A 110,023-nucleotide genomic window follows, 5' to 3' on the forward strand; every position below is an offset into this window, starting at 1 on the left:
GGGCTTGGATCGCAATAGTTTGAATTTAGAACGCAATTGATTGGGCTTCGGGTGGAAACTATGTTTACTTTAAGATTTGTTTGTTTATCTTGGTAGGGAAATCAAAAATGGACCCCAAGGCCAAAGGCATGGGCAAAGACAAAGGCAAATGCAAATGTGAACATAATTAAATCAAAGTGGATAATATTTATTATTTTTTTTGTTAAGTTGTAAAAGAAAATAAATCGTAATTTTTACAATTACGATTGGTAGTATCAAATTAACATAGTTTAGCGAATATTATTTCATATTTGATTTTGTTGTAATCCTTTAGCACCAAGACAAATAACACAGTAAGATTGGTTTTATATTACAGTTATTATTTTATGAGTTATTAATAACACACGCCACATTCACAGGAATCGTGAAAAAGAAAGGAGAAAAATCCGAATGTGACCAAATTATAGGTCTGATCAAAATACTAAATTCAGTGTTGTGTTATGTTATTTTTGACAATAGAATAGGGCTATTCAATAGATTTAAACTTTTAAGCAATTTATTTGAAACATAAACCTATTAATATAAATATGGGAATTATTAAAAGTTGACACACGTATACACATAATAAACATGTATTTACGTGCATTCACAAAATATGTGTGTGTTATTTTTTATATGTAATTGTTAAACGGCATCAATATCTACTAATGCTGAACAACATCAACTTTTGAATTAGTTAAGGGAAACGAAGAGGACAGAGAGTAAAAGCAAAATGCGCTGAAAATTCATATTTTCATATTCAAGCATGAGTACTATATGAAATACATTTTACCTTTATGCATTTTTGTTTATATTCATGTGTACAGCAACATACATACATTTGTATGTGTTGTAAATGCAAGGTCAAGCAACCAAAAAACGGAGATCGCGCATTTGTTTTTCGCATCTTGGCTACTTGGCATCCTTTGATCCTCAATACACATGATTTCATACACTTCATAAAACCGTCATTTTCAAAATTCTGGCCTTATGTTTTTTGCTTTCACGTCCATTTCCCATATAAAGGGTTTCATCCTTAAGATGTGGATGGTTTGATTTCAGGAGCAGTTTGAGCTTTTCTGCCACCTTGCCCTCTGTTGCCATTATTGTAAATATTATTATTATTGCGCTGGGACGAGCTCATTTAGGTAAGTGATTTTAATAAAGTATTTATTGATTTTTTATTTACAGTTTATAAATTTGTTTAATAGAAAAAGCTATCAATGCAAAATAAAGGATACAGTGAAGAAGAAAAGTTAAAATGAATTTAATATATTAATAATGTATTCTTTTGTTGTATTTTTTATACTTTCAAGCTTTTTTCAAAATAAAAAAAAATAAATTAATAATGTGTCATATTTATTTGAAATAGGTCAATATTAAAACAAAAAAATGTTCAAAATAATTATGGGCTTTCTGTTTGAATATGAACTAAATTTGAAATAAATATTTATTCTTACAGAATTGAAGTTTGAAAGGTTCAAATCAACTATGAAAATAGTTACTATGATTTACTACGAAGCATATTTAAATTTAGAATTTTTAACTATTCTGGCACATTTGAATCAAATACAAAAATGTTTGAATTTACTATACGCATAATTAGATAAAAAATAACTATGTGACATATTAATATTTACTATTTCCATGTGTGGTTCTAAATCGTCATGAAAAATAATTGATTCAATGATGAAATAGAGACATTTACCATGTTTTTTTTTTTACCAGTGTCGATAAATAGCACATAAACCCAAATCAAAAACCATTTTCTTAAGTCAAAGACGATTTTCTGTTTTAGAAAAATATAAATGTATTGTAGTTAACAGCCTTCCACAGCGAAGTGTTTAATTCTCCTTCACCTCCGTCTTGATGTTCATTAGCAACAAGTTAGATGGGCTAAAAATTTTCGAACTCCGACGAAAGGGGAAAATTTCCCCCTAACAAAAACCTTTCCCCGCCCGAAGGAGAAAGTGTCTCAGAGGACTTTCCCGCCCCAAACAAGCGGTAAATGCCATGCGCCCGCTCCCTAAAATGCTCACCGCTCTCTCGATTAGTTCGCCGCACGCCCGTCTGGCGCTGCAGTCGCCGGGTGTTCAGAGTCGGCTAAATCCGAGCGGAGTTGGCCGAGAAGGACGAACGGCATCCATGTGGCCTGGGCCTCTTCTCGGCTGGCTGAAGTGGCGAATTTCCATGTCAGTTCACGTTCGATATTTGTGTTGTTTGGTAGCGGCTATCGGGCGACCGTGCAAGCGCTTTAAGAACGAACCGAGCGCGTCGCTTTTTTTCCCAAAAATCGTTCTGAAAAAAAAAAACACCCAGTGTGTGGGTGTGTGATTTGGATAGGATGTGTGGCTGTGTGCGCGTTGAAGTTGTTGCATTGACAAGGCGCGACCAAAAACAACGCCCAGAAAAGTAAGCGAACGGATATATCTGTCCTAACCGAGAATATAAAGAAGATAAAGGCCGTGGGAACGCCGGAAGTCGCAAGGAGCCCACAGATTTAAGTGAGTGTGCCAGTGTGTGTGCCGTATGCAGAGTGTCCGTGTGTGTGAGGCGCCAACTTGCCCCGGCAGAAAAATAGAAATAAATAGTCAGCCAAATGGCAGCCAGAAGGCACGAAAAGTGAAAAGCATATCCCGGCTAAAGAAATATTAAAGAAAATTTAATTTTACGCCCGAGCCAAAAGCCTTGGTGCGAAAGGCCAGTGAAGTGTGACGAGATAGAAAAACCATTGGCGAAGAAAGTAAATTTTGCAAATCAAAGCCGTGCACTTGGATTCGGTCTGGACTATTAAACGGTAATTGAGTCATAAATCAAGCCACAATTAAAGCAAACTCACTGCCTTCTCTTCTGTGGTCACTTCGCCACGCGAGATTTAACTTGAAATGGGCTCTCAGACGCGATGAAAGTTGGCGCTCCCGTAAAAAAACGCCAAATCAAACTTCAACCGACCCAATCCATCATGCGATGCCGTTCGAAAAAGCCTAGAAATGGCTAAGACCATGGGTCCTCCCTGATTGATTAGTTGTCGACTTGCGGGCACGCACAAGTCAAGTGTTTTGGCCAAGAATATTCTGCCGATTGGCGCATTTCTTTATTCGATAGCTCTTGTTCTCTGTCAGTCAGACAATCGTCCTTCCACTCCCGAGGTTCGGAATTTGACATGAGTAGCGCAATTAGTCCATAATCGGATTGTGATCGCGACCTGACAATGAACTCTGTCAATCATTGGGGCTTAATTGTATTCTGTTCGGCGAGCATTTTTTGCCCTTGCTGAGTTTTTTTTCGAAATATTCAGGTGCACTAAATGTTAATATTTATTCATAATCAATTTACCTTTACACTAAGGAAGCTTTTAAAATAGTGAACAAATTAATATATATATATATAATTCAATTAAAAATTAAAAATCATTTTTACGCGCTTATTAAAAATTTATGTTATGTAGTAAATAAAGTGACATCAGTGATTGTTTATCATAACTTTTTATAAAATAGAGTTTTCTTTGACAAGCACATGGAAAAAAGTATTGCGGCATAATTTAGTTACAAATATCATAATATTATTAGCATTTTAAATCAAAATAAACAAAACCAAGGAAACATAAATACTTTTCGTCTGCAATCACTTTCTCATTCGATGAAGCATTACTCAAAGGTTCCGCCATTTGTTCGACTCTTATTCATTAAGTTGCCGAGCAAAGAACAATATCATGGTGGTTTTCCCAAAGGGAAATTAACTTTTTCGGCGCGTGTTCAACCCCCGCACTTTACTTTTAATTAAATATTAATTTTGATGGGAAAATAATACGCACACATTAGCGAAGTGACCACCACCAGGGGCGATGACCAATGTAATTATTTGCCAGGAGCGGAAGTGCTCACTTCGTGCATAGCTTTGGATAGCTGCTGGTGTTGCTTAGTCGCTGTGATTAATAATGCTTAATTGCAAGTATTTGGGCCGCCGAGGAAAGAACTCCCCAAACTGCGGAGAGGGCTTTCCCCTTTTTGATTGATTACACATTTTGTCGCACTAATACCGAGTTGCCTTGGACAAGTTCGGGTATTCTTGAGCCTGAACTCTGATTACCAGGGGCTTAGCAGGCCGACCACGCGGCACTTGAAAGCTAATCAACAATTAATGAGCAATTAATATGCAAAATTTGGCACAGGGGCTGGAGAGGACAGGCGAAGGGCTGTTTGTGTGCAATCGGCCATCATTTAAAAGCATAAATTAATAAACGCTCACACGACGCGCGCTTCCCAGATGATGCAGTCGCTTATTAAGCACACACGGGGTAAATGAAATTGGCATGAATCAATTGATAAAGTCAAAACTAAAAACAACATCTACCCAAATATTCTGGGTTCTGTTAATTATTATGCATGCAGGCTTTCGACCGTAAAATTAATTTGGTTTTTGGACCAGCGGTATCAGAAAAGCAAACAAAATATTAACCAATCGCAAGCACAATCACATATTTTGCGCCAATGAAAGAATTTACTTTTTTTTAGAGTCCTGAAATATGGATAAGGTTTATAAAATGCCAAATTCGAAACAATGATTTATTTATTTCCTGCACATGAATTGATATGTGTAAAGCAAACAAGCATGTGTCATTAAAATTATAGTGAATGCTGAAAAATGAACCAAATGCGTAAAAATATATTGCTTTTATAAAGAGCAATTAATTTTTAATTCCGAACAAAACTCATAAAACAACACAATGTCGCAGGCAAACAAATTTCATTCTGAATACATCATGCAGAAGAAGTTAAACTATTTTCATTGGCTGCCAGGAGAATAATAAAGTGGCCATTTTGTGAGCAGTTGGCTACAAACATTTTCAGTTTCTAGCAAATGCTGGGTAAACTGTGCCGATAAGAAGGAAAATTATTCCTAAGCCCCAATGTTGCCTGGCAATTGCAGTAATAATATGTCACGAATCCGTGCAGCTAAGCATAAAGTAATGGCAGCCATAAATCATGGACTTTGGCCTTGTCAAATGGCAAGAGTTTGATACATTTGCGGCTGGCGAACGTCAAAACTACACGCAATCGTAATACCAACAGGGGCTGCAATTGAAGTTATTTGAATATTAATCGAGTCAAAGTAAACTAAAGCCAAACAAACAAGCAACAACTCAAGCCCGAATTTGTTGAATGTTCAGTGACTTGGTGTGTAATTGTTTTTTTTTACCGCTTAGCGTCATTTGTAAAATTTCAGGCGGTTTTAAAAATGATTATATTCATAAAAAACAACACAAAATAAAAAAAAATTAAAGCAAATAAATATTCCCTTTTTAGGGACCTTTAACACTGGGTTCCCGAAACCGAAAAAATATAGTATTCTGGAATGCTATTTGTAGGAAGCGAATACCTTTTCTGGGATGATATTATAAAAATAATGCATATTGATGAGATGCTCATAATTTTCAAGATTATTTTAGCTTAACATCTCTCCCTGTTGATTCCCCTCTTGAGTTTGTCTTCGCTTCACAATACACTTTATACTTTATAATTAGGCTAATTTAAAATTCCGTTTCGCCACAAGCTAATTTCCAGCGCATTGCGTGCCAAGAGGAATGTATTTTCGCGGGATTGTTTTCCTCGAATATATAAAACTCCAGGCCTGGCTTTTCCTATTCAGCACGAGCATAATTAAATCAAATGGAGGCACACGTTGTCTAGCGAGAACAGAAAAAAAACACAAAACACGGAAAAAACGGCGAATGCAAAGTTTTGATGAAATCGACTTTCGTTCTTTCCAGGCATTCATTATATTGTTTTGTTTTGGTTTTGGTTTTACTTTTGTTTTCTTGATGAGGGCAATTAGCAAAGTTTTTCCTGCAATAGCAAACAAAGTAAAGCATACTTTTTCGAGGGGCTGCTGTCGCATGCATAGTTATTGTGAGGAGCGGGCGATCCGCCGTGTAATTGAATATTAATCATACGCCACCCACGCCCATAACTCACCGAATGGGGCGGGGCATTTGCATGGCCGCCTGGACAGGTGAACGAGGAACCCTGCCGAGAATCGAATGCATGCACTGAAAATAATATAAAAATGCCTTGCATGTTTGTACGCTGCCAGCAAGCCAGCAACATTTGTTCGAGCAACAACAATGACAACAAGGAGTCCACGTGTCTGGGACTGAAAAGTCCACCTACGAGGACTTCTGCCGGGCACCTGGTATCGCATGCAAGGCCATAAATAAATTTGCTCATATTTCAACACATGAACAATAATTAAATTCGTTTATATGGCACATGGGGCGGGCTAACCGTTCGTTTTGCTCTTTTTACCACTTTTTGTAGCCCGCCTTGGCCATCATCTTTGCAGTTTTTTATGCTGACTGTTGACATCCATAATGGAATGAATGCTGATGCTGCAGCCCAATTAATAGTTTTTACCGCCTGTGCTGCATTGCATTTATACAGCAGTTACTACACCCAGCGATTAACCTGCAAAAAACACTTATGAGGGCAAATAAACCCAAAGTTCACGGGGGACACACACCAGCTGTAACGAAACCGAATTCGCTATTTTCAGATTGAAAAAATCGAAAAATTAATTAAGGATTTATTTTAGCCTCTTTTTGGGTGTTCCTTTTAATGGCTTTCCTGTTCGCTTAATGACTTTGAATATTCATTGCTTTTGCTATGACCCAACAAATATATTACCAAAGAGTTACGACTGCTCATGATTTGATCGGCTTTATACAAATTTATTGCGGAGCTTATTTTTTTAGCTTGTGGTGCTGAAAAACAGTTTGCCTTATTTTTTTATTCGATAATTTACGGTATTACACATTGTCTTACTTTATATTCATTACAAATTCCTCATCCTCTCCATTTATGATCCCGTAGCATTCCTTTGACCTTTTTATTTTTGCATTTCGTGGACCGAGGCGAATATAAATTGTATTGCGGCGGCAATTAAGTGAGCCATTCTTTTTCCCCGCATCGCGGAAAAATAAAATTCCAACCAAAAACATGTGATAAATGTATCTGCTACGGATTTTTCAATTATAATTATAAAAACACATCTATAGAACACATATAAAATAAGAGCTCAGCAGGATGCTTGATAAATATTGATTTAAATGTGAGAAGCGAATTAAATTTGCATACATTAAGAATATGCCACATGCGCCGCCGGCGTTGATAAGTTTTAAATTTCTGACAAGTTGTCGAGGGTCGAATCATCGCCCAAGGCGCTCGTTAAGCTCCGGCAAAGTCAAGCGCTTCATTCAAATCCGCCGAAGGGCCATAAAATATCAATGCCAGCGCTCTGCCAGCTCCAATTTAACTCATTGCGTGTCGGGAACTGCCTTGAAGGCTTTCCATGATCTACACTGCGAAAAATAGTTTTTCCTATAAGAAATAGTATCTTATTCTTGTGAAATGAGCTTAGTTATAGCTACTTTGTTAGCGGGAAACATATTTTTTAAAATAAAAAAAAAAAAAAAAAAACAATGCAAACAAACGTAAAGCAATTTTAAGAAAAGCATAGCATTACCACATTATTCGATGCTATAGGTCAGATCGACCCAACAATCTTCTTTCATTTAAAATGCCCAATGGATGTGTAGCTTGAACCTTTAGGTTCCTAAAAATATATGTCACATTTGTGCAATATATGCGGCTCAAACAAAGGTGTGCTCTGTGCTTGTTCTGGACTCAGATCGACCCAACAAATTTCTACGTAAATTTTCTATGGAGAAATCTATTTTTAATGCGCTTGTTGCCTTGTTTATTGCTTTCCTTCGTCAAATATTTGGATTAGAAATGTGAGCTATTCCACTAATACCTATTATTGAAATAACACATCAAACAATAGTTCAGCAAACCAAAAATTTATAAATTAGGTATTTGCCTTTATATTTGCGTTGGTTTATCAAATTCGGCTAAGGGTCAGAACGACCCGAAAACACGGGAATGTGTTGAAACTTAATCATGTTCTTGCATGTAAGACATTCCTTGAAAATTTACAGTTGCAGAATAACACCTTATTGAGGCGCGTTTCGTCAGTAAATACTTTCTCCATGATTTTCTGGCAATTTTCGAGCTCGCTTTCTGTGAAACAAACTGCGCAGCGATAAATTTTTCGAAAAACATTTTGCCTGGGGCAACCCCTTTCCCCATTTTATTCTACTTTTCGTCTCATAAATGTTTTAACGGAGTGCCATTTTGAGACGAAGTGTCACTTGTCTAAAGACAACAGCATCATGCTCGTGTGCCTTCTTTTTTGAGAATGAAAGTCTTCTCATCACCCGACAAAATACGTTATTTCCCCACTGGCTTCCACTTAGAGAATTTTAATTTCAAAATGTCTGTCAGGATGGCGAGGGGAACTTTGGTATTTTCGTTGAGGTTTTAAGTGACACAACGACGAGTTAATATCATAAAAATATTAAAATTGTGTCAGAAACATGCAAAAGTCTCTGCCTAAATGGCGGAATGGGGAGGAAGTCCCCAAATTATGTCATACACATATGCTAAAATGTTTACAGACATGTTCCAACTCACTTAGCAACTTTTTGATGTACATCTGTGGGTGGGACGTACTCCGGTAATTAGGTAAAATTGCACAACAATTTGGTTTACATACTTTTCGTTGGAGAAATCAATTCCCCTCAACCGCAAGAGATAAATTACCCCACCAAATCCCAGATAAATATCTATTAGCTTAGCCAGAGAAGGCAGTAAAATCTGCTTGTGCCACGCAGCGTGAGACATAAACCTCACAAGCTGGCCGCACCCATGACTTTCATTAGAGCCGGAATTGTTTTTCCTACTTGCCTTGGCTTATTTATGGCGGCGGAGGAGGGAGTTTTCCTTTTGTTTCACTTGGTGGGCGATAATAAAAACGATGACGAGTATGATATGCATGTGTGGCAGCCTTCTTGGCCAGTGAAACAGACCAAAGATAAATGGCCCAGAACTCGACTACACAGAGAATAAACGTCGCAAATTCAGCATAGACTTCAAGATAAAAAATAAATGACATCAAATTTTGTGATTTCCCGCTAAATAAGATCGTTTTTAAAAAAGTTGTAGAACAAACTATTTTTGTAATGACTTGCCCAACATATAAAAAATTTTCCAGAATTCTAAAACAAGTCCTTACCACTTTTTGGAAACGGACAAACCGGCTCGGAAAAATGTTCATTTTGAGATATACCAAAAAAAAAGTATTTTTTGAATAGCTTTTTAACGGAGCATTTTATCCAAGAAAATTATGTGTCATTCGAGCCGTATTTTCAACAAAATTTTAACTGTGCTATAAAAAAATTTATAGTATGTCACTTTCACCGCACATCTGAACCAATTAATTTTCCTAAAGTCTTTCAATACCTTTTCTTTTAGCGGTTTACGATCGGACCATCGCAGCAGATTTTCTATTATGCGGCTATATATAAAAGTCACACACTCTTGGTGCGCATAATGCCTTTCATAGTGATAAACCTTCCTGTTTTTATTTCGTATAGAAAAAATATCGCTGTTTTTTATGTTTTAAATTTTTCTTTTGTTTTAAGATTGCAGCTTAAAAATTCCCTGCTCAAAACGATAATTTGTTGGTTATTAAATCAATTTTTTCTAGGGCCCTAAAAGTGAGCTACCTTATTTTGTTGTGTGTGGAAACTGAACTGGAATCGCAGGCAGTCCAATATCAAATCCGCCTGTGAACCGAGTACAATGCCGGCGCACCTGATTTATGTTTATTATGTTGCCCTGCCAATATTATAGGCCATCCTGCCCGTTCCGCTCCCTTCACGGACTGGTTTATTACAAGACAATGGCGTTGACAACGGAAAGAAGCAAAACGGAGTGAAGAAGAAATATGGTGGCAGAGGCAAGAGCGCCGCGACTGGCAATTAATATTCCATTCGCTCGCTCTGTCAATAGTTAACTACTTATTTTCGAGGCTCACAGTCCTGCATTTAATTATTCATATATATTTCGCTTTCCACATTCAAGTGGCATTTACAACGCGATGATGGAACCTTGAAATGGGATCCATTATGAGTCTGGTTCGCAGGACTTGATTAATTGAAAATAAACCCGGTCCTATAACTCAGTTTCGGCAACAATGCCAGTGCCAGCGTCATCATCATCATCAACTGAATGGGAAAAATTGAAAAACAAAAACACCGGGCAAAGCATGGAAAATCAGAAAAATACGGAACCAACTGCGGAAACTGTTAATGCCCATTTCTGTGTAATGCCAAACAATGCGAATGCACATGAAGGGAAATGAAACTTTTGTGGTGCATTATCCGGCGACAATGACATTGGCAGAACAAAGCGAGAGACTCGCTGTGTGTGCAGCAATAATTTTTAATCCGGCATTGTTGCACACGAATTTCCATAATTATGGGCGAAACTTTTCAGTGCAGTCTTTTTGGGCAACGGTTAACCTTGAAATCAGTGCACAACGAATTTAAGGCTTCCTTTGTGAGAGAGTCGGCGCTCAACGCGGCGTATGCGTGATTTTTATGCAAATAACAAACAATACACAAACCAAACAAAACCCGATGGCAGAACGTTGCTCCATTTTTTGGCTTCAAAAGGAAAGCGGTGGCGAGCGTTGGAGTGTGAAAATGCAAGCTTTAAATAAATTAAACGTAATGCGAGTTGTGTGTATGAACTGGATTCTGGATTCTGGGTTGGTTTGTTAGTTGGTTGGCTGACTCTGAAGGCTAATTTTTTTCCGAGCTCCATGAATAGCATATTTTTCTAAAAGAATTGGTTAAATTCTATGGAAAATAATGATACAAATGAGTCAATTCAGAAATTGTTTGGTTAAGTACAAAAACTTTGAATTCTATTGTTGTAAAGTGGTACGATATTTACTTATCTTTTAAAGAAACTCTGAATGTTTTTTTTTTTTATATTCTAGAGCTGAAAAAATTATGGGTTCCTTCATGCTTGGGCAACCAAATTTAGAAAATGTTTTTGAAACGCTTTTACTGGAAATGTTTGTTGTTAAATGTGTTACTGTCACGAATTTCGTTCCTTGTTAAGAAACTTGAATTCGAAACTCGTAACAATTTTATTAAAGGGGTACAAGGTTCTTTGTATCATATAATTTAATTAATTTGAAGCGTTAACAAAGCTAATTACTCTCTTCAGATTCTTCTCCCTTTGGCCTGTTCCTGTTCCCATAACCACAAGCAATTTTAAAAAGACTGTCCTTTTCCATTTCTGCTGGCAAACCTTGACTCGCTGACTGATTGTGCCATTGTGACCAGCTCAGCTCACACACCCAACAGGCTGACTGACAGACATCTGATGTTCATTGTCAAAAATGCATCACAGCATCAACAGCCAGCTGAGAACTGTGCTAATTTGTTTTTGCACTTGTTGTCGTATTTGTTTTACGTCTTTTTTTATGCCATGGCCAGCTGGCCAAGCAAAAAGCGGCGGGAATACGCTGCACGAAGCCGAGCAGAAGCAGCAGACAGACAGCATGTCAATCAAGTCCACGCTTTGGCTGAAAGAAAAACCCCGAAAAGGAAAAAATACGGAGGCGGCAGAGGAAACGCCAGCAGTGCAACAAAGTGTCTTCATTTGCCAGCCACAGTTGTGGAGGCTGGCGAAAAGCTGGGTGGTAAGGGGTTCTTTTGGGACCCTCCGGCTGGCCTTTGGTTGTAACTGCTGCACCGAGTTATGAAAACAAAATTAATGTCAGGCGGTGTGGGTCACGTTTGCAACCCCCGCTTAACACTTTCCGTCGACTCTCAAAGGGCTTCCGGCACAGAGAAAAACGTAGAACAAGTCGTTGATGACTTCGCTTATTCACCTAATGTTTGCTATTGTAATACAAACCATTTTTATATCTTTCTTGCTTAAATATTGTATTGCTATTAATCAAGTTACAAATGACTTGACAAATGTATACTGTATTGCTATATATCAAATAACAAATGAACTGTGTACTCACAAAAACGTAAACAGGCCAAATAGAGACCTGCCTAAAAAAATTAAGTTTTAGAATGAGTTTGCCCAGTTTTTAAGGTTGCTGTTTCATTTCATTTCACCAGCAACCATTAGTTCAAAAGGGAATCCTTGTAGATGAGCCGAATAGCATTTAAGGAAATAGTTTTTGTAATATTTTCTCGGACTAAGATGGTCATAACCCTACACTCGTCTTCTTTTCCTCTTCACGATCGCACCTAAGAAACACAAAATTTCTTATATTAAATCACTAAAAAAATACACTTTTTCAATTTAAACTTTTTGCATACACATGCATCTTCTTTCGGTGCATGAGGAATGGAAACATTTAAAAAGAACATTTTTTAAGCCTTATACCGACTTTAAGAAATACTTTAAACATTTATTTAACAATTTAGATTTTAAAAGATGTACAAAAGAAGTTTTTTGTTGAAACGTTTAAACAATTTACAACACTTAGTGATTTTTTCTCCGTGTAAGTAACAGCTTTGCGCCACCAAAGTGAGTTTAGTTTTCGTCCTTTCATTCACATTTTTTGCACTGCCTTTGCCGCTTTTGCTGGCGACCTTGTTAATGACAAACAATATACATAGTTGGTGCGATGCTTTTTCATCTGACAAATGGTCGCTCGGAGGCTTGAGGAACCGTCGCTGAGCAAATTGACAGCATCAGCCGTCCGTCAGCACCAGGGCTGAATTTTCCGAGCCCCCATATTACATTTTCCCCATGTAACTTTCCAAGTTGTCTCTGCCGGGTCATTTTATGTGCGCAATAAAAAAATGAAGCCGCTTTTCGTGCTTCTAAGGCAGGCAGCATAAATAGGCGGGCTGTATACAGAAAATTACTGTATTGTACAGAGAAAAGAATACTCTAAGCTTAACATAAAGTAACTTAATACTTAAAAAACAAATTGTTGTGTAAGCTATGTGAAATTTGTCGGCCGTTGTACACCTAAGTAAATAAGTAAACATTTTATTTATAATTTTTCCAACGTGTTTCAACAGCCACATTGTCTTCTTCTGGAAGCACAGGCTAACTATTTTTTGAGAAAGATACATATGCACATAATTGGTTTGCATACATTTAAACATTGAATTTTGCATATTTACATAAATTTTCTGGCAGTTTCGTCAATTCTATCCAAATATTGCACAGCCCTTTTTGTATGTCTAGTGTTTTCATCGCCAAGTTTTTCTATACCCTTGCAAAGAGTAATTTTACTTCAATGAATATAAAGTACATATGTATATTCTTGATCGGCATCACTATTTATATTTATTATTTCTTCCTTATGATTGAGTGCATGTTCTATAATTGAAAAACATTATTTACAATTCAAGAACTGAAGGATATGAGTATTAAAGGGAGTGAACAAAATCTCTTAAAAAAATTACTTCAGAATAAAAGCATTCTGAGTAGGAGATATTTGCCAATAAAGTCTTTTTTAGTGTACAAAGTTGGACGCTTGATGCTAACCCCATTGCCTAGTTTTTTGCCCAATGTCAACAGCAACAACAGCTTGCCTTTTGACTCATTTTTTATGGCCCGAATTATGCAAAATTTGTTCCGTCTTTTTATTGGCGTAACAAAAATGTTTTTAATACGCAATGGTCTGGAACCAGAGTGATAAGCTTAAATTACAGGAAGCCCTACACAGCCAACTGCAGTGATATACAAGAGTATATACATTTTTTTTTCTATTTAGCAGTTTATTTTGCTGGCCAGGCTGTTAGCTTTCTTTCTATTTGGGGCCCACCCGAAAATTTGCCATAAAATATGGGTCAGTCCGTTGTTGATTGAGTTCTGAATGGCTGCTGTGGCTCAGATTCTGGTCAGTTGAACAGTCTGGCATGTGAATTAAGTTGTGTGCAGGGCAGAAAATGGAAAGATAATACAAACAAAAACAAAAAGAAAATGGGAAAAGAGTAAAAGTGAAAATGGAATAAACATGAGATAGGGTTCTGTTTACTTGGCACGTGTTTGGCCCAATTTGTTGTTGTAACTGTGAGGACTAGAGCAGAACTGTTAAAGTAGTAAGACGGCAAGAAAATTTGGAAAGTGTAAGGACAGAATAGAAATTGTATAGGCTGCAAATAAAAAATAACTCCTTTTGGAAATAATCAAATATAAAATAATCAAGTTAGAATCTAACATGTATAGACTTGCTTAAAGTGTTTAAAAAATTTAAATTCTTCTAGTGATGCTGATCAAGAATATATTTACTTTATAGGGCCGGAGATGTCTCCTTCACTGCGTTGCAAACTTCTGACTGAAATTTTAATACTCTCAGCCAAGGTATAAAAATCAAAAACATTAATCGCTTAAAGGCAATATATAAAAATTGTCTTTTAATAATATTAAGTTCAAGAGTATGCAAATTTAAAAATTATAACAACTAATTTTTATTTTTAAATGTCTAAATCGATATAGTAGTGGGAAATATAATTTGAAACGTAAATTCACATTGTTAAAAGAGATCAAAATTACTCAATTTAACTAATTCAGACTCAATCTGGCAAATGCCAGCAAACTGATATTCGACCCTCACGCAGACAATAAATGCAATTAAATCCTGCACACAAAGAGGCGCACAGCAAGAAAACTGGAAGCCACAGTCGGAGGCTGCGTAATTTCATTGCATTCAATTACATGCTGGCAACAATAAAATCCTTGAACTGCTGGCCCCACATCCCCCACTTTCCTAAACCACTTGTGCTGACCCACTTGAGCGGCCCAGCACTTGAAAATGGGTCTCCAAGGAGCGCCACTGTTCTTCCTCCTGCCGCCATTGTCCTTGATGGTGTGCGCCATTTTATAATAATTGCAAGAACGGAAAGGAAGAGGGGCGGTATAAGAGAACCGCCTAAAAACAAATTGTATGCGACCCTCAACAACAATATATGTATTTTGAGTCAGCGCACGCCCTCCCACAGAAAACTGCGCCTTTTTGTACTTTCGCTGTGAGGCTTACAAAATGCGATAAAAGTGGGTGTGCGTATCTCTCATGTGTGAAAGCAGAGATCTTTAAAGAAAAACTGAAATTGTATTCTTGATTTGAAAATTGTTAATATTTAAATCATTGGAGCATAGTTTAACTTATTTTAGTTTGAATTATATAATGTTCTACTTAAATGAAGTGGGTAATGGCAATGAGTTTATGAGCTTTATAGTATTTAAATTATAGCAGTGACCTAAAAATTAAGATACAAGCAACTCCCAGAAATTAAACCTTGATATTACATGTCCGTCTGTTCGTCCGACTGTCCGTCCGTCCGTTTCTGCGCAAACAAGTCCCTTCGTTAAAATGCTATCTGCATAAAATTGTCACAAAAGCTTTTTTTATTGCAGGTAGTATACAAATCAGAACGATTCAGGTCGCAAGACGATATTATATTATACTCTTATAGGGTCAAAGAATATTTTATTTTACAATAGCTGCCAGGATATATCAACTTTGTCTTGCCCAAGTTTAATTTTTATTATTTTGATCCCTTTATCTTAAAGATGGAACATTAAGAAAGCCAAATGGTAAATCTTTTTATACCGCTTTTTCTATCTAAAGCAGACAGTTAAATGGTCTGTGATTTAGTTTTGCATTTATTAATAAGTTACATTCATTAAAAAAACTTTCTATGTATTTAAATTATAGTTTAATAGCTTGAAAGTAGACTGTTTTTATGTTTTGGTGTTGAAGAACTCTTGCCAGAAAACTAAAGTAAAAATTTCTTCCGTTTGCAGCAGGACAGAAAAATGAAATACAAGCATTTAAAGCCCGGACTATTTTGGTGATTCTAAATAATATTTAACATTTAGTTGCACACAAAACTCATTTCGTTGGGCAGGTCAGAGTTTGATTTGTACAATTGACAGCGAAGCGAAATTGAATTCACAAATTGAATTCCAGCTAAATAGCAAGCAATCAATAATAATCAAGTTTTAGTTGAATGACACTGATTATAAATGAGAGCTGTGCATTGCGTGATATACAATTGCTCGACGAAAGTGTTTATTTCTAGATCGAATTACCCAAAGCATGTGGGTCAAAATAAAGCGTGTACCCATCCCCTATTATAAAACGACCATTCAATGAGAAACGCACCACTATCAATATGGTTTTGATTCGTGCCACTTGTTCGGTTTGCTCTTTCTGTGGGAACCACCAGATAACAATCCAACGCAAGGCTGGCACTCAAGCCACATCCACAGCAGTAGTCCACAGAAACAATTCACCCGGAAATACCCCTGTACCCCTGGGGCGAAGCTTTGTTGGTTAGCACATGTAAAATGCCAGAAACTTTGAAAAGGAGCCAAAGCGATAGACATCAATTTGAAAAATGGGCCAAAACAACAGAAACAACGAAAAACAAACACGGGTGAACAATGGGCGACCCATGGCGGACATGAAACAAGCATGCAACTTCGATGAAATACCCAGTGTTAATTCAATGGACAAATAGTTGAAGAAAAATGTTTAATTAAAAGAGGGCATTAAAAATTGTAACTTAATTGAATAAACCATTAAATTATTTTCGTATATTTGAAAAGCTAAAAAATATTAAATAATAATAATAACAATATATATGTGGAAATGTGGATCGGAATACAAAATGAATTTTGGGCCAAACCTTTTTTTTTAAATTTATATAGACGTTTGAAAACACAGGATATACCCCTTCGATCCCACACAAATGGGATATCTCAAAACACACCAACCCAGACGGCGACGTATACTTAACGTTAGTTTGTGCTGGAAATTTGAGCAGCATAAATTTTGACAGCCAGCTCAAACGACAGACACATGCGATTGTTCTGACCACCAGGAAGCGAGCAATAAAAAACGTTATACGGATGGCAGAGAGAGCAAACTAACGGACACTCACTGGCACCCACACTGGGACACACTCACACACACTAAGGCTATGGGTTAGCCATAACGAATTCTTAGCCATACGTCACTCATACGCCAGGTAGCACGGCTGGATACGTAGCAAGAGGTAGTTCGTACACAGAAATGTACGAGATAGTGTAAACTTTAGGAATAAAGATTTCAATACTAATAAATTTCCCTTTTGGAAAAACCAAAAAAGAAAAAAAAAGTATCATTAAATAATACAATTTATTTAAAATCATTGAACTAAAATATTAGCATATAAAATCAATAAGTGCCTTCCCGTTAAAAGCAGCCCAAGTCTAACTTCAAAAAAAAAAAAAAGTATTTGCTGGCATTTTTTACTTTATTATCAAAACAAATTAAAGTGCTTATAATTTATAAATATTTATAAATAAAAATGATTTAAGTCGATGTTATTAATGCTGGAATTTGTTTTAACACAAAATCACTTAATAGAGCAAATGTATAAGCAAAATTTGATGTGTTAAAAAAAAAAATTGTCAGTAAAACCAAAAACAGTAATCGGATAATTTTAAAACTATTTTTTGTGTAACTGTAAGGTGTGTCAATCAGAATGGATGTCCTTCGCCAAACTGGCGTTACCAAAGTGATGGCTAGCTGGGGAAAATTCAATAAAAACCAATTGATTGCTTCGAAGGATTTGCGTGCATGCTGAAAGCTAAAGGTAAACACCTTCCGCACTCCGCTTCTTTTCGGCTTACCCACCTTTATGTTAAGTGGCACCTGACAGATTGTCAGCTGAGGCGAGGACGACAAACAAACGCTGCCAGGCGACTTCCTGGATGGCTAAAATGAGGTAGACCTCAAGCACGTCGGCCGATCAATATTTGGCCAGCGGCGAGGATTTATGCCAGCTCATTTGACTGCCTGTCCGCCCGCTCGGGTAATCTTGCCTCGACAACTTGATTTGGATGCGAAGAAGTCAATGCCCAAGGCATTCCTTATCACACACATGCCGTGAAGTCTTGGAATAATTCTAAAAGTAGAAAACATCGTTCGTTGCTCATTTAATGTGCGCTCACGCATAATTCCATCGGACTTTCCGGGTGTGTTTTCAGGGCGATTTATGTGAAGGACAGCAGAAGTTTGCTTTCGTACTTTGGCAAGGGGCATAAAACACATTAAAGTCCCTTTTATGACCGCCATAAAAGTCAAGTCAATTCGCCCGCTTGACCCTCGAAAATAACAGAGAAACATTGTACCAAAAAAGGTGAACGTTAAAAAATAATGAAATCTCTATGATCCACGCAACGTAAACAGAAATGTTAGATAAGAAACCCCTCTGATTAACATCCGATTTTCTTCGTTTTTCGTTTGTCTATGGTATTAGTGAGCAGTCAGTAATGCACTGAAAATTGCATACTATTTTGTAATATATTCTTAAATTAAATTAAATTTAAAATTATTTGTAGGTCCCAAAATAAAGACAAACTTTAGTTTATTTAATTGTTCACTCTAAATTTACTTAAGTCATATCCAGACAGCTGTGTCAAAGCATGCATAATAGTTGTATTTCAGTGTACGTCAGGGCACAGATTTCTTCTACACGAATTTTCTTCTCTCCTCAAAAAAAAATCCTCAATCACAGCATGGTTCATTCCGAGTCCCAGCTACACTCACACTTTTTAAGCTTACACAGATATCAGAAAACAATACAAATCCAGGACGTACAAATATAAACATTATTTAAATGTTTCCCCAAAATATGCTACGGCAAAAACGGCAAAAAATCAGAGCGAATTGAAGGCAAGAGAATACAAATGTAAAGGCGGCCCCAGTAAAAAGTGGGACAGCAATGGGGCAAAAGGCGAAAACAAAAGTCAAATAAATGGCAATTTAATACACTCAACATGCCATTTCATAGCGGTGGTTGTTGTGTTTTTGTATGGGAATTGTTATTGGAGCAACATAAATTTTGCCGTACGAGTTTGAATACAAGAGCACGGCAGAAGTATTCCACCCCACATGAGATATTTGGCGGATTTGCCAAAAGGGTTTTACACCGAAATCAACCAAAATTAAATAAAACTCACACTGGAATTGTTTTCCGTCTGCTGTATGTGCGAATACGTTGTCCAATTTATTTTGTAAGCCGCCGAAAATGAAATAAAAAATCTGTTGACCAACCGCGATTGCCAACGCAATAACAGCCATTGGATTCAGATACAGCCGATACAGCTACAAAGGACACGCAGGACACCCACTGCCAGCACATTCTGGTGGGCATACTTTTGGGCGCTCTGCAATTGCCCTATTTAATTTTGGCCAGTCGTAAATCTGAGCAATCAGCGCCGGAAGACAAACAGGCTCTGCACAATCAATTAGCATCAATTAAGGTGCTCAATGAGGCGGAGGATGTGTGTCCCGAATGCGGGCAGGAAAATACCCACACCCACACCCACACCCACACCCGCACCCAAACGGATTGCAATTGCAAGTTCTTGTTGCATTGTCCGTCATGCAAATGATAACTAATTAAATGCGGATGGGAAAATTGCCATTTGTGTAGGTCTTCGACTGAGAACTACGATGCCGTCTGCTCCGACGCCTGCAAAGTTGTTCGAGCGTTGTGTCAACTTCTTGCACAGATAATGAGTTAATGAGTTTGTCAAAGTTGCTGCAGCACAAGTTGGCCAAGAAGGGAGTGCAGCTGGCAGCCGCCGAACAGGCGGTGAAAGCAAAACGCTAAGAGGATCTCCTATGTTTGCCATGTGAACTTGGCTAAGGACAAGATGAGGGCCTTGTTTGGGGACCTTTCGTAATCACCCACCCATTTCCCATTATTAAGCAGTTGGCTTCAGTTTGCTTCAACTTTATTCATAGTGATGGCTAGGAGAAATCCCATCGAATCCCATAACGTTGTTTTTATGGGCTTAAACGCAAAGCAACCAATCACCAAGAAATTTATTTGCTCTTTACTTAGCAAATGCTGATGTCCTAAAGGGCACTCTTAAATATTTATATGCTTACATTCATTTACTTTGTTTTTACAAAACTCACAATTTTCCTGGCGAAATCAAAATATTAATACGTTGTTAAAATTCGTTAGCGACCGAAAAAATAAACATATTTTTCTATGCGCAACTTGGTACTGGGTGATTAATCCATAAAACAAAACCGCAAACACTTATTTGAATTAGTATACCAAAATATGAGGTCATAAAAATACAAGTGAAGAAAATAAATATAGCCAGTCGAGCAAGAACGCATGGAATTTCTTGGGCCTTGGGCCTACCAAAGTGGGCCAGGGGCTTTATATACATATATGCTATATAGAATTATATTTTCAAGGCACAAAAGTTGTGCCAATAATTTTATAAATTTATGGCTCAACTTCTTGATATCGTATTGAAATTTTACGCACTACTTGCTGCAGCCGGAAACTTTGACAATAAGCAGCAAAGCCAAAGCCGTCGAACACAAAGCCAGAGCTGACATAAAACAAAGCAAACGACCAGGCAAACAGTGGGTCACACATTTTATGAGCCAACCATGAACCGAGGGCACTTAAACCGCAACAAAGTTGTATGTGTTTTGACTGAAATCCCACTTCCCAGCCAACTAATCCGCCCCAACACCCACAGCATTAAATCGGGCGATTTAGTTTTTACGTGAATGCTTTTCACAAATTTATTTGTACAACTCGTTGCCTTTTTACGGATATTTAATGGCAAAGACTAATAAACGCTCAGGCTGTGTTTTAATTAAGACATTTCCATCGTCGCAGCCAAAATTGAAAATTGAAATGTGTCTGAATGGGCCTTATGAGTAAATACCCATCAGTAAGTCACAATAATTAATACGATTTCCCAATGATTTAATTACGTGATTGGTCAATAGTTCCCGTCCTGTGTGTGCCTATAAATTTTAGTGTGTATCTTCACCGAAAGACGGAGAGATATTTTTCAATAAAACAACTGTCAATGGTTGTTGTGCGTTCAATATAACTTTAATTAAAATGTTTTGCCTGGACGCAACAATATTTCAATAAGAACTTATTGAACTTAACAGAGACAGAGTTTATTCTGAAAATACCTTAAGCCTTTGGATTTCACGTATCAAGGATGGATATAGATTTCATTGGGTTTGGGCTTAACAATTAAATTATTGGAAATATTCCTTTAGTCTTATGTAATTGCCAAACAATTATTTCTTATTAAATAAATTATGGTTGTCTTATAAGTTTTACTTGCTCTCTTAAAAAAACTTTGTAAGTCCAAATATATTGTATTTAATTTGAATAGTTTCCCTTTAATTTTCACCTATTCCAGTTTTTTATTATTTTAAATACAAAAACATTAAAAACAATTTTAATTTCTCATTTGGATTTGGTTTAAATATTTGAAAGCTCAATTTAAATTTAAACCATATATATCTCAAATAAAATGCATTTGAAACGAATGGGAACTATTTTGTGTCTAATATTTTTCACATTAATTTAAATTTTTTATACTAAATCATGTAATTAAATATTTGTTCTATTTAATATGATTTCATATTTATTTATTTCATTTTAATATTTAATTTACAACTTTAAATGCAATAGTCAGTGTGGGTTTCAACAGGTGAATTAAATCTAAAACATAAATTAGCAAATCGTATATCAGTAAAACCAATGCAAAAAATTGTTGCAAAGAAAAAAAGAGCGAGGAAAAAGAAGGTAATCATTTTATGTTGATCAAACAATTTTGGGTTCACTTGCTGAAGAGAGCTTGATTCTAAGTGTTTTCAACAAATAAAGCTATGATATAAGATTCCGTGTTTTAAGGAGTATTTATTTAATTTTCCGGACTTGGCCTGTTTTTCGCTGCGATTTAACACGGGATGACTTAAGGGCAGCCAAACATTTCAATTTCATGCGCTCATGTTATGTGCGCTTAATGAAGCCGCAAGCATTTCAACTTGCCAACCGCGTAAAGTCACACGCCCAGCACTTTTCACCGCCCCCACCGACGGATGGCAGTTTATTAGCCAATTTAAGACAAAAGCTGCGACAGGCCACTCCAAACCATCCTCATCCTCGGTCCTTCAGCCTTTTCCTGTGGTGCGTTTTATGTGCTGCGATGAATTCTGGCGGCGTTTTTGCCGGGCTGCCATTCGTTTAATGACGGGATCACACACACACAGACAAAGGGGGTGCCTGGGGTGGCCACGCCCACTGGAAAAGTGCAACTGTTTAAGTTCCTAGGCTTCCCCACCTTCAGTCGAAACTGTGACAAGTGTTTGACTTTGTCTTTAGTTTTTTCCGCCCGCTTTCCACAGACTTTCCCCCGGCTCAGTAAGTGGCACTTTCTCGCTCTGGTATAACGTTAATTATACGACTCGTTGACCGTGCTATTAGAGCTCAGTTTTTGGCTTCAAAATGTATAAAACTTTGTCATGCTTACCGCACTTCCCCAGGGACTTTCCTTGACTTTTGCTCGGCTTTCACAACGATTGCGGTTGCTGACTGTTTTTCAAGTGCACTTTCCTAGAGTTCCTGAAATAGGACTTCTAAAAACTAACTTAACTGCTTGTTTCTTAATGTATATCCTTATTAATTGAACTTAACTTTAAAGTTCGAAAGTTATTTTCTTATGACATTTCTTATTGTTTCTAATGGATAATAATAATAATCGAGAGTTTTTAAACTGGTATATTACTGTCATTAAATATTAATCATATTAAAACAAAACTTAAAAGTTTTTAAGTTGTTATAACTGGGTATTTATTAGTTATTTTGCTTCAAAGAAATTAGATTTCTTTGTTTCAAATTAAAGACTTAGTGAACTCTAAATCTGCTGGCCATAAATATTAGCACTAGTAACAAAAGCTTTTTGTTTCCATTTTCAGGTATGTGAAGATTGCCAAATTGAATGTGCAGCAAAAAGGTAAAAGGTAAAATATTAATTGAATTACTTCGTACTTGGCCACAAAGCCACATTTGCCACAGTCAGGCCAAATATTTGACAGAGGCATCTGCTGAAGTCTACTCTAGATTCAGCACACAGCCGCAAGGATCCTGCAGGTCCTGATGCCGATGCCAAAATGCAAATCAGTCAAACGCATTTCATGCATGCCTGGCACTTTGGCCCACCATTAGAAGCAGTGAAAGCAAGCTAAGTAGAAATTACACGGCAGAGTCGAGCAGATAATGCTGAATCCCAAACCGCAACCAGACAAAGGCGCTTCCTGAATGCGGTCGACTTGGGAGCTTTTTCTCAGCATGCGTTGTTTATATTTATTTGTTTTAGCGTCTATACCCTTTCGTTGGGGCGGTTGCAGGCGCATCAAAGCGAAAGAAATATTTTATTTCAGCTCAAAGGAGGTCGCCAAATCATTCTTCATTCAAACCAATGTAGCCCATTTTTGGTATCATATTAAATAAAACGAGAGAGAAAGCAAGCTTCGACAAGCAGAAGTTAATATATCCTTGTAGCTATTGCAAAAATTAAATACTTTTTAAAACATATACATTTCGATTTATATACATATATGTTTCAAAACATTGAAGCTATGGTGATTTTCAGCTCAATTATTCGTTAATTCCTAAGCAAAAATCATTTTCCAATTTAAATAAAATTAAAAGCGTAGTTCTAAATTATTTTCCATTTATACATCCAAAAGAAATGAAATTGAAAAGCAAAAAATAGGAAAGCTAAATTTTTTTCCGATTTTGTCCATTGGAGCAACTATACAGTCGACCGATTTTAATCCAATTTAACCCGTAGTTCTGAAATAATAAACAACTACTAAACCAAAACGTTTAGTTTGCCTGCAAGCGGACGGACGGACGGACATCAACTCTCCCAGTGATGCTGATCAAGAATATGTATACTTTATACGGTTGGAAATGTCTACTTGACTGCCTTGCAAGCTTATAACTAAAATTACAATATAATACTCTCTGCAAAAGTATAAATATAAATTGCACATCTAACTATTTCTTAGCATCAATCAAATACACTTAAGTACTGGGATCCTTCTGAGGTTTGTGGGGTTCAACACCCAAATTATGCATATATGTAGTTTTCCATTTTTGTTTCTCGTAATCCAATGCATCGACTGCTTTCGCACTTTGTCCGTATTCCGCAGACACTGCCATTCTATCATTTATTATTGAACAATGGAATAAACGAAGGAACTTGTTTAGCCGCCAAGGCACAAGCTCATGAGAAGCGACTAAATTTATAATGCATTGCTGCTGCTCCTGCTGCCGTTGTGGTTAATGAGACTGCCAACCAGTGGTTGACCTGCCAATACCCTTTCCATGTTTCCTTTTCGCACGTGGCAACCACCTGGGATATAGTATAGATTGTTTGGGCTACTTTTCATTAGATTGCATAATCAGTTTCAGACACCAGGCATCGTGGCAGTATATTGCCCCTATAATATTTCATTTTGCCAGCAAGTAACTTTAAATATTTATGGACCAGAGCTACACAGAAACGCACTTAGGAACGGAAGGAAACTTGCAATTTTGGCCAAATAATTGAATATTTAATTTGCACCCAGCCAGGTGGATATACATACTTAACATTCAGCTAATATTTATTGGTATCCAACAGATGTATGCCTTCTGTAATCACAAGATAACGGAGCTTCAGCGTCTTGTTTTCATTACGCTTGTTGTTTTAATGAAGTGAATGCGGTGTGTTTATTTTGAGAGCCAAGCTAAACCTTTGTCGAATGACATTAATATAGATTGCCCATCTAAAAGTCTTTTCGCACATGAAAATATTCACAGAGCTTGTCCCAATTTGCTATCAATGTGTCAAGTTGAATTTGAGAGCTTCTTAAAAACTTGAACTCATAGAACTGTGCCCCACAAAACATGATACAAAAGTTAAACACAACATGCCCAGGACCAAAACCTTTCACACACTCATATGGAAAAACCAAAAATAAATAAATTGTGGGGAAGAAAGCATTCAAATCGCTGTGAAAATCAGGCCAAGCTCGTGCTGCGTACTCATGTCGTTATATGCTGGGGAGCGAAAAGTTGCATACGGATACGGATTGAGGTTTCTGGTTCGCCGCAGTCACAGTGCGGAAACATCTATATTTTGGTTTATTTTCCAGGTCTTTGGGGAAGTATAAATAATAAGCAGCTGCCATCAGAAAAACTAAAATTCGGTGTGGCTCCGTTAAATATTTATCTGTTTTGTGGCTGGTTCAGCACGGGTCAAAAATAATAGCATTGCTCCCGACTCTGACATGGCGACAACTGTTAGTTGATTAAATGCTAAATGCAATGGACATGGGTATACAGGCAAAAATAAATAGGGCTAATTGTTTCACAATAATCAGAAAATACCCATCCTAATTTGAATTAAAAGTAAAGTAAAGAAAAATGTATTTCCGAACCTTAAAATATAAATACTTTTGATCTGCATCACTAGTCTAGTTTACATAGCCCTATCTTTCTGAGCTTCTTGCCCAAAAGTCTTTCTTTAATTGCATGTACATATTATATGAGTCGGAATAGACGAAAAGGAATTGGACGACAATATTATACATTTATTAACTTATCTCTTTTGTAACATACCGTCATGTAGAGTTGGTAAAACAATCGATAGCACTATCGGTACGATGAATGGTCCTACAATTTAGCAAAAATCGATGGCTTGGGCTCACAATCGATACTATCGGTCTAGAACAATAATTTTTATTTATGGTATATTTGAAGAATATGTGGAGCATATTGCGGTATGTTTCTGAGAACTTAATTACCTTTTCAACTTTTAGGTTACACAGTATTTTCAAAAAGTTCGAGACAGATAGAGGTTGGCAAGTAATTAATAAATAGCTTTGTTGGGTAAAGATTGTTTCGATATCTTATTTACTCTCATAACCTTTTTAATAGGACACTTTTAACTTTTTTATCAGAACTCGTTTTAATTTTTATTATTTGTTAATGAGGGGCTAAAGTGTGATAATAAAGTGATTGTGGATAACCTCCGTATAGTTAAGCTTTTCCAGAAATTGTGAGCGAGCACAGAATTAAAATTATAGGTACAGATTTTGGTTTTTCATTACTTATATCTAACTTTTGACAACTAAAAAAACATTTAAATGTAGAAATGTAAATCTAAGGATATACTTAACCTATTGGAGAATGTAATATTATTAATCTATTATGAAGATTAAATGCCCTCTGTAGATTTCCTATATGAATATTAAAATTACCTATTGTGTTGATCAAACGAAGAGCTTTTCTTTTATGGGATATCTAAAAATATAAAACGGACTTTTATAGTCATTTTATTAGTGTACCTATTCAAAAGAGCATGAGAGTAGGTGTGCCGGCCGATTTTAAACGTATACGCATATAATTCGCATTTTAAATGGCTTAGGAATATTTAATTTTTGCAGAGATGCATGGTGTAAATGTGTATGTTTATGAAGTACAAACATTAAAATGTTTAAAAAAAACTAAAAAAAACTTTGATCAGATAAAATATATAACTTTTAAACATTTCATAATACTTAGCAAATACCGATAAGCAGGGCATACCATTGAGCTAATCGATTTGGTTAAACGCAAAAAGCTTTTGGTTACTCATGGAAACGTTTTCTATTTTTTGCAGTATACTTATATATATCTTTAAAAAAAATGGAATTTAGGCAGTAAATTTTAGTGATTTATAGAGAAATTTGAACGTTCCAAGTTCGACTTGTGGAGACAAATTTGTTTGAAATATGGTAACCAAACTCTTCTGCCGCTAATAGTAAGTTGACAGTTATTTTTAAGTAAGCTTAGCCCAGAGAAATTAAGATTTTAATTTTTCAATACTCTGAGACATAACTATATGTCTCTTCAGGGTCGTAGGTATAGTACGACATGCCGAGTCTGAGTTCTTGGCATTGTGCGTGCTTCACATGCAAATGTCATTAGGGTTTCTGGCCAGAGGCGTGTCTGCGCTTTAATTATGCTGCAAACTTGCCACACTCGATTCTGTTGGTGTGGACTAAAAACCATTGGGTAGTAGCATTTATAAGCGTATGCTCTGCCCACAATTAGCAAAGTTGCTGCAGGTGTTTTATGCACAACTTGTACACCCTGGGCGCATACAGCTTCGTACCCTTCGTACTTCTCCTTCGATTCTACCCCAATACTCCTCCTGGCTGTGGCTTTATCTGTATTTTCATCGGAGCCCCTTCCCCATAGGCTAGTACATAATGAAACTTGATTTAGCTGACAGCAAAAAGTCACGTACAATGGTGCGTATTAGTAATCTTGTGTTAACTTTGTTAGCAAGCACTTGAGCATGTAGCAACAAAAAAAAGTTCTCTCTATACATATATCCGTTTATGCATATAGAGTGGAATAAAAGAATGCCAGAAAATAGCAAAAACACATAAGTGGGTGTGCCGGATTTTGCATCCTTATTGGTTTAGTTTCATAAACTTGACCAACTTTAATGTCAAAAGGTTGGTTTTCAGGGCAAAATGCAGTTCGGTTGCTCCAACTTTAAAATACAATTTTTAAAATATGTTTTGGCGATGTTTATAATTAACATTAACCATGACCTCGACCTCTATACATCAGTTAATGAATTCATATACAGGTTAATAGAAACCAATTCAAGGCCAGTTAAACATTTACGCTCTTCTGTCCATGTTATTAGTTGCAATATGCTTTTAAAAATCGCCTGATGGGCAGTGGGTTTATTAAATATTGAAAAACAACTTGACTTGCCCAAAAATTACCCAAAGTTACTAATAAAGAATATAATTATTTGTTAACAAATATATAAATTAAAAATGTATTTATTTCAAGAAATAAATTATGTGGCCAAAGTATAATATCAAATTATATTACCATATTCTTAAATCAACTTCAAATTTTTAGTTTAAAATTTGAGACGAAAAAGTATTAGCTGCTTTGTTGCTGCTGTGTTGACCGTTGCTGTGTATTTATATACATGCTCACCTCTGAGTGGGAAAGGCACTATATTGTCGACGGTTTTTGTCTGGAGCAATTGCTACACGCATTCAACGCCCATTTAACAGCCTGCCCACTTGGTTTTGGACTAATAGAATTAGACCATAAACCACTTTATTGTCTGCAGTTATACGAGTATATGCGTCACACACAACAAAGCATTTTTATGACAGGCCGCCGGTTTGCTTGCCTAAATTTAGCCTCATTAGCCTTTTTGCATACGAATGTGAATATTTTCGCGAGGCTCGTGACTGGGGTGGTCAAGCCATAAAAAAACTCATTTTAGGCACGAAAATTGTGAGCTTTGTTGACGCACTGCAGGTGCTGCACATTACGCAAGGGATTTCAGCGCTGTTTTGTTGGAAGTCGCTCTTTATGATTGTTAGGCTGTTTATGCTTCGCTGAACAAAAAACGGAGGAGGGTATCTCCGGGTATAATTGAAATATGGAGTAACTGTGGTGCAACACAATTAAAGATCAAAACACTAACACTAAGAACCACTGCCCTTGTGGTTCAACAATCCGTTATTTAGTTACATGATTTAAAGACTATACATCAAACTAGAACTAACCTGCTGCTCGAAAATAATGGACCGATTTAAATTTTTTTTATGAGTCGATAGATATTGGCTGAATAAACAGTTTTACAACTGGCCTCTATCAAGTGGCAGAAATAGCAAGAACATTTCTCATTTATAGCTTTAACAGATTTTACTTCGTTATGCAGTTCCCCATCCAGAAATAGTTTGCAGCAAATTAGACGAAAAAAAAGTGAGTAGAAAACAGGAAAAATGGCCAATATCAAAAGCAGACAAAACGGTAATGCCAGCGGTAATGCCAACATAAAACAACATGGTAGAACTGAAAAAGCAAAGAAAATCGAGGCTAACAAAAAATTTCATGTTTCCAGCTAACCAAGAACTTGCCCCCAGGGAATTAAATGGCAGAAGCAGCCATGGCCTGAAAGCCTTAAGAAAAACATAAGCTGGCTACTAATTATCGGAAAAACTGCAAGCAAAATAACCTGGCAAACTTGGTTTGCCGGACTATGCTTTAAGAAACTGGGAGTGTCCAATTGGCTAGATGAATCAAATGTTGAACAAGAAAGGAAGCAAACTTCGGCAAGCCAAAGTTTATATACCCATCCAGCTATTGCATATATTAAACATTCTTGAAAACATTATAATTATCATTTACTTGCGTATATGTTTAAAAATATTGAAGCTATGATGATTTGAAGCTCAATTATTAGATTTTTATTTCTATATTTTTATTATTTCTATGGGAGCTATATGATATAGTTGTCCGTTTTTAATGGAATTTAAAACGTAATTCCGAAATATTTAACCATTACTATACGTCGAAGAACTAAAAAAAAAAAATTAAAAAACAGCTTTATATGGTTAATATGTCCGTGTCTTATAAAAATGTATGCCATTTTGTATCACCCAACCAATCACCCAATCACCTAACCCAAAAAATATGTAAATTTAGTTAATGTGAAAATATTTGATTAAATCAGGGGAAGTGTGAAGTGGGCTTGGATTATGATGGAAGTAAATTGCTTTAAAATAATTTTTACGGTTAAAAGGGTATACCATTTTCGAACGTTAACCCCAAGTGGTCAGAAATTTAAGCAAAGCTAGGCCTCATATAGAATTAGTTTTTGAGCTTGCTTATATAATATAAGAAAAACAAACAAATTACAAAGTCAAAGTATAATAATTCAAACAACAAGTATATACAACCGGAATCCTTTCTACATCAATTTTAAAAATGACTCTCTTCAATTTTTTTCCTGAAACGTGTGTGCTTTTGGTTAGTTTTTTTTCCACATTCCAGATTGCACTAACAAACATGCACAACTCGAATCTGGAGCGTGAAAAACCAGCGACACTTGGGCTCCCTTTGGCTTGTTAGCCATCAGCATCTGTCGCCATGGAATGTTGGTAGTGCCCCAGAAAACAGCCCCCAGGCTCAGTCAACGGAGTGGGTGGCGAGTGGGTGGCGAGTGGGTGGCGAGTGGGTGGTGAGTGGGTGGTGAGTGGGTGGTGAGTGGGACAGGTGGTTGGGGAGCTGCGCTAACAAGATTCGACATTTGAACGAGAGTAATCCATCAGCTAACGTTGAGTACAAAAATGGATTAAGAAGAAATGTGTGTGTGTAGTATATATACACAGAAAAAATGAACATGTAAGAACAAAAATTTATGTCAAAAGTGCTCCAACCTTTAAAAAATAGGAAATAATACAGATTTCAAGAAAGGAATCAAACTTCGGCATATTCGAAGCTTATATACTCTTGCAGCTATTGCGAAAACGAAATATTCTTAAAAACTTTTACATTTTGATTTATTTGCATATATGTTTAAAAACATTGAAGTTATTAGGATATTCAGCCAAATTATTCGAATGTTCCTAAAGCAGCAATATCATATCGTTTTTCGATTTTAATAAATTTAAAAGCGTAATTCTGAACTATCAAATTATTATTTATTATTTTAAAAAGCATTTAAAAAAAAAATTAAAAAAAAAGATAACTTTATTTTTTTATTTTAATATTTTAATTATTCCTGTGAGAGCTATATGGTATAGTTGTTTTGATGATATAAAAATCTAACTAAGGCCGCACTCTTCGAAGGGTGGGGCTGCAACTATTGGGTTACCAACCAATAATTTGAGAGGAACATATGTGGACTTAAAATACAATTACATTAAACATTATACTTTAAAAAATAAATATGCAAAAGCATATTTTTTTTCTTTGTGTAGAGAAGGTTTCAGTTTCATATCGTACCACGGGTTTTTTCTCCTTTCTCAAATCGCTTTTAATGTGCGGCATTTGCTCTCGTTTTTTTCCGCTCCTGCAGACGCTAGGATGTGCTTCATTTTTCACAATGGAGTGAAAGTTTAATTATTTGATTTGACAGGCCCTGCCAGGAACTGGCATCAAAGACGTTGGCTGCGAGCATCAGATTTACTCGCACACCAACAATCACTAGCCAACCGAACCGACTGCCACAACACATTTTATATCGAACATGACTTTGACTGCACAATTGAAGTGTAATTTATTAACTTCCCCTTAGCAAAATGAGTTTTTTGTGTTTGACGAGCACTGAAAACACTAAATCAATTCTTTTTCAATACTTTAAAAAGTTTTGTAACGGGAACATTTTAAGGTAACCTTTTCCATTAAGGAATAAGTGTAAGGAACTTATTAAAAGCGTTTAAGAATGAACTAGTTATTGTTACTTTAAAAGTATTCCCAAGGATACAATTATCGTAAAAGAAACATATTATTGAATGCAATTTTATGTCGATGTATTGTTTTAAAATCACCTTTTTAAGCACATTGCATATCTGGGTTTCCTTTGTAGTAATTAGAAAGCTAATGGAATCTCTGTTTATTGGAAATTCGTTTGCTTTTTAAGGAAAAAAAGTTTGATTCACTTCGGCAAATTGAGGTAAAATACTCCAATATCGATTTCTCTTTCATTGCTACCCTTATGAGTTTGTGTGCTGTATATTTGATGACTTTGGTTTACGTTTGCGATAAAGACAAACCCATAAACAACACACTCAGCTGGTTGATAGTCCGTAACATCCCATCCACCTGTTCCATGGCCTCGGCAACAAATTTTAATGAGCAAGCTGAGCCCATCTGCGGGTTCATTTTTGGGTTCACCCGCAGCCAAATAAAATGTTTCCCTTCTGCGGTTGGTAGCCCGAAACAAAAACTGTTAGATTTTATTTGTTTTGTGGGCGATAAGTGGTTGACAATGTAGATTTTGCTTTGCACTGTGTAAGCCCTGAAATACATTTTGAGGTTGCTGGCTGATTGTGGAAGGTAGAAATACTTCAATTTAAATATATCTTTGTTGCAATATAAACAAGCGTATACCATAATGAGTGGAACTCTGAAATTATCAGTTTATTAGCTAGCAGAGGAAAACGGGACGTTCCTTGAAACTAAATAGGCACAAAGACAAAGTCAAAGAGCACTATGTTCTAGAGTTTCACACAATCAACGTCTGCCCCAGTCAAAATGTATTCGGTTCTCATCGATTCTCAGCGAGTCAAAGGCCCCCTGCCAAATCACACAGGCAATAGAAATTCCAAGTGTGAGAACCAATTTGCGACTATTAAACGGGAACCCCAGAAACACAAGGAGCCGTATAAGCCAAAAGGATCGGATCGAAAGGAAAGAATGAAAGCGATGCGGAGCAGTTTGCTTTGCAATGCATTTTGTGGGGTGGTGGATTCGGATACAGACCAGATTTGAATGGCAGCAAAGCCAAAACGAGCAGTCAAGTGGGTGTACTTCAGTGTTTGTGTTCATACACTGTGAAAACAAAGGTTGGGCGATGCAATGTTCGATTAAAAAACTGTTAGCATGCTAAGTAATTATCAAATTTTTAGATGATTATAATTAATCATCACAGGATTTCATAGAAACCTAAATTTTTTAAGTATATCTCGTTGTGGAGCACAAGAATTTTAATAATGGTATTAATACTATTCTAGACAATCAAGACACTAGTCTAAGGCAAGTTAAAATTAAAAACTCCCTCGACAAAAGCATGTTATAATCTATATTTTTTTCTTTGTGCATCTGTGTATGGAAGCCAAACTGAGGAAAAGCGAAAGGCAGAGCTGTCTGAGCTACGAGTACAAATTGCAGTACTTGTATCAAGATACATTCGAAGAACGAGCGAGCTACTGAAGCAGAAAGTTTGAATGGCTAAGGGGGAACGCAGAGGATGGCAGTCTCGAAATATTTGCATAGGTGACTCCCCCTCTTTCCCGTTTCTTGGCCCATTTTTCCCTGTTTGCTCGCATATTGATATGCTTTTGGCCTTTTGTCGACCCTAAATGCCGGGCTGCGCGCTTAAAGGCAATCAAAATCTCTGCCGCAAACGCGTTGCCTAAATAGTTAAACGCAAAATCCCTGCACAGAAATTGAGCTTTAGCTTGTGGGTAAGTGACTAGTTTTACTTTGACATTTGTGTGACTTTGCTAGATACCATAACCGAAAGGCAGCAGATTGTGTGCATTTTAGCGGAGTTTTAGAAGTGAAAACCACCGGCAGGGTTCAGTGATGTGTAAGTTTGGTTAAGACATTGTGAGAAATTATTAAGCCACGTTTCGTGAAACTTTAAGTTGAAACTTTAATGTTTGGGATAGGGAGATTTCTTTCGAAACGAACTGGAAAAACGGTTAAATGAAATTGATAAGTTTTAAACAAAATATTACTGTCACAAGAATCATTTTAGAGTTCATCTAGAGCCGTCAATACATTAACATTGATTTTTAAGATCATGTTCTTAAAGGGGAAATCCTGTTTTCCATTCACAATTTATTTGAAGTAAGAGAATTAATTAATTATAATTAATAAGGGGTTAGCTTTAGCTCTGAAGGGTATTGTTACGTTCGTTTTTAGTTTTCGCTGATGCGTAATCATCAACACGCTTGCATTAACAAGCACACACCCTGACATTTAGCCAGGAGGCCACAGATTGCGTATACGCCACGTCTTACGCTCGCTTGCCACCTGCGTGTTTGTTAGCCGAAAATTGTTTGCTGCCTGTGGAAACTAATTAAAATATGCACAACTTGCCAAAATACTTAAAAGCAGCACATGTGGGGCCCGAGACGCAGAATGAGGCTCTATGTGGCATGCGGCAAATGTTGGTAAACGCCGCTTTTGCAGTTTTTTGTAATTTTCCACTCAACAGATTTCTCTGCGTCCCTTGTTACCTTCACTTGTATACGCCATTTACAAAAACGTTGAGGAAACCGGGCAAAACGCTGGGAGCGAGCTTCTCAAACAACAAATAGTTTATTTATGCGCTTACTCTTCGTTTTATATGCACGGTCTTTTTGTGTTGCGTTGAGAATTAATTTAAATTTTTTCTTGACTTATGCTCAGTTGCAACCAGGAGTGCAGAATTATATGGATGAAGCGCTGGGGCTGGGAATCCATAATGCATATATATATATATATATATATGCATACAGTAACAGTGAATGGATGTGCTTCGCCCATGAAGACCGAAATCCCAGATGAGAAGCTCGTTTCGTAAGAGATATTCTACGAAAGGGAATTTTTAAAGGGGCTTGGGTTTCATTTTAAAATCGCTAAAAAATACCTATTAATTTGCCCCTAGCAGCAAATTGCCCTCTTGCTGTTTGCAATGGAAATACCTGCTCACCTTTCTTGTTTGTCCTTAGGCAAAAGTCGTCTGCTGTTTTTGCCAAACTTTTAACTAATTTCCTTGTTTTCGTGCCAGGACACGAGGCAAGCCAGGCCAAATGGAAGCGCAGAAACTTTTAGAACAGATTCACGATAAACTTTCTTTTCTGTGCCGTATAGCAGGACAATTAAAAAGATTTGTTTTCAGGCTTGAAATTTGCTTTCAGAACAGAAATTGCATGCATTGTTTCGGTACAGATCCTTCAGGTTTAAAGCCGCCTGATACACGATAATTTAATTGAATGTGCCAGCCGAGTAGGGCGAGTAATTAAAGTCAACGTTTCGGAATGGGCGGGGCCTTCAAATTAAGCCGAAACAATTTCGGATGCCTTTGTTTATGCCATCATTTGGGCCAAGCCCTGGAGCAGCCAAGAACGGAGCCAGCGGCAGCAGGCCACTTGACGCCTAATGACCAATTTAATGGGAAGGCGGAAAGCTCCATGGCGCTTTGTGTCCAGAGAACATTTGCAAATGAAACGGCCTAAACAATGGCAGGGGAGTCCAGGCGGTTGTTGGAGCAATTCGAGCGCCTGCCGATTACCTGTTCGGGGTTGTTAATTAAGTTTAGGCGGCCTAAATGTTATGGCAAAGTTTTCTATTACCGGGTTGAGTCGAGCAGAGAGACACGGGCACACGTCCCTTAATGAGGCACGTAGGCGTATGAGTAACGCAGTCAAACAGGTGAATTTACGGGGCAGACGACGTGACACACTGAGTCCAGCACTCAGACAATGGGGCGTATGCGTAGTGCCAGGGCAATCACCTTCCCTTAATTATGGCCTAACTGTGGGGCGAAAGTACACCCCTCGGCCAACAGCCGTTCTCTGGCATGCTGTACAGCTGAAATATGTATGAAACTCAATCGGGGAATTGAAAAAAGTCCCACCGAAATATTCCATCTAACAAATTTTCCAGCCAAAAGTTACCCAACCAAGAAGCTTCAGCTACAACTCGGCTTAGCATGTAATACCATCCGCAGCCGTAACCCAGAGGCCACCCCCATCTATGAATTCGAGTCTTTTTCTTGCTGGTGCTCACAACTTTCATTGCTCGAAAGTTTTCGCACATGAGCTTCAAATTGCGCGTATCCACCCCCTCTCCCCCCCTCAGGGGGAAGTGTAGGGGGCTGAGAAAGTGGGGCCCAAACTGAAATCGAAAATTGTTTGCCAAGCGAAGCGCTTAGCTAAATGTCTTCCGTGCCAGTTCTCCATTGGGAGGATGTCGATTGTTGAGGAAGTCGGGCCAGGAGGAGGGGTAACAGGATAAGGAGGACCTAGGGCTCGGGCGGGGGAGGGGGGGAGGTAGGGGGACCAGTTTCGAGAAGAGCAGGTGCAGTCTTCGCCCACCTATTAAAACGAACGACAAGTGCAAACATAGAGTCCCACACGGTGCGAAAAACATGAAATCAGATCCATAATTACACTTTTAAAGTCATATTAATGAGTCCTATCAGAACTTGAAGTCAAATTGTGGCACAGTGACATTATTATGCTATCAATATAATTAAAATTATATTTTTGAAAGTGACAATGTATAATTCCAAGATAATTTGAGATGTATACCAATTTCTTTTTTAAAAAGCGACATTTTCTTTTGTTAAACAAACTAAACCAATTTTACAAAGTATTTCCAGGACATAAATAGTGAGGTTAAGCTTGTTCTACTGTCTAGAAATTAATTTATTTCAATATTTTAATTTTCTTGATTAAATTAAAAATGTCTGAATTATATATTTATGAGAAATGTTAGTTTTGCTTATTGATTGCTAGTCAATGTAAGATTCTGTCATCTTTTAAGACACAAATTTCAAATTCAGATTCATTTTTTCTCTGTGCACCAAGGAGCAGTTCGAAAATCCCAGTGCCCGTGCCACATTGCTGTATTTACATGCAGACAATATGAAGCAGTCGTATATGTTTATAACATCCGCAAATTGTTGAAGATAACAATTATTGTGCATTGAAAGCAAAGCTGGGGGAAGCACTGGAGCAGTAGCAGCCGGAAATGACAGTTTACGGAAACACACAAAGCCAACAAGGACGCCAGGACCAAGGACCAGGACGGACACAAAAGCCAAGCCCAAATAGCCTGGAGATGTGCCATTAGGTCGGCAACTCACACGCCCCACAGCCCCACAGTTCCACAGCCCCACAGTTCCAACCACCATGTGGTTAAGCAGATTTTTTGCTCTTGTGCTGTAAATTTTGCAACTTGTCTGGGGATAACTATTTCACCTTTACAGCTGCTGCTGCTTTAGCTGTCTCCCCAGGTGTTGCTCATTAGTGTAACAGGCTTTCCTATGCGGTTAAGTTGAGATTGCTTGGATTGAAATATTACTGGCTAAGACTCCGGCTTACAGCATGAGGTCGAAACTCAATTAGGACCAGCTGGACAGGTTGTTTCTTTGCTGGGGCTTCTTCTACTCTGTAATGAATATCAAAGTAAAAAACAAATGAACAGTTTGCGTAGAGCAAAAATTATCGTGGCTCTTCAAAGTTTTTTGCCCTATAATTTGTGAAATTTCATAAAAAAATGATTACTTTTCAGGAGGGGGAGTATTTTATTATCATTATCAGTATCGTTTTATTTTACGAGAGATGTCTGTGCACTTTATTTTATGAAACAATATTATTATATTATTTTAAGTAGTATTCAACATTATTGTGTGTTTAGCTCATTTAATTGGTGATATGAAAATAGAGTTTACAATTGTTTGGAGTTTTTGTTTGTCTCCTTACAGATGTTTTAGGACTTAAAATTAAGTGGGCTTGTGTTAATAGGTTTGGCAGACTGTTCAACACACAAAAAGCTGAGACGAAGAAATTACGTTTAGAGGCAAGTGTGTATTTGTAACGGACAGTTAATAAAAGATTAATTCATTTGAACATCAGGACGTTGTCTGAAAGTCTTTTGTTTGCCTTTTCTTTAAAATCAGACTGTTCCATTCAAATATGCTTTAGAGCATTTTAAATTACAGTTAAGTATCTCAATTTGTTTTATCAATCGAAAAATAACTTGCGGGGGAAAACCAACATTTGTCACACAAATTGTAAAACGAAGGATTTTAAAACCTTTTGTATATGTAAGAAATGTATAATGCATAAATAAAATTGAAAGTACTTAAGTTTTAAAACTAGGTTTTGCTTTATACATACAAGCGTTTTCAACCATGTTAAGTATATATATTCTTGATCAGGATAAATAGCCGAGTCGTTCTAGCCATGTCGGTCTGTCCGTCTGTATGAACGTCGAGATCTCGGAAACTACAAAAGCGTGATTTCTGCGCAGCGCAAGTTTATTTCAAAACGGAGCCACGCCCACTCTAACACAAATCGTGAATGTATGTACTGGCACTCTGAGACTTGCTAGAAAAAAAGGTGTTGGTATCTTTTGATCATATCTATCGGTAGACGCAAATCGAGCAATTATTTTGGAATTTGTGAAGGTTATGAAGTCCTCTGCCGCCATTTAAATTTAAAATAAAATTCTTTTAAAAAATATTATTTGAAATAAAGATTTCAGCATCATTTAAAAAATTTGAAACCTTTTAAAATTAAAAACAAAACCAAATAAGGGCTAAAAAGGTTTGGAACATTTTAATAAATAAAATGCTCCATAGTAATTAAGAATGCCAATTTTCTCTATGCGGCCATTACCTTTGTTTACTTTTTAGTCTGATTTTTTGAGATGGTCTAATTGATGGACATTGTCTGGGCTGAAATGAAGTCCTTAGCCTTGACCGCTCTTTCCAACAAAGCTCTGTTAAAAGGTCAATTACGACTTGGCTGTCTCGATTCGGCCATTATGCCATTGTTATGTAACTCTATCCAGTGTTGACCTTGCATTATTTAGACTGTACGATTTGCCCTTGCATATTCATAAGGCGAAACGAAACCAGCAAATGTATTAGCTAAGTGGGCAAGAACAAAGCCCGAAGCGAAACGAAACGAACTCTGGCGAGGAATGCTCCTATGACCGAACACACACAAAGGCCCAAAGGACTAAGGACCAGTTGTCATATCGCGCCAGCAACGCCCTCATTGAGTAAACATTGAGTCAACACTTCCGCTAAGATACCATCAACATGGCGCCAACATTATGGAAGGGCCGAAAGCGATGGCCAAATAGATATTCCATTGCAGATAACATGGGCCAAAAGACAAAAGCGAGGACAGCGGCAAAAAAAAAAAAAACACTGGCAGGCGGCTGGGGAAACCAGAGCGCTTAGCTCTTGGCCAGCGATTTTTACCCAATAAATTATTTTATCTGCCATTTCAGCCAAACAAAAACAAATGCGCAGAATTAAGGCCGAGCCACGTGGCATAAAATGGAATTAGGAACGCATTGACAGACACAAAAAGACACTCAGAAATGGAGGCGGCTGTTTATGAAAACGTCATTAAAATACCCCAAAGAGCATCTAGTCCTGTGCCACAACTAGTAAAAGTAATCCCGAACAAAGCCAAGGACGCTGCCTAACGCGGCGTGGGTGGAAATTAATTAAGACTAACGCGCTCAGTCGGGATGAATATTTAGGGCTCGTGTCCTTTGGCGTGTGCGGTGGAAATTGATTTTCATTTGGAATTGTCGCCTTAAGTGTGATGGACTGGCAGAATGATAAGAATTCAAAATAAATTATCTGAAAATGTGAGTCGAGGATTCATTTAGTTTGTTGTGATTGCTTTGCCTTATAAGCGATAAAAGGCTCAGCGCTATATTTTGAACCTTTTTGAAGAGTTACACGCATGTAAAGTCTGAAGTTGCAATGCAAGCGCTTCAAAGCTGTTCAAAAATGGCGAAAAGGTTTGGATGGCAATTTAAACATACATTTTTGTGTTCTTTGTCGGTTTAGTTCAAACCGCTCTTTGATTATGCACTGAGCTCTATATAATTGGAACTATTTTACAGGTTACCTCAATGTCTATACCCTTCAGAATAATGTATTCCGTGTTCTCTCCAGTCGGTGACTTTGCCAACTCCGCCTGTGCCCTCTAGCCTCATTACTTAGACTGGCTTGGCTTACGGGGCGTATGCGCAATGTCTTTGGCTGCCGATGTATGTATGTAGCCTACGTCATTGTCGTCAATTATTTTTGCATGTATGTCGCTACGTAATGGCGTAATGTTGCTCTAATATCATTATTTCGTCATTTGCTGCTGGTGACCCCCCAAGGCAAAATTATTTCATGCGACGCCGAATAACGAATTCAATTTGCGAATTTCTGGCAAGGCCAGACGGAGAAAAAACTCAGGAATGAATGAGAGAAGGGAAGGGGATTCGTTGGTATCGTATTATTTGCCAATATTAAACGATAATTTATTTCTAACTGCGTCGAAAATTTGCTTTTCAAATTTGTAAGCCGCGAGCGCTAAATTTATGCCTCGTGTGGCAAGGGCATTGTAAAATCGGAGGGAAATTAATTTTCCATGCATTTTCCGGGCCCAATTGTGCGATAAATTTATTGCCTTCGCTAATGTTTGGCCCAAGGATAAATACATGTGTATCTCATTCGAAGGATTCCGCACATCGGCTGCCTTTCAATAATTTAAACCCTGTGTGTGAGAGTTTCTCGCTCTGATTGGACTTATCACTTTAAGTTCAATTTAGTGTGCGAGCTCGAATTTCCAATGGCCATTTCCTAAGCTCGTTGTAAATGCTTGAATAATTCATTTAAATTTAAGAACCCTCGCAAATGTGATTTGATGGGGTTCAAGGTAAAACTGTATATGAAACATTAACGAGCTCACCATTTGCATATATGGAAATCCTCATAAGATATCTGCAATATTCCATTTGCAGTTAAAGCAATCTCTCATTTTGCATATTTAATTTTATGTAAGCATTTATGCTAAAATAAAATACCCTTTTGAGCTGCTTTGGGGCTCAGGCCAGAAACTATTTTCTCCGCTGCATTTTTTTAATGCAGATGGATTATAGTTTCCGCCAAGTATTTTTTTGTTCCCACTACTTGCCAGAGAACGCTTCTTTATTTTCTTCTCGTTGACTTGCCAGTTGCGCTCTTCCTGATGAAAGCCAGTTTAATTTCTGCCTTCGTTGTTGTGCAAAGCCATTGTTTAAGCTATTTTTGCCGGCAGAAGGCGGAGACCAGTCGCAGAGGCGAGAAGTTGTGTTCTCGTATACATAAATGAAGGACGTGGTGAGCAAAAAATGATAAGCCTTTGTTTGTCGGATGGCCAACATAATGAAACCCAAAACGCAGCAAAAAGGAGGTAGCCCATTAGGGCAATGGAGAGACGGAGATAAAAACTCGGAGAGTTCCTCTCGAATGGTATTATCTAGAGACGAACTCTGACATGCAAAATGCATTTGGCCAAACTAAAACATAGTTAAAAAGTCGCATTATTTCCCATCACTTGAAAAGTTCTCCACCCCACTTAGTTCGTTTCTTTTTTGTTCCTCTTTGGTTTAACTCTTTTGCAGATTGCATTTTTCGCTCATATTTTCTTGAAGAGAATTTCCCACATTTTTGCATAAATTTGCATAAAGTATTACGGCTTGAGTTTGTCCGAGTATCTGTCTACATTTAGGTTTCTCCATCAGACAAAGCTTTATGCAAAAACAATAGTTTTCCCTGGAGTCATGAGTTAAAACTGTTATGTTACTCATGGCGCTGAATGTGGCTCGAGGAATTTAGTAAAACAATTATAAGGAACTTTGTAAAAAATATCTTTGCTTTATTTTTTCTTTGGCGAAACAAAATCATTTTCATCTTCGTGGTTGTTGTTTCTTCCTCTACATGTGTATTTTCATACCCACTTAAGCAAGGCAAAGCAAGACAGTCATTTCAATAAAGTCAAATAACAAAGCCAAGGCAAGTAAGTCAGAAACATTTTCATTTCTATTTCCAGTCAGACGACTGCTAAACAATTTTCCTCCCTATCTCTACCGTTTTCTCCTCTGCCCTTGCATTCTTTTCCTTTTCCTTTGCCTCTGGATTTGGATTTCTTTTTATATTTGTGAAGATTCTTTCGTTTCGTTTGCCTTCCACAATTCAGAAAAGCACCAAAACTGATTAAATTTCCGGAAATGCGTGTCTGAGAGCGTAAAAATCGATATACTTACTATAAAGCAGCAAATTTTTCCCAGATGAGGGCACATTGAAAAAGTAGAAGTCTTTTAACGGTTTAAGCTTTCGTTTAGTATATTATACAAAATAATAAGCCATATTATACACTTTTTAATGTTTGTAAATGCAATTTTTATCTGCTTTTAGTTTTAGTCATTAAAGCCAAACCTTCATATTTTATTTAGATTTTTTTAATTAATGTCGATATTAATAATATATGTTCACTAATACTAGTGTTTAAAACTTAATGCGTTTTTTTAACAACTCACCTTTTGAAAGTCGGCGTTCATCATAACTTTAACAACTACTGGACAGATTTTGAATACTAAATATATAAGATAGATATTAACAATTTTGCTTAAAAAAAGTTCATTAATATGCCCATTTTAAGACAAATTAGCACTGCTCCCTACTTACAGACACATTTAAGTTTGGTATCCAAGTCGCTTTCTTTTATAAGTCCCGGGACTTATTTTATAAAAAGCCTATAAGATTATGTCAGAAAGATCGGAGCGAACAAATATCCATTACACCTCAGGATTGACCTAACTTCGAACTTTATTGCTCCTTGTTTGACCTGCCTTTGCTGCCCCTTTTCTAATTGCTTGGCCCACAATTCTTAATTTAGTTGTGCTACTTAAGCAGTTTAATGCCGCGGCGGCAACGACTGCCACTGCTCCTCGTTCAAAATGCCTTTCATCCACCCTCGCCACCACCTCCACCACCACCTCAAAAGACAAATTAATGACCCTCGGACCGGGTAAAATAACTGAGGCTGCGGATGCGGATGCGAATGCGGATGCTCCGTCTAGCTGGCGCTGAATTTATGGCACAAAGAGCGAAGAAAAAGTTGCGGCGAGACGGAAATTGCGGCCAGTTGCAAAGTCAAGAGACTGCTTTTTGCTTTTGCTGAAGATTTAATTCCCCCCGCGACCGTGATAAAACGTTTTCCATAGCAATTCCCTGGGTCGCTTATCGCGTTTTGATTTTTAATTAAAGGAAAAGTATTTCACAAACTGGAATTTCGTTTCGTTTATTTGCAATTAAATTAGGCAAACAACATGAAAACACTCCCGAATCCAATTATATCTTTGAAAGCCGAGTTACAAATTACGAATGTGAATAAAGTAATTTCGAATACTTGCGCACATATACAAGTTGTATACAAATTTGAACTTTTGACAACTTTTTGTTTTGAGTCCAAAAGTTCGAGCAGAATCTTTGGGAAGCAACAGCAAAGTTGGAGATGTTTTTCCTGTCATGTAATAAGGCGGCATTATTATGTAGACGCTATCTCTGAGTGCGCTTAAGTAGAATCTTGAGCTGGCTTGTTTCAATCCTCCTCAAAGATGTCAGGCAGTACGGTTCCGACACTAATAAGAGGCGGAAAAGTCCAGTTGGCCTACAAACAAGGGCATATTTGTGTGTTTGTTGCACCATCTTAAGAATATTACGCAGTGTGACATGCTCCCAACCCATTCACAAAAACAGGGTAAAACAAAACGCCTGATCCACAAGGCTTTCCAGGAAAGTCACTACTTCTGCGGACATTGGACGATCTTATTTGTTGAGCAAACTAAGCAACTGACACTCTACAATCCTTCTGGTCTGGTCTGTTTACTTATGTGACTCGACGTGCCGGTCCCTGCCTGGGGGAAATTAAGTGCCGAAAATGAAGTCGAAATTCGCATAATAAATGAAAAGCACCAACAAGCCAAGGAACGCCAACGGGATGCTCTGACGGAATGTGGGAATAACTCAATTTCCAGAAATACAATTAATTCAACTAGTGAGCCGAGGATTATGGGCGGCTAGGCAGCCGAGTCTAATTACTTTGCTAATGATCTGCATAATAATTTACTTACACTTGAGGGCATCATATAATTAAAATTTTCCACCAGCTTCGAGTCACTGATTCAATTAATACCCTGCAGAAACGGCGGTCGGGAAAGGGGATAATCTAAGTTTCTATTTGGTGTGTTGATATCATTAATTAATTATCAAAGAATATAGCAAAGTGAATCGAATTGATGTTTTAGCTACGGAGAAAGGCAGCCTTGATATTCGCTTAAAATCACTCGCTGTTGTCTTAGAAATAAACAAAAATTAAATATTTGCCATATTTAAAATTCTTAATGACCTGGTGTGGTGGCTATGGTGTGTTTGGCTGACTCAAGGTCTTGAAATATTTTGGAAGAGCAAATAGAAAGAACAAGAGGCACTTTAAATAACCCAGACAAAACACAGCATAATAAATATTTGTCTCAATTTATATTACAAATTCTGTACCGGGGCACATCCAATCAATTTAATAATAAAATAATTTAGTTTCAATGGTTTTTCTTTACCAAAAAAATAAACTTACAAAATTTGTTACCGATGTTTGTTTAAGAAGTTTTACACACAAAGGCTTATATTTTGTTTTAAATTAAAATTAGATTTAAAAGAGTGTTCAAACAATATTTATTGAAGCAAAACAAAATAGAAAATTGGTAATACCGCAGAAGCAAGGAAATCGCTTAAGGATTCTCCTCCTTAGACAAACTGTTTACCCCTCTAAATACGCAAAATGGCGCGTGTCGAGTTAATTGCTAAGCATACTTTAGGTTCCACATAGGCGAATAGAAGGTCTAATAAAAGTGTGCCATCTCTCTGATCCGATTGCAGCATCGTCGGCCATGGAGGACATCAACCAGAGGCCCAACCAGAGTCTGCTATCGTCTCCTGCCCGGAATCCTGCTCATCGCTGAGTACGTGAACGTCTCCGTGGAGAATGTCCGCTTGCATGACAATTGTAGCGTGCCGGCATTCAAAAAACGCAGCAGCAGCAGACGACGCGGCTGAGAGAGCAGTACGTGAAGTGATTCTCAACCAGGAGCAGCAATAGGTCGCAGGAGAAAGCAGGAGAAAGCAGGAGAAAGCGAGGAGCGAGGAGCAAGGACATCCAACGCTCGTGCACGACAGAAGGGCTTAGCACCTGCACTCGAGCCGCAGACAGCAGCAGAGCCGACGCACGGAATAAGTAAGTGCGAGCTGAATAAAAATGCCTTCCTTTCCCGAGAGAAGGAATATCTAGGGGGCGGAGCAGGAGATGTCACCATGGGCTTATGGTTCTGCCGAGTGCCTTACTCAAGACAAAGGCTGCAGGGGAAAAAGATTGCAGTGGGGTAAACCTCTTACAGCAGCCAATATCGGAGGCAAGTTCGATTCTACCACTTCCGAAGTAAACTCTGAGAAACAATGTCCCAGCAAAGTTGAATTTTAAATTAAAGTTAGGCAAAAGTTAACCCAGATGCGCTTAGCAAAAACATTTCGTTTTATGAATAAAACAAAATATTTAAATAAATGTATTTTAAATTTCTTTCTGAACTAGCAACACAATAAAATAGATTCAAAGGCTTTTTTTTCAACGGAATATGCTTTGATAAAAACATTTTTCAATTGATGCAAGTCTTTGTTTATTTATATGTTATGTTTTTTTTATTTTTTTTTTGTTTCTTTTATGTTAAAACAAGTTAATAAAAAGAGCATTTATTTATAACAAAAATCTATCTGTGTTTAATCTGTGTTTAATCTGTGTTTTATGTTTGTTTGAATTGGGCAATTACATTGGCTGTAAGAAATGAAAGTAAAATGGCAAAAAGTTTTATATCTATTGACAAACAATAGTTTTTTTTTAAATAAGTAATGCCATCAAAAAGCTGTTTTCAATCCTTTTTTTAAGTTTTTGTTAACTGACAATTTGATAGCAGCAAGGACATAATCTAAAAGAAGACTAAACGGCATTAAGTCTACAAATCAATTAAAGGTACCTGAAAACAAATCCGTTAATAACCCGTACATCCAAACCCCTTTACCGGGCCGCCCATCATTTGACTCCTTCGAATTGTTGATCCAATGACCCAATGTCACCAATTGGGCCCTGAAAAGGATTCTGCACCTCTGGACTCTGCACCTTAACCCTACACCGCCCACTTCTCAGTCCTTGCACGTAGGCATTCTCCCCGTGTTGTCAGGATTCTCTGCTCTGCCTGCCAGCTAGACTGACATGTCTGGCATATGCAAAATGCCAACTGTCCTGGCTGCCCGCCCATCCCCATCCATTCATTGGTGCCCACTAAGCCCCTCCACCCTTTTTGTTGTTGTCGTCTACAACAAGGGCAAGGACACTACACCAAGTGCAAACAAGGTGATGCTTCAGCTGGCTAACATACCAAAAACAAGCTGAAGAAAAAGGAAAAGGCAACGAGTGGACGGAGTAGTTTTTACCCACATCCCACCCCTTTTGTTCACCTTTTTTTTGGGGGAATGCCTCTAGTCAGACAACAAAAAGGGCAGTAAGGACCGAATGAAATGCTTCAAGACACAAACTCCGCCGAATTGCCTTGATGAGGGCAGAAGAGCCCAAATGAAGAATGCAGAAAGAGACCTTATAGAATTTAGACTTAAGCTTAATTAGTTAAAGTTATGGAGCCATGTGAAAATCTTAAAATATCTCAAACTTAAAATGTTGAGTTATCCACAAAAACTATTCCTCGACAAATATTTTTTAATAAGTTACTTCTTATGTATTTATTTGTTTTTTAATTGTGATTTGATTGCCATTTATTAGACCTTATTAAGCAATACGCAATTGTACACTTTTTTGTTGCTCTACATTCTCTCAATATTTCTCGTGGAGTAAAAAGGTACACAGTTTTCGTTAAAAAGTATGTCCCAGATAAAAGAAAGCGTTTCTTGATCAGGATCAATAACCGGAAACTAATCGGAAACTGTAAAAGCTAGAAATTTAAGATCAAGAATACAAATTCTATGTATGTGCCTTTTGGTCATACCTACCGGTAGACTCAAATATTTTTCAAACCGAGCTATTGTTTTAGAAGTAATTAGCAAAATTAATTTGCGTAAAAAAGAAATCTGTTTTAAATGGACAAGCTGAGTAGTCGGGCCACTCGACTATAGTAATTCTTCCTTTTTTAAATTATGGGTGATAAAAATCAAATGTATTATTGAGCTAGTCATTTATACCATTGTAAAATACTAAATAAAAATCATTGCAATTTAATGATCCAAAACAGTTAATTAAACAAATTTATTGATTCTCTTTCCAGTTTACTTAAACTGCCACTTTTTGCACCAAAAACCCAACAAAAAACGGATTGCTGCTGTAAAGTAAAATTAATAAAAAGGGACATAAAAAGTGTAAGTCCTTGCCGAAACAAGCAAAGCGAAAATCAGGCCACCCCACGAACGGCTATCTTGTGGTCAATTATACAAGAGTGGAGAGAAAGAACACAAAACAGCAGTCGGACATCAAGTTATCGGAAAAACAACGACAACATTGCGACGTGGCCATTTTGACCAGTAATTATAATGGTTATGTTGCTGCACTCGAAGCGACAACTCCCGCCTTCAGCTGCCACGAGAACGCGGCGGAAAGTGTCGTCCACCAGGGGGGCGTGGACGTGGAGGTGGACCTGGACGGGGGCGTGGTCCTCTCTGCTGGTGCTGGTGGTCCTGGACGTACACGTATCCAGTTGCACGGCGGCCGGGATTAGCTACAGCAGCAACGGCGGAAACCTGAGCACCTCGCAGAGGAGCTCCGGTTCGGGACCCGCGACGACGAACAACGGCGGACTCGTGCTGATCGGCTCCAGCAGCGCCACCTCCAGTTCCGTGCCCTCGTTGTCGCTCACTTCGTCCTCGTCCGCCGCCAACAACAACAGCGGCGCCAGTGGCAGCCGCAGTGGCCGCCCCACCAGCAACAACAGCAACTCGAATTCGAATTCGAATTCGTTTTCCAATTCGAACTCCAACACGAACCACGATCAATTACCCGCCCAGCTGTCGTCGCGGATTATCCACACACGCAATGGCGACCTGACGGGCGTGATTGTGCAACTGGATGGGCGGCACTTGGATCCGGTCGAGGCGTACCGGGGAATCCCCTACGCCTCGCCGCCGGTCGGCAACTTGCGGTTCATGCCACCCGTCTCGGCGGCCATGTGGTCCGGCGTCAAAAAGGCGGACAGGTGAGTCAGCTCACTATATTTTAAGGGGCACTACATGCCAATGAAGCGGGTGCAGGTCAAATTGTTTCCTTCCGCTTCAGGAAATAATTTCGAAATAGTCGACCAGTCCCCCTTAGAAATGTGATCTTATGTGCTATTAAGCCCAAAGAAAAATTCAAATATTTTCACTTTGAGTTAAATATTTTCGGTACTGAATTAGTCCCGAGGGGTGCTGTGTGTAAATCAAAGTGTGTTACACCTATATTTTTATTTTTAAGTATTAAGCATTTTTATATTTAAGTATTTAATTAAAATCTACAATTTTTCTATTGGATAAACCAAATAAATTAGTAAGTAATGACATTATTATGTTTTAAGTTAATTTTAAGTAAGTTTATATTTAATCTTACATCAAAAATGTTAATTTATAATTTAACTGTGGTGATTTTCTTTACGTGTACGTTTGAAAACAAAGAACAAAGATAGCATTCCAACTGAGAATTTATGGTTTTGGTAATCTCATATTAACCAATTAATCAAAATTAAATTGCATTTCACTACTAAAGAAGTAAAGAACTCAGTTGCTTAAAACATGCTAATGCTAACATACATATTTTGGCTTATCGTTAAAAGAATACATATCTCAGTTTTTTCCAAAAGTTAGAATTAACTCTTTATCGAATGAAACATTCCCATAATCATCGTAAAAGTTCATATTAGAGAAGACAGAAAGATGCTTAAGCCAAACTCCCAACTTTGAATGACAAAAAGTCCAAAAAATTATTGTATTCAGTCCCATCAGGAGTAACACGAACCCCCGTCTAAGTAACTTCATAAATTTCCTTAAGAGAGAATGCTTTGTCCATCTAAAAGCATTAAATCATTTCGAAAAGGGTTGACTTTGATTTGCCTTTCGAGTGCATAAAATGATCAAAATGCCATAAGTCAAGGGCCGAGTCTCTCGAGAGTGCCCAGCAATTGTCACCTCAATTAACTGACTCATTATTGAGTCAAGTGCGCAGGCGGCGGTCCGAAAATGTGGATAGCTGAGTGTGGCCGAAAGTAATGAAAGTAATGGAAAACGCTACAACCCTTGCCCGGCCGCCGACAACAATGGGTATAATGATAATGGCTTCTGAAAGTAGCGAATGAAAAAAAAATGGGGAACACAAGTCAAAGGTCAACTTAGTCGGCCGCCTTCCGCTCGAAATATCTCGCAAATTAAATATTTACGCTGTCCCCGGCAGCGAACCGCGCGGCGGTGGGACAACAGCAGCTACACAGCGGCATCTAATTTACAAATGCTCCCAAGTGGCAAATCATTATTCAAAAAGATGCCCAGAGATATTCCTGGTTCCCTTGTTTACCATTGTTATAAAAAGGGAAACGAAATGGGGCCGCGACGCAGCAAAAGTTTTTCCCCTTTTTCCATGCCAATGGAAAAGGGCCGCGAAATCAGTACAGCGCACAGCGGAGCCCGGCAAATAAAATATAATTTTTCAAGTTTAACAAAGAACACCACCTGCGGCCTGGCGGCAGACGGATGATTCTCGCATTCTCGCATTTCCCCGCCAATTTTTGGGTAATTCAAGCCTCCAGACGGACGACTTTGGCCTCTGCCGCATCATCTTCCCCATTTCCGGTGAGCGGTGGGCGGTGAGCGGCTTTATTTGTCAGGCCGTCTTGTTGACAGCGGGGGTCAGTCGAAAAAGGAGCCAATAAAACGGCTTGAGTAATGCTCCCGAGATTTTTCAGCACGTCAGCGTAATAAAGTTGTCCATGGACAGTTGCCACAATGGGTCATTAGCCTGATTTTGCACGGGAAATGGATAGCACCTAGATTTTCGAGGGTAAAGTGCTAAGATTGTTTCGTGGCTTGGCCTTAAATTTGCGTGTGGTTTCGTTAGCTTTAGTCTTCTTGGGTCCCTATCACCAAAGTTTCTGTTTCTCAGCAGCTTAGATAAGTAAAATATTACACATTTTTATGAGGAAGGTAAAAATAAATGTTTTTTGGAAGACTAATGGCATTTTAAATGAAAGATAGATATTTTTTTGGGAAGCTAATAAAGTTTGTGCACTGCTAACGTAGTAAAATAATGTCGTCACTTTAACAAGATTAATTGCAGCTGTTGCCAACACAGGTTCAAGGTACTTGCTTTTAGAAAAAGGGTAAACATTTCGAGATTTGATTGTCAACGATAGAGTAGTTCGCTTTTGTTAATTTCATAATTGTAAAGAAATTTCAGTGGTTTTAGCATTAGTAGAGGCATATGTATATTTAACCTGTGCTCAGAGCCTTTCATCTGTCACATTTCGTCCTTTGAACTAAAGTTTACCCTGAATTTCCGCTACACAAAAACCGAACTTTGCGCGCCGCATACTTTCCCCACAAGCGACCGCTCAACTTACATCGACCCCATTGCAAAAATAATTTCTCACAGCCACAAAAATGGAGGCAACGCATGAAAAAAAAAGGAAATTATGTCCACACATATGCCTAGCCCGCCAAAGGCAGCAGCTGTTCATGGCTTTGACAAGCCACGCGTGTCACTGGCAAACCACCCACACCCACATCCACACCGCCAAACGCCCACTAGTCCGACCTCATCCACGCACTTTCCGTCAACGTCTTTAATAAAAATGAAATAAATTCCGCCAGCCACTTTGCACTGCGGTGCTGTTGTTCCAACGGCTGCACACTGGTCCTGGCCGCTGCCTGTGGCGTAAGGATTATGAAAAACAAGCGGATTAGTGGGCAACCTCTCCTGACCAGGTTCTGCCTGGGTCCCCGGATCCGGCTCATAAACGAAGTGTAAAAATCGCAATAAACTGACGAGTTTTATGCATGACGCCAAAGTTTTTAATAAAGACGAAAGTAAAAGCTCGGCGCAAAACGCTAAGTGGGGAAACTCAAGTTAACGATTTTCCTAATAAAAAGCGCATTAATGAATGGCGGTGGTGGTGGCAAGGACCTTCAGGATGTGCGTGCAGCAGTTTGAGAGGCATCTCTTTTGCTCCGACAAACAGAAGCTGACTCGTCATTAAAAACGTTAATTCCAATTTGAGGCCCAGGAGCAAGTGGTAACCGCAAGGCGGGGGAGGGTTAAGGACCTGGAGCTCGACATCAGCCGCATAAATTGCCGACTGACTCGGCGATGCCGCTACAAACTGTTGCCCGTTTTAAATGAAATTGCGAAAATTCATTTTAAATTGGATTTTATTTAATTTGACTGCGGCAAGAAAGCTTTACGCCCGAAGGAGATTTTCCGACGAAGGTGTGAGGTGTGTGCTGTGAGGGGTTAAGGGGCTGGGCGGTGTGTGTCTGTGTGTCTGTGTCGCCTGCCAATCTAATTTGTGTGAGCGGTCGGAGGGATGGAAAATCAGGATGGAAGGTTGAGGACGACAACCTTCTGGCCCGTTGGCCACAGGTAAAATTAATCTATTTTACTTGACGTGGCCGCAATGTCGCGGATAATTTTATGCTATACGGTGCCCTCCGTTCATCAGCCTACACAGAAAAAAAATTTAACACACCAAATACAGCACCTTAAATCTGAATACACTCGTTACAAAGACTAGTACGTTTTCAATACATCAGTACTTTCTTTTGAAAATAAATTCATTTCATTTCCTACATAACGATGCACAATTAATAATAATAATTTTATATAACATTAGTAAATAAAATAATATTAGTATATTAAATGTTAAAGAAAAACGTTTATTTTACATTTTATATAAGTACCTTAAACACCTTAATATTCCCAAAACGACTGCATCTCTGAATTGCTCAAAATATAGCAGACATTTTCAGCAGTTGAGGGAACGACCAAAAATGTTTCATCCTGAAATTTTCAGCTATTGTTTTCTTTCATAGCTTAATTTGCCTTAGCTTTTGGTTGAATTCGAGGAAAATTCCTTGAAAAATGGAAAATACCAACTAATGGGTCTATTAACAAGCAAGGAACAGTCTAAACTTCTTCAATTGCATTTATATGGTGATGATTTTTATGTTGGGACCAGTGTTGCCTTCTCAATTTTAATAGAAAAGAGCGACTTCTCTGGCTTTTTAGTAATTCAACAACATTTTCAGCAGCCTGTGGGTTGCTGAACTGCTGAAATTTCAGCCAGTTAATTTGTAAGAACTGCTGACGAAAAGCTAACCGTATTTCAGTAACTCAGAGATTCAGAACCCTTAAAGAATACCCTAAATAAGTTTTCTCTCGGTGTAAATGCGTGTATTTTTCTGCTTGGCTAAGATTATGCTTTTGTTTGATGTACTTAAGCCGAAAGCGCCAGCGGATCTCTGGCCGGGCTGGTGTCCTGGCTACCATTTATTTACCACAAAGCGATGGGAACTCCTGTTTCGCAAAAGCACCCCTCGAAACCCCCAAAACCCTGACCCTTCAGCTTTGTCTGCTCTTGAGCAGCTTTCCCCTGCATGCAGATTAGCCTGGCCTTCCATTCAAGTGTACACAAAACTCGAGCATTTCGGGCCAGCTTTGCTTTATGTTTTGTTTGTGAATTTCAAATTGCATGTATACAGGAATATAGGATGGGAGGTGGAGCTGTGGCCATAACCTTGTTTACTTTTGACCGCGTGCTCTGGTTGCCGAACAGTTTCTCCCCGGTCAGGGTCACCATCTTCAAATTGTTTGCACGAATCTCGCAGATATCTGTTTGCGGCAAATAATCTGCGTTGAAGGCAGGCGATGTTTGAGATATGCAATCTATATTTGTAAGTTATTAGTCAGGAATCCAATATGGTTAGAATGTTAAGGCAGTCAAATTTGGAAACGCAAGGCAATTAGGATTCATTTCCACTAATTTTCGCAGAATCCTTCCACAAAAGTATGTTGAAAAACATTTAGTTCAAAAAATTAAATCGAACCTGTGTATTGACTATTAGGGTTGGTAAAACAATCGATAGTACTATCGATACTATCGATGGTCGTACAATTTAGCAAACATCGATGGTTTGTTTGTAGCCACCATCGATAGCCAAAACTATCAACAGGGTAAGCTGTCGAAGCTTTACTAACCTTATTGTCTACATTTTATACAAAACTTTTTCAAAATTGGTCTTCTTAATTTTGCAAAGCCGATAGTCATATAGAGTGCAAATAATTTCAGTCTGAAATTTCTTCCATCTGAATGTAGCAATGGCAATGTAGTTCATACACAAACAAATTTCCAAAGCGGTGTTTTTTGTTTTTAAATAACTCTGTTTAATTTGGAAAAACAACTTGAAAATGTTTTCCCACTTTTATCACGAACCATCAGAGTGAAAATGCAATAGTAAACCTCTCGATTGCTCCAACTTAAATAGGCCACCAGGGAAACAAGATTACTGCCCCCCACAGCTGTCTGTAAAATCTACAAGTAATTATCAAGTTTTTAATGCCTGGCCATTTGCAAATGCTGCATCGATGGCGAGAACAACTCACCCTGACCTTAATTGTGGCACCCGCTTTATTAGCTCAACCACCGCCTTGCCACCCAAACCCACACCCACACGCACACCCACACCCTCTGCCCACCTATCCCTGCCACCTGTGTTGCGTGGCACCCGTTCTTATCTGCAAAAGTTCAGCGGTTGCAAAGTGGCATAAACAAGATCGCTTGCCACTTGAGAAGTGTGCGCCATTCGTTTGCCATGGGGGCAACGTTAAAAAGGCAAAATGTGGCTTTTATAACCTCGAACCGGAGGGGTGAGGTGGATTTCGTACCTGCCCGGACCACTGGCAGCGGCAACCACTACACCAACTACTGGAGCTGCCGTTAAAACTTTTCACTTTCATTATTTTTAATATTTTCTGCTCATCCAAGCTGCTCCAGTTCCTGTGGCTGCAGGGTTCCGAGGTTCCGGGGTTGACACCATGTCCGCTACATTAAAAAAAAAAGGCGAAGGGAAAATGAAGCCCGAAAATGAAACTTTTATTACCTGCCTTATTGTTTTGCCATAAAATTAATGATTATTATGGCAATCGCATGGCCACCACAAGCGTCCATTAAACTGGCGACCCACTGAGGGTCAGTTCCAAGTAGATTCCCAATTTTCGGCGAGGCGTTTGGAACGCCATAAAAAGCAAAAATTAAATATACTCGCCATGGTAAACAAAAAGCAGCAGTGACCGCGTTGGTGGTAATAACAAAGATAAAAGGGCGGCAGCGAAATAAAGTTAAGGAAATTAAATAAAATAAATTCTCGTTTCGCAATGTCATTAATGTTAATGCATTTTGGGATGACTGAAAGAGGAAGTCTCATAATGGCCACCCGATGGGGGAATGAAGCAGTTTTTACCCTTAAATGCTGCTATTGATTTTCGCTTTATGACAATTTGATGGCCAACAGGAGTTGTGGCTGTTAATGAGTTAAGCCTGATACTTTAAGGGATCCCAGTGCTCAACTGTAAATTGGGAGTTGAGTTTCGAAGGTCGAAAGAGCTAGACGAATGGAATTGAAGGCTTTCAGCAGACAAATCGCATTGGCCTTAATTCATTAGTGGTCACAAATTCCTTTCATTCGTTTACCAATCCGTTCAAAGGGCAATTGCCAAAAATCTAACATTTCCATCGAAAATTTTAACAGAATTTTACCTAGAGACCGGATATTTACTAGGAATTTTGGAAAACACGTGGAGTTAACTTGAATGAATATGTGACCCACCCACACATAGATCAGATTAAAAACAAATAATAACAATGCCAGGCCAAAGCAGCTGGCAAAACCAAAACCACTGTACACTGAAAAAAATCTATTTAACCTCATGACTTTTTTAACATTTAAAACTAAAACTTATAGAAAACGGAAATTAAAGCATATATATAAAAATGGGAAAAAAGCTATCGAAAAAAAGTCGATCACTAAAATAGCTAATTTTAGAAAATCGTCCGAGCGCACAGATTTTAAGGCATGTACAGTATATATAGTCATTCGATTTTGAGTATATTCCAAGCTTAACACTTATATAGAACATGTAAAAGAATGTTAAAATCATATTATTAAGCGGTTACTTTGAATTACAATTTTTAGTATACACCCAAAAAAACGATACTTCATGGTACTTAAAATAAGCTAAAAAATGATAATGTTATTATTAACATATTTATAAAAAAAATTGTAAATTTAATTTTTTTTAATTTAAAGGTAAATTTTTCCATACTCAAAAAGTGTATCATGTTTTGAGTTAAGAAAACTCGCCTTGGGGCTAAATCAGTACCGAAAAGAACCATATATCTATTCGAAGCAGAAGTATAAATAATTTAAAGGAAATAATTGTATTTAGTTAAAATTTGTCATTATTTAATTTATAAACCTGAGCATTAGGTGTGAGTCTTTATACAATGAAGCCCTTTAATTTGCTTATAAGCTCCTAATTGGTTTCTGTGTATACCAGGTCCCATCAGATTTATGAATGAGCGCAAAGAGAGAACGCTTCTGGCATTTGCATGGCCTGTGTGTAGGAATAGAGGGAGAAAATCAGCAAATTGCACAAATGCACCCACAAAGGGGGATATGCCAATGGGGAAAATTGAACGACAAGAGCCGAATCGAAAACCAATTTGCCAGCATCGAAAATAAGCCTTGGCAGAGAAGAGAAAAATGCAAAAAAAAAAAAAAATGGAAGGGCGGGGGCCAAAAAAACCAAAAACAAATTAAAACGCAAACTTTGCGTTCAAATCAAAAAGTTGTTATGGCCAAAAGACAATCACAAAGTGGACGTTGACTCGGTCTCTCTTCGGATCATTACGAACTCATCCCAAAAAATCCCTCGAAGATTACACACTTCCAGCAAATTAATCTATTTATAACGACATTCGAGGCCGGGCATAAAAATAAGCCTATTTACCGAAAAACTTTTCTTCGCGTGGGGAAACCTTTTTGGTTGAACAACAGTCAAAATGCCACGGGGGAAAGTTTCTCCTTTGACAAGCTCGGCACTGAAATCTTTTTTCGATTTTACAGATTCAGCCCAGTCTGCCCGCAAAGATTGCCGGACATCCACAACGAGACGGCGGCGCTGGAACGAATGCCCAAGGGCAGGCTGGAGTATCTGAAGCGATTGCTGCCCTATCTGCAGAATCAATCAGAGGACTGCCTCTATCTAAATATTTATGTGCCCATACAAGGTGAGTGCGGGGAAGTGGGGGCCGCGCCCGACACCAAATAAGTGTGCTATAATTTTGTTTTTTTTTTTTTTGCACCCAGCTAAAACCAAGAAAAATGACATGACCATGCCGGGGGACTGAGTCTTGTTTATTTAGCACTTTGCAAGGCATTTGAATAAATTGGCAGTCGGCTGGCCTGGGGTAACTCGCTTCAATTTTTCTTCTGTCCGTTAATCCCAAAGGCCAACGCCAGAAAAGGGTCAGCCTTGGCAAAGTTTTAAAATCTGTTTTTTTTCTTTTTTTTGGGGTTTATCCGCACGCGTTTTTCCCCTGTGCTGCTCGCAAATGGACAAATGTTTTGGCATTTTTCAAATTCCCATAAAAAAAAATACTCTAAGCTGCAAAGAAGGTCCAAGGTCCCGAATGCAAAGAGGCTACATTTATGCCTTAAAGTGTGTCTGGTCCCTACTGAAGAAAATCCAAGGCGATTTGCCACATTTGTCTGCAGCTGATTTGCTTTTTGAGCTCTCGGAGAGTGAGAGTGATTGGGGATTCATTTTAATACATCTGATAGTTTATGTGTATTGAGATAATAAGGCAAACACGAACTACAAACATAGCCATTTCTGAGTTATTTTGCAACTACTTTGAAAATTGGTAATTCATTTTGGTTTTCAGTAAATGAAATGAATGAAATTTTATGTTTTTGCTATGAATTTAATACACGAATAAATAAAATCAAAATATCCCCTGAAGAAATCATGAAATAATATTAGCAGAGATACCACCCGTGTGACATTAAGTTCCAACTTAATTTGCATGTCTTTCAAGTACATGTAGTGCCGATGCGCACCAAGAGCGTGTGAATTGGAAAATACTGTAAATGGCCGCAGAATTGAAAATCTACTGTGATGGTCCGATCGTTACGAGTAATCGTTAAAAGAACAGGGAATCCATACCAAGGCTTTAGAAAAATTTTTTAGTTCAGGAGAAAAACGGTGAAAGTGACATACTACAAATTTTGTCGAAAGGTTATTCATTTTTCGTCACAAAATTAGATATCAGATGTTTTGTATGCTGAAGGTGCGATCGTTACGACTTTTTTACCTCGTTAATAGTTTTTTTTGTTTGATTATTAAATAAGCTGATTATTTATACATTAACCATCGGCAAAGCAAACAGGAAAGCTAACTAAAAATAAATGACCCTTTAAAGGGGCGAGCAGAATTTAATTTCAATTGCATAGTTTATTTTGAAATGTTGCCACGCCCCCTCTGAAGACCACAAATCGCGAAAGTCTGTCAAATGAGACATAATAGAGGCTTGTTATTAATCTGTACATGTATGTTTATTGGGTCGATATCTTTCGACTTATAATTTTAAAAACCGAACCATTATTTTAGAATTTTTACTACTTTGTAACTTTCAGAATCAGGGAGGGTTTTGTCGATTTAAGGGTATTATAATTTCATCCAAAAGATTGCAACACAGTAAAGGAAGCATTTTCGACCCTATAAAGTAGATAAATTTAATATATCTATGTCCTTCTGTCTGTTCGTCCGTTTCTACTTAAATTTGTAGTTTTAAAGCTAACCTAATGCCACTTTTGCAACCTTTTTTTCCTTTAGTATATAAATATATACAAAACTGTTTTCAGTATATTTGAATACTGTTTGATATTTCATTTTATTAAGATCGGACAACTATATCATATAGCTGCAATACGAACGAACGGAATTCATTGTGTTTATACATGTACCTATAGAAATGAAATTAAGTCGTTTTGAAGATGATTTCATTTTTGTAATATCTTTGTGTGCTTCTTTTCGTGTTTATTTGATTTATTTTTAACGGGAAAAAATATTCTAGCTCAATATTCAATACAAATTCAGTTAACTTTACTCATCGATTTATTTGGAGCCCGTCAGTTTGCCAGTCAATTTAAGTTGGCCACTAGGAAATGCAACAGCAGCAAACTCAAACGTAGACGCCGTCACCGTTCTCCAGGGTAGTAAATTACATTTTAATTAAGGCCCAAAGGATGGCTGCCCGTGGGGAGTCCGGACGTGTAACTCGGCTTAATGGGAACCATCAGCGCCAGTCAGTTAACGCGGCCCACTGAGCCAACTATGCCAACTGAGCCAACTATGCCAACTGAGCCAGCTCTGGCAACTCAAACAGCGCGGCACCTGTCAGCCGAGGAGTAGAAGAAGTGCACTACGAATCGAAGTAAATTTGATTATCTATCAGCGCGTGAAGAGCTAAATTTAATATACTGTTCGGCGGCAATGGAGTTTCAGCCGCAGAGCGACTGTCTTTCAGTCTGTCAGCCAGTTCCTCGGCAAGACAGTCGTCCATCATTCGAAAAGACAGTTGCCTTGATTCCGCCGTTGGCTTTCAATTAACTTACAGCTTGCCTGGGCGTACACCTAAAGTATTTTCATAGCTGCCCTAACTAAACGTAATTTAGATATATATACCATAGCTTTTTGACATTTGTAATTGCAATGTTATTCAAAAGCTTGTTTTTGCAGCGTAATCAAGCACAACAGAGCTCTTTGGCTTTCTCGTTAATGGATATCTAATCAATTTCCCTTTGATACAAACTAAAACCAACTTGTTTTAGTCCTTGAGCTTTTCAAACAAAATCTTTGAGCTTTAAAACATATTAAATTTGGTGAGCTGCGCTTCAAATTGTTAAAATAAAATTGTGCACACTTATTGAGTTTAAAAGAAACGCCTTCAACAACTCATTGTGCTTTGTATTGAAATACCATTTAACCAGCAAACACAGGTTTTTACATTAGGAGTGTCCAATTAGGTGAATTTATGTTGTTATAACAACGGGACATTTTTTGGACTAGCTGATAAGAAAAATGTCGCCTTGTCAGAGGATGAAAAATGAATAAAAGTAAATACTTATAGAATAAACAAAGAATCGCTCAAGAAAATTTACATTTTTCCTGCAATTTGTCTTCGACAGCAGGTGGCAGAAAGGTCTCTGCCGATGAAGGCGTGCCAACTTTGCTGAGTTGCAAGAGTTTTCGTTTTTCTCATTTATTTTCTTTGGGAAATTATGATAAATTGTTTGGGACCGAAACTTGAGACGCGGTCCCAAATTGAATTGGAAATTGTATTCGTTCTTCAAGTGCAATGTTCATCTTCAAGAGCAGCTAATTGAACGAGCAATTTGTCGAGGGCAAGAGCCAGTAGAAGGGAAAATTAAATGTCTGGTTTTGATAATTGGATAAGCAGACCTTGAAAGACAGAAAAACTTTCTGCACATAGCAAACGCTACGAAGATAAGAATTTATTTACAGGGGATAACAACCTTTGCCAATCCGAGTCCTTGAGCTTTTCATAATAAATCGTTTAAAAGGGAAAAGAAAAAAATGAGACGAAGAATATGTAAATTTGACAGTTTAACTTAATGAGCTAAGGCCCTCGTTTTTTCCATGGGTTGCCCAACTGTCAGAAGGGCACCTTGATGCATAAATCATTATTTATTTGTGTCGGCTTATGTCGAAGTGTGTTTCCAGATAGGCATAGAGAAGAGATTCAAGTCTGGTCTGGGTTGATAATCGCTTGTAATCAGTGATGAAAAATGTGCGTGAATATTTAACTGAAAATAAAAGAACCTCTAGTTTCCCAAACCGGAATAACCCAATATATTAATCTGCTATTAAAAGCGTCTGAAGTAGTATAGAGAAAATAGGAAATGTTTTTGAAAGAACATTTATTATAGATGACTAGATTTCGTTGTCAAATATTTTTCAAACTATCCAAATTTAAAATTGTACTGCCTTAAATCGTGTATTTACTTTAACAAAAATATAAGAAAAAAATTTAAAATGCCAATTTTACTGTAAAATTTGTAATCAATTTACAAAATATTTATTTTCCAATTTTTAAAAGTTTCTTCTAGAAACGTCACTCCGTTTAAACCATAACAACAAATGTACAAAACAATCAAATATTAGTCCACTCCTTGCTTACAAGAAAGAAGTAAATTTCAACAAGTCGAAGCCTATTTACTCTTGCATTTATTACAAAACGACTATGTTTCGATTTCAATGTGTATATGTCTAAAAACAAATCGACATATTGCGTTGAATTTTTTGATCGATCCTACGGCAGCTACACGATCGAAAAAAGCTAATAAATTAATTTATTCGTTAAAAAAAAATGATCATGAAACCATAAACACAATTTTGAATAAATTACACAACGAACATTTATTTACCTGTCCGGATTTCTTTGTCCGCTACTTGGGAAAATTTTAGGCATATAGGCCTTATTAATAACGTTTTTTTATTGTTCCCTTTAATTGTCCATCACTGTTTGATTTTTTTAGCTTATATGTACAAATCCTTCATTTCATGCTTGAATTTCCAAGATGATTTTTTTTGTTGCAAGCATAAGACCCACTTAATGTCCGAATGTGTATGAATATGCTGCGTAAAAAGTGAAAAATATACTTTTATTGTCCAAGCCCGACACAGACACAAACTGGCACACACATAAGCACATAAATCTCGTGCGCCTTTTTTGTAGTCCACTTTTTGAGCTCCGTTTACGGGATCGAGGAGCCGGAATTCGGGACTCTAGAGTCGGACGGATATGCAGCTAGTTTAATCTACTTGGACATGACAACAAAATTTATATCATCTCGGCTTTCTGCTCCTTTTGGGCCGCCGCTTAGCGAAGTCCCTTCGCGCCTCTGTGGTTTTTATTTGCCCTTCGCCTTCGCAACTGCTTATTGCCTGCGTCCTGCTCTTGGCCTTGCGCTTCATTTTGGCCTCTTTCGCATCGCATCTCATCTCATCTCAACTCAACTCAACTCATCTCGTCTCATTTTATTTTATTTGCTGCCTTTTTATGGCATCATTGTTGCTGCTGTGCCCGTTGGCGTTTTCTTTTAAGTCCTGGGCTTGTTTTCGCTGAAGAAAAGCGTAGAAGGAAAATGTATAAAATAAAAAAATAAACATACAAATGCCACATTAAGCATGATTTGCCGCTTTTCCAGGCAAAAGTCCATTGGGCTTTCGAACCCTCATCTGGATTTGCTTGTTCGTGTGTAGACTTCGAGTTTATCAGCTGTTTGAATGCTGGCTGTATGCTGGCCACAATTTGTGCTTAACTGACTTTTGTTTGCCCAGTGAGAAATGGACCTCTATTCGCCCCTCCCTGTACTGGTGAAAAATTAATGTCATAATTTCTAATCTTCAGCATTTCCATGTGATTAACCTCCTCAAGCCTCACTTAATGGCGCATTATGAGAGGGTTTTGTTGCCCATTGACCAACTGATATATGTATGCCAATGACTATCTTGACCTTTTTATTTTTGAAAACATTGAAGCGTAGACCCACGGTCACGATACAGATGATATATACAAGCATTGTGGTTGAAATCGTAATGAAATTTTTCCTTTGTGTCTATCTATTCCTTTCGGATGAATCCAATAATCCAATCGAGTTTTGGCAAAAGCTTGTTTGAATGCGTGAGCCAGAAAATAAACGAATAACACTGTTGGCTGGCGAAGTGGGATCTTGAAATTGATATTTGCCAACAAAAGGAGTTCTATGTTTGAAATCAACTTTTGCGAAAGTGGGTAGTGAGCCAATTGAGAAACTGTGGTGCTCACATTTTTTATTATCAAATCACATTGCAAAATTTTAGCTCAATGCTATCATTTTTATTTCGTTTTAATATTGGGAATAACATGGTTTATGAGCTTAATAAAAAATTGTATTTTTATGCCCGTTACTGGTAAAGTATTTTAAAATATTAGATTGGAGTTAATTTTGAATACGGAGTAGACTATGGTTTCAATTAACAAATACTTTAAACGCACTAAAAAATTAAGAACTAAGTGTATAATATTATAACTGAGAACCAAAACCTAAAACTTAACCAAATTTTTTCAAATATTTAGTTCTTTCCTCAGTGCAGCAATTTTATTTTAATTATAACCACTTCTGCCTTTATGGCCTTACCCAACCGAATCCAAACCCATCGCAAATACATTATTAATGAGACGAGGGGCGTGGCAGGGGCGATAGAATTGATGTGTGCCGGAGTGCGTGCCGCATTAAACACGCAATCGGGGGCACAAGTCAGAGGCAGTCAGTCCCGAAAGCGGAACCGGAAATCGAAACGAGAACCTGCCGGCGCGTGTTTCTGGTCACACACGGAAATGAAGCTCTTCTTAACTTTTTTCGTATGAAGACCGCCTGCCAATACAAGAGTTATGTATATGAATGGCCAAAAATAGAGGTGGAAAACCATTTCTGCACACAGGAGTAGCCGAATTAACACATAATAAAACATCCAAAGGAAACGTTTTTCGACCAGAACAGAGTAAAAAGAAGAAAAACAAGTGAACATTTTACTTACTCTGCTCCCCTTAAACTTTCCACAGCAGATACTGCAGCTGGATGAGATTGTCAGGGGCAGAACGAGACAAAGACCAGAATGAGGTTACTTAGCTCATTTTCTTATGCCAGACACAATTGCTAAACGCAACGAGGAAGTTGGAAACGGAAAAATGTTGAAATTACATTTATTATTTCCCCCAGCCCCTGAAAACCATTTAGTGTCAAGTTTGCAAAGTTTTTCATCAGCATTTGCATGTTTTAAAACATTGACTTGATTTGTCAATGCAAAGCAATCGGACTCATTTTAATCTTCTAGTTACAGAATTGAAATTTTAAAGTTACTGGCAGCATTTATAACTAAGACTTAGAGACAGCGTTAAAAACAATGAAAAACTTTTTAAATACTAATTAAAAAGGCAATTTAAATGCAAACCTAATGGAAGTCAACCAGAATTACAATTGAACTCATTAATTCCCCTTAAGGAAATTCCGGATTAGTTTTGAGGCTATAAAAAGCAAACTTTTTAATCTTTTTTAATTAGCCCTATAAACACGTTTCCCTGACAGCAACCCTGATTTTTTAACTTTACTGATAGGAGAAATCTAAATTTTTTAAAGTTTGATATGGTCAATTATTGTCTTAGTTTTTGTTTTGCGAAAATGTGCTCTTCTGTCAGCTTGATAGGCAGCTTGTCAAATGTTACTTTCGAACCAATTCGTCGAACCTATAATACCCCAATATTGCACATGGTTGGCCTGCAATCAGAGTTTAAATGTTACTTTCGAAACAATTCGTCCGACCTATAATATCCCAATATTGCATATGGTTGGCCTGCAATCAGAGTTAAAACGAGATCCACAAATTGATTCCCATCAGGGGACTCTCATCTCAGTACATTAGGACATGCATCAAATCAGTTATTTTGCGTAAATCCTTCGTCGAGACAGATAGTGACTCCTCCGATGGGATTGTGTCTGCGTTTGTGTTGCTGATTGTATTTGCTGCCTGCGATTGCAATTTCCTTCCTAGGCTTTGCCAACACACAAGTATACTAGCATCTACAATAACTGTGGAACAACTACCTACAAGTGAGGATGGAAAGCCATAAATACTGAGCAGAAAAAAAACGGCTGGCAGAAAAAGAGCGTCGGAACTTTTGTCAACTTTGTGTTATAAACGAAGCGCTTGACTACATATTGACTTTAACTGAAAACGTTTACGTTGATTGTATATGTGTGCATATTTCTGAGTGCTTGCGTGTGTTCCTACACTAAAAAAGAGACTGACTAAACTTTTCCCTTCCCTTTACTCTTAAGTTTCAAGAATTGGCAGAGTGTTTAAAAAACTCTGGATTGACATGTCAGCCATATTTAATAAAGTAACGGAAAAACGTTGTCATTTGAATGCCTATTTTTTTGGTGCCTTAGTAAAAGTCTCGATATTTTAAAACGCTGATGGTCGCTGATATATCCTCTATTAAAATGTTCCGTATTGTTAAAGTTTTGTAAAAAAGTGAGGATAAGTTGTCTTTACAATGGGTATAGGTATGTTTCGAAAGAAGTTTTATAGTTCTTACAACACTACTCAAAAAATAAGGAAAAGGAAAATAAATTGCGAACGACTTATATTTGAATTAATTAGTTACAAACAGTTGAAATTTGACATTGACAAAAATTATTCAATCTTAAGTTCTCTTCGTTCATCCTAGTTATCCTTGCCCCAATATCCTTTACCTTCTATGACAATTTTATTTGACCGAATATTTATCTTACAGTACAATAAAAAAATAGTTCAAACCATATTTTTGAAGACTAGGTAGAAATTTGTTTGTAACATCTAATATTATTGTAAATGTATGGCATTGTATGACAACATGTTTTGCATAAATTTTCTTAACGTATTTTTTCTCTGTGAACATGTGTTTGTGTATTTGGTTGTGTGAACGAGGAGCGCTTTCAATAAATCTATAATATGGCAAACTGCTGATGGCCGCCATTTGTGTATACGTATGTTCAAAAATGGGCGCGTGTAAGTGACATTTCTCCACTCTCCTTCTGTCTTTCACTGTTATGAAATAATGTTGCATGATATTTTTTATATTTCGGGAATATTTTTATACTCTGTTCCATTGCGATTTTTATAATCGCAGAGAAGAACGGTAAGTTGTATTCGTGTGTGTTGTATGCAAAAGAGAGAAAAAAAGAAAAGAAAAAATATTGAATATTTTAAAATTTAAAATTGTTTAAAAGCCGACGTTGTCTGCTTTAAAATTGTTTGAGAAAACCGCCAAAAATATTTTCAGAAAATAAAAAAATTCAGGACCCTAAAACACAAAACTGATTAAACAAACTACAAAACAAACTTTCTAGTCTCAATGTTAACTGAATAACTTTGCGGTAGAGAGTTGAAACGGATTGTTACCTTCCTACGTGCATTTCGGAAAAGAATACGACTAAATCGAAACGTGGGTATATTTCGACCACACTACCCAGCCCAATTTTGTTAAATTTCATTTTATTTTACTTTCATCTTAATTTCATCAAATCCAATCGAAGCGATTTAAAATGTCTTAGTATTAATATTTAAACAGCGTAGAAAAGAATACGACTAAATCGAAACGTGGGTATATTTCGACCACACTACCCAGGCCAATTTTGCTAAATTTGTTTTTATTTTACTTTCATCTTAATTTCTTCAAATCCAATCGAAGCGATTTAAAATGTCTGAGTATTAATATTTAAACAGCGTAGAAATACCTTTCGATCAATATGGATTCCGATAGGACTTCCTAGTATTAAAAAAATAGTAACCAGTTATCTATATCCATTAATGTATAGAGCAAGCTCGTATATTGTACATATACCTTTATTATTAAAATATTATTTAACTCATCAAAAACTAGGTCGATAAAGATAAAAATCAGTCTATCTTTCCACTGCATTCCACTTTGTAGAGCACTTAAAGTTCGATGTCACAGCTAATGCTTTTCCGTTGTTTGTATTTATTTTCTCTTTTTTTATAAAAATTAAAATATTCAATATTGACACGAAAAATTGCGCTTTTAAAGCGCCAGCCATATTCTGAGTCCTGTTTAAAAAAAACCCAGCCGCCACCCAAAACCACCTTCTGAAATATGTATTTTTGTTTTATCAACCCTGCTTCACCCACACACACACACACACGCCCAAACACAATCAAGTATACACACTACCAGTGCCATTGAACACTCAGAGCCGAAGCATAAAATATGCATGAAAAATTTGTCACATCTCGGCGAAATGGTCGAAGAGAGTTCACCTTTTCAATGGCCACTTGACCCTCGAAAGTGAGCTATACATATAGCAAGAACCCAAGGCATTGAATTTAAATTGCGCATTAAATGTGACCAACAGAATTTGACCATTTCAGAATGTGTGGTCATTTCCCAAGAAATTGATAAGTCAAAGTTCATAATTGGCCTCATACGTCTTTCACCTTTTTGGGGGCAATTTGGCATACTTAAAAAAAAAAAGAAATTTTTATCCGGAGTGAGCAAATAATGTGTGAGGGCAAATGGAAATAGAAAATGCGCCAAACTAGAGCAAATAGAATTTGCAAATGGCCCAAAGTCCGTCGAAAGAAAGGCGGAAAATACCTTTTATTGCATGCACTTGAAGCATTTCCCCAAGACATTTCCTCTCTCCACCCCTGATTTTCTTTCCTGATTTTCTATTTTATTCCCTGTATTTGTGCACTTAGCGTGTCATAGTCTAATTACAGGGCGTTATACTGACTGCCATTTTGCATGCTAGCAGTGCATTAGACACATACCCATGAATTTGTAGCGGCATGTTGGCAAACACACAAAAATCGGCACCCCAGTCGACCGGATAAATGAACAGTTGACTTTTGCACTCTGGGCTCTTGCCTAATACGTGTAACAAAAAAGTTTCGTAAGATCTCTTGCCCGCTTTGCATTACGAACTGCACGCAAACTAATCCCAGTTTTAGTGCAAACGAAATTGCAATTTAATAGTTTTGCGGGTAATCATACTTGTAGAAGGGAGTGGCGTTTGTGGAGGAGAGAAAAATATGTGGCGGTCTGCTCCTAACAAATTTGAAGACTTTTAAGACGGATGTGCAACTTTTAAATTAAAATGTTTACTAATTAGTTTCTTTCAAAGTCATTATTTATTGGTATCTCAAAGGCAACTGTCTTGGCCTGTTAAGCTTGTCATTTAAAATGGTGGATGGCTCTCAATTAGTACTCTTCACAAGCAAGTAGCTTGACTTCGTTAATGAATTATCTGCTTAAAAGCAGTATTTTAAATCGACCTAATCGATTGCATAATCAAAATCAACTGTCAAATCAAATTTAGAGACTTCGCTTCGTGATTCCTGAAAGACACGGATTAAATTGCCTACGAAAATGCTCTCCACTGCCACTCGAACACTCGTAAACACGAAGAGTCGGGCAGATATCACACCACACACTGCCATTTATTACCTCCAGTACACTTGACTGCCTAACTGCCAAACGAGCGTATATAATATTTCATTATAAATTACACACGACTTACGTCAATTTGTTTTCGGTGGCCAAGCAAAAGTGGAGTTCGGCAGGATGGCAAGGCCTCATAAGTAAGCCATCGTACACACACTCACTTACGCACAACATATGACGGCTCAGTTTATTAGACGGCAAAAACGGAAGTGGCCATAATTTACTAACGAAGCTGTAACAGAAAATGGCCAAGCAAACAACACACACACATGGCTTATACAAAAAGAATGGCAGCCGTAAAAGAAAATTTATCAATCAAAGAGGCCGGGAAAGAAGCAGCGGAAGACACGCTTTCGAATAGTTGTAGCAATAGACATAAATTTGCTACAACAAGGAGACCGAACTACTTGATGGCCATTAATATTTTGACAATTTTTCGCCGTATCTAGCGGATATTGATGATGCCGACGATGGATGAGTTTTTCTGCTTATTTGTTTATAACACATACGTCATGTTAGTTATTGATGAGTTTGCCATGTGCAGGCCATCAATTATGTGCGGACTTTTCGCCCGGTTGGCACAAGGCGAACATCTAGAGGAGTCGTTAAAATGCAGCATAAAATGCGAAAAGAAAGCCCCAGTGTAAATAGGGTGCATATTATGCATACGCCCTGGTGTCCCGCACACAATGTGTGACACATTTACGGTGCTGCAACAAATGCAGAAAAGTAAGCGCCTTCGAGGACTGTGCGCAAAATGTAACTGGAACGCAATTATGTGGCAGATTCTCCACCTCCCGTCGATCACCATAAATCGCTATGGGTCCGGAGGCGAAATGAGGAAAAGAAAACTATTGAGGTGGCGAAGCACTTGCTTCGATTTCAAAACGACTTCCAACCAATTTCTATTCACCATTTTTCCCCAGTCCGCAATTTTCTTAAGCAGTTTTACGCCTGAACGCTGACATAATGTTGTTAACCGATAATACGTTGAAATTGAAAAGAGAATAGAAGGAAATCAGAGGAAAAAGGTAAGGGAGAAGGAAAAAGAAAAGGGAAAGGGAAAGGGGAAAGGGGAAAGGAACAAGAAAAGCGGACCAGCACAGCAGGAGCTGCAGTCGAAGTCAGCGGCAAAGCCACACAAAATCTCTCACGACAAATTGCATATTTCAATTTGCAACAACATTCAGGACCAGGAGCGAAAGCGAGTCTCCCTTCTGGTCCAGACTTCTTCTCGCACCCATCCAGCCCCCTTATCTTCCCGCAGCAGCATCACACTTGGGAAAAATCCCAATTTAGATTATTTCATAAAATTTAGCGTTTAATATAATGCTGCTTTTAGACATTATTAACAGGCAGAAATAGTTTCAAAGCTTTGCAAAAATAGTGGCGTCCTGTGCTGTAAATATAAGCATATTTTAAGGCCTCCTACTTGATTATATATTTCTAACAGAATTGTTTTCAAAACAGAATAAAGACAAGTAAATATAATATTAAATTAATTTTAGTTTTTATCAAGAAAGGCACTTAAAATAAACAAACAATTTACCAACACATCTGCAATATTTAAGACGAAGTAAGCAAAATCAAGGGATAGTTGAACTACTGAGAAATTTACAATATACGAAATAATTGAATTCAGTTCCTAAGCGTTTTTCTCCGTGAAGGGCTCCCTCTTTGAGGGCTTTCGGTTTCGCCCACAATTCTTTTTCAGAAGTCCGGTGTCTGCCGCATATTGGTTTCGTTAAAATGCACTCTCACCTGTGCGCTCGTATGCAAAACTCAGGCGGCTGGCTGGCTTTAGCCGGAGTTAAGCTGATGCATGGGTTAAGCGGTAGAATGCATTAAGATTAAGTGCCCCGATCCCAGCCACCTTGCGATCTTCTGCGCTGGCCTGCAGTGCAATTTATTACGTATACGCAGAGTGTGGCGTTGGCTTACATTAAGTCGGTACATGCGTTTAACTAGCTTGCAAATGGCATCTGGAGCTTGTTAGGGTAACAGTAACGTCTGACATTGTTAAACATCGTTGAAGAAACCCGAAAGGCCAATGATTCTCACCAGCAGCACATTCGATGACATTTCAGAAGAAATTTCAGTTGACGCTAGGATTTCCCTTTTGGCCAGGGCAAATATGGGACAAATGTTCGCGGGGATCTCACACAATGCGTTTTGAGTGAACGTGTCCGGAGGCATCACAATATTTTACATTTTTATGAAGTGCCAGTCGCTGCCACAGGGCCAAGGCAATAAAAATCGTATTTTGTGGGTTGTAAAGGTTCAACAACGGCGAGAAAGGAATATCAAGCATATCAAGCTGGCAGCAACATTTTCCATTTGCATTTGACTCGATTCGGTTCGTCTTCTCAGCGCCTTTCGTTTATTTTTTCTTTTAATGATTTATCGGCATTTAAGTGTGGCGTGGGCCAAGTGACGCATCGTAAAGTTTTCCACTCTCCGTGGAACAACAATTTTTTCTTCACACTTGCCTGGCGACGGCTTTTCCCAGCATTTTCCGGGAGCATTTTCCCGTCGCATTTTCCTCGCACTCTCCTCATTCATTTCGGGCTTATCAGCGAGGAAGCAAAGGGCATTTTCTGGGTGTGGTGTGTGTGCCGTGTGTGCTTGGGTGTTGTGTACATGAATGTAAATTGAGTTTTGGCGGGCAAAGTACTTTGTAATTTATGGCGTGCAATGTGCGTAAGGAGTCACGTGATAACTTCATACTTCCCGCTCCCACAGACGCATTCATATTTCTTTTATGAGCTTTTATTTTTTTTATTTATGAGTGTTTAGCCGCATTTTGCATGACGAAATCATAATTTCATCTCTCCTTCGTTTTTGACATTTCGCTTTGTTTCCTGGCGGTTCCATCTTATATATTCGCCAAGTACGTGCAATTTATTAAATGCCGAGAATTTATCCGTTGGGTTTATTTACATTATAGGGCCACAGATTACTCGAGATTAGATGGCTCATTTAGGAGGGAATTGCCAGTTTTACTCCAGCTGCCGTTTGGAATTTAAACTTTAATATTTTTAACTCTCCTGCAAAGTATTCGAAAACTTTCTGCTCATACAATTTGCGGAAAAGTTGCTGCCCAGAAAACTACAAGTTTGAATGGCTTTTTGCATTTACGAGTACATTTGCCTACTCACTCATGCAATTTGAGACAAATACTAAGTGGAAAATCAAGTTTTTCAGTCTGACCACAGGAACTTTAATTGGTAGTTGAACCAATTGACTTTTGGCCAAACATTTTCCGGCTTCTCACTGCACAATCCCAAAATTCCCATTTATATCTTGTCTGCTAACTAAATTATTCAATTCACTTATCGGGGTTTTGCCGGGAAAAGTTACCAGCTCATGTGTTCCTTTTTGCCGAAATCCCAAACATGTTTGTGTAAATCCTCCTACATCACTTAAGCCCCCATAACGCAGCCAACAGTTTAACAAGCTTTTTAAAACTACAGGAAGGGCAGAAAAGAACTGAAAAAATATCGAAAATATTTCCAACCAGTTTCATTCATTTGTCGAGGCTAAAAAGTTTTCCAGAATCGAAAACATAAAAAAGGGGGGAAAAGAAAAACTTAAGCGAAAGTAATAAACAACGGAACCGAAAATGCACTCACCACCTAAAGTCAGGAGGACAGGGCGAAACAGTTTGGGACAGGTTTGGTTCAGGAGTTCAGGAGAGGACCAGCAGCTTGGCCATAAAGTGCAAAATGTCGAAAAAATAATGATAGAAAAGGAAAACTTACGTGACCGTAACTGTGTCACCTGGATAACTCAGGGCCCAGCGAAACGTTTCCCCGGACGTGGGGCTCAATGAACCTTACATTGAAGACACACGCTCCAGCGACTCTGCAATTTATTAAATCGATAAAAACAGAAAGCTAAAAGTCAACAAAAATACTAAGGGAAATAAATTGATGGTAATCAGATATTTGTAGAATCAACGCCATACAGCTTAAACTCAAGATGTACGAGCCACAGAAAAAGGTAGAAAATACTTCATAAATTTAAGAAATACTTACGACACAATTCAAACTTTGTTCGAATTTACTGTGAAATATTAATCACAACACATTCAACATTGGAGCATTTTAATAATTTATTTTTCCATGAACATAAATATATGGATAAAATACTTGACGTAGTGGGCTCTAAAATTTGAGAATATTAAGCCTATAAATTGTTCAATACTGTTGCATTTTGTATTATCTAAATTATAGTAAATAGACCAAAATAATCCACCAGGTAAAACTACGAAAAAAAACTGAAAAATTATAGTATAAGAAGCATTTTGGTTAACCAATAGCAATGATCTAATAACAATTTTGCCTGAAATTTTCTGAAAAGAAATAGTTTAGATTTCCAGCTAAATATATTCTTTGGGTCAGAATTGGCTGTACTTGAAAATGTACTTGGCGTATAACAAAAGACGACACTAAACTTGAAGCTCAACGAAATGAAATTTTCTAGCTACCACTACCATAAAGTGAAATGAACTAGATTTTTTGCAGAATCTTCCTTCGAACACAAGTAGCATTGTTTGGGGAGCAGGAAATGAAGGGGTTTTTTGTTCAGGGTAAGGGGAAAAGCCGGAGAACTACGACGACAATGCGGCTGCCAGCAGACCAAACTAAATGAGTTGAGGATATTGATTTCACCTAGTTTTTGGTTGCCTGAAGGCTGTTTTCAGACTTGGTTTCCTCTTCTCTGCCTGCTTTCATTTTCCTACTTTTTTATTGGGTTGGTTTTGGGTGTGAAAGAGTGTGCCATAAAACAAGCAATACAATATTGTGTGAGCATACTAGAAAATAAATTTCAATAGCAGCAACTTTATTATCAACAAATTGCTCTACATACTCGAGTGGCTTGTCAACTTAACTTTGTTATGTGTATATACTCGTATAAAATGTGATCAAACTAAATTTTGAAACATTCTAAAAATATCTATACATGCACTTGATTTATCTAAATGTATAAAAGCTCTCCAAACCTGAATTTTAGTCAGGAAAGCAAGTTTAGTTTTAAAGATAAATTTCGGAATATTTTCAAGGTTGCTTTAATTGTATTAAAAAATTTATCATTAATTTCTTTTAAGATCCATCGCTTTTTCTATTCTAACTAAACTAGATTTTTACCTATGACACTAGAGTTAGTATCTAAAACAGTAAATTAGTTAATTTTATAGTTAGTTATTAAAAGTTAAAAACCAGAAAGGAAACAAACTTCGGCAAGCCAAAGTTTATATAACCTTGCAGCAATTTTTTAATTTAATTTTTTAAAACATCCAAATCTAAAACATTTGCGTATATGATATATATAAAAAACTTCAAATTTATAATTTTTGTTTCATTTTTTCCCGATTGTTTCAATGGGAGCTATATGATATAGCCGTCCGATCCGGTTTGTTCAGTCTTATATACTACCGGCAACAGAAAGACAACTTTAGGGATAGTTTGTAGAAACGGACGGACAGGCGGACGGACAGACTAACATGGATAGATCGACTCTCCTAGTGATGCTGACCAAGAATATATATACTTTATAGGGTTGAAAATGTCTCTTTCACTGCGTTGCAAACTTCTGACTGAAATTATAGTACTCTCCGTAAGGGTATAACAAACTGTATATCAGAAACAAATAATATTGCATATTAACTTCTTCTTCACTTTCAATAATTTATTCAGTTTTTCTTGCTTTACTTTCAAGCTTATAAATTTAATTTTCTACAGTTGTCATATTTATGAGGGTTCTGCTTTAACAGTGTCAATCATTTCAGTTCCATTTAGTCAGACACTGACAGAATTGTGCAAAATGTCGCACGAAAATGTCTGCTATTAGCTGGCTGAAAGAGAATGTACTCTTTTGCCACATGCCACAAATATGATTAAACTTATGCCAGTCAAAATAACACGGAACTGTTGACACTGCTCCGACGGGAACTCCCAGCGGCAACTTTCAGGCGAGACTGCCTCGAAAGTTGAAATCCAAGTTCTGATTTGCCGGTCGCAAATAAATGCCTGACTGAATAAGAACCCAAGCTCTGCGTGAGCGTGTAAATTAAAGCATGTTCAACTTATTAACAAGCCCGTCAGTGGGCTCCGAAAGTCGCATTAGTTTTCCGGCAAACACATATTTGTAGACGCGTTCCCACAAAATATTTACATTTGCTGGAATTATGCGAAACAAACTTTTTGCCAAGCACCCGGTAAGAACTATTGTACATGTTTTTTACGCCGAGGCAGTTGTGGGCGGAGCACTGCAAAACTTATGTCTGTCTGCGATCTGTTGGTACACAGGAAAACTGAATAACGTGAACCATTTTTTACATACTAATTAAAAATATTTAACAGCAGTATGTCATACTTGTACACTTAGTTTAAGCATCTTAACTTGTCAAACAAATAATAGCACATTTAAACCAGGCCAACATATTTATTAGTGCTTATGATCGAATTTTCTGAAAATGAATCCGATTGTTCTCAGTGCATCTGTATATGTGCTGACTTCTTCTCGGGGGCAGTCATAAAAGTTTAATTCCTTTTTCTCTGGTTGTTGTAAGTAGCATCCCCCGGGGGCTGCAACTTGCAGAAAACGTCGCCATTTTTGTTGAAATGACAACAAAAGTTTTCTGGCCGGGTTTTTGTACGGTTGGTCGGAAGTTTTTGAGACAAGTTTTAAATGCTGTTTGCATGTTACGTGGCTTTCCCTTCAGCCCCGTTCTGGAAAGAACCTTTCTGGCCTCAAATTACTATAATGACTGAAGGGGGGCTTTGGATTTTTGTGGCCTGCTTGGAATTTATAGGCTGTTACAGCCAAAAGTTCCCTCAGAACTAATATAGAAATGTTTGGCAATTATGCGGTGAAATTTGCTGAGCTAAACTGCTATGTTCTAAATTGGCAAATTATTTTAATGCTTTTAATAAATAGCCATATCACCAGAATATCACTAGCTCAAGGCATATTGTAACAAACGTTTTTATGGATTCACCTGATTTGTTTCTCTCAAAAGAACAAATATAAATAGATTTGAAATTATAATTGCTATAAAAGACATTTTGGGATAATATTGACGGTAAATAACTTGTACTCAAAAAAGTTTTAAAAAAATAATTTAGCGGTTATTTTTAATACTAATCGACTCCTAATGACAAATTAACCAAAGCGCAAAATACCATAAATATAGTGTCTTTTCCGTGATGTGAGTATTTTGTTTTTGTATTCCAATATCTATTAAAATAAATATTTAACCATGAAATTGGTTGCCGGGTCCCTGACTCCAATTTTTTGTGAGTATTCCCTGTATCCTTAGTTTTTCTTTCATTAAATTCAATAACTAAATTATTTTGATTTCATAGTGTGACATAAACGATATATTTGGTATTACTGATTACAAATATATTGTGAAAATTGTGCTTTGTCCTTCATTTATGAAGTATAATGGTCACAGAATGCCTTGCCTGAGAACACACATTGAATGAGCTCAAAATGTGAGAATTTTGACACCGCTGTGACATCAAGGCGAGAAGATTTTCCATAGATATTGACATTGGTTTCCATTCGGTGACACGTTAACACACATGGACTGGCACACACTCGGTTTTGGCCAGGTTTCAATAGGTATCTATACATGGTGCCGATGCCGCTCGATTCTTTGACTGAGCTCCACACACGTGCCACGAGTCGGTCTTTGTTCGCGCTATTTATAAAAGTCACTGACACAGTAACTTGCTTTCCTCCTCGGCCTTTGTATGGTGCTCGATTCGCCACTTCTTCTAACTCCTGGTAACAGAACCACCTCCATCTCCACCTCCACCTCCATCTCCATAGCAAGCCCAGTACCATCGCCTCCTCAACTCTTTTTCCGCTTTGATAAGCAGGTTCTTTTGTTCCAGCGAGCAACTTTCTATGTGGGCAGCAGGCGAGAAACCAGTGCTCATATTGCTTTTGTTCTGCTTGTTGTTGTGGCTTTGTTCGCCAGGAGGTTGATGGTGGGTGGTGGGCGGTGGGTGTTGGGTGTGTGGGTGGTGCGAGGGTCCCGCCTGATGTTGACTAGCTCAGATACATGCGATATGTATCTACCAAAGATGCAACTGCACAAACTATGCTTTCCTCCTCGTTTCCTTCTATTCTAAAGATAAATTTATGTTTGCATTTTGCGAGCGATTTCGTGTTCTTTGCTGCAAAGGGAGTTTAGTTTCACTTGCAGGTTGCCTTAAAGAGATGTCTTGCATTTTGGTATAGAGCATATACTAGTAATTTAACCAAGTCAAATTAAAATAAGACTCACGTTAATGCTTAAGAAGATATATACATAGCTTAACATTTTAAGCAAAGTAAAGCTTTTGTAAATCAATTGTTGAATTTTTATTTCTAAAAAGATGTAACTAAATTTTCGTTTAAAATTTCAATAAATTTTGGTTAAATTGACGCGGAGTTTCAAGAAAAAGTTAGTTTAAAATGGGATGTATTAAAGCAAAAACTTACTTTTTAAAATTTTCCAAATATATTTATCCTGCCCGAAACATTGAGCTTCTGCGCCTTAATCCCCAAATGTACCTCTTCGACGGCTCACAACCATTTTCGGATAACTTTACATGCACACGTCAGCAAAAGGGAATCAATTCAGGGCTCCCATTTTTTCCTTCTTAAGGAAAAAGCCCTTCAATACGTAAATATCTTAAGCTCGGAAACGTGTCCGTTCCGATTAGAATCCACTAGACCAGGAGAGCCTTCGATGACTTTGGGCTTTCTACACACAAGCCAAACGGGAAAAGAGTTGTTTACGTCTAATTTGGCTATTTTCGAGGCTTAGGCGCTCATTTGTCCCGGAATCGAGTCAATGGAAGAGGCCTGATTTAATGCCTTGTTTACCTATTTTCTTCGATCGACTTGATTAATGGCTCTGGCTTTTCAGCTGGCGGCTTAAAGGTAAGGGTTCTTCTTCCGCAATTACTTTCTCGTTGCAGGCTTAAATTGTTTCTCAAGGAATTCCACCGGAAAGACATTCAATATTTTCTAACCCATTATACACTTTTCCGCAATCGCTTCCGTCAATTAAGCGGCTGTCAATCGTCGTTTCGTTGCACAGAGAAAACATTTTTTTTTGTAGGGGTTTTTGTGTTTGTTTCCCATAATAATTTAAATTTTTATACCCATCATTCGTTGGTATGTAACAGGTAGAAGGAATCGTTTCCGAGTCCATAAAGTATATATATTCTAAACTTCGATGGTTTTGTAGGGGAAATACTTAGGTTGAAGTTTGTTGGCTGAGTAACGGGTATCTAATAGTCGGGGAACTCGACTATAGCGTTCTTTCTTGTTTTCTTTATACTTTTATTGGGATAAAGTTCACTTCACACGTTAACAATAAAAGTGGGGTTGTTTCAGTCTTGTGAAAATATAAATTTCTTTGCAAAGCAAAGCATTTATTTATACTGTATTTAAATGTAATACATATAATATATTACTTTCAAAATGTATTGACTTCCAGAATTGTTTAGCGTACCTCGATTTCAAACTGATATTATGTTTTCTCTGCATTTTACAGTCGGATCGCGTGACTCCTCAGGCAGTTCTTCGTCCTCATCCGCCGGCTCATCGTCATCCTCGTCGTCGGGAAATGGTGGCTCCAGCTCATCCTCATCCTCATCCTCCTCGTCATCATCATCATCGTCGGCAGGAAGCGGAGGAGGAGGTCCCGTCAAGTATCCTGTGTTGGTCTTTGTGCACGGCGAGTCGTATGAGTGGAACAGCGGCAATCCCTACGACGGATCCGTGCTGGCCAGCTATGGACAAATATTGGTGGTCACCATAAATTATCGCCTCGGAGTGCTGGGTAAGTGCTCTGAAAACTCGAATCCTAATGCTAATTGATATGCCGAGTGCATGACCAAAAGGACGAATGACTGCCGGACGGACGGCCGAGTGAGTGCAATGGGGCGAACGTGCGCCACCAAATCGAACCCCTCTGCCTTCGAGCCAACCTCCTTTCCCCTCCAGCTGCAACACCAACTGCACTTCCGGCGCCAACAACTACCACGGCAGCTGTAACAGGCGTACATTTATTCCATAATCCAACTAATTTAGCTAGAGTCTGCCGCAAAATTCACCAGCGGCACAGTGGACATTGTTATATAGACATATCAACTGACAAATATTATTTTTAATTACAAAAAAAAATTAATTAAAAATATATAAAAGATAAAAAGTTGAAAAAAGAATTATAAAGAAGAAAAAGTAATATATGCAGCAGATTATTTTCAGAAAGAGAAATTAAAAACTATCGCAAATTTGGTTGAGGAAAAATTGCTTCAGTAAAATTAATTTTCTTTCAGAATTTTATTTCGATTTGCTTCATTTTACAATTACATTTTGAAACATTTGTCAAACGAGAACAATTAAAACCATTAGAAATTTGTATTTAATTGCAATGTACTGATCATAAAATTGCATAGTCAGTAATATTTATTTATTATTAACTCAGTATTTACACCCTAAAGCCCTGAAAGGAGTTATGAGAACCAGTTTTTTGTATTTTTAATATAGGAATACCCCAATCTCAAACTGAGACCACTGTGCGCTGCCCAAAACTCTGTGTAAATTGAAATGCACAGACGAAATTAGTGTGACCTCATTTGCCGCTAGGCACCATTTTTTTTAGCCCCTTTCCCTCAGTGAGCCGACCCCTCTCCACCCCCTTTTTCTATCACCGCCTCTGTTGTTGCAGAGGAAACGGAAGTGCTGACATCATGATTTGCACGCGTGACTTTGCACATTTTTGCGCGCCCCAGCGAGCGGGAATGAAAGAGAGGCGTTTGACATTTTAAACAGGCAAAGCAACCGTCTGACTGACTGCACGAGTACGCGGCGAATCGATTAAATTTCCATTCGCGAGCCAATCAGGCGCGCAAGCAAATCTGCTGATTAAGTGCGGGAAAACCCGTCCACTATTTGTCCATTCGCAGGTTTTCTGAATGCCAACACGGACCGCTACTCCAAGCTGCCGGCCAATTACGGTCTGATGGACATCATCGCGGCGCTGCACTGGCTCAAGGAGAACATCGCGTTCTTCGGCGGAGATCCAAACAGCATCACCCTCGCAGGACACGGAACGGGGGCGGCATGCGTCCACTTTCTCATCTCGTCGATGGCCGTGCCGGAGGGTGAGTACTTCCACACTCACTTCCCTCATGTCAATTTGCTATACGGAAAACAAAATAGTATCGCAATTTACACTTTTCCGATTACAATTAACGCGTAATTCCTTCAGCAACAATCCAATCTGCTTCTTGGGCGGCCCATTTTAAACAGTTAAGGACTTTCTTTGTTATAAAAGCTAGAGATGGGTCTACGTATATGCAACAAAAGTTCAACCGTTTTTCACGCCCACTTAAACGCCCACAAATCTTACAATATTTTGCAAATCAAATAATTTGTTCGGAAGCTATGTAGAACTTTTGTTTAACTTTAACGTCAACGCTATCAGGTAAATACTTCTCTGTGGCGACCCAAGTTTGAACACCATCTCGCGGAGAAGCTATAAACTAAGATTATATCGAGAACCGATATCGATATGTCTTACGAAACACATCTCAATGTCTTCCGACAAATACCGCCACTTGTTGGACATATTTTGATTTTGGTTAAGAGAGTAACGGGTATCTGGTGGTCGTGGCACTCGATTTTTCTGCTTCGTTTGGTTTTTATTTGTTTTTTAACGACTTTTACTTTGAAAATTAAATCCAATAAATTGTTTTGCTTTTATTTGATTCAAAGCAAATTCCTTGACGATTTGACACAGCTTTCTGTGGATTCCCAATTGATGAGCCACTTAGCATTTATATAATTTTTCTCTGTTCCCTCTCATTCCCAAGGCCTGCTCTTCAATCGAGCCATCCTGATGTCCGGTTCGGGCCTGGCGCCCTGGTCGCTGGTCAGCAATCCGGCCAAGTACGCGGCCATCGTGGCCCACCACGTCAACTGCGCCTCCGACCTCCCGCACGCCCACCTCATGAAGTGCCTGCGCGAGAAGACCTTGGACCAGCTGCTCAGCGTGCCCATCCGTCCGCCGGAGTTCGGCTTTGCCTTCGGACCCAGTATCGACGGGGTGGTCATCGACGGCGGGGACTACGTACCGCCCGCCCCCGGGTCGCCGGCGGCCCAAGCCCAAGCCCAGGCGTCGACGGCCGCCGGGAACGGATTGGGCGGCGAGGCGGGGATCGCGGCTGCCGGCGGTTGGGGGACGCCCGGACAGCTCGAGAATATCGGTAGGTTAGAGGGTACCTATTTTGCTGACTTTTCTCTTTTGTTTTTTGCAAGCTAGTGCAAGTGCTATGAACATATTTAGATCGTTCTTTTATTTTAGGCATACACTAATATAACTTCCCTTTTTTAACATTTATTGTTCAACAAAATCTAAGAGATTAAACAATGAGGATTAGAGTTTTTCATTGGTTTGTTGTCCATATATCTTGCCTGATTATTGGGTAGTGGTATTCCTTCGTCGAATAACTCAATAATTGCATTCTTTACTGCATTTTTAATAATTTTTTTTGCGGTATGTTGTAAGCAAATCAAAACAGATCGATTTAAAACCTATAAAATTACTAATTATTATAAAATGCAAATAAAAGTTCTTTACATTATTAATCCAAGCATTTTTTGATACAAATTAATAGCTTTTAATGTGTTAATATAAATAATATACAATTTGAAACCTATTACAAAATTTAGAGTAACAACACCTCATTGTACCGGGTGCTACCAAAGATTTTTATTACGAAGGATGTGTTCGATGGTATTTGCTTATTAATTAGATAAAATATATTGGGACATAAAATTTAATTAAAAAGTAATTTAACTAAGCTTAAAATTATTTTAGTGTACTAAGATGGTCGCATTATTCGTTTATCCGCAAATTACTATAATTTTTGAGTAGTTAAAATAAATTAAAAGGTAATGGTTTTTCTTGTTTCTCCACTTTTCTCTTTAACACGACACCAATGGGTCCCGTTGATGATGATGAACTTGATGATGATAAACTGATGTTTCCTCACACGTATGCCTGCACAAACGATCAACAACTCTCACGCTTACACAACTTGCGGCGGACTTTTTAATTAATGCAGTATTAATGAGAAAAACTGCCATTAACAAGTTGTCAAGGTAAGTTGGGCCAGGCCAGCAAATGCTTAATTATTTTTACCTTAACTCTTACCCCTTACACAAACAAATACATATGCGGGATTACACAAAGAAAAACGTTTTGGTTATTAAATTTAAGCTAAAGTATCGAGATAAGGATGTGTTAGAAAATGTCATACACAAATATTTTTCTTTTATTTTATATCATATACATCATATTAGCTTATAGGACATTAAACCTATCTTAATAAAACAACTATCGTTATAATTAAATCCCTGCAGAGGGTTTTTTTTTACGAATTAGAAAATAAAAAATAATAGAATATGTAAAAATTTGGAAATATACTTAAGGGTTTATGCCAATATAAAAACATAATACCGCGTTCTCCTTAATCTTATCTACAGTTCATAATACAATAATATTGAATTGACAAATATAATAATATTAGTATTAGTTGTATAGATTAATATGTTTAATGTGGCCTATCTTTTGTGTTGGTTTTTTCCTGGTGTATTTCTTTATGTAACCGAAATAAGTGCCATAATTAAATTTTAGTCTCGACTTCTTTTGCCAAGCTTGTGCTTGCTTTGTTGGGTGTCAAAAGAGTTTTATCTTGACTTTTGACACGGCACGATCCTTCTAACAGCCGTTAGCTTAGCCCACGATTAGATTTAGCCACACACCAGCTTTTCCCACACTTGCATATAATTAATTTATGCACATTAGGCACGCAAATGCTGGGCTTCATTTTGCTATGCTCAGCACGCTGCTGGCCATAGTAAATCCTGTGGAGAGCTGAGTGGCGCGGTGTGGGCCACTTGATTTATGCACTTTGTGTTTGAGCCATTTTACATTGTTAATATATATTATTAACAGCTAATTAGCCGCGATTCCATAATTGATGTGCGGCTATGCTGCTGAGTCCCTGAACTAGTTTAGCTGTAGTGATGGGAACGCTACTTACATAACAAAGGTCAAAGGGTAATGAAAAAAATGTTCATTGCTAGATTGAAGTGTAGTCATTATAAAAAGTCAGTTGCACAATTAAAATAACAGCTCAAATACCAGAAAGAAAAAACCATAACAATTTGCAGCTCTTTAAAAAATAATATTATTGTGTAAAACCTTGCGTTTAGCAAATGGATACCTTAATTTGGTTGTAGTATTACAGTTATTGAGTTAATTTTATTAAAATAATTATATACCCAAGTCCAACTAACTCCACATAAAAGTTATCATCACTAGCTATCTGCACTTGAAGTCCAGCAGTAAAGTGAAGCAATTGAATAGATAATTAACAGAGAATTGGAATGACAGCCAATCAAACGCACAGTCAATAGTTAATGAGAACTCTTTTTGAGTTGAAAATTGCAGCACTTTGAGGTTCTGGCTTTGAACTGCAACCGGAGTGCAGCGTTGCACTGTTGGTCTGACTTCAATTTATCTCGGTGCGCTTTGTAAACTGTCAATGCCCTGAGGGCTATTAGTCAGTCTCCCTGCCAAAGGAGTATAAATATTTCTTTGGGCACATTTAAAAGCAATTTGTGGGGCGCACACGCACGCCGCATATCCAAAGGAATTCCATTAAACACATGCACAAAGAGCAAATAAAATTTACCAAATATAAAACGCAAAACTTTCAAGCGACCAATCTCCTCTCCGTCTATGTCCATCTCACACTGTGCGTAAACAAATAAGGCAAAAGCAAATTTAAAACTGCAAATGCTGCACGTTGATGCGATGGTCAGAGGATACTTTGGCCCTAGACACTTTCCAGCTGCATTTGCCTCAAAGTTGTTGCCTCAAAGTTTTGTATCTATCAGGAGTGCGGTTAGCTGTAGGGTTTGCTTCAACTTGTTTAACAAATGAATGGATCCAAAGTTTTTGGGCAAAATTATTGTGGCAGAGAGATAAATGTGGATTGAAGATTTAGGAATGCAATTTGTTGCCTGCAAATTCTTAATTACAAGCCATAATTTGGGCCAGGGAAAGCACTTCAGCTGTACCCATGTTTTATTTCTTAATTCGGTTGGAAGATGGTCCGAATTCTCTGACAGTGAAGGCGTTCAATCAGCGACTTATCTTATCAAAGGAGACTCATCTTTGGCGAGGGGTAACTGGTGCAGTTTCCGACACCAAGAAAAAAACTTAAAGCACGCAAAACAAGTTTTAAAATCAGAATAAATAAATGTAAGCACTCTTTCAAGGACTTTAAGCAAATACATAAAATCGAACTTATTCCGGGAATTCACAGAAAGTTCTTATTTGGTTGAAAGAGACTTCTAAAATCCCGGACTTGAGACAATTCACTAAATAACACTAAGCTTATTTAAAATAAATGACAAGTCTTAAGCTTTGATTTTGATTAACACATTTTGATTAAGAAATTTCATAAACATAACTATATAATTTCGAAGAAATGCTTATATTCTGCATAACTTTTGCCTGTTGTAAAATATTTATGTCTAGTTAATACCTTGGATTAAAAAACAAATAATCATTGAATTAATATTGTAGGGTCGAGTTTTGCGAGTGCATATATTGACACCCCCATTTGTCATTCACATTTTCGCAGATACGACCTGATGGCCGGCGTGACACGTGCGGAGGCCTTTTTCAGCTTCAATTCGGGCGACGTGCAGTACGGAATCGAGGCGGATCGACGGTCGAGAATTTTAAAGGCCTACGTACGCAACACGTACACGTTCCATTTGAACGAGATATTCGCCACGATTGTCAATGAGTACACGGATTGGGAGAGGCCCGTGCAGCATCCAATTAATATCCGGTGAGTAATTGCGTTTGTATGCGAGCCCTCGCACCTGCGGATCCGAGGGGGTGGAAAGGGGTGGAAAGGGGTGGAAAGGGGCGGAAAGGGGCGGAAAGGTACGGAAAGGGTGAAGATGGCGCTCGAGCAGGTGGATATTTGAGGGAGCAGGTGCGGGTGGGTGTTTGCCAAATAAATATTTCCTTCTTAATTAAATGCGCATCGGGGCATGCCAATCTCTTGCTCCGGAGCTCACATCCCGAACAGGTTTCAATTAAAGCGGCTTAAATGAATCTTGATTCCAATCTTATGGAAAATGAAATGTAAATTTATTGTCCATTCGCTACGCTTCGTGTCGGACGGTCGGCCAGCCTGCCTGCCAATCTTCATAAATAATGTTCGGGTGCAATTTGTCCGCAAACGGGTCGTATAAGTGACATGGAAATTGCTTGCACACACACACCAAATCAAATATATGATTTGCTTTCATTTTTCGATTTCAATCAATATTTATGTTTGCGACTAGGCCAAAGTGACATCCCAGCTGGCACACAGAATGCATTCATATCATGTACAATATATGTTTCGACTCTGGTTTCGATTTCCTCAAACAATTTGTTTGTGTTTGCATAATTTTTTCGGCATTTCCTTCCATATTTCCACAGAATTAAGGCAAACAAATTGATTTCCTTTAGTGCAACCCGAGGCGTATACGCAACACTGCCATTCACGGCCTGTGCGAAGTTGGTGCCGGAGTTGTGCGGACGTGCGTTAAGTGGCCTCCAATGAAGCGCGGCAAACGTTTCACGCTCCATCTCCGGCAAAGGCTGCGTTTCCGTAGAGCATTGATCACAGGTGCCAGGAAGGGAAACTCAAGTGGGAGGAGGGGCGCCCGAGCATAATGAAAGGCCCCATTCCATTTAAATGCAAGCAATAGAATAAATAGATTTGCCTTTCTCGCACATACAAGTTTATCCCCCATAGCGTTGTGATTAGATACAAAGTTTCAATAATAAGAAAAAATTGTGTATTAAACTTTAATTTTCCGGTGAAGTCTGATCCCTGATTCAGAAAATGACAGTCAACATTTTTTATGGTTTTATTTTTATAAATTGTAAGTAACGTTTTTCTTCTGAATGACTTTTTTTATTTTTTATCTTCAGTTCTGATTAACCAATTTGGGTCTTTAATTGCCTGTTTTAATAGCAATAGAACGTTCGTTACAATTATTGTTTTCCTTATATAAAAGCAAATAAAGCAATTACAAAGTTTGAAAATGTTGATAAGGGAATCGTATTTAAGGAACATTTCAAATAACATAATGAAATTATTTTCAAAAATTTTTGAAATTTGTACTTGAAAATATCATTTTATAACATTATTTTGTTAACCGGCTGAAAAAAAAGTTCGCACTTTATACCTTTTATATCATCTTTCTAGTTTGAAACCTTGGGACTTAGGAAACCGGGAAAAAAAGAAATTATTATAAAATATTATTATCAAATTGAAGAAGTGGGTATTATTTTAATAACAAAGTCAAAGGAAGCTTTAAGTAGCTTTAAAAGGAGTAGGCACACTAAATAATAAAAAGCAAAAGGCAAAAAGAGCCATCTTTACTGCATTGAAAAGATATGTATGCAAATGCGCCAAATGGGTTTTATTCAAATTTTACGCTGGTGCATTCCGAATGCTGAACAAACTAAAAAAGCGAAAGGGGCAGACAGACAGAAACAAGAAAAAATCTGGAAAATCAGAGGGCGAAAAAAATGAAAACCCAAAATAGGCTTAGGGCAGCGTTGAGAGCCCCACTTGGTAAACAGGTAAATACGAGCCACATCAACGAAAGTGGCAGCACTCAAAGTGGCTTGTTAGTTGCACACTTGAACACAGCTCGATTGGCGAGGGCAATAGCAAAATAGCCGGAAAATTGCAAGCGAGCTGAAGGGCGGCGGGCAAATATTGAAAAATTGTTATTTGATTTTAATGTTGTTTTTTCCCATTTTTCGCAGAGACGAAACGCTGGAAGCGCTTAGCGATGCTCAGGTTGTGGCTCCGGCGGCTCAAACGGTGGATTTGCATTCGGCGGATCATCGCAACTCGTACTTGTACGTGTTCGACTACCAGACGCGCTTCGGTGATTATCCTCAGGTAAGTTCAAGTTCAACAACGGTTCTAAAGGACAAAATTAAATAATCAATGGCATTATATGACATCAGAAATGTCGTGCGACCATACCTTGTATGGTATCATTTTTTTTAAGTGTAATAAATACACCTACACATATACACATGTTATGAAAGGTTTAAGTATATAAATGCTAGACCTCGACGAATCTTTAAAAAGTGCCTAATAATACACGACTAATCACCGAAAGTCAACAATCAATAACTTAAAATAAAAAACAATATATATATTTATGTATATGTATGTATTATGTATATGCCACCAATTTTTATGGATGATCATTCATTTTAAATTAATTAATCTTTTATTATTATATAATTTGTTTTAAATATTATATTATTTAAATTTTATTGTAAATATTAAATAGTTTTGTTAATCGCGCAAATGTTTTGCCTGCCGAACTTAACACATAAAAACATTTCTGTATTTGTCAAACTTTTTTATGTCTGTCTTGATTTTAAGAATCCTTTTATCAGTTAAATTTAATAATCTAAATCCAAAACAAACGAAACATTTTATCCCGAAGTCGGATTCAAAAAAATGCGGCTTAGCCAATGCCTACGGGCTGGAGATATATTTAAGAGTACTTTTTCGCCTATTACCTTTATTCTGAAACCTTTTTGCACACTCGTTAAGGTTCGGATATCTAAGCGTTTAGATATATAAGCATCCAATCAAATTGCTAAAGCCAAGACTTAGTTATTGCATTGACAGATCCAAAACGAAAACGCATGATGTGAAGCTTGACACTTAATTTGATTTCTGGTTTCTGGCATTTTGCAGCGCCAGGGATGCATTCACGGCGAGGACCTGCCTTATATCTTCGGTGCCCCGCTCGTTGGTGGTTTCAATCATTTCACGCGAAACTACACAAAAACCGAAATCAGTCTATCGGAAGTTGTGATGTTTTACTGGTCCAACTTTGTGCGAACCGGGTAAGTCAAATTTTAGAATGCTGCTTATTTCTATTTCAGATGGGCTCAACATACTGACCCTAATCACACACAAATTGTTTGTGGAGTTGAAATACTTAGTAAAGAATGTACAGTTCGTCTGTTTTTAGTTTGGGACAGCTGGATTTTGCTCACATTTTAAATGGAGGATAAAAGTATTCGGATTATATATATATATTCGGACAGGATATGATAAATACAAGCCAGAAATTAGAGCATTTGCAACTATTGTTAGCCGCGCCCGCGGCAATATATATTAATGTCTTAAACATTTTAAAATATTTATTTAGCTATGAAAATTAATAAATCCCACAGGAAGGTCTTTGTATTAAGTCGAGTTGTTTCTTTTTTTCAAAAACTTGTGTTCTTAGGCAGTAATAAATGTTAATAATTTTTATTTTTGCTACCCCACCCCATATTAAACACACTTTCTCGCCCGTTTGCAGCAATCCAAATGAGCAAATGGAAACGGAGCATGGCAGTCGTCAGGAGCGGAGTCGCTATAAAACAATTGAGTGGACGGCCTACGAGAGTGTGCACAAGAAATACCTAAATTTCGGTTAGTAAGGAAATGCAGTCGAAGCTTGGATTAGTTTAGTTTCTTGAATATTAAAACCAATCTGCGATTATTTTCATTCCATCGAGCCCTTAGTAAAGTAAACGCGAAATCCTCTTTTCCCTTTCTTGACATCTGCTGCAGATACCAAGCCAAAGCTGAAGAACCACTATAGAGCACACCGCCTCTCCTTCTGGCTGAACCTCATCCCGGATCTGCACAAACCGGGCGGCGACAATGTGCCCGCCGCACACCACCAGCTGCACGACGACGAGGACGAGGACAACAACATAGCCAGCGATGCCTCCGTGAAGCCCCTCAACCCGCCCTACTCCTCGCGGGCGGCCAATGCGGCGGCCATGGGAAACTTCACGATCTTCACCAACCAGGTCTTCTCGCTGCTCAACCTCAGCTCCCCGTCCTCGTCGCTCCAGCGGAACGGCACTCGCTACGGCGGCGGAAAGATATACCCGGACGACCTGCTGGATGGAGATCATGCTGGAGGCGCAGCCAGTGCCACGCAGGACAACGATGGATTCGCAGCCTACTCGACGGCCTTGAGCGTGACCATTGCCATTGGGTGCTCTCTACTGATCCTGAATGTCCTGATCTTCGCGGGGGTCTACTACCAACGAGACAAGACCCGGCTCAGCGAGCCCAGGTCCCAGACCAAGCTGAAGAGGCAGGAGAACGGCCAGATGCCGAACAACATATGCGGCGACTTGGAAACGCTCACCATCCACGCCAAGAGCGACCCAGCCACCATATTGTCGCACCACCACGCCATGCAGCACCACCAGTTGCCACCGCCGGAGTTCGCCGACATACCCCACCGCGCCCCGCCACCGCCGAAGCACATGAAGTCCCTGCAGGATCCGGGCGGCGGTGGTTCGGTCAGCGGGTCGGTGGGCGTGGCCGGGGTGGTTCAAATGCCACCGCCACACGCCCTCCAAGTGATGGGCAACCAGTGCGGCACACTGACCAAAAAGAGCTGCATGAAGCAAACGCAGGCCCAGGCCCAACAGCACTCGCCTGCCCAGCAGCAACAGCAGCAACAGCAACAGCAACAGCAGCAGCAGCAGCAACATGTGGTAACCCATCAGCAACACTTGCAGAATCATCATAATCAAAGCATGACCACTGTGCTGACCACAGCCGGTGGACTGGTGGTGCCCACGCCACCCACTGTGCCGGTAATTGTGGCCACCACCACGCAGCACCAGCAGCAACATCAGCAACATCAGCAGCAGCAGCAGCAGCAACATCCGCTGATGGACGAGCTGCGTGTATGACATTAATTGACCGTGCGTTTTAAATGTGATCTCTAAGCGCACAGCATCCCTATCCTCACCTCCTGGCCCTTTCCCTATGCGTTTCAGCTGTCTTTATACATAAATTACATAGGCCTTAGTATGTAGGCGTGTGTCGGGAGTGAAATCTGTGTCTATCCAATAAACACGGATGCTTCTCCCTGCTTAACTCTGTTGCCCGTTGATCTTTGAACAAATTTCACTGTAAATGGTTAGGTGTAGATTATTGTCGAACTCATTAACAAGGAAAGTTAACTTGGAACTAAAACTAAGCTGCAAAGTGTTCACCGAATGGGTAAATTATATATAGGTTCAATGATTTGCAGTGTAAAATATATCTTAATAGAAATATACATTTATTCCAAATATGGCTTTAGAAATAAATTTATTTGTGTTAATCTCCATTTATTATTTTTAATGGTTTTGAAATATGGAACGATATATACAGTCATTCTTTTTAAATTTGTGTTTTAGCTTTAAATGTAGAACCAATTTCACTGTTTTTTTTCCATTCCAATCTGTATTGAGCAACCAATTAGGACCAATAAAAACTACATGATTCCAAGTTACGGATTTCAATCTCTTCCTTTTCTTTATTGGCGTTAGTATAGAAAACATTAAGGTAGAATAAAAAAATAGGAAAAACTAAGAGAATTCTGAATGCGAAAAAAAACCAAAAAAAAAAAGAACATGAATGTTATTCTTCCAAAGACTGAATTATAATTGTGTATTGTGTGTAAATAAACCTAGTTGCAGAAATAAAAGTTGTACTCTACATGTACAACAACAAACTCCCATATACATATATACATTTTCGAACGAAAAAAAAGAGAATGAAGATTTTAGCCAAACAAAAACAAAAGGAATTAGCCAAACAGCCAGGAAAAGAGACAGTCATAAAATCAAATCTTGTACAGGTGAGAAGGAGCTGTTTCTTTAAGTTTTGGCATTAATTTGTAAAAACGACACTGTACAACTACCCTAACAAAACAATAGAAGTCACATCAACTCGAACTAAAACTGAAACTAAACTTTGGTCAGACAGAAGAGAAACAAAACAACAAGAGCAAAATTAAATTAAACTGTTAATTGTAAGCATGCAGCTACTTTGTTATGTAACTAAATAAATATTTATATAGTTATTAAAATTAAATGCGTATATAAGCCCTCTCACAATAAAAAACAAGTAAGCTCTCTATATAGCTATAAAAACTTCCAACTGCGAAAATAGTTAAAAATTCCATTAGGAGTTAAGCGGGGCAATTGAAATGCGCAGTGAAAGCATAACAAATATTCATAATTTATCGTATTTTTTTATTCAGTTGGTTTTTTTCTTTATTTCAACTATTTGCACACAATTGCCCAAATTGTAATTAAAATGGAAATGATACCCGAGGAAAAACAGGGGGAAAATTAAGCAATGGAACAGCTCATTAAAGTGAAACAGCGCGGAAATTGCAAACAATTTACGGGCTTATTAAAAATACTTGTAAATTATATAAACACGTTTAGCGGCAGTAAAAACCAAAGTAAAAAGTCATATATAATGAAAAACAAAATCCATTTACAGCCTAATTAAGAATGTTTAAGTCTATAGCTTCTGTATGCATATACATAACTCTATAAAAATAAATCTATACATTAAAGTAATGGTGTAAACTTAGCATAATTAGCCAAATAATACAACAAATATATATAAATAACATATAGAGTGCTGCATAACTGGCAAAACAAAACGATACAATTAAAACCAAAACTCATGAAATTATTGCGTTAGAAAATGTGTATCGATTGTGCGGAAGAGACTTAGCATTAACAAATTTGGACTAAATGGAATATAGTAAAAATCAGTAAAAAAAAGTAAATAAAAAAAACCAACTGAAAAAAAGGAAAATTTAGTTTAAAATAAATTGGTTTATTACCACAAAAACAGTGTGTAACAAGTTGCAAACACTTAAGATGACATGGAAATTTAAATAATAATAAAGTTGCAAAAATTATAAAACTGAATGGCTATTGTATGAACATAGAAAAAAAGGTTTGTATTTGGGCTTTAACCTTTTAATTTTTATTTAAGTTACAGGGGTAAGTAAGCAATTTGGTCAGAGTGGTAATATGTAACTTATTTATTCCATAGTTTCTTGTTCTATATTATGCAGCTGGATGGTTTAAATAATATGCTTTTTAAGAGACTAGTGAAGCGTTGAATATTTTCCAACATGAGGGCCACACACGCTTATTGAGAAACACATGGTTCCCAGCATCTTTATACTAAACAAATATGGCATATGTGTGGATAACAACACAGATACACACATATTCACACAGGCTGAGTCCACACAACTACACTTGTTAACCAAATATTCGCAGAGCTGCAGCAGCAAGAATAGAAGAAAAATACAGACATGCGGGAAGATAGTTGGGCTGGGGACAAACTGTAGTAAGTATAATGGTTCTATTGATACCAAAAAAAATGTGCAAAGGCAAAACCCGCTGGAGATACGTTTCTTTTACGATAAAAACGAGGCGGATAAGAAGAAGAAAATCCATTGAAAATAGATTTATTATGTAAATTTGGCACATCGTAAGTGAGTACGCTATTACTCCATCTGCGTCTCCGGCAGCTTAATTTATAAAATAGAATGATAGCACTACTCGTCTGCTCTCAAAAACCCATACATGCTTAGCGCTATAATTGAATCAAAACAATTTCAAACTAGCTTCGCTTTCGCTTTGTCTTCTCCCTTGGCTTAAGATTTGACTGATTTTTATTACCAATGACGAAATCCAATTGAAAGTCGCAAAACAATGGGGCAAAAAAGGAGGGTCTTGGCACTTAATCCCCTCTAAAAAGTTTCGTTTTCGTAGTTTGGCTCTTTGCATGCGACGTACGTGTTGTGTTTTGTTCGTTTTACTTAAAATCAGGACACCAGGGCGGGCCTTGGGTGGGCGTAAGTCAAAACGTGTTTAATTTATTAGTCCAAGCCGGGCAAAATTAAATAATAAAAGTCTTCCAAGTGGCTCTCCCTCTCTGCGCTTTTCCCCATGTGAGAGTGAAAATTATCACTTTTAATGCTGCCAAAAAGGTCACGAGTCAGGGGGCGGGTGGGTGTAGGTCCTTCGACCCTTTGATGGGCGTGAGGCCAAAAGCAAATGGCTGGCGAGCTGAACATCCGTCCTCCCCATTTCCCAAAGTCCTGGCAAGTTGATAATTTATGTTGCGAAATCTGTCGGAAATTGCTTTATACGCTAATAAAAGTATTCCAAAGGGGTAGCAAACAACTTTATTTAAGGCTATTCAGATTTCGGGAAAACTAAAAAGGATAACGGTTATAGTTAATGGCTTAATTGGAACTCTAATAGTTGAGAGATAGTTAGACGTTTTTTGTTTACTTTTAATAATTTTTCTTGCGATCAGGGAAGCCACTGAAAAAAAAGACAATTAAAAAAATATATTAAAACAATCAGACAAAAACCCAAAAAGTGTTTTTTTTTCGAACCACGCTATGCACTCTGTATATCGAGCCGAGAACTAACTATGAATACAAATTTAAATTTGTATACCCTTGCAGAGGGTATTATAATTAATTTTAATTAAGCTTATCCTAAAAAATAAATAAACAAGAAAGGAAGCAAACTTCGGCAAGCCGAAGTTTATATACCCTTGCAGCTAATGCAAAAATTAAATATTCTTGAGAACATTAAAATTATGATTGACTTGCGTATATGTTTAAAAAAATTGAAGCTATGATGACTCGCAGCTTAATTATTAGATAGTTTTTTTTATATATTTTTATTATTTCTATGGGAGCTATATGATATAGTCGTCCGATTTTGATGGAATTTTAACCGTAATTCTAAAATATTTAACCATTACTATATGTCGAAGAACTAAAAAAAAAATTTAAAAACAGCAAAGTTATAATTTTTTCGATTGTTCCGACATATATACTACCTGCAATAGAAAGACAACTTTTGGGAAAGTTTCATGCAGACAGCTTTAAAACTGAGAGACTAGTTTGCGTAGAAACGGACGGACAGACGGACAGACATGGCTAGATCGACCCTCCTTGTCATGCTGACCAAGAATATATATACTTAATAGGTTCTGAAATGTCTCCTTCACTGCGTTGCAAACTTCTGTCCGCAATTATAAAAACATACATATTCTGCGTATTTAACACACTTTTTAACAAATACAATATAACCGCTTACCATCATTAGCAGACAACAATGGAGATGACTTTGAATTATTAACTCGCACTAACGACAATATCGATAAAGACTCCGGCTTTTCTAAATTACATTTCTGATCTACCGAGTGACCAAATCTAAAGAGAAGTTCATAGAGTTAAAAGTTTTTCTTTTGCCAGTTTAATAGCACATCAACGTTAATCCTAACCAAAATTGAGTTTGGAATTGCAAAGCAAAAATTGGTCGGCGGACAAAAAAATTCCGCTCAATTTGATGAAAGTTTGTTACGCGTTTTTTCTCCAGAAGCTGCTGAAAAAGTTTAAACGAATTCGAAGAAAAGTAGCTGAGAAAAAATGTTATACATATTATAACAGTTTTTCGTTGGATAAACTTTATTTAGCTGGCAATTAGTTTGTATTATTTTTCAGTTTGCCTTGCCATTTATATTTGTTCTTTCTGCTCCGGTCGTACAGTTGAATTTTTCAACTTTTAAAATGCTTATGTAGTACGCGTTTTTTCAGTTTTTGTTTGCTATTTTCGCTTTTTTTGGCAGTCAGGTGAAAACAAGATTCCGAGCTATACGCTTTTTGAATGCCACAGAAAGTTTTATTAGTTGTCCGACCAACATATCTCCCCATGCTTCCCGCCGTTGGATTTCGTTTCATTTTCCGTGCCACAAAAACCAGAAATAACAAAGTTTGGCCATTGTCTTTTTGTCATTGTTGAGCAAAAACTTTTAGCTCTCCTTCAACCAGCCAATAAGCTCAAATCCAATTCGCAGCAGCTATGAATAATATTTCAGATACACCTTAAAACCGCTAAAGCCGCTAATTAGCCAGGCAAGAACTCACTCAATTGGCTTAGGCGATTGTTTGCCCTAAACCTAATTAGATACCTGTTTGAGTGGGCTTTTGAGAGCGGAAGCCCTCATCCATTCACACGCGATTCGTTTGTAAGACTCGTCAAATCTCATTTAGAATGCAATAACACAACTGCGATATTTTCGCTCAGGGTTCATATCGCGTCGCACACTTATCCGATACAATCTCCAAGTAACCCAGATTTCGCTCACACGTGCGTATATTTGGGAGCCATAATCCATCCATTCAGCCAAATCAAATCGAATCGAATCGAAAATTCAGCAATGAGGGGACGGAGGAGCGAGCGCTGAAGGAGCTTACATCCGATGCAGTGCGAGTGCAAAGCGAGGACTAGGGCAGCACTCTATCTATCTATATCACTATCCCACCCGATCCGCCCTATATCCACCCTCTGGGGTCACACTCGATGGCTGTCAATGATGGCCTCGGCTGCAGGAGAGGAGTAGAAGGGCACCAACTGCCCGACAAGTGTCGTATGTCGTCCTGTCTAATGTTAAGCTACTTTTCATGTATGCCCCCAACATCCGATACCCGTCCTTAAGGTTGTGGCAACTTCAAACTTGCGCACGAACGCACATTGGACAAAATCAAATACGCAAGTTGAGGGCTCGACCGGACGATACCTTGTTCGAAGAACACATATCACACAAAATGCAAGGTATTATATATCATTATTATGGTTTCCATATTACACTTCAGCCGCATGTTCAATAACATTAGTAGCTGTTATAAATATAAATAATACAAATATCTATAATAATAAAGAAGGTTTTTGGGAATAAGTGGTCCAATTTTTTAAGTTGGTGGCAAAACCCTTCTCCCACTACCAAAGACGACTTTTTTATGAAATAACTTTTGATGAGCTAAAATGTATTTAAAGAACAAATTATGGTAATAACATCGCTGACCGAGACTGATATATGTTTAATTAATTAATTACAAGGTAAGATTCCTTACCAATATTTTTTTAATATTTAACTTGGTTTTTAAGTTTTATCAACCTTTTTTTCAGTAAATTTTTCAGAATACTGAAAATAATAAATATACCTTTAAATTTAACTTGACCTATTTCAATTAAAAAATGCATTAACTTTAATTTATCAAAAAAAGGTTTAATACATACAACTTTTTATACGAACCCGTTTTGGTACTCACATTTTCTTTTCGATTAAGGGGTATGGTCTAAAACTCAAACTCAAGAAACACACTAAATAGAATAGAAGGGGAAACCCATCCTCCAACTGATGTCTCCTGAGCTTTCAACGCCCGTTAAGCATCGCAATTATTCATGTTTATGATGCGATGACATTGCCAACTGTTCACCTTTCTTTCGCAATCGGGTTTTTCTCTTTCCTTATACTTTATAGTAAACCATGAATGTCTAAAGTTAAGAGGAAAAGAAGAAAGTGGGGCATTAAAAATCTTTTGCAAGTTGGGTCACGACCATGGCATCAAATTGGTTAATATTGAAAAATTATAAATAATCGAATAGAAATATCTGCTAGGCATTCTGAGTACCTAAACCTATGTATATGAAAGGGGGTTGAGTGGTTTGCGTGTCTAAGGGTGTATGTACAGATAGGACAGAGCTGAGCCTCTTCGGTTTTGGAGGTTTCTAATTAATAACAATCCGCCCAGTTGGCCGTGTACATTGTGTGTCCACCCGACCACACAGCAAAGAGCGTTTCAACATCTACAGTGCGTTTAATAACTACAAGCCCATTTGAATATACGCTACTTTCCACGAACTTTCCTTCATGAATATTTCCCATGCAGTCGTTAAGAACTTAACAAATTTACAACAAATTCCGTTTACATTTTGGTTGAATTTTAAGAAATATTTCAGGGTGTTTTTAGGGGCATTTGGACTACAGCCCAGAACAATAAACTATTTTAAAATACTCATTGAACAAATTTTGATATTTAGAAGTAAAAACTTGAATTTGATTTATTTGCAATCATTGCAAATTTATTTATTTAATATGCTGTCTGTTACTAGTTGTCATGAAATTTCCATTGTTAGTGTATAAGTTAAACAAGTCTAAGGACAAATAGATCCTTTTGGGACGATAGCATCCCACATTTCAACCTCTTCATCGCCGCCCACTTCCTTACGACTCCCAGTTATCTGCCCTTAACTTAATCGTGTGTTCTGCATAAGATTATGAACACGAAATTAAACCGGTAACAAGAAACTTCAATTAGAGGTAAACATTTTGATAGACTCGGGGGAGAGGGGAGTCGGGGCAATGAATAAGTTTATCTGACCAAGTGCAGTTCAAGTTGAAATCGCTCTAAGCTTGACGACAATAAAACATAAAAATGGCTTTTAGCCAAACGCAGCGTAACTTTGCCCAATCAATTTATTGAAGCAAGTTTCAAAAATAAAGTAGAAGATGAAAAAATAGCACGTTTAATGGAAAAACTTTTTGGCGCCAAGGAAAATGCTGCTAATTTGATTGTCATTAGACAGCGAGAAACAAATTCATCCAACCTTCTCCATGGCCATTGTGCCTACACTCAGGGGAAACCTTGAGTATTTTGTATAAATAATTTACAAAAACCGAACCATTTGCGTTGCTTTAAAACTTTAAGCCATGGGTTGAAATTATAGATATTCATTTCAATGAAAAGTATTTGACATATTACAATATAATTGATTGAGAAATTACCGCATTCCGTTTTATGGTGATCCTTTTTTTTAAGTGTTTTATGTATGTGTAGATGGGCTATATGAAAGGTAATGCATATAATTGAATTTTTACACAACTAAAGCAGAGGCCTATTCGCCGAATGCCTTTGTTGCTAGAAAAAGCGCCGGCGAAAAGATGGCGATGCGATGGTGATGAAGACAGCGGAAAATGCCGGCGAAATTAAAGTGAAATTGAAAAAGTTTTATGAGCTTTTCCGCCATGCAGTGGGCCCCACAAAAAGAGCAGTCGGATGGCAGGCAAAGAAAGCAAAATATTACACAGCCGCCGACGACGCGTAAAGAAGACAAAAGGCCAAAACGTGGGAGTAAGAGGCGGAATCGCTTTGCCACCGCTAAATTGTCTGCCTTCTCGGAGGCTAGCGACATAACTTTGTGCAGCAGGTTGCTTAGGTAACAGTTTTATGTAGTTATCCCTCCGAGAGCCAATAGAAAAACGATGTCGGCCTACATCCTCCACGTCCTCCATCCTCCATCCAAGCAGCCATCCTGTAATTGCATAATAATTGCAGTGGCAGCGGCACCAGCAGCAATCCACACTCTGACAGCTCTGAATCATCCGAAGGCGGCTGCCACGCCCGCTTAAACTAATTTTCCCATAGAATTACTTTGGATGAGTTTGGTAATTAATGGCAGCGGCAACGGTGAGCAAGTCATCGCACACTGAGAAATACAAAAGATAAGTTTTCTCTCCAAACTTTTAATGTTGTTGGCATTAATTTATTCTATTTTTGAATACTCACTCCCACGAAAAGTTTTTTAAAATTCATTTGTTTCAGAATCAAACAAAAACACCTCTTATCGAGGTAAAAAAAGACATGACGAGGAGAGTCGATCTACGCAAAATAGTTTCTCAGTTTTAAAGCTATCTGCATGAAACTTTCCCAAAAGTTGTCTTTCTATTGCAGGTAATACATAAGTCGGAACGAGCCGGATCGGACAACTATAGCATATAGCTCCCATAGGAACAATCGGAAAAATAAATGAAAAGAAATTATAGCTTTGCGGTTTTCTAATTTTTTTTTATTTCTTCGACATATATTAATGGTTAAATATTTTAGAATTACGATTTTAAATTTCATCGAAATCGGACGACTATAACTTAAAGCTAACATAGCAAAAATAAAAATATAAAAAAAAAATTGTATAATTTGTTTTTAAATTTTTTTTTACTTATTAATACATAGTATTCGGAAAACGATATCATAAAGCTGCCATAGGAATAATCATTATCAACATTGACACAAGAAAATCATAATTTTATTGTTTTCAAGAATATTTAGTTTTCGCAAGGGTATATGAACTTCGGCATGCCGAAGTTTGCTTCCTTTCTTGTTTTTGCTTATATTAATTTTATTTATTGGATCTTCCATAAACTTTGACAAGAAAGCAAGCAAACTTCGGCAAGCGTAAGCTTATATACCCCTGCAGCTATTGCAAAAATTAACATCTAAATTTCAAATTATTTGAGTATCCGTTTAAAACCATTGAAGCGATAATGATTTTGATTTCAATTATTCAAACGTTCCTTTGGCAGCTATATCTTTTTCTGATTTTAATAAAATTAAAAATTTTTTTTTATTTTTTTTTTAAGATTCCGATTGTTTTAATGCGAGCTTTATGTTTGCTCTATCATTAAATATTAAGCAGCTGGTGAACACTCATTATCGTATTTCCACAGAGATCCATCCAACTTCCACTAACTGTTAAAGGGATGGTCTATAAGGTTATGCCGTGCCACAAACTTCCCAGTCAGTCCGCTGTTAAAATTTGACGGACTTTGACGGACTAATTTATGCGATAGATAGCCGATGCACGGGTAGACGCACATGGATAGATTACTTTTTTAGACTTTTTTAGTGATGCTGATTAAGAACATATATACACTATAAAAACTCCATTACTGTTAATTATAATACCCCCAAGGGTATAAAATTTAAATGTTTGTGGATTTTTAATCAAGTCACAGGCAAAAAACTGTTCAAATAAATTTATGTATTTCTTTTCTACACTAATTGAATGTTGTTTTGGCAGAAACAAACTTAATTTAAAGCCAACTTTTCTTTGCGCTCAAAGTGCACATAAAAAAAAAAGGAACAAGTTTGAAAAGGGTCGTACAACTTTATAACGTATTTTCGCTAACAAACTCCATCCTTATCTCCAAAAAAAAATAATGCTCATCCTTTTCGACTTTAAGGTGGCCGGACCACATGGCGTATGAGCAAAACCATGTAGATGCAGTGCCCATTGAAAGTTGCAGAGCTAAGAGTCTTAAGAAAACACCACCCAAGGACACTATACTGTCCATTCAGTTAAGCCATAGGAGGTCCTCCAAAGCAACTGCTGCTATAAGCACGTGTCCACGAGTTGCTGCAAGGAGATTTGACACTTTCCAATGCACATTGAGTTCACATTTAAATTTGCTGCCAGCAAATGGCTTTCACGTGGGTGACAAATAAAAACCAGACAAAGAAGACGTATACCTTTTAAATTGCCTTATCTGCTGTGTTTTTATGAAAATTGGGTTTTTTCTTGCAATAAAATCTGGCTTGTGTCCTAACACGTGGACCTTAAATCGTTGCATATTAAAAAATTAGAAAAACTAAAGAGCTCTGTAGTGGAGCTCTTAAACCTGTTCGTCAACAATTGTTATTTCATACACTATGCACTTTTCATTAAAGTTTGTATGCAGAATCCACAATATGTGTATGCAAAAAAACTAAGTTTAAAAAGTTCCGAGCTAAAAAATTTGACAATACTTACTCAAACTTATCGAGACCAAAAACATTTCTCAAAACCAAATAGTTTTACGATTCGAGGGTGAATACGTTGATCTTCATTCGTTTAATGATAATAACATAACAGCAAACTTAATAGTACTTTTGTTGTATGTAATGTAGCAAACAATACAAAGTGTAAAGTGCAATATATTCGTGTGGAGGTTGAGTATGTTTTTTTTTTTAACTGTAGGTGTAATAATCTCGCACTGTCTAGATAACACTAGAATATGAAAGTTCAGTCCCGAATCTGCACCTCTTATAACATCCGAGATCTCGACTTACTCTTTCCCATCGTGAGTAAAAATATATGTATATATATTAAAATATGATTTGATAATTTTTCTTGATTAAACTCCAACAACGCTTTTAAAAAATGACCGAATGAAACACAGGCATTACTTTTTCTGAACGATATTATAGCTGGCAGCCTAATAGCCAATTCACATTACAGTATTTTTGGGGGAACGAGAAGACGGTGAAAAGGTGAAACTCCAATTCACTCTGCCACCGTCAACCGTCAACGTCTTCCTCCTTCGAGTGCTCAAAACAAAGTGAAATTCAACCCAAAATTAGAAAACATGGAAAATGTATTCGTTGTGGCTACTATGTCGTCCAAAATATTAATAACATCCTATAAATGTTCAATTTTTGTGATTTGAAGTTTCACCTTTTCACCGTGTTGTCATTCATCACCAAAAAATACTGTAAATATTAATTGTATTACATATATCAGCTTAGCTATGTTGATGTAATAAAAACATTATTTAAAGTGAATACTGAAAAAATGATTGTTCAAATAATAATGCCTTTAAAAAGTTTAGTATCTTGAGGAATATACTCTTGGCACGAAAAATAGTCCCGATATATTTTAAAATGCCATAAATATATTTTTGTCTCATATGCGTTTTTTCGACGTCATTGTTTGCCATTTAATTATGTGTTTATCTTAGTTTTTCATTAGGTTTACGGTTGATTGCACAATTCGAATTAGGTTCCGGTTGCCGCTACGAGGAAATATTTGCTTTTCTGTGTTTGTTCAATGTTAATTTAATATAATCAATTATGTGGGTTTTGCAAAGGTTTTTTAACCACTTTATTAGAACATTCTGCAGTACGTTGCAGTGCAAACAATGGAATTATTTAGCTGATGCCGCTGATACATATTGTGTAAAATATTATCACAAGGAATTTAAGGATAATCCCGCATTCGATTTGGCAAAAATGTGGCTATTAATTGTTAACTACAGTTTGCCGTGGCCTATATTGAGCCAATTGATTTATATTTATCGATGGCCAGATTAATGCAATTTTGCTAATAATCTTTAAAATGCGCTTTGAGCCCAGGCTTAATTCCCACCATTTTCGTTAGCGCTAAGAACACTAAGCTGAATGCGTTTTTCAATTAACAGAAAAAACAGAAAATGAATCATTAAAACAACAATTAATTTTCATTGACTCTGGTATCCATTATTGCGGTGATATCCGTATTGCCATTCCCAGTGGAGTCATAATTGGAAGCACCTCCCACTCAATATAACTTGAACCGTAGTGCAACGAGCACGATGTGGCTGCAATTTGTGCATTGTTATGTTTCTGGGAATATCTGTTGTGCACACACACTCGCGTCTGCCAATTGTTATTATTTTTCTGTCAATTTTTGCATTTTACAGAAATGCTATAATACCAGACCCCCGGCGAACAAACATATCGATCGGTAGCAGTTTTAATTAATGCAAAAGCAGAAGCAACCATTTTTAATGTGACATTTGAACACGATTGCGGTAGGCATGTAAATGAGGAGAGATTCCATTGGATGGCTTTGGGTGGATGTGGCTGGATTCAGCACAGAGGTCCGTCACTTTTTAGTCGTCTTTAAGGATTGGCCTCGCATAATGCTGTAAACTTTACGAGTCCAACTTGATTTGCGTTTCTGCATTAATTTTAATGCATCGAATGACTAAATATTTATGCAATACACACATCGCCCCATTGCACATTTTAGATTGAGAGCATTTCGGGTAAAGAGTTGGAGGGGATTGTTTCATTGGCTGCGCTTGCCTGGATCGTTTGCGCTGATGGCATTTTGGCCATATTTATGAAATTGCCCGACCCGCAATATCAAGCGGCCACGGAAGGACCAAGCGTTTTATGTCGGTTCAAAGCGACTTTTAAATGAACTTTTGGGCGAAACAACCATGTTATTACATTTTGCTTTCTCATAAACATTCTGCATTTTTATTTTAATTATACATCGACATGAGTCTACGTTTTTGAATTTTTATTTTTCGTTGTTGTCAAATAGCAAGCAAAGCCTTCATAAAAGGATTGAGGAAGATTCTGCTTAAACCAAAATAAGGAACAAAAATGTGGAAAACATATTGAAAACGTTGACTGGTTCTCTTGGGCTACCAAACATTTCTCGCAAATCTTTCGAACAGCCGCAATCAATGCCCACATTGGTATACCCTTCCCCACGAACGGAAACCAGTCCTCCATTATTCAGTCGAGTTTGTTTTTACACATTTCAAGTTAATGCTATTAAATGGTAATACTCACACGTTCCACGCATTCGAGGCAATTGGGTCATTGACCTAGGCTCAGGTAAAATAGTTAGTGAGGGGAGAAAATCTTTCCGAACAGGTGCATTTCCCCTATTTGTGCGCACTCAGTTGTGCGAAACTGTGCCGTTAAAAATTAGTTTTGGCCTGCATTATTTATGCCTTTTGTAAATGAATTCTACCTCCAGTTGGGGTGCCCATTCAAAAGAGGGATTTCCACACGGCAAAAGGTTGCAAATTGGAGTTGCTTTGCTGTTAATGGAACGAATTTATAATTTGCAATTATTATTTAGAAGTATGGCTTAATTCTCTTCATTAAGTTTTCAGACCTCAACCTCAGTGAGCGAGAACACTTTTTAAATTTGATTCTTGTTCCTGGGCTGCTTGATATTCATTTAATTTTACAACAATGGAAAATTTTCAACAGAAAGTGCATTACAAATTCCAACTTAACTACGCAAAATATTAAATCGTTTCAAAACAACAACCAAAATGTAAAATAGGGAACGCCATTCATTTTCAAATACATTCGCAAAATTAAATTATAATGCCAATGCAATAAAATATTTATTCGATTATTTTGAGCGCAATAGTTCCTTATACCTTTATTCAATAATGTAGTTGAGTTACCCTTCCACAAGTCGTCAAAACAAATACAATTACAGACCTGAAATTGGAAATTACAAAACGATGGCAAATACAGCAACAACAAATAACTGTGGAATAATAAAGCGTATGAAATGGGAAATTCGCGGCAAAACAATGAAATAGCTCTAGCAACAAAACAAATATTCGGCAAACATAACAGGAACAAAAAATGTTATTAACACAAATAGAAAATAAACAAAAACCTGGAATGAAATAATTGAGGGGGCAACATTTTGGATTTTGTGTGTTTGCTTTGTGTTTATTTTTGCGTGGGACAACCGGGTGAAAAATAAGCTACAAAAAAGAAATTTACATAATGAGGCTATTATAATTTCAATTAAAATTTATCTATGGCAGGATTTTTTTGGGGCAGTATTCCCCTATGGACAAACCGGTGCATGACTAACGACCACAGCACTACAGCAAAAACTTCAAATTTGTTTTGGCTTCGCCCTTCGCCCCTAGATAAAACAACAAAATTAACAACAAACACCAATCGCTTTAATTACATTATAAATTATGCAAACAAAGTATGTGCTGAAAACATTTTAGAAATGTGTACTGGATGTGGATTTATAACAAATTGGGTCGTGTGAGCATAATTTGGTACCAACTCCTTGGTGTAAGAAAACTTGGCCAATTTTTACACCGAAATAATATTTGCAGAAGGAGTTTTTTGGTTTATGTGTGTTTACTTTTACGAACAAGTAAGGTTTAGTTTTTTCCTTAATTGCTTATTTAGTGCTATTGGGAACCATTAACATCTAACTATGGCTTTAAGAAAGACCAACCTCAATTAACCAAATATTTGCCACTGCAAGTTGGTTATCAGCAAGTTAAAATTTAATTTTAAATTCCTTAAGCATTTTATGTTATTTTGGAAAATTAAAGCCTTTGAAAGAAAACTTTTTTGTCCGAAAATGTTGTTTTCTTCATTTATTTTTAAACCATCGATAGTAGACTCAGCTTATAACATTTCTTCACCTTAAGGCAAGACGCATTAAGAAAGAGACAATGCAAATTAATGTGTATACGTTTCGTAGCCAATTACTTAAGACTTCTTATTTTAAGTTCCAGCTACAATTGGTAATTGATCCCAAATAAATATCTTACTTATGGATATGCTCAGAAGCAGAACCCAATATTTAAATTGGCAAAACCAGCAATGGCTGGCCGCAACATTTGCATACCCAAATGCGTCCATCTTTTTGTCCTTCTCGTCGCACGCAAGCCAAAAATAAAAATGGCCGCTGTACAGTTGGCTGCCATATTTCGAATCCTGCCAGTGTCAATGCAGGCGAATGTCATAAATTTCGCAGGCAGCCGACGAAGATGCAGGCCGCCCCTTGCCCCAAACCGCCTCCGCTGCAACTGCGCCGCATAAATTGTGTTCCAATAAATTTAAATTAGCAGAATGTCAGAGAGGTACGGTCCCGGAACAGTGCAGTAACACGAGACAGGCCCGCCAAGTCTGGTGCACACAGTATTTATGGCACCGTGGCGGGGAAAGTGTGTGGGTCTTTGGTGTGCAGGACTCGGGGAAAGGGACTAGGTGTGACATTGTAATGAGTGTGGTTGTGCGGACAGTGTCGCCACACCTAAGCACACTACGTTGCTGCTAATTAGCGTTGTCTTTGGAGGGAAGGGACACTCTGGAAAGAGCATTACTCATTTAAACATGATGGTTGTTATGTTCTGGGCGCATTAGAAATAAGCCCAATATTTAGACCTTACTTTTTTGCAGAGCTATTATTCAGTTTGGATTCAGGTACATTCCAACACTAATAAATAAACTAATTTATATGGACATAAGAGAAGCGTAAGTGATTACTTGCCTGGCCAGAAAAATATTTGATACGGATGAGTGGTAATTATTTAGAAACTTATGATGTGATAACAAATTTGGTTTATTTTTGGCAAAACTTTGTTCACTCTATATGGTAAACTCAATTCTAATTACACTCGCTTGTAAATGCAAATCAAGCTTATTTATTCAACGAATCTAACTGAGAAATTGGGTGTGAAAACTCTCCAAGTGCGTAGTTCTTATCTTTTAAATTGAGTTCGTGAGTTTTCATATGCCAAAACGAATCAGAAAAGAAAAACGAAAATATCTTTTTATCGAGAACGAAAGAAAGAACATTTGCAGGACTGACAGCATTAAATATTAAGACACAAGCCTCGAGGATGTCAAGCAAGTAATTTCTCAAATTGCAAATGACTTTGCAATCGTTCGAGCTGTGAAGAGTTTGCCCTGGGAGGTGTAGTCGTGTTTCTAAATGCAACTCGTGACTTACCCCACAAAGCAAATGGTTTGCGCTCCACCAGAGTCATCAATATAAGCCACCCACAACCGCAGACAACTAATGACTAACTGCATAAGTAAAACGAGTTAAGAGGGGGGTTTCGACACCATATCTTCAATACCCTTATTTTGGTGGGCATTAATTTTATAGTGAAAGCCAAACAGGGCAAATAAAATGTAACAATAATAAGAGAATGAGGTAAATTTTATATTTTTATTATCTACGGAAATTTTTTAAGCATTTATAAATTATATGAATAGTTTCTTGGAAAAAATGTTTGCTTAAAGGCTAACTATAAAGTCAATTTAATCATTTAATAAGTATCTGTCACAATGGACTGTTGGGATCGGAAACTATATGCATTACCCTGTGCCAGGGTATAATGAACCGAACATTTTGGAGCATTCCTCCTCTTGTGGCCAGCAAAATAGTCGCAAATGTCCATGAGCCGAAGCCACCAGCGCAGCAGTTTATCATTGTGAGAAAGAGCCCCCAGCCCGGGGGCTGGCCGACTCCCTCCCACACAGCAGCCGTCTCTTTCGGAGCTGCCGAATCAGCAGTGAAGGACAACGATGTCAGCAACAGGAACAAAGGATGACCTCCGCCGCCAGCAGTCCATGGCCCACTGTGGCATTCCATTTATAAGCCACCAAAACGAGACGATGTCGACAACGACGAGCATTGACCAAAACGAGAGGGGAAGAGGGAGACGGAGACGGACTGTGGGACACGGAAAGAGACGGCCAGAGGAAGTGGGAAAAGGATGGGCAACTGCAAGAAAATGCCACAAAACTGTTTGGTTTTCTTGCATTTTCGGATCCAACAAAACAAGGGGCGAGGAACACAACACAACGCACCAAGACTTGACAGCTGACATCGTGAGGAAGGAGCGGCCGAAAAATATTCAGGGCCCATTTTTGGTCCTGAGTTCTTGGCATTCTGTACGGGACAGCTGGAAAGTAAAAGTTCGTCATTCAATCTATGCGTGTGCTTGAATTCAGCCACGCCAATGACAACTTTCTCCTGAAATATGTTTCGTAAAATTCAAGAGCTAAGTTACCACTTACAAGTTGAAGCTTAATGTCCCTTTAAATGGGTAAGTTAGCTAATTGGAATGTTTATGTACATAAATAATTTTATAGAGTTACACTTTAACACAATATAATATATTCATAAAAATATAAAGATATTCATAAGATTACCAAACATAGAAAGCAAAGAGAGGGTAAAAACCAAAAGATTATTTTCGAGACTTTGTTTCAGTTGTGATATCTAAATAAAAAGGATCAAGACATTATTGCACCCCCACTTTTACTTTGACACAATTTTGTATTCAATTATCCTTTCAAAATAATCTCTCGCTTGGGTTAACTTGACCCGCATTACTATAAATATGCATTCGTTTCAGGGATAGCCTTCAGGACCAAGACCTGACCTATCCAAGGCCTGACAACGAGATCCGAAGCCAGCAAAGCATGAAATTTCAATTTAACCCATTAATAAACCCAGTTGAAAACTTCCAGCGAATGCAATCAGAAGCAGAGCGAAAGACACAAAAATAGACAATAGTCAAAGGCGGAGCGTTGCCCCATCCCCAGCATTCCTTCTTTACCAACTATTCATATCCCACAGGCAGCATCCTGTCCAACTCTTTGGTTAGTCAGCTCTTGAAGCGGCAGCGGCCACAAAACAACTTTGGACTACATTTCACAGGAGCCGCACACACACACACACACACACATAGAGACAGCGACTGCCACGCCCACAATTTAGACGATTTCACACAACAGAATGGAAGGGAGAGCGGGGCGTGGCGTGGCGTGGCGTGGTGAAGAGTGGAGGGGAGGGCAGCACTTCCGTTTCCGCTAGCTTGCACTGATTGTTTTATATCCTGTCAGAGGACACGCCGTTGCCGAAATTCACAAACTTGTTTTGCGCTTTCTTGGCGACTTGACTAAGAAGCGGACCCATGCACTCAACAAAATGTAATGAAAAGCTATTTGTATATCAGTAAAATATTTCAGTCCTAAGCATTTTTAAAAACTAGCGAATAGTGCATTGACATAAATTGCAACATCAAAAAATAAACATTCTTTAAAACGAATAATTTTCCATTTGTATGCGCTTATGTATAGTAACAAGAAGAAACTAGAGGAGCCAACTCAAGCAAGACGAAATACCATTTGCAGCTTTTGCAAAAATTAAATATTCTCTAAAACATCTAAATTTCGAATTTTAAACGTAAACCTTTAAAAACATTGAAGATACATTGAAAACATTTTGACCTTAATTATTCGACTGTTCCTATGACAGCTAAATGGAATCGTTTACCGGTTTGGATAAAATTAATTCATTAATATGTCCAACACAATGTAAGAAAAAAATGGAAAATTAGAGAAGCTGATTCCATGGCAGCTATATATAGATATAGACGTCGGACTTTGTTTAAATTTAAACTGTAATTCTGAAATATTAAACATTTACTACATATCAAAGAACTAACAAAAAAATTGAAAAAAACAGCAAAGTTATAATTTTACTTCAATTTTTTCTTATGAGAGCTATACAATATCAAACAAAACGATCGCACATTTAACTCCAAAAACTTCTGATATCAGATTTCTGCTGGTTATTATTTATTTAACAAAATATTTTGTTAAATTTTTATTCAATTAGTTTATAATTCATTTTTCATAGGCCTTGAAAAACACACACCCGTAGATTTAGTCGCTTAGAAGTTGTGGGCGCGGGAAACCAATATTTTTTAGCCATTTTTAGCCAACGGATTTTTTTAAAACGTGGTAGAACTGATTATTGATTATCTACGCCCATTTCGTATGCACATACTCTTACAAAAGCGATACCTTTTGATTGCTAAATCATTTTTTTAAATCGGACTTTCCTTTGCTGATTCTTACTATTGTTTTTATATATAGTAGTCTTCTTGCGCACACTATCCGGTGCTGATCATCACTTCCTGAACGGGCGTTGTTCGATCCGACTCGTTTCGACTTATATACTACCTGCAATACGAAAGAAACTTTTGGGAATGTTCATGCAGGAAGCTTTAAAACAGACTGACTAGTTTGCGTAGAAACGTACAGACGGACAGTCTTTTGCAAGGGTATAACAATCGATCATGCCCATTGCAACTATATGACATATGATTCCTAAGAAAGGTTTTTACATTGTTCGTTCAAAAATTCGATAATATTTCCATTAAACTCAAAAACTGGCAAATCTGGCTGGTGTAGAAACAAGATAAACTAGATGGATTCTCCTACTATTTTAATATGTTTAATATATTTAATATATTCAATATTTTTTAATAAAAATCGGTTAATAATTACGTGTTCTATCAAGAGTTTTAATTTCAATTTAGTAAGGAAAAGAGACAAACGGTCTTATAGGGTACAAATTTTCACTAAAGTTAGGAAAAATCGTCGGAACTTAAAACGTTAAACACTTCGCAATAAATTTTCGAGTGTAGTGAGATGGTGGATTTGGTGGGACTCGAGTCCCTCGACTGTAGTTGCATTGCTGCGGCATTTGAATGCGGTCCTCGTCCAGTGGCGTCCTGCGAGAGCCGAGCATCCTTGCATATTTAATCAAAGTGAATTACAAATGCCACCAGACAATGACAGTGGCAACTTGGCAAATGACGATGGAGTCGACGCCTTCTACGCCCCGTCCTTATCAATTTGAAAGTGTTTAATATAACGCCAGGACCAGCGCCAGGATAATGTTTCATTGTTGGCTGAGCAGCGGGGGAGCGCAGGAGTCGGGGCGTTGTAGCTTGTAATTTGTAATTTGCGTTAGCGAGATCAAAAAGCATTCAGTTAATAAGAAGACCAGCAGTCCATTATTTAGCCATTGATGGGCACCGAGCACTTGCCTCAGAAATAGCGCTCCCTTCAAAAAAAATTAATTTATTTCGTTTTCCAAGCTCCTTCCCAAGTGCCCGAAAAAGAATTTATTCTGAGAAAAAAGGAAAGTTAGCTTTATGGTTTGCACCTTTTTTTTTCACTCAAACAGGAAAAGTATCCATAAAATTCCCTCACCTTTTCTCCAAAGGGGCTTCCCCTTGCTAAGTCCAATCTCATTCCCGAGGGCGACAGTTTAATAATTACTCATTTTGCTTTTTTAACCAAGTTACTTTGTGAAAAATGGCAAAGTTGTATGGAAAACGGTTTCCATTATCTATGTAAACCTTTCTGATTTTAATTTCAGTGGCTTGTACTTCATTTAACCTTTTCTTTTAGGGCTTGATATGATTTTCGATTGTTTTTAGGTGTTCCATTTTTTTTGTTAAATATCGTATTTAATTAAACGACTTTGCCCTTCTGAGAAGTTTCCAGGAACCAATAAATTAACAAACGCAATTAAAGAAAATGTATATATTTGGAGCGGTAATAAGTTATGAAAATTTATTTAACCTTATTTCTCGATACAAAGGCGTAATTGTTAAATGGTCATTCATTATCAATAATTCAATAAAATGAAATAAAAATCAAAATCAAACACGTGGCAAGTTTAACTTAACTTTTTCACTAAAGTCTTACAATTCCAGCAGAAAACAATATTTCCCTTGACACCACACACTCCGAATTTTACATCGCCGACGAGGCACGCATAATTTCTGACGCATAGAAATTTGTCTGCAATTCAAATTCAAAATAGTTCGGCGACACAAGTGTATGAAAAGTCCCTCTGGGTGCAATAAGGAGTTAAGAAAAGAGCGTAAGAAGACCCAAGACGTGAAACTTTCCAGCCGGACCGAAAAATATTTTTATGCACTGCGGTGGGTCGGTATCGTTTTATGGGCCCTGATTTTATGACTACTGCATATTTGCCGTGTGTTGGTGAGGGGAGGTGGTCCTGGAAAAGCCTCCCACGCAGTTTTCCCACTTTCCCCTTTTGGACTGACAGCTGCTGCGGCACTTTCAATTAACCCTTTTGACATTGAATACTTGAACACTTGAATACTTGATACCGGCGGAGCTGCTCGCTCTGGCTTAAATCGAGATTAGAATGCTGGAAATTTAAGGCCACACCCCACTCCGCCTGCCAACCGAAGCCCTTTGCATAATTTAATAAGCTCCTCCATGTAACCAACTCGCAGAGCTTGGCTTTCCTTTCTTTTCCACATCTCTCGGTTTTAGCCTATAATTTACAATGTTTCGGCGCGTCTTGACTTGGCATCCCTTCTTGGTGTTCGGGAAAGGGTAAAAATTAACATTTCTTTGCCGTCGCTTACAATTTTCGGTAAGCATTTTTTAACTGGAAATTAAAGTGCGCGCAAGTGTAATTAAGTAGCTGCTCAAGTTATGCGAGCAATCCCTTTCTGGCCATTTTTCAGCAGGCCAGTCGACTGTAAATGGGTTAAACTCTTGGGATTTATGACAATTTTTTAATTAGTTGACGCTGCCGTCCATCGCCCTTCGCTTTTGGGCCTATAAGCCAGAACCGTTTACGCTTAAATAACATATTTCATATCCAATGCTTGCGTGATTTTCTCTCACATATTGAGCGGCATTTATAAATGCATATGTAGATTTTATAACTTTTGGGTGTTCTTGGCTCATTTCAGTTGTTAAAAGTTTCTTTGATTGTTTTGGAATTCATTGAAAATGTTAAAAGAAGTCTTGAGCAAACGATAAAGTTCACAAAGTGAAGCCTAATTGTAGCAAAGTCTCCTAATGCCATTTGGAAATGGTAGCGTTCGGCATGAAATCTGTAAATTATGGATAATCTATAAGCGCAATTATTTATAATAAAAGTCTACAATTTGAAATAATCAAAAATGTAGCCAGTAATTTTTATGGAATACCTTAAGATATATGAATACCAGCTGTCTTAAACATTTATTTTGTTTGTCGGAGATGTCTCCTTCACTGCGTTGCAAACATTTGACTGAAATTATAAAACTTTCTGCAAGGGAACAAAATAAAATACGTCAAAGCACATCCGCCATATCCGTCAGTTTCTACTAAAACTAATCTCAATTTGTGAAAATCTAATATGTTAAGAAACGACTGTTTTGATTTATAACCAAACGCTACACAGAGAAAACTAGCAAAAGTTTAGTTGCAAAAACTGGGTTGAAACATTTTAAAGAGTAATGAGTAAAAGCTAGATGCAAATTTTGTGTTACTTATTGAAACTAAAATGGTTTGTTTTACTTATCAAAGTGTTTTTACCCTCTTTTTGCACATAAAAAGTCGTATTTAAAAGCTGTGTTTTCTCCGAATAGTTAAGTATTAACTTAACACAAATTAGGAACAAGAACGCATTGTTTTCCTCCTATTAAGTATACAACTGTGCCAAGAATTAAACCGCCAAACAAACAACAAACATTTTCAACTTGAGAAGTATTTCAAAATAAAATTGGTTAGGAGTAAGAATATATCATGTAATCCAAAGCTTATACAATATTGTAGAAGAAATTATACAAAAGATGATCTAAAGAGTCTTATCAGAATGTTACTGATGCGTTAACAGCGTTAACATGATTTTATATATGTGAAGACTCTATTCAGAATGTTACTGGTGTTTTCACAGCGCGCAGTAATGAAAGCAGTTCAAGCAGTTCAAGTTAGCGCGCAGTTTTGATTTAAATGTTAAAATGGTTTATGTCGTCTAAAGAGTCTTATCAGAATGTTACTGATGTGTTAACAGCGCGCAGTAATGAAAGCAGTTCAAGCAGTTCATGTTAGCTGCGCGCGCAGCTTTAGTTTAAATGTTAACATGATTGAAGCATATCTAAGGAGTCTTATCAGAATGTTAGTGATGCGTTATCAGCGCGCAGTAATGAAAGTAGTTCAAGCAGTTCATGTTAGCTGCGCGCGCAGCTTTAGTTTAAATGTTAA

At 37.6% G+C, this 110,023-nt stretch overlaps 1 protein-coding gene across 3 annotated transcripts; it reads left to right on the forward strand.

Annotated features, from left to right (window-relative positions):
- The first annotated feature begins 2,233 nt into the window (after positions 1–2,233).
- LOC108140982 (neuroligin-3) lies at positions 2,234–89,087 on the forward strand. 3 transcript variants are annotated; one of them, XM_017264052.2, is made up of 13 exons: positions 2,234–2,815; positions 43,830–44,184; positions 46,274–47,194; positions 55,143–55,306; positions 75,711–75,998; positions 77,128–77,325; positions 78,037–78,429; positions 79,291–79,327; positions 81,883–82,095; positions 84,084–84,222; positions 85,042–85,193; positions 85,658–85,770; positions 85,912–89,087. In XM_017264052.2, the coding sequence occupies exons 3-13, from the start codon at positions 46,536–46,538 to the stop codon at positions 87,057–87,059; spliced, it is 3,504 nt and encodes a 1,167-aa protein (XP_017119541.1). In that variant the 5' UTR covers positions 2,234–2,815; positions 43,830–44,184; positions 46,274–46,535; the 3' UTR covers positions 87,060–89,087. The 3 variants fall into 3 exon arrangements, with proteins under 3 accessions (XP_017119541.1, XP_017119542.1, XP_017119544.1); XM_017264053.2 differs by having other exon boundaries at positions 2,234–2,522; XM_017264055.2 differs by lacking the exon at positions 43,830–44,184.
- Positions 89,088–110,023: the final 20,936 nt, after the last annotated feature.

The sequence above is a fragment of the Drosophila elegans genome, unplaced genomic scaffold (genome assembly GCF_018152505.1).
Source record: "Drosophila elegans isolate 14027-0461.03 unplaced genomic scaffold, ASM1815250v1 contig_476, whole genome shotgun sequence".
Lineage (NCBI taxonomy): Eukaryota > Metazoa > Arthropoda > Insecta > Diptera > Drosophilidae > Drosophila > Drosophila elegans.

Bases quoted from the DNA above. Each gene is read 5' to 3' on its own strand.
- LOC108140982 (XM_017264052.2), top strand. From the start codon at position 46,536: ATGGTTATGTTGCTGCACTCGAAGCGACAACTCCCGCCTTCAGCTGCC. The intron at 75,999-77,127 runs GTAAGTGCTCTG...GTCCATTCGCAG, and splicing joins TTATCGCCTCGGAGTGCTGG to GTTTTCTGAATGCCAACACG. The intron at 85,194-85,657 runs GTAAGTCAAATT...GCCCGTTTGCAG, and splicing joins TCCAACTTTGTGCGAACCGG to CAATCCAAATGAGCAAATGG.